Source organism: Mirounga angustirostris, unplaced genomic scaffold, assembly GCF_029215605.1.
Source record: "Mirounga angustirostris isolate CCGP_5_RB_7025 unplaced genomic scaffold, mMirAng1.0.hap1 SCAF_3, whole genome shotgun sequence".
Taxonomy (NCBI): domain Eukaryota; kingdom Metazoa; phylum Chordata; class Mammalia; order Carnivora; family Phocidae; genus Mirounga; species Mirounga angustirostris.
The window spans coordinates 186553758-186697936 of record NW_026991711.1 but is presented as its reverse complement, the minus strand read 5'-3'; the positions used below and the strand labels follow the sequence as shown (position 1 = coordinate 186697936).

The window sequence follows — 144179 nt, the reverse complement described above, 5'->3', positions numbered from 1 at the left end:
CCTTCTGCAATTATTTATCTGGCTCTGATTTCTGGTTCTACTTCCTGGATTCCCAGGTGCCCATGATGCTCTGGGAGCCTGATAAGTGACTCAGAAGTGGAGGGATGCAGTTGAGAGCTTTGGGGGACAGCCTACAGATCCCTGAAAACACAGACACTCCATTCTTTTTTAGTCTGTCGGGCAGCCCCTTCCTAATCTGCATGTCACCAAGCTTTGATAGGCAGGAGTCATGCCATGGATGGCCCACATTCCTCTCTGGGAGTTAAGAGCCAGGGCTACAAAAGTTGCTGGATACAAAGTCTGTATATAAGAATCAACTGAATTCTTACATATTAGAAACAAAATAGTAAAAATAAAAATTTTAAAGAAATATGTAGAACAGCCAAGGCTGGGATGAGGAGGAGGCTAGGATGGCATCTGGTGTGAAAGATTTAAGGAAGTATTCCCTCTCATTCTCTTCTCTTGCCTTACTCTAGTCCTGGCTTTAAGAAAGTATGGGGGAGTGCCTGGGTGGCTCAGGCAGTTGAGAATCTGACTTTTGGTTTCAGCTTAGGTCATGATCTCAAGGTCGTGAGTTTGAGCCCCACGTCGGGCTCTGTGCCCAGTGGGGAGTCTGCTTGAAAGATTCTCTCCCTCTGTCCCTGCTCTCTTCAAATAAAGAAAGAAATCTTAAAAAAAAAAAAGAAAGTAAGAAAGAATATCAAATAGCCAGGAATAAATCTAATGAAAGATGTTCAATATTTCTGCAACAAATACTTTGAACGTTACTGAGAGAACTTAAAGAAGGATGAAATAAGGGTGCCTGGGTGGCTCAGTCAGTTGGGCAGATGCCTTCAGCTAGGGTCATGATCTCAGGGTCCTGGGATCAAGCCCTGCATTGGGCTCCCTGCTCAGCTTCTCCCTCTGTCCCTCCCCTCACTCACGCTCTCTCTTAAATAAATAAATAAATAAATAAATAAATAAATAAATAAATAAATAAAATATTTTAAAAAGAAGAAGGCTAAGTAAAGAATAAGTAAAGATCTCCACCTTGTTTGTGGATTGGAAGATTAAGTATTGTTAAGAACTGAATTTGTCAGTTCTTCCTAAATTCACCTATAAACTCAGGGCAATTCCAGTAAAAATTCTAGCTGGTTACTTTGTGGTAATTGAGAAAATGATTCTGAAATTTATATGGAAATTCAAATGATTTAGAATAGCTAAAGCAATTCTGAATACAAACAAAGCTGGAGGACTTACACTACCTGATTTTGAGCCTTACTATAAAGCTACAGTAATTAAGACAGTATGGTAGTGGTGCAAAAATGGACAAATAGGTTGATGGAGTAGTAAAGAGAGTCAAGAAACTGCCCTCACATATATGGTACCTGGACTCACTTGCTCCATGGCAAGTCAGTATGGGAACAATGCTTTTTTTTTTTTTTTCAATAAATGATGTGGGTCCATTAAACATCCATACGTAACAAACTAATCTTGACCCCCTACCTCACACCCTCTATAATAATAAATTGTAGTCCTAAACATGAAAGTCAGAACAGTGTGATGGAATATCTTGATTTTGGTGGTAGTTATATGAACTTGTTAAAAATTTGTTCACTTTGCGGCAGCTCATCTAGCTCTATATTTATGTTTTATACTCTTTTAATCTATGAATTATACTTCATAATAACATTTATTTAAAAAGCAAAAAAGAATGTCAGAACTACAGATGAAAATGTTTGAATTTTACTGCATGTAAATTACACTTTGATAAGAAGATGGAAAAACAAAGTAAGTAAGGCTATTGGGCTGTTGGGAGCTAGCTTCCCTGACTTAGATCAGCCACCAGCCCCAACTTTACGAACTGTGCATCATGTGAGCCCTGCCCCCATGTACAATTCATCTCACTCCGAGGGCACCATGGGAGGAAGTGGAAAGTTCACTAGGCAAGAAGAAGTCAGAAGAGTTGTGTGATTAGCATCTGACTCTATGTAGATTCAGTTTCGAGATGTGATGAGCATGCAGAAGAGAATGGAAAACCCCACTGCCTCCTGTCCCCAGGTTTTAGGCAGGAAACTTCATGATGAATCAAACCCCAATTACCAGTGTGATTGATGTGTTGAATGGACAAGCAGCAAGAAACCAATCTTTTTTTCTCCAACCTGCTTCTTGAAATCATCTTATCTTTTCCTGGTGTCTTGGCAAGTACTGTCAATACACAACTTCTCTGCCTAGGGTTAATGCCACAGGGGTATGCGTATGACTTTGTCAAAACTGCTTAAAATCTGGGGACGGCGCCTATTTTTTCCATGCCCTTTAGTCACAAGAAAAGACTCTTTTTAATAATCAAACAAGTCTCATCTGCTCTAATATTTGATATTTTGTCGCACTTAAATCCTCTCCCTGACATTAGCTGGGGCCTGACTTAGTCTGAGGACCAACAGGAAAATGATCTGATTGCTTTTCTTTCCTAATCACTCCTTTTCCTCTTTTACCATCTGCTCTTTTCAGTTTCTGCAGGGTTGCAGGGGCGGGCAGGGGAAGAGAGGAAGCGCAGTAAAGGCTTTGCTTGACCCGTTCAGTTGTAATTTCATGCTGGTGCTCTCTGCGTGCGGCAGATGCCCAGGGGCTAGATTATTTTCTCAGGGAGCATTTTTGGGGGGCTTGGCAGGGAGTCTACCATTTTGGGTATCTTGCACCTGCAGTTCCCTTGAAGTGGGTGATGTCTCCTCTTGCTGGCCAACTGATTTTGCATTCCTTGCAACCCAAAGCTTCCTAGCTGTCAGGCCGGCACCAGCGAAAGACTCCTTTCTCTGCTTTCTAAGTCATTCCCCTACTGTACTTCCATGTGGGTCTCTTGGGCAGGGCCTCCCTCGACAAGACCTCTTTGGGCTCCCTTCAGCAAGCCCACCTCTGGCCGTTGGGAGATGAACATCTCATCCTTGTCCATCAGGCTCTCCAAGGGCAGGCATTCCCACCACAGATAGCCACGTCTCTTCCTTCAGCTGCCAGCTTCCTGCAACTCACAGGGTGAGTTCTAGCCACAGCCTCCAGCTTTTAGATTCTGCAGGTATGGTTCCAGCCCTGTGTCCTTCCTGTTGAGCTCTCCAAGAGGTCCTTTGAAAGCCCCTGGCACAGGCTGGAAGTGGTGTCTATGCTTTGTGATGCCGGCCTGACAGCTAGGAAGCTTTGGGTTGCAAGGAATGCAAAATCCAAGTCTTAAACCATAAAGCCTTTAGCTGTAAGATTGGTCTATTTCAGGGCAGGCTGATCCAGGGCTTTGAAGATCTTTCCAAGGACCCAGGGTGTTTGCGTTTCTCTGCTGGGCTGCTCACCCTGCTTCTGAAGGTGGCTGTTACCAGGTGCAGCTCAGATTGCACGGTGTTTGGTTCCCACCTGGTGGTTCACATCCTTCTCTGGAGATCCCACCATTTTGAGGGAGAATCCTGAAAGTCACACTAGGCCAATTTAAGATATACTTACCCTCCTTAACAGTGACTCACGGGTGAAGGAGTAGAAGATGCTGATTGGCTAAGCCAACCAGGGTCCGACCTGGCATTGGAGTAGGTCCCGTCCCCTGTAGTAGGCGGTTAGTGGCAGAAATGACAATCTGGGTGTTGTTAGGAAGGTTGACAACCATTATAGTTTCTGGGACAGCCATAATAAATTACCCCAGACCAGGAGGCTTGAAATAACAGAAATCTACTGTCTGATAATTCTGGAAACTAGACGTCCAAAATCAAGATGCTGGCAGGGTGCTGTTCTCTCTGACAGCCTTAAGGGAGAATCCTTCCCTGCGTCTTCTAGCTTCTGGTGTTTGGGGCTATCCTTGGCCTTCCTTAGCTTGGAGATGCCCCGCTCCGGCCACATGGCTGTCTGCACCCGTGTATGTCTTCACATCATTTTCTCTCTGCGTGTGTCTGTGTTCACAAGATGTTCCCTTCCTTTACAGAGACGCCAGTCATATTGGATTAAGGGCCCACCCTACTAGAGTCTGATCTCATTTTAACTAATCAGCAATGACCTTATTTCCAAATAAGGTCACAGTCTGAGATACTAGGGATTAGGACTTCAACATATCTTTTGGAGGAGACACCTACAAACATCTACTTAAAACTATTCTCACAGCTTATTTTTGCACAAATTTGTTTAATTTGATTATATAACTTATTCATCACACTTGCATCCAAAATTGAATGTCTAGTTCTTACAAGCAGCTTTGCTTTAAAAAAAAAAAGAAATATTGACCCTCTCTGAAATTATTAAAAGGTAGATGTTATCTATTTTGAAGATAACACATATGCCAAAGAGGCGTTATCAAAAATATTTCGATACAGGCAGCCTCATGGTGACTATAGGCAAAGACTCCAAAGGGTAGTATTGTGGGCACTTGCTCATTCAGTGAATCCCTTCTGGTGAGTTTGGGGAACAGTTACTCGTGTTATCCCCATCTTAGAGGAGCCCAGAAAAAGTTCAGAAGAAAATCTCAGTGGAGTGGTCTCTTCAGCTGCTCAAATCCCAGGGGTTTTGCAACTGATCTGCCTCCCAATGGTTGTACTGTGTGTTTTGTATATATCCCATGCTTTCTCTCATATCTAACATCTATCTATCTATCTATCTATCTATCTATCTATCTATCTATCTATCTATCTATCTATCATCTATCTATCTATCATCTATCTATCATCTATCTCTATCATTATTTATCTGTTATCTACCTATGATATATATACTTTGATCCAATCTAAACATATTTAACATTTTGATTACATAAATAAATCATGTTTACTGTAAATCCAGTGGTTGGGAGTAGGGGTCATGATTTTGCTCCCCAGAAGACATTTGGCAATGTCAGGAGATATCTTGTTTGTCACAATCGGAGGATGCTATTGATATCTAGTGGGTAGAGGCCGATGATGTTGCAAAACATCCGAAAAGACACTGGATGGCCCCCACAATAAAGAATAATCTGGCCCCAAATGTAACTAATGTCACTAGGGCTAAGATTGAGAAATCCTGCTGTAGAACAATAGAAAATTCAAAGAAGCAAATGGAAAATTATTGCCTCTGGTCATTTTCCCAATTAGCATTTTGGCCAAATTCTTCCAGTTGGCTTTTTGTACACACAAGTGTATGTGGGAATAATTACAGATATATAGGGGGGAAATGTGATTATAATTATGCATGCTGTTTTATAACCTGATTTTTTTTCACTTAATGGTAATATTGCTCCATGTCAGTAATTTTTCTTATTGAAAAATGAGTTCTTTTTTTAAAACAAAAGCATTACATTTATGTGGCTAAAAATAAGAATTGCAAAAGGGTATGCAAGAAAAACATGTTCTTTTACAAGTGGTTATGGATACTTTAGTAAACATGATTCTTAAAAAGCCACAAATTGGATTATGCAATAAAATGCTGTATACTTTGCTGTCGTTACTTAATAATATATCTTAGGGCAATTTCCATATTGACGCAGAGATCCACCCCATTCTTTAGACTGGTGCATAGCATTACCTACTACCCTATTGTTGAATACTTAGCTCTTTCCATATTTTTGCTGTTCTACTCAGTGATGCAGAACGTTTTGCACACCACCTCTTAGTAGATTCTTGGGAGTACACCCCAAGAATTGGAACTGGTGAATCAAAAGGTACACACTGACATTTTTGGCAGCTATTGCAAAATTACTCTACAAAGAGCTTGTCTCATTTACCTCTCCCACTGTCTTCCTCCCCATAGCCTCATCCATAAAATATTTAAATTTTGCAAATCTGATTTAATAAAAATGATATCTAGTTGTTTTTTCATTTGTATTTCTTTAGTTATTAATAAAGTTGTGCATTTTAAATGCTTTTTTCCCATCAACTGTTCATTTCCTCTACCCATTTTTTTTTTCCTCTATTGGGTTATTTTTTGAGTTGTTGACTATTGTGACCTCAGTGGATTTAAGGAAAGTAGCCATACATCTATAAATACCTTCTCCTGGTTTGTCTATTCCCTTGCAGAAATTTACAGTTTTTATTTATACAAAAAATTTTTTTAAATCTTCCCATTTATGGTGTCTGGATATGCTATACTACAAAGGTCTTTCTCTCTCTCTCTCTCTCTTTTTTTTAAGATTTTATTTTTAAGTAATCTCTATACCCAACCTAGGGCTTGAACCTACAACCACAAGATCAAGAGTTGCATGTTTTTCCACCTGAGCCAGCCAGGCGCCCCATACAAAGGCCTTTTTCGTGCCAAGGATATAACTAAATTCATCCATGTTTCCTTCTTTTATGGTTTCATTTTTTTATTAAAAAAACTGTCTTAAATTTATTTTAGGAGTAAGGACAAAAGGTAGCTACTCAGACCTGAGACCATTCATCGAATCCTTTATTTCACCCCTCTAATCTGAAATGCACCCTAACCATAGTCTCTATTTCTTAGGCATTTCGAGGCTACTTCTGGACTTTCTGTTCTGTTTCAGGGATCAGTCCATTTTTGTACTGACACCAAACTGTTTTAATTACTGATGCTTTATAATGTGTTTTTAGATACAATAAGTCTGATCTCCCCATTATTCTTCTTTTAAAAAAAGTCCTGAATAATTTATCTTTTTTTAAAACATAATTATGTAATAACTCAACTATATGAAAATGTATAAAGAAAAATACGATGAACACTCAGTTTAAAAATTAAATGCTGCTAGTAAGTTGAAGCTCCTGGACTACATTCCTCTTTTCCACTAGTAATAACTATTCTGACTCTGGTGTTTATTTAGCATTCCATGAGCTTATAATACTTTTAACTTCTCTCTCTATTTATCCCTATAATTATATGCAGTCTTGTAATTCATGTTTAAAATGTGCTTATTTGTTATAAGAAATATGCACATTCCTAAAGAAACCAACAGGTCAACTAGTCTACCCAGGTGTGATGATTAATTTTATGTGTCAACTTGGCTGGGCCATGTGCCTGGGTGTTTGGTTAAACATTATTCTGGATGTTTCAGTGAAGATATTTTTGGATGAGATTAACATTTAAATTTGCAAACTTTGAGGAAAACAGTTTGCCTTCTGCAATGTGGGTGGGCCTCATCTAATCAGTTGAAGTTCCGCATAGAACTTGAGATTGACTTAACCCCAAGCAAGAAGGAATTCTTCCAGCAGATGGCCTTTGAACTTGAATGGCAATATCACTCTTCTCTGGGTCTTCAGACTGCCAACGCACCCTGAAGAGTTTGGATTTGCCCGCCTCCATAATTGCATAGGAATTCCTTAAACTCTCTCTCTCTGTCTCTGTCTCTTGATCCTATTGGTTCTGTTTCTCTGGAGAACCCTGATAATATATCAGGCCTCTGGCCTTGGCAGCACCAAGAACTGATGGAAAGTTTAAATTATATTCTCCCCCCTCCATGGCCCCAATATCATAGTCTAAGGAAGAGCTCCCCCTTCACTAAGGGAAGGGGTGAAGCAGAAAGATATCTCGGTTAAGCTTTCAAGAGTAACTGGGAGGAAAAGGATTTTCTTGTTGACCAAATAGTGCTTTGGCACAGGGTTGATCCAGTCTGTAGTCAGCAAAGAAAGGCCTCTCTAGAAGGATCATGTCACAGAGGCAAGGCTCCTGCCACACTTTCAGTGACATTTTTCATGCTCACAGATCCACAGAGCCACAGTTTCACAAATACCTCCTCCTTATACCTGTCTAGTTGGAGGCACCGTGTTAGTTTTCCATTGCTGCTATAACAAATTACCACAAATTTTTTATTTTTTATTTTTATTTATTTAAATGTTTAAAACAAATTAGCATAAATTTAGCAGCTTTAAACAATACACAGTTATTATTGCATAATTCTTTTGGTCAGAAGTCCCAGTGAGGCTCAACTGGGTCTTCAGTTTAGGGTCTCACAAGGCCAAAATTAAGGTGTTGGCTGGCTGCATGCTCACTGGGAGGCTCTGCTTTCAAGCTCATTCGGTTTGTGGGCAGAATGCAATTTCTTGTGGTTGCAGGACTGAGGGCCCCACGTTCCTGCTGGCTGTCAACTGGAGGTGCTTCTCAGCTTCCAGAGGCCATCTGCATTCCTGGATTTGTGGCCCAGACCTCCATCTTCAAAGCCAACAATTGCGTAGCATGTCCTTCTCATGCTCCGCTCCTCTCTGCCTTCCTCTTCTGATTTCAAGGGCTTATGTGACTATGTTGGGTTCTCCTGGATAATGCAGGATAATCTCCCTATTTTAAGAGCAGCTGATTAGTAAACTTAATTACACCTACAAAGTCCCTTTTGCTCTGCAAGGTAACACAACCATGAGTGTGACATCAGAAGGAGAAGGTCACGGGAGCCAAAATTCTGCCTGCCACAAAAGACCATAGAGGTCGGTTTTCCTAGATAAAAGGACTGGCCTGGTTCAAAAGTATGTTCAGACTTCACCTCTTGGGAGACATCAAATTGCTTTCAATGGACAGTTTTTCCCACTTGGAGGAATCAAGGATTGTGGTATCACCATGACACAGACACAATGTATATTCCAGGCAGTGGGGATGGAACAGAGAATAGAGCAGGGAGCGCCCATCCTGGTGGTAGAGCTGAGCAAACTCACACCAATTGCATGAGGACTCCGAGATGCCCCTGGGAAGGTGTTGGGGGCCATCTCAACCTACCATCAAGACATTACAACAGGAACTCAAGCAGAAACAATGAGTGAGACAGAGAGCAGGAAATGGTGTGGACTTTGGGAAGGCTGTAGGAGAGACCTTCCATTTAGGGGAGGGAAGGATCAGGTGGGATAAAGAAATAGTGAGACAGCTGAGAAAGAGAACGAAGGGAAGAAAGTGATGGACCCAGAGTAAAGGATGTAGGAGACAGAAACTTAAGAGCAGAAAACCTTGTGGCAAGAGGAATATTCTAATTCCAAAGGAAATTGCTGTGAATATTATTTAAATCAAGTTTTTGGATGTTCTGGCAATATCCATAGCCTCCAGCGGTCCGAGGTAGGGGTAGGGGGCGAGGCTCATAGCAGACCTGCAGTGCACCCTTGTCTTCCCCCACAGAGGCTGTGGAAGTTTCCAGCATCTCATGGCTTCTTCTCCACTCTCTTCTCTGCCTGACAGATTCCTCCGCACTCTGGGAGCTGGCTGGGCTGCAGGCAGAGGACTTGGGAATTCCCAGCAGTCATTGCCCCCAGGAACACCCCAACCAGTGGGGATGGGAGCAAGCATAGGGAAGCTGTCACCTTGCCCCTTGGGGGCCAGTGCTTAATGGTAGGGGACAGTTTCTCAGAGTTTCCCGTGGGATGGAGCCCCAGATGTCCTTTCCCTTGGGACTGGGTCATTTGCTGGCATTTCTCCCTCCCGTCTCACCCTCTTTGTCACATTTGTGTCTTGGTCCATCTCACAAGTAAATCACCTGTCCCCAGGTCCTTGCCCCAGTCCTTTAGGCTCCCAAGGGGGCTTGCCGTAGGAAGGTAAATATATGGGAGGCCACTGACGGGGTAAGTTTGTTTGCAGATTCCTCTAGTGCTGGTAAGTCCATCTCCAGTACACGGAGAATTCATATCTGGGACAGAAAGCTTTTCCCATTTGCAGCTTCCTAGTTGCTTTCAGCTTAAAATAAATTTTATGTTAAAGAGGCATATGTGGGGTGACATAGGTGGTTTCTTTCACCTGCCTCTGGGGGACCCTGAACTAGCACGGGGCCATGGGTCTCCCCTACTCCCCACAAAACCTCTCGTATTATAAGCAGATCTTAGAATGAATCCAGGGCGGGTCACAGAAATCCAGGGAGGGGGCTCTGTATACCAGTTCGGTAACTTTGGCTTTTACTTGGAGCAAGGTGGGAAAACTTGGAGGGTTTTAAGCAAAGGCGTGACAAAAGACACATCTTAAAGGATCATTCTAGCTCCAGGCAGAGATGTTAAGTAGGCAACACATGTTCAAATAAGCTCAGGTGGGAGAGCCGGCTAGGTGATAGGCTTTGAGAATCCTCAGCTCCTAGATGGTATCGAACAGAAGCTGTGAGGCTGGGTGAGATCTTGGAGAAATGAGCATAGTCAGGAAAGGGAAGAAGTCCAAGAATTAAACCCTGGGGCATGTCCTCATTTATGGGGAGGAACCAGCAAGGGACTGGGGAAAAGCAGCACTCGAGGTAGGAGGAATCCAGGAGAGGGTCAAGTCTTGGAAGTCCAGCACAAAACTTGTGTAAACAGCCGGGGGGGGAGGGGGCGTTGGGGTGGTTCGGGGGGGTGACCGGTTTTGTCCAACACTGCCAGGAGTTTAGGTTAGATTAAGAATTCAGCAACATAAAGTTTGCTCCTGACCTTGACAAGAGCCGTGCTGGTGGCTGGTGGGGTGAGAGCCTTACTGAGCTGGCTCAAGAGAGAAGGGAGGACAGGATGTGCAGAGATTGAATAGAGACCTCTCTTCGGAGCATTTTGCTGTAGAGGCAAGATGAGAAATAGGGCAGTAGCTGGAGGGGGTAATGGGACAGAAAAGGGCATTTTTAGAACAAGAGAAACAGTCATGTTTTTATGCTGCTGGGAGGGACCCATTATAGTGGCAGACCTGAGGACGCAGTAGGTGGAGGGTAGAATTGCTGGGTTGAGTATTTAAGAAGGAATGGGGTTCACTGTGCAAGTAGGTGGTGTGCCTTAGCTGAGGACACAAGGCAACCTAATAGAATATTACATATGACAGTCCCGTTGTAAACACTATAACAACACCTCACAAAGAAACAAAAGGTATGTATCAGAGTCCCTTCCCCTATGGATGACTCCACTCTATTAGGATGATTTTGCAAATGCAAATTTATGTCACAGCTCAAGTGTTGCCTCCTTAAAGAAGCCTTCCCAACCCCCACAGCCTGTCAAATCACCCTGTTTGATTGTCCTTGTAGCCTTATTCACCATCTGAAAATAGCTTGTTAATCAATCGACTAATCGATCAACCAGTCAATTAATTCTTTGATCTCCTCCTCTTTGAAACATATGCTCTGCAAGGGCTATGACCTTGACTGTTTAGTTTGCTGCTGTATTCCAAAAAATAGTGGTTGGCCAGTGTATACAGGTAGACCAACTCTCTGGAGAAAAAAAAATCCAAACCCTCCAAAACAACAAGACCCTGCATTTGCTAATTCCTATGTGTAAACATTCCTACCATGGCCAATTTCAAGCTACCACCATGACATCAGTGAACGAGGAGCCAGGAAGAAAGGAGAACAGTTGACTCTCATGAACTGGTACAAGCCAGCTGCATCATACTTGGCACAAGGGCAGTGCTCAATCAGTATCCGTCGAATGAAAGAAAAAGTGAATTATCATTCACTTGAGCCATTATTCCATGAAAAGTAAGCCTCTGGATATTCCTGGAAGGTTTCTATTTTTCTTGTTGCCTTTTAATCCTTTGTCTCTGCTCTTTTTCTTCCCTAGGCATTCTGTAGGTTTCCCACATTGCCTTGCTGAAAACCTTCCATGATGCTACTCATACCAAACTTTTACTGAGGGTTTGAGGCAGTGGAGGGGAGTTCTGTCAGGTCCTGACCCTGGGAGCATCTTCCTATTTGTCTCTCTGCCCAGGGCTCCAGCTTGCATGGTTAGTACCATATTGCTTTCTTTTCCTACCAGCTGCTTCTTTAGAAACTAAGTGTTTTCCTCCAATCCATCTCTTTTTGGGTCCACCCAACTTAAGCTTGGACACCATCTTTCCATAGCCCCAAACTCATTAATGTGTTCCTTTGCCCCAAAGGACGTCTCTCTACTTGGCATCTTGGAGCATCGTGTTGCAGCAAGGAAAACCCTACAAATCTTTTTATAATGGGTGGGGTGAAATTTGATTCCCACCTCCTCACCCCTCCCCAACAACCTTACATGTCTCAGAAGGCAAAAATGACTTCAGTGAAGTTATTTTCTTCTTCACTGTAAAAAAAATAGTCTTTTCTAACAAGAAACAGTCTAAATGGGAAGAGAGACAATTGTAAAAGCTGTCCCTGGGGAATCATATTGAAACGGTTCTACAGCTTTGACTGCAGTGCCTGCTGGTGTTTATGGTCAACAAGACTGTCTTCAGTATTACCCAGAAGGTTCTCCAGCTGAAGACTTCAGAAAGACAACACAAGAATTATGGATATAGAAAAGCCCAAAGATGAACTTTTAATTCCTCTTTTTGAATGAAAACTCACTTGAGCAGGGCTCTGAAATGTCACTTCTCTGGTCTCACCAGGATTTCTCTTTGGTCCTGTCTTGGTTTAGCTAATTCTGATTGTGTGTTAAATGCAGATACCATCCTGCCCTGTTCTGCTCTTTGCAGCTACTTCCTGGTACTGGAGACTCCATTACTCATTGGAAGGAGCTCTTTAGCTTCTGTACCTGCAGCAGCTCCAAATGAAATCAAACTGTTTTCCAACTGTGATGAAGAGTATTTCACTCCAGTGCTCTCTGCACAATGACCTGTTGCCCATTATTTATAAATTTGGGAATGATTGTTTTTTTCCTCTGTGCATGGTTCTCTGCCTCTCTTTAGCATTCTTTGCTAGCTGCCTTTGCATTTTCCTGTTTTGTTAATTGTTTGCCTGGGCTGTGGTGGGAAGGAATTTATAAGTGTGTTCCTTTCTTGTGATGAGTTTTCATTATACAAAAATATGAAGGCCATTCAATTTCCTGTGTGACTCTCTTAAACTCTTGCCTAAGGTTAGCAGAATTTGTTTTATCACTTTATAGCAAGCTATTAAAACCCTTTGACAACTTTATGAGCTGATTAAACATTCTTCAACTTTTCATTGCTTCTCCAAACAACAATGGAAATAAAAATAGTGACAAAAAATACTATTTATTGAGTACTTACACAGGCCAAGAATTCTCTCTTTTCACATATTTTTAAACTTAATTCTCAGAAAACCCTAGAATAATTCCTATTTTAATATAAGGAAACAAACACAGAAAGTAATGTGCCATAGGTCTCTGAAAGTAAATGACAGATCTAGAAATCAAATCCAGGGACGGCTGACATCAAAGTCCTTGCTGGTAACCTTTCCATGAAATTTTGAGATCTTCTCTTCCAGGGCCCTTTGGAGCCAAATTGTTCTCAGGGCTGGAGCACCAATGACAAGAGCCACACTCACCTTAGTCGTGATAAAATTAACCCAAGGGCTAAGTCCTGCTCAAGGGATGGAAGATATCTACCTTTAGACCTCTTGTGCTATAACAACTTCTATCTCATTGATCAGAGTCTATTGAGATTGCTTCTTTAAAAATTATTTACATGGAGGGGCCCCTGAGTGGCACAGTCAATTAGGTGTCTGACTCTTGGTTTCGGCTCAGGTCATGATCTCAGGGTTGTGAGACTGAGCCCTGCGTTGGGCTTTATGCTCAGTGTGGAGTCTGCATAAGACTCTCTCCTCCTCTCCCTCTGCCCCTCACCCACTTGCTCTCTCTCTCTCTCTAAAATAAATAAATATATCTTTAAGAAAATTATTTACATGGAGGCCAAAGAGATACCCAGCAATATGGAAAATATTTTTTATACTGCAATAGGTGGTCCAAGATGACTAATATTAGAGAAATGGACTTGGGATTCACCACAATGATGATGATGGTGGTGGTAATAATGGTGGTGGTGGTGGTGATGGTGTTGCTATTGTTTGTGTTGTTGATGGTGGTGGTGGTGGTGGCGGCTGTAGCAATGCTGTTATTGTGGTTGTTTGTGTTGGTGTGGTTGTTGTAGTGGTTGGTGGTGGTGTCAATGCTGTTGGTGGTGATGATGATGATGGTGGTGGTGGTGTTGCCAGTGTTGGTGTTAGTGTTGTTGTTGTTGTTGGTGGTGGTGATTGTGGTGGTGACTATTTTTAGCCTAGGTTTCTTTCTTTCTTTTTTTTTTTTTTTAAAGATTTTTTATTGATTTATTTGACAGAGAGAGACACAGCGAGAGAGGGAACACAAGCAGGGGGAGTAGAAGAGGGAGAAGCAGGCTTCCCGCAGAGCAGGGAGCCCAATGCGAGGCTCGATCCCACGACCCTGGGATCATGACCTGAGCCGAAGGCAGACGCTTAATGACTGAGCCACCCAGGCGCCCCTCTAGGTTTATTTCTTGACTCAATAGCCAAAGTGTCAGATCTTGGACTTTTCTTAGATGTTTTAATTTCTCTGAAAGGTGCAAGGAGCTATCTTTCCTGGTTATGTTCAGTTTATAATTGAAAGCTCTTTTTCTAAAATCAAACTATATTCCGGACATACCTTCTTTTTTGAGAACTTGGTAGAGATGCAAATTTTTGGCCCCACCCCTGGCCTACTGAGCCAGAACCTCTGTGGGTGGGACCTAGCAATCTGTGTTTTAAGAATCCCTCTAGGTGGGGCGCCTGGGTGTCTCAGTCGTTAAGCGTCTGCCTTCGGCTCAGGTCATGATCCCAGGGTCCTGGGATCGAGCCCCGCATCGGGCTCCCTGCTCGGTGGGAAGCCTGCTTCTCCTCTCCCACTCCCCCTGCTTGTGTTCCCTCTCTCGCTGTCTCTCTCTGTCAAATAAATAAACAAAATCTTAAAAAAAAAAAAAAGAAGAATCCCTCTAGGTAACTCTGCCGCTTGCTCAGTTTGAGAACCACTGGTGTAGACACTTACACTGCTTGTCTTGTGCCACTTGCTCTTCTAGGCAACCTCAACCGCTCCCATGGTTTCAATGGCTTCCAAATGTCTGCAGCCTAGACCTGCTTTCTAATTTCTCAACTCAATATATCTACCCACCCTGCTGGGTAGATCTGATGTCTCTGCTTGGATATATCACCAGCACTTCAAACTCAGCATCTTAATGGACATTTGTGTTCCACCTTAAATGTCATTTTCTCATTGGACTATGTTTGGCCTGCTAACTCTGTCTTTGCATTTTATTAAAATTCCTTGTTTAAACTGTGCTTCCTCTGCCACACCAGAATTTGGCAAAGGCAGGGATTGGATCTGTCTGGGGATGGCTTACTTGTGAACAAAACTAATATTTATTGAATGAATGAATGAAGGCTCCTATATTCTCTATACCAGGGTTATGGACTGAATTGATATTTTGAAACCCTAATGATATTTTGAAATCCCCAATGTGACTGTACTTGGAGACAGGGCCCAAAGGAGGCAATAAAGGTTAAATGAAGTCATAAAGGTGGGGCCTAAACCTGATAGGGCTGGTGGCCTTTTAAGAATAGGAAGAGACACTAGAGATCTCTCTCTCTCTCTCTCCATGCCTGTACACAGGAAAGGCCATGTAAGGACACAGTAAGAAGGTGGCCATCTATAAGCCAGGAAGAGAGCTCTCACCAGAAACCAAATTTACTGCCAACTTGATCATGGACATCCAGCCTCCAAGACTGTGAGAAAATAAATACCTGTTGACTAAGCCACCTAGCTGATGGTATTTTGTTATGGCAGCCTGAGCAGGGATTGACCAACAATGGCCCATGTGCCAAATCCAGCCCACTGCCTCTTTTGAAAGTTTTACTGAAACATAGCCACAAGATGTTCTTAAAAAGATTTATTTATTTTTATTTTAAAGAGAGAGAGAGAGAGTGTTAGTGGAGGGAGGAGCAGAGGGAGAGGGAGAGAGAGAATCCTCAAGCAGACTCCCCGCTGAACGCAGAGTCCAATGCAGGACTCGATCCCAGGACTCTGAGAACATGACCTGAGCTGAAATCAAGAGTTGGACGCTCCAAAGACTGAGTCACCCAGGCGCCCAAACACAGCCACATGATTTGTTATGTGCTGTCTATGATGCTTTTTTGCTACAGTGACTGAGTAGTTGGTGCAGATAGCTTCTGAGTCTGTCAAGCCTAAAATATTTACTATCTGGTCCTTTATAGAACAAGTTTGCTCCAGGCCCATGCTCATGTGTCTCTAGAAAGGCCAGCTGCATGTGCTGTTCTATGCTATCCCATACTGAGCCCTCTGGGATGCCAGCCTGGCTCAGTGGGACCCCAGTGGCCCCAGAACTGGCATAAACATACCTGATACAAAGACAATGTCGTAGGGGAAAACCACCCGTGGGCTCAGAATTTATAAACGAGTTTGGCATTTATCCGAACAAAGGAGGAGGGAAATGCTCACAGCCAGAGGCTGGGGACCATCATGCCCCAGTTCCTTACCACATCAAATGTACACATCCTATTTCATACATTGTCAAGAAAAATGACGGGATCGCTGGTTATTCTTTTTGTGCAGTGCTGGTTTTGCAACTTTGGTTGAACTTGTATTGCCCCAGGTATTTTACAACTGTAAGAGGTAGAGGTTAACTGGCAGAAAACTGATAATAATATACACGATTCTTATCGGAAAGTTTTGTAAATGAATCTTGACCATAGTAATGCAAAATGAATTTTGTCTGGGAGAGGTACAGTTGCTTCCCATCTGGTAGAAAAGATGACCTCAGATAATTTCTTGCCCAGTAGGATAGTAACCAGTTTTGTACATATTAACAAATTCATTTCAGCATTCCTTTGACTTGACTGACATAAATCTCACTTCTTCCAAATCTCCTTTGGACCAGTTTTAATATCTTTCTGGGTCCCTCATTAATTAATGAATTAAATAAAACCACTGGTACATGTTCAGTTTATATTTGTATAAAGTTGTTTTTTACTTTTTTATTTTTTGAAAATACTAACATGAATGCAACCTATTCACCCCTCCACGGATTGCTCTGAAGTTAACTGTTCGGGAAAAGCTTCATACCATGCAGGTGCGGAAGGTAAGACCTAGTGGCCCTTAGCACGGGGCAGGTCAGTGGAACACTCTGGTTCAAGTTAACACTCTTCCAAAAGGCCATATGGAAAGAGTACCAATAACAAACATTTGAAAGAAGTGACAGTATTTGTCTAGTAAAACATTTAGGATTTATAAAGCGTTTTTAATATTTGTGCTGGGGAGAAACAGACGGAAGATTTCTTAGTTACTCAGGATTTTAACTTTCAGGATTTGGGACATGGAGTTCTTTTATTTACGGAGACTGATTTCCTCTTCATATGGCAGGGGAAATAGGTTAGCGCCAGACACTGTTATACCTGCTCCAGATACTTGCTTGTCCCTGGCAGATGCTCTACGTAAACATCATTTCCTGGGTCCAGAGCTATCATGCCATCTTAGTTATGGTTATCAGTCTGAGAAGAGCCACCCTGTTCTCTGTAGGGGACCCCTCACGAATATTCGAAGTGTTTGGTTCTTCCATCTACTACATATTTCACAGAGAGAGCTCCCACCTGGTGAAGAGGGCCCTTGTTATGACAGCTCTGGTGTGGAGCCACTTCTCTACCACGCAGGATCTCCAGAGCAATGGCCAGGTGCTCTGCATTAACCTTTGCTAGAAAATACCTGGGACGCTACAGGGATGAAGCCCCCCTGATGGTGTCTACTTAATACAATCTACTTCACGTCTCCCCTTAGAAAACAACTGTCTTCTGCGGTTATACTCACCTTAATACTCAGCCCTTTCTTCTCTGTTCAAGTAACCAGGGAGAGTCTACTTTTGGGAAGCACTCAGAGTGGAGAATCCGTAGGGCAAGCCAGTGGAAGCCAACAGGCTCTGTGCCATGGTGGAGGCTGTCCAGAGGAGTTTCCAGAAGCCATCTCACTGCTCTGACACTTCAGATACCCCCTCACTCACTGCACGAGTCTTCTGAAGGGGGCTCACTTCAGAGCATTTCAGCCTAAGGGGGATATCCAGAGGTCAGGGATACCTTGTCCTTGGGGAACCCTAAACTCAATGAAGATTCCAAGATCCTAGGAAAATGGACAGCTCAGAAAGGGGGTGGGAAAGAGTCAAAGACTCAGGGCTCCCTCACAATTTGAACAAAAACTTTTCTGTCTAGGTCAGGAAAACCATCTCATGCACCAATTCCTTATGTTATTTCATTCTTACCTAGAAGGACATAATGGCACTTCTAACCTTGATATTGAACTATTTGGTTAGAGGGTTGAGAAGAGAGTTCTATTTTTCCAGATGGACAACAGGATGAATGCAGAGCAAAGAGTACAAGATAGTGCTTAAGGGGACTTGCAATAGCAAGATTCTGCCACGAGAGGGCAGTGTAGATTTTTCTAGAGAATTTGGAGAGCGGAAAAGGGTACAGAAAGAAAGGGGTGGGGAGCTGGAATGCAAATTGAAAAGTAAGTTTCACACGCTAAAATTAGAATAAAACCTCCCCAGGGGTTTCTTTGCTTTCATTCTGCTCTGTACCTCCTGCTGAGAACAATCGCCCCGGAAGGCGGAACAGGTTCCTGAAGGACCCATTGGCAACAGGTCTTTGATCTAGGAGGTTTTGGTGGGCAGGGAGTTAGGGAGAGGTGGGCTGGCTGGGGCAGCAGGTGGTGGGGGAGGGCCCTTGAAGGGGCTCGGAGCAGTGGTTATTTACTAACTGGATCAAAAGAATGAACTAGTATCTGCAACTTCTGATACCCCTGCCCATTTCTTGGCTCCGAGGAGCCTCACTTTAGGAGTGGAATCGCTAGGTCACGTGGTTTTCTACCTTCAATTCTTTGAGCCTCTAAGCTGTTTTCCACAGTGTCTGGACCACTTTACATTTCCATCCGCAATGCTCCAGGGTTCCAATCTCTCCGCATCCTCACCAATACTTGTTACTGTCTCTGTGTGTGGGTTTTCTTTCTTTTAAAAATGTTTATTACAGCCATCCTAGTAGGGATGAAGTGGTATCTCAATGTGGTTTTGATTTACGTTTTCATAAGGATTAATGATGTTGAGCATCTTTTCATGGGCTTATTGATCATTTATATATTTTCCTTGGAGACATATTTACTTGCTTGCTCATGTTGCATTGAGGTATTTGTGGTGTTTTGTTGTTGTTAAGCTTCAGAAGTTCTTTATATACTCTGAATATGAACCCCTTCCCAGATACATGATTTGAAAATATTTTTTCCCATTCTATGGTTGTCTTTTCATTTTCTTTTTTTTTAATTTTTCATTATTTAAAAAGCATTTTTTTTTTAATTATAGTTGACATACAATACTATATTAGTTTCAGGTGTACAACATAGTGATTTGACATTTTTATAGATTATGAATGCTCACCATGGTTAAGTGTAGCTCCCATCTGTCACTTTACAAAGTTATTATAATATTATTGTCTATATTCTCTATGCTGTACTTTTTTTTTAAATTTTTTATTCTTATGTTAATCCCCATATATTACATCATGAGTTTTAGATGAAGTGTTCCATGATTCATTGCTTGTGCATAACACCCAGTGCTCCATGCAGAATGTGCCCTCCTCAGTACCCACCACCAGGCTAACCCATCCTCCCACCCCCCTCCCCTCCAGAACCCTGTTTGTTTTTCAGAGTCCATCGTCTCTCATGGTTCGTCTCCTCCTCCGATTTCCCCCGCTTCATTCTTCCCCTCCCGCTACCTTCTTCTTCTTCTTTTTTTTTCTTAACATATATTGCATTATTTGTTTCAGAGGTACAGATCGGAGATTCAACAGTCTTGCACAATTCACAGCGCTTACCAGAGCACATACCCTCCCCAGTGTCTATCACCCAGTCACCCCATCCCTCCCACCCCACCCCCCACTCCAACAACCCTCAGTTTGATTCCTGCGATTAAGAATTCCTCATATCAGTGAGATCATATGATACATGTCTTTCTCTTTTTGACTTATTTCACTCAACATAATACCCTCCAGTTCCATCCACGTCGTTGCAAATGGCAAGATCTCATTCCTTTGGATGGCTGCATAATATTTCATTGTATATATATACCACATCTTCTTTATCCATTCATCTGTCGATGGACATCTTGGCTCTTTCCACAGTTTGGCTATTGTGGACTATGCTGTACTTTTAATCCTCACGACTTAGTTATTTTATAACAGGAAGTTTTTACTTCTTAATCCCCTTCCCCTATTTTGCTCCTCCCCCCCTCCACTTCCCCTCTGGCGACCACCAGTTTGTTTCCTGTATTTATGAGTCTGTTTCTGTTTTGTTTTGCTTGTTCATTTGTTTTTGTAAGGTGGTCCAGCCGCTGTGGAAAACAGCTTTATTTTTTTGTTTTTTAGGTTCCACATATAAGTGAAATCATATGGTACTTGTCTCTCTCTGTCTGACTTATTTTACTCAATGTAATACCCTCTAGCCCATCCATGTTGCTGAGAATGGCAAAGATTTCCTTCTTTTTTATGGCTGAGTAATATTCCATTGTGTGTGTGTGTATACACACACACACACACACACACACACACACACACATATATATATATATATATATATACCACATCTTTATCCATTCATTTATTGATGGACACTTAGGTTGCTTCCATATCTTGGCGGCTGTAAATAATGCTGCAATGAACACAAGGGCGCATATATCTTCTTGAACTAGTGCTTTTGTTTTCTTCAGGTAGATATCCAGAAGTGGAATTGCTGGATCATATGGTATTTCTATTTTTAATTGTTTGAGAAACCTCTATATTGTTTTTCCATAGTGGCTGCACCAGTTTATATTCCCACCAACAGTGCATGAGCTTTTCTTTTTCTCCACATCCTCTCCAACTCTTATTTCTTGTCTTTTTGATATTGACCATTCTAACAGGTGTGAGGTGATATCTCTTTGTAGTTTTTATTTGCATTTCCCTGATGGGCATCTTTTCATGTGTCTATTGACCGTCTGTATGTCTTCTTTGGAAAAATGTCTATTCAGGTGCTCTGCCTGTTTTTAAATTGGATTTTTTTTTTTTTTTGGTGTTGAGTTGTATGAGCTCTTTATGTATTTTGGATATTAACCTCTTATTGGATATATCATTTGCAAATACCTTCTCCCATGCAGTAAGTTGCCTTTTCATTTTGTTGATGGTTTCCCTCTTTGTGTTTGTTATAGTGAATAGAAACACAACAGATTTCTGTATAGTAATTTTGTATCCTGCAACTGTACTGAATTTATTAGTTATAATAGTTTTTGATAGAGTCCCTAGGGTTTTCTATATAAAGTGTCACGTCATCTGCAAATAATGGCAGTTTTACTGCTTCTGTACCAGTTTGAATGCCTTTTATTTCTTTTTCTCGTCTGATTGTTGTGGCTAGGACTTCCTGTACTATGTGGAATGAAAGTGGTGAGAGTGGTCATCCTTGTCTTGTTCCTGATCTTAGAGGAAAAGCTCTTAGCTTTTTACTATTGAGTATGATGTTAGCTGTGGGTTTGTCTTTTCATTTTCTTGATAATATATTTTGGTGCACAAAAGGTCTTAATTTTGATGAAGTCTAATTTATCTATTTCCTCTTCTTGTCTGTGCTTTTGGTGTCATATCCATGAAACAATTGCCAAATCCACCCAATGTTTTCTTCTAAGAGTTTTGTAGTTTTGCCTTAGTGTTGGGTCTTTCATCTATTTTGAGTTAATTTTAACATATATGGGGATTTTTGCATGTGGATGTCCTGTTTTCCCAGCATCTGTTGTTGAAAAGACTATCCTTTCCTTATGGAATGGTCATGGTGCCCTTGTTGAAAATCAACTGACCATATGTATGAGGGTTTATTTCTGGTCTATTTTATTTTACTGATCCATATGTCTGTCCTTAGGCCAGTGCCATAATGTTTCAATTACCATAGCTTTGTACTGCATTTCAAAGTTGGAATGTGTGAGTCTTCCAAATTAATTCTTTTTCAAGATTGTTTTGGCTATTCAGGGTCAATAGCAATTCCATATAAATTTGAGAATCAGCTTTTCCATTTTTGTGAAAAGTCTTTTAGAATTTTTTTTTTTAAGAGATTGTGTTGAACTGAAAGATTGCTTTGGGTAGTTTTGACATCATAAAAGGTTAAATCTTCCAATCCATGGGTGCCTGGCTCAGTTGGTTAAGTGTCTGTCTTTGGTTCAGGTCATGATCCCAGGGTCCTGGGATGGAGTCCCACATCGGGCCCTGTTCAGCAGGGAGTCTTATTCTCCCTCTGCCTGCCACTCCCCCTGCTTGTGCTCTCTCTCTCTCTTTTGGTCAAATAAATAAATAAAATCTTAAAAAAAAAAGTCTTCCAATCCATGAACATGGGATTTCTTTCCATTTATTTAGGACTTCTTTAATTTCTTTCAGCAATGTTTGGTAGTTTTTAGCATACCATGGGAGTCTTTCACTTCCTTAGTTAGATTTATTTTGAAGTATTTACTTCTTTTGGATGATATGTAGATGGAATTGCTTCCTTAATATATACATATATATATATATATATATAATTTATTTATTTATTTTTAAAGATTTTATTTATTTATTTGACAGAGAGAGACACAGCGAGAGAGGAAACACAAGCAGGGGGAGTGGGAGAGGGAGAAGCAGGCCCCCCGTGGAGCAGGGAGCCCGATGCGGGAGAAAGCTTAGGGTCTTTTCAGGTCTTTTCTGAGCCTGCATCTGTCCCTGGATGGATGTGCAGTGGCTTTCTGTTCTTTTCTTTCTTTCTTTCTTTCTTTCTTTCTTTCTTTCTTTCTTTCTTTCTTTCTTTCCTTCTTCCTTTCTTTTTTTTAAAAGATTTTATTTATTTACTTGAGAGAGAGAGTATGAACACAGAGGGAGAAGGAGAGGCAGACCCCCGCTGAGCAGGGAGCCCGATGCAGGACTCCACCCCAGGACCCTGCAATCATGACCTGAGCAACGGTGGACACTTAACTGACCAACCGGCTCCCCGCAGGGCTTTCTAAATTCCCTGTGTACGATTGCTTTTGAAGGTCTGAATCATAAAAGTCTGGCTTCCAAAAGGGAAGAAAGGGGGAAAAAAACCCAATCAAACCAAAAACCAGGTGCAACTCCTGTAAGTCTCCAGGGAACCACCTCAGCCGCTGGGAGTGCACCAATGACAGCCTGCTTCTGTGCCTACACCTCAGCAATGAAAAGCTCTCATCAGCAATCAGGATACAGAACCCTAATATTTGGAGGACCAATTCCTTATTGGCCACCATGGCTGCAACAAACCACTCTAGAGATGTGGGCACAGCTGCCTTCTACTGGGCTTAGGGCTGGGGGATGCATAACTACTGTAGTGCTAACGGCAGAGATTGGCCAAATTTAGCCAGACTTTCCTGGTCAGGCTTTCTCCTGGGAGCCGCAAGCATTCAGATACACTCTCGAGTGCCGACGTGGTGACTTCAGACGGTTTCTGCTAGGACAGTTGCTGTCTGAGTGGAGACACAGGTTTCTGGCATTTCCTATTTTGCTATCTTTCCTGACATCCCCTCCCATTATTAAGTCTCATAGTAAAATTAAAGAACCACAGTGAAATCTCCCCTGGTTTTCAGGCTAGTCTCCCACAGAAATTATAGCCCCAAAGTTCCCTCTGGCTGATGTCCTTGTTGTGCTCAGACTTAGCTGCAGAGGACTGGGTGCAGTCCAGATTCTCACTGCTCTGGCCGTAGCAGCCTGCACTCCTCTTAGCACTGCCAACCTAGGTGCATCCAACCCTCTGACCTCTTATGTGTCCCACATCTCTTAATTCCAAGAGACAAGAGGGTTACCAGAATAATAAGAATATAAATTATATAAATGTAAGACTATAATTAATAATAATAATAATAATATCACAAATCTGGTTCCAACCCACAAAAGAAAAAAAAGAAAAACCAACCCAACACAAGCTGATTTGTAGCCAAGCTAGTAATGTATAATCTGTGACGATTCCCTGATCCCAGGACTCCTATGGCCACAGACTCTAGCAAAGACTTCTAATCTGGGTTGTAGGGAAGAGACAGGTCAAACTATAGAGGGACGAAAAGCCACCAGTCAGTGTTGAGAGCCCATTGCAGAACTTAATTTTAACTGGGGATAGTTCCTACTTGAAGGTCGATGGTGGCGCTATGTTGCCCATAACCTGGGGGAGATCTACATGTCTGAACGGCTTTTTTTTTTTTTCAGAAAGTGGCATTTGTTTTCTTGCCAGTGACAGTATCCCCTGTTCCCAAGCTTTCTTGGGACTCCCCTTTTCCACGCAGAATCCATGCTGGATATTTAAAACCTCTGGATTTCTACTTGCCCTTTGAACCTTGTGTTCTGGCACACAATGGTGAGTCAGTGTTGGACCTGTCCAGGGAAGCAGTTTCATTTATAACAGGCACATCTCCAAGCAAAGGCTATTGCTATGTATTTCCCTTGGTTTCTATGGGGGATTTGAGGGGATCCGATAATAATGTCTTTTACATGCTACATTTCAAAAGCCCCTTAAGAGAGAGAGAAGTCAGGTAGTTGGAGATCATAACATCAGCTTTGTTATGAATCAAACCTAGATTGGGAGATGTGTCACAGCAATGAGTTTCCTCAAACTGGGCACCATGATCGGGGACTTCACCGCTGCCAGGCAGGGCCTGCTCTCACAACGCCTACACCTGGAGCACCAGCTTAGAGGCCTCCTCTCTGCCCCCCGGGCTGTCTCCACAGAGACAGGCAGGAAGAGACCACACCTTATAGGCTGTGCTTCTTCTCCAGAAACATCTAAGAGCTTACCTCTCATGGGAGGGAGGAGGGTGCAACAAGGAACCAGAAGTGTCAGGTTGACTGATGTCCTTCTCCTGGAAGGAGACACTGGGAACTGGGAATGAATGTCCCCACCCAAATTTCCCTTCCTGCCCTTTGTTTCCAATTCTCACCCCTCAGAGGAAGACCAGACTCTGTTCTGTAGCTAAGTGGCCGCTGCTCTTGCTGCTGGCCCCTACCTTGAATTCTGCAGGCCCCCTACCTTGAATTCTACCTCCTGTTCTGGGTAATAAAACCTTTGTCTCAGCTCAGACTCATCCCCCAATAGGGAACCCTGCACTAATGCTGCTCTTGGTGAAGCTGACAAAGATGGTTACCTCAGTGGTCCAGTAAGGACCAACATCTCTGCTGGCCCCAATCTTCCTCTGCTGCTGACTGGTCCAGGCTTGGGATAATCTGAGCTGTCCCTGTGGGAGCAGATATGTCCCGTGTCATGAAAAGGCCTCCAGTATTACACACTTCCTTCAAGTTCCAGCTGGATCTTCCGAAGCTCAGCCTGCTTCTAAGGTTCTTCCTTGTCTTCTACATGTGGTCTGATGCTGTTCCTGAGAGCAGAGCATCTTTTATCTTTTCTACCCTTCACGTCTTGACTACTAGGCCAAAACCTTGCTCTTAATCATGGAGGAGGGAAGATGGGGCTTGAGAAAAGCTTCACCTTCGCTCTTTGAATCTGGCTGGAGTTCCAGAGAAGATAAAGGCAAATAGAAGTGGAGACAGTTAATACTGACTGTCCACCCATTCCCAGCTTAAATAGCCTGAAGACCAAAGAGATGTGTGTTTCTCAATGTGGGATCTACAGACCACTGTCTCAGAGCCATGGTCCCACCAAATCTCTCAGATCCTAGTTTTATGCCGTCCCCCCTCTCTTTTTATTTTCATTCCAATTTACATTTTAACTTCTACTTATACATTTTAGGTATTTTAAAGACACTTTACGGCACCTGGGTGGCTTAGTTGGTTAAGCATCAGCCTTCGGCTCAGGTTTTGATCCCAGGGTCCTGGGTTTGAGCCCTGAATCGGGCTCCCTGCTCAGCAGGGAGTCTGCTTCTCCCTCTGCCCCTCACCCCACTTGAGCTCACTCTCTCTCTCAAATAAATAAATAAATAAATAAATAAATAAATAAATAAATAAATAAATAAAATCTTAAAAAAAAAGATTGTTTACAAAAATAAAGAAACTTTAAATACTTTGTTGAATGATGGCAGAGTGTAAATGGAAAAAATCTTTGTGCCCATATTGCATTGTCTTAATGACTGTAGCTTTAGAGCAAGTTAAACGTTTTTTATTCTTTTTCAAGATTATCTTGGCTAAGCTTGGCCTTTGGCATTTCCATTTATATTGTAAAATCAGTCTGTCAATTTCCACAACAAGCTTACTTAAACAACATTTTATTGAGCTCTCTCTACTCCTCAGAAATCTATTTCAGCAGATTTTCTCTTTGACGTGAACATCACAGACAGGGAGGTTATGACCAGCATTCCTCTTGATTCCTTCCCTATAACCAGTGGATGAGAGGAAGGCTCCTTCTCTGGAACAGGCCACCACAGAGTGAGCTGGGGTCAGGAGCAGAGCGGGCCCAACCAGGTTTTGTTGGGGCAGCTAACCAGTAACAGCCCCAGAGGTACAATGAATTCATTCTCTTACCAAAAACAAGAAAAAACTAGTATGACACCTCAGTAGTGTCCCTCAGTAGTGACACTTAGAGTTCAAATACGAGAAGGGGATCAGAAAACAGTTAAAAAGGCCACCTCCAGGGTGGTGGTTGGGGGAGGAGCTAGCCCTGTCCCCCCACCACCCCGAGCGTGCGCCGACCTGCTGCTCAGTTACTACAGGAGGTGGAGTCCCCAGCCAAGCAGCAGCACCAGCCCTCGCTCTGTGGGTAGCACCAACTCTCGCCATGGTTCGGGACACCCTGTCCCTGAGGGTCAGGAAGCTCCAGAACCTTATGTTCTCCCTGGGGTTGGAGACCACCCATGAAACTTCTAAAGACACCCCTCAGGCCTGTCTGGTTGTAGGTGAAGGCCAAGCTATGCATGGCCATGATGGGGAGCTCAGCAATGGGGGATAACATCAATCTCAATTCCATCTCATCCCTTTGAAGACCAGCCATGGAGCCATGTTGCCGGGTTGTCACCATGAGAGGGCTTTCAATGGATGTAAACCTTGGGGTTGATCATTCTGAGACCTCCCCTGGTTCTAGGACATGCTCATACAGAGAAGCATCCAAAGACATTTCTTCTCTTGCATTGGTGGTGCTGGTGTTGATGGTGGCAGTGTCCAGAGCATTGGAGCGAGGAAGCCTATTGTCTGCCTCTACTTGCATTTTATTGAAATTATATTGGATCTGTAGGTTAACTGGGGAGAATTTACATTTTAACACTATTTAGTCTTCAAATCCATAAACATGGTATACTTTTGCATTTATTTTGGCTTTCTTTCTTTCTTTTTTTTTTTTTAAAGATTTTATTTATTTATTTGACAGAGAGAGACACAGCGAGAGAGGGAGCACAAGCAGGGGGAATGGGAGACGGAGAAGCAGGCTTCCCACGGAGCAGGGAGCCTGATGCAGGGCTCGATCCCAGGACCCCGGGATCATGACCTGAGCCAAAGGCAGCTGCTTAACTGACTGAGCCACCCAGGTGCCCCTATTTTGGCTTTCTTTAAATTCTCTCAGGGAATGTTTTGTGATTTTCAGTATAGTGTTCTTGCACATCTTTTGTTGGTTTTGTCTTTATTATTGATGGTTTTCAATGCTTTTAGAAATGATACTGTTTTCTACTTGTGTTTCAACTTGTTTGCTGCAAGTATATAGAAATATGATTTATTTTTGCATATCGATCGAGTCTAATTACCTTGTTCAATTACTAATTAATTCCAAAATTTGTCTATAAATTCTTTTAGATTTTCTAAGTACACAATCAGCTGCAAATAATAGTGGTTCTATTTCTTCCCTATTAGGTTTATTTTAAAAATTGATTTTCTCACCTTATTGCATTGGCTAAAATTTCCAGTAAATGTTAAATAGAAATGGTGACAGTGCACATTTTATCTTATTCTCAAATTGAGTGAGAAAGTATTTAATATTTCACCTTTCAGTATGATGTTAGATGTAGTTGTTGCTTTTTAGCTTTTTGGATTTTTTTATGGTGTATACCCTTTATTAGATTAAGAAAGTTACTTTCTTCTTTTAGCTTTCTGAGAGTTAAAAAAATGAAAAGATGTTGAATTTTATCAAGTGCTTTTTCTGGGTCTAGTGAAAGTATTATATGGTTTTCTTCTTTAGTTGTCAATGTGGTGATAACACATTCCTTGAGTTTTAAATGTTAAAGAATTCTTCCATGCCCACATTAAGTCCTGCTTAGTCATGATGTATTACCCTTTTTATCTATTGCTGGATTTGATTTGCTAATGTTCTGCAGGAACATATTTTTCCATCTGTGTCCATGAGAGATAGTGACCTGTGCTTTCATTTTTGTAGTGTCTTTCTCAGGTTTTTTGTATCAAGATTATACTGTCCTACTCTAGCAAGTTGGCCTGTGTTCCTGTTTTCTCTTTCACTGACAGAATCTGTGTAAGATCGGCAATAGCCTTCCTTAAACGTATGTTTTAAAGAACTCACAAAGGAAGCATCTGGGCCTAGACTTTTCTGTTTGCTTGGTTTTTGTTTTTGTTTTTGTTTGTTTGGTTTTGTTGGGTGGGAAGGGCATCTTTCAATCTTTAAATTTTTTTTTTTAAGATTTTATTTATTTATTTATTTGAGACAGAGAGAATGAGAGAGAGAGAGCACATGAGAGGGGGTAGGGTCAGAGGCAGAAGCAGGCAGATGCGGGACTCGATCCAGGGACTCCAGGATCATGACCTGAGCCGAAGGCAGTTGCTTAACCAACTGAGCCACCCAGGCGCCCAGGGCATCTTTCAATCTTGATGTTCATTCTCTCGTCGTATTTTTTTCCTTAGGATGTTTTCAACAGTCCAGAACAAGAAGATTTCCCATGAGACTCTTTTGAATCACTTCAAGCAAAATAAGGTGGAGATAGCAAACGCAATAACAAAGCCATTTCCTTTTCTTGAAAGCCTCAGAGACCACTCCTTTATCACGGAAAAAATCTATAAAGTACGTAAAGTTTATCATATCTTCCCATGATAACCCAGGCTCACACTAATTAAGTGTGGCAACCTGGATTCAAAATTTAGTATATCGCTAACTGGCTGGTGGCCTTTTCATACTCTTCATGGAAAGACCTTTTTAAGTGAGCTAATCCTCCTATCAGGTTGAGGGTGACAGGACAGGCAGTCATTGCTAACGATGCTTCTGTCCTAATTGAAGCCTGTCTTCTGTGGGACATGTTGCAGTGAGGTGGATGGGAACAGTGATATGGCGGAATTGAAACTGATAGCTATTTATACAAAACCTATAGCAATTTATACAATATAACAAAATTAAATAAAATTAAAATAATTAAGAGAATTGGGGCAGTATTACATTATAAAATCCACTATGTCAAATGAAATCCCCAGGGATTTTGTGCTATTATAAATCAATTTGTTCTGTAAGTCTATCTACACTGGGAAAGTGGAATGAATGTTCTAGGCAGTCACTTCCTAGTGATTAACTTTGAAACTATTTTAACTTTGAAACTATTATTTTATATTCTTTTCCCATTGCACTTTTTTTTTTTTAAAGGATTCTGAAGAAGCCCATAGAAACTTGGTGCCAGTAGAGAAAGTGGTATATAATATTCTCTGCTACCTTGAGAAGACATTTGATAGGTCACTCCTACAAGTCCTGTTCAGCAGGGTTCATCTGAAGGAGTATCCTGATTTAATTCATGTTCATAGAATCTTCGAAAATGGTAATCAATACCCTCCCCTCCCTTTTGGGGTCCAGGTCTACTTTTATTCATTCACTCATTTACTGGTTTAACAACTATTCATGAAATGTTTACCCTGTCCCAGGACCTGTGCTTATCAGTGTGAATGAGTCACTGTTAATAAAAACCAACACGTTCTCTGGCCTCATCATCAAAATCATCAGTCAGATGATTACCCTGCTAGGGCCTCATGTAGGTTTAATTACAGCCCTTTTTCTTCTCCTGGAAATGTGTGATTTATTCTGTGTCACAGGGGCCTGATAAAGAGGAAGTGTTCCTGGACAGGTAGTGACATTTTTCTAAGATGACCAGATTGTCACCGATTCCCACAGAAAACCTTATCTGAGACAGTCTGACAAAAAGTTAGTTCTCCAAACAAAAAATCGAGAAGTCACAAGAGCCCCCACCATCACCCCCCGCCCCCCAGCCTAGAAGGAGGGCCAGCGTGTGGAAAGGCATGGGAGTAAGGAAGGCTGATTCTGATGTGATGGTCACAGACAAATTGTGCATTTCTGACACCCTAAACTGAGGAACTGGAATTTTATTTTCATAAAAACAGGGAAGTCACACCAATTCTTAAGCAAGGGAAAAAGTCAAAAGAAGCGAAAATAAAGTAGGGAGTGTATTAATTTGTGAAAATAGTACATTGATTAAAATAAGAACAATATAATTTCTTTTTTTTTTTAAAGATTTATTTATTTTAGAGAGAGAAAGAGAGAGTGTGCAGGCGGGAGGAGCAGAGGGAGAGGGAGAGAGAAACTCAAGCAGACTCTGTGCTGAGCGAGGAGCCCGCTGCCGGGCTTGATCCCACCACCCCGAGATCACGACCTGAGCGGAAACCCGGAGTGAGACACTCCACCCACTGCGCCACACAGGCTTCCCTGAGCAATATAATTTCTATACTAATACCTGGGTTAGAGAAAGGAATAGAAAGAATCAAATATCTGGGCACAAATTTCAAGTCAATGATTTTTAAAAGCTTCATTGAGATAAATTTACACACCTTAGGTCAATATATTTGTAACCAGGATGTCCCAGGCCATGGGAACAGAGGGAATGGCGGTTACCTGTCCTGCCCACACCTCAGGGGCTCTGATTCTCTCCATGGACTGCAGCGAACCCCCCCTTCCAGGTTCAGTGTCCACATCCCCTGTGTTAGGTTCTGGGGTTCCCCGAGCTAGGGTGACCTGCACCTACACTCACTGCAGCTGTCGCCTCCCAGACACTGTTGTTCATGGGAGCTGTGAGTCAGTAACCCAAAGCCAAGAATCTGGGGGCTGTGGCCTGGGGTGTGCACCCTCTCCTGCTGCTCAGTCCCTACCTTCATCGCATGCTCAGAGCCTCCTGAGCCCCCATGGGACCATATACATGCACACAGTCCCCCTTCACCTTTCCCTTTGTTCTCCTTGTATCTTCCACCTGGTTTTGCCACAGTCTGAGGCCAGGTCCTGGGATGACAAAGCACACCTGGCTCCCAGTGTCCCATGCAACTCACCCCTGCGGGCCCAACCCCAGGAGGAACTCCCTCCATGGGCCCTGGAGCAACAGGTTCCCTACCTCCATGGTGTCCCCTCCTCCCTGGACTCCCCGCAGATACCACCCTCCTCCCCCCTCCAGGCTTCATGGTTTATTTCCTTCCTCCCATGTGTGCTGGGTCACCTACAGGCAGGGGTGCTGGGCTGGTGTCCCTCCCTCCCCTGACTGGGGACCTCCCCACCCCTGGGGCAGGCCTGTGGGGTGGTCCTCCAGCACAGCTATCTGTGCTCCCTGCTCAGAGCTGCAGAGTGTCCCTCCTTTGTTCCTGGGATCTGGCCCCTGGGAGGTCTGTCTTGTTCCTCCAGGTGTCCTCTGCTTTGTCTCTTTGGGAAGCGCTCACCCTCCCTGCCCCAACCCTCCTCTGGTCTAGCAGCATCTTTAGAGCAGATGGGCTTTCTCTTTCATACCCATGGATCTCTCTGTGAGCCTAGCTCTTGTCCCGAAGAATTCCCTCTGTCCCTTTGTACGGTTCACAGAGACATTCCATTTAACAGAATTTATATTGAGATAAGCTTTCACTCCTCTCTGGCCATCTTGTTGGGTGATTAATTACTGTTTATAACTTTCCCACTGCTCCATAATCCTTAAACCCGACAGGCTCATCGCCTATAAGATTTGCTTGCCTGTGTTTTTCTCTTTGATGTCCCAGGGAAAGGAACAAACGACAGCAAGTTAGGAGCCACTGAGATGAACTGACCCAGGGTCCCGAAGTCCCCACTAAGTACCTGGATTCTTGGGCGGTCCAGAGGTTTAACTATGAGGTGGTGTCCCTGATTGTTTGCTTGCAACCACTAATTAATTTTTTTCTCTGTTCAGTAATTGAAGACAAGTATTTTCCCCAGAAAAGTGATAGTGAAGAGACACAAAAGACACCCAACATCGGGCCAAGCTGTGAACAAGGTAATTATGATAGAAAACAAACGTTGCTTCTTGGTTACAAAGAGGTCAGAACTCAGGAAGTTCAACTGTGATGCTCGAGAGGGAATCCAGGAGGACATGGGGCAGGTGGATGTGTGTGACTTTGTATTGATTCCAAAATGACATGACTCTGTTTGAATCCAAGACAAAAGGCGGCAAAGAGAGACTTTCTGCCCAATAACCTGGAGGCTGGAGTAAGAACCTAAGTGTGAATTATGAGTTTCCAGAGGTGACCTTCAGTGTGAAGCAGCTAAGGGCTAAGAACTCTGGGCCCATGGTCAATATCAAAGAGGAGACCCTTGATGATGGCAGAAGGGACTGATTTCAATGTGGGGGATGTTGTTCAAGAGCCCAGACATTCAAGAAGAAAACCAGTCACACACACAGAGAAAAGAGGAAGTAGTAGAGAGATGGAGGGGAGGAGGGAAATGAAAGGGAAGTAAGGGTTGAAAGACACAATAGAAATAGCTGCGTTATTAACATCTCACTGGTTGAACATTTGTGGGGGCAGTTGTAGGTTTAGTGCTCAAGCTGCCGTTGCTTTTATGCTTATTTTGCAGGTAAGGAAACTGAAATCTGGAGACAGTGTGTATGTAGTTGGCCTGGGGTCAGATGAGCAAGGGTGAACCCAGGCATTCTGAACCCAGAACCTGTTTGTGTGTGTCTTAATGGAGGTAAAATTCACATAACATAAAATTAACCACTTTAAACAATTTAGTGGCATTTGGTGCATTCACAATGTTGTGCAACTATCACCTCTATCTGCTTTCAAAACGTATCAATCACCTCAAAAGGCAACCCCATTTCACTCCCCGCCCCCTCCTCCCATGGCCAGGAGCCACTGGTATAACTAAAAGGTGTATCTTTTCATTTCTGTGTGTTGAGTGGAGGAAATCAGAAAGTCGGAGAGAACAGGAATGGAGCCTGATGTGGAAGGTGGGAAGATGTGAGGAAGAGAGCTGGGCAGGAAGGTGGAGGCAGCAGACCCTGAGCAGAGAGGGTGGCTGGAGGGAAGAAAGATGGAAACACAAGGACGTGGAAGACAATGGAATCCGGGATGCAGAAGTATTTTCCTAGGATAGAAGCAGCAATGCCTGGAGGTTGGATCCTGGTGGAAAATGGCAGGAGAGAGAAAGGGAATGAGGTCTAAGGTGATGGAAAGAGGCAGAACAGGGCTTGGTTGCGTTTTGGGTGGAGTCTTGGAGCAGGAGGAGTATTTCTGCACAAGGAGCAGCTAACCTTTGTCTCCAATGTCAGAGCTCAGTGTCTACGAACTACTCCTTAGTAGTCACTGGCTCTGGTCTCTCCTTTCCTTTTCTCTCTCTTTAGTGCCCGATGAATCCGAAGTTTTAAGAATGAAGTCAGAGGAGGTGTGTGGCCTGCTGGACGAAGGACAAGGTAACTATGACTGAATCCCAGGTTTTAAATGACCAGTTCCCCGGATAACTCATTATGTGAAGGGAGGAGAGGCCATACACCCGAGCCCAGCCTCTGGCTCCTTTCCAAGGTGTGAGGGAGGCCCGCATGTGGGGTGAGTCCCGAAGGGCCTAGGGGATGAAATTTAAAGAGAACCCAAGAGTAGGTGCCTCCTTAAATTAGGCTCCTTAGGCCTCTTACCTGCTTCACCCTAGCCCTGACCTGGAAGCAAGAGAGAAAGGGGAGCTGAAGTCTTTACTAGAGGACAAGGATAGACAGGTGGATGGATTGGGCAGTCCAATGGGAGTTATAGGAGCAAGCACAGTTTTACCTAAATGGACATGAGATCAAAAATTCTCCCATAGAGAGGTTTCGCAGGGAGATAGCTTTATCCTACTTGCCAGAAGTTGTCACAGGAACATGGAAATAATGTGCGTGATGGTCAGATTTGCCAGTAAGTGGGATCACTGGAGAAGACACTAGAGGTAGAGGTGGGGAAGAGGCCCTGAGGATGGGTCAAAGCCCAGTGAGAGACTCGGAGTGATGGAGGGATGCAACCTTTGAGATGAGGACAACGTGCAAGACAAGGACTGGGAGCCTAGAGGCAGGCAGAGGGTCCAGGCAAGCCTGAGAGAAACAGAGACAGAGGAGGACAATTTACACCAGGGATAGTGACAAAGATAATATGGAGAGAGAAACAGGGGACAAAGCAAATGCTGATAAAAGAGGAAGTAGGGGAAGGACAAAACAAAACCCTGAAGACAGAGTGTTCAGTGGGAGTGAATGGAATGTTGCTGGAGGTCAGTGTGGGAGAGAGGAGACATGGTGGGATATTTAGCATCAAGGGGAGGTCACTGCACAGAAGCTTCTGCCGCAGGGGGTCGTCCCTGCTAACAGTAAATTTTCAGAACCCTGAATGCTGGACCCATATGTTGGCAAACATTACATTACTGATGTATTTGTATGGACGGTTCTATGAAAACAGTTCTAAGAAGTGTATTTATGTAGACATGTACTAAGCCACCTTTGAAAAGGACACAAGAATAAACACAAAATTCAGCCAAGATAATTTCCAGTGAGTGAATGAGAGTAGCAGGTTAAGAGAAAAGAGGAAAAACAAAAAGGTAGATTTCAGGGTAAAGAGGAAAACCCTGGAGAGATGGAAAGAGGACATCGAGGTCCTGACACAGAGAGAGGCAGGAGGCGAGCAGGCGAGAGGCAGCACGGAGGTGGGGGGGACCCTCTCAGGTGGAGTGGGGAGAGAGGAGACAGCTGAGGGTTCTTTCTGGATCATTACATATTCCAGGGGCAGAGCTCTTCCAGGTACAAACTTCTAGTACAATCTTGTGCCGGGGGGCTGGTGGATATACAGAAGACAATTGCATCTTGTCACCTCAAAATTAACCAAGAAGGCCAGCCAGCAGGGACAGCATACGTCCAAGCACCTGAAATAATCAGGAAGGCTGGTGGAAGGAGTCTGATGTGGTGACACCGTGTGTGTCTCAGCAAAGGTGTCAGGAGGTGGCCCAGGGAGGACGGGATGCATGCAGGAGAGGGAGACCCTGGTGCTCAGTGAAGGAGCTCTTGCCTAGCAGAAGAGAGTTGGGGGTGAAGTGGAAATGTACTGCAAGGGGGCACTAAAGAGATGTGTAGAGCAAGATGGCAAGAGGAGATGAAGGGACAAAGATGCGTCAGGCTAGAGGAGGCAGAAATGGAGAGTGCTAAAGAGAATGTGCTGAGCTGAGAGCAGGAGGAGGTATGAGCCACAAGAAAGAGAAACAGAGGCAGGGAAATGGGAAGAGGCATCTGCAAGGGGAAGAAGAGAAGGAGTGGTCAGAAAATGGAGAGCAAGACGATCAGAGCTGGCCACTGGGGTCACCTATCCTTACAAAGCATCCAGGGAGAGTGACGGGAGCACCATTAACCTGCAGGACCCCGGATTCCGTGAGAAGACCATCTGGAGCAGGGACATTCCTGCCTACAGCTGACCCAGCAGCCAGGGCTTTGCTGGTGTCTCCTTATGATGGGGTTCCCTGCTGGTTCCTTGGCCCCACATTGAGATCCCTAAGGGGTTTTGTTTCTCTGTGCAGTAGTCAGCAGTGAATCCAGTGAGGAGGAAGAGCCCCCAGCAGCTCTGAGCTCAGCACAAGGACGAGGGCTGGAGGAGAAGGGTGAGGATGGCCAGCTTTGGGCTGCAGACCATCATGTGTCCGAATTCAGAGCCCCTGCTTCCTGACGTGTTGTACTTTGAGTGCGCTCTACAGCCAATGATTCTGTCAATGCTGTGAACACATTCTCTGTATTTACCTCATGTGCCATTTTGGGAAATGTGGGAGACAAGGTCCTAGTCACTAAATATGTGTGTTGATATATAAAGGTTAGAGTAGAAACAAACTAGCATTATTTCTGTTGTTTGTTTGTTTTTCCTTCCACATGATCATGCCTATTGTGGTATAATAAAAAAAAAATAGGTATTTGTCTTTGTCCCTAGTTCCTGGCACAGAGCTCCCCAAACCCTTGGAATTTCCCCAGTGGTAAGAGTGTCCCTATGACAATTAGAGGGTTAGAACTCGACCTCTGTGGCGAAAAAAAGAGGTGGGAGATTAAGTTCAATCACCAATGGCCCATGATTTAACCAATCAAGCTTACACAATGAAACCTTGGTAAAAACCTCTGAACAATGGGGTTGGCAGCCCCTGATTTTGTAAATACATTGATGTGCTGGGAGGGTTGCATGCTGGAGAAGGTGTGGAAACCCTGGCACACCCCACCTCCATACCTCGCCCTATCCATCTCTTCCATTTTGCTGCTCTTGAGTTGTATTCTTTATAATAAAACTGTAATCATAAGTAGAGCACTTTCCTGAGTTCTGTGAGTCATTCTAGCAAATTATTGGACCTAAGGGGCCATCATGGGCACCCCCAAGTTTATAATTGGCTGGGCAGAAACATGGGTAGCTTGGAGACCCCATTTGTAGCTGGTGTCTGAAGTGGGGTCAGTCATGTGGGACTGAGCCTTTGCCCCGTGTGGTCTGGGCTAACTCTGGGCAGTTAGTTCAGAACTGAATTGAATTGTTCAACACTGAGTTGATATTGGAGAGCTGGAGAATTGATTGGTGTTGGAATGACCTATTTATCATTGGAAAAGGCACCACACAGTTGGTGTCAGAAAAAAGCCCACACACCTATTCATACTGATGTCTTCAATGTAGGTATTGATTTCTGCCTTAACTAACCTCTATCATCTGTAGATCACCAAAAAAGGTAAGTAATTTTTGATTGCTTTGATACATATATTGTTATTGGAAACTTGGAAAGACCCAAAAAGCCCAAATAAGTCTTTTTGACAGGTGTTCTCCATCATGCCATTAGCTTATATACAAACTTTTCCAAAAATAATTTGGCAAATATTATCTCATAATTCGAAAACATCAGTAAGGAGTAGGCAGAATAACTATTACTTTTATCCTTGTTATAGATGAGAAAACTCTAGCCCATAACTGTTTAAGAGTCTTTTCCCAAATCATATGGAGAATTAAAGGCAGAGCCACGACCATTGTCTTGGATGCTCACATCTCAATTCAGCAGATGTGTTTCCTTCAGAAGGAAGAAGGGGAAGAAAACCAATCAGACGCATCTGCCAGTGTTAGTTGTTACAGGATTTATAACTTTTATCAAGCAGTTCTGTTTCTCTTCCATGGATTTTATGAACAAAACTAATTTGAAAATATGCACTAGGTGTAATAACAAATAAGATAACTTAATGTCAAAATGCACATTTTTTTCCCAACAAAAGATTCATTTTAATTGTTTGCTATATTTTTTGTAAGTAATAAAACTGAATTTATTTTTTTAGGGAGTTCCCACCATTTAACCAACGTGTAATGTCTTGAGCACTAGAAGTCTATTTATTATTCATGGAAAAAATGCCAACAGGTCCTGGGCTGGCAAGGGGGTTGAGTGAGACTGGGGCAAGCAGGGAGGAGGGGAGAGGGCTCTGATCCACATACTCTCTGGGATCCATCTTCCAGTGTTGCCCTGGGCAAGCAATAGAGGCAGAGGAAGTGGGGAGGGATTAGTTGGAAGGATAGGAAGTAGAAAAGAGAGGTGTTAGGAAAGCTAAAGCAAGATATAGCAAAACAGCCCAACTACCCAATTTTCTCAGCTCCTGGTCATGGTAGCTAAAAACTGTTAACCAAGGGGCTGTGTTGAATTCAAAGAACAGACTGGAGTGCCGGGAGTTTCATGACCTTCCCTGGTCTTTCATAGTTTTCCTAAGGAATTTCCTTCTCTATTGGCTTCTTGGCTGCACACTAGTGGTCTGATTGCTCTGTAGAGAGAGGAGCTGTGCGTGGAAGGGAGGGCTGCAGAGGAGACCAGGAGCCTCAAGATTACCACCTGAAATTATCAGTAGGATTCAAAGGGACTCTGGAGCTTTAAGGAACAGAGAATCATATAGTTGGGAAAAAGGAATGTCCAACTAAGACTGCTAAATTAGATATACAACTGGTTAACTTTCTATAGAAGAATAAAGGAATACCACCTTTGCAGTTAACTTCTCTACCAGTCTAGAAAGTTATAACAGTGTATTAGTTCCGCAGTTTACCTCTAACCTTACCAGCCTATTAATTGTCTAAGCCTCTCTAAGTTGTAAGTTGTTAATCAAATGTATTGTAATATTCTCCCCGAGTGGAAGATTAAGGTCAATAAGGCGATGAAGAAAAATTATCCACACTTGGCAATAAATAAGGCAATAAAGCAAAGGGTTATGTGTCCCGATTACATGTTAACTTACAGATTTTTGTCCAGTAGAGATGCATATGATTTGTTTGGTAGAAAAGATAATGCCAAAGATTATGGTTTTATTGCCTTATTAACAAGTTTGGGCTCTAATTTAGGAAACTTATTTCAGCCAGCATGCCTTTCCTGGCCAACTTTATAAACCTCTCTTCCTTGAATTCTATGTTGGTGGATCACACACACTGCAATTAACAAGGAAATTCATTCATTTATTCAGAGAACATCAGTGACAACTATTTGAAAACAAACGGAAAAGAGAACCAGGAAGCTTCTAGCTCACCACCAAAAATTGTGTCAGATATGGTGTACAAGTCTTGGGTTTGAGGATTTTAGGAATCTGAACTCAGAGCTACTTTTTCCTGATGCTCTTTATTCTGAGCACCAAACACATGAAAATGAATCAGTGATATTAAAATCCCATTCTCTGCATTTTCTTTTCTTACTATGTGTGCAAAGACATAAAGAATCATTATAAATTCATATTTAATAGTATAAGCACTGTTGATTGAATAGATGTGCTCATATTTTGATGTTGTAGAAATATGTTCATAGAATGAGAGCTTTTTGATTAGCTATTCATGGCTATTTAATACTGAAGTCTTGAATTTATATGGTGTTTCCCACCTATTCTCTTCCATCTCTTTATCTTTTATGGAGCACAGAATGCTAATTACTCCTCTCCTGGGTAATAATATTGTTATCATTTCATCAAAAATCCTGAAAAGCTCCAAAGTCCTGCTTTCTAATTACCCTCAAAGAGGAAAAAAAAAAAAAAGGAGTCAGACAACCACTGGCAAAGTCAGATTTAGATTCTGATGGACGTCCTCCAGCAAGTTATCCTGATTCAGTCAGTTTAAGATTCCCAGGGACAAACAAGCCTGTATTCCAACAGATTTATAGACTCATTACAACAAGGGAGAGGAACATACACCAGAGAACCATGAACATTGCACCAAATGAAGACATAGATAGAGTTATTATACAGTTTGGGAAAGGGTGGAGTTGAAGTATAGTTTATAGGATGCAGTTATTTGATAGGTTCAAACCAAGCTGGAGTTGTGTGAAGATCAGGTCTGGATTGTGAAGTGGACCCAGGGTCCTATTGCTGGAAAACCACAAAGTTATGAAAACGTGGAATGTTGTCTTTGGAAATCCCATATTGGAAGCTGTGCCCCCTGGATTGGAAATCAAGATTCCATCTCTTTACCAAAAGAACTTAGACCGTCCAAGCAAGGGTGAGATGTTTTATCCTTGCTAATATCATTTCACGCAGCAAGTTTCCGATAGTGTGCGGATTTTGACAACAAAGTTCCTCACTGAGTGAGGAAGCACTAGTCATTCAAAGAAGGGTTGTTAGGACATTTTACAGCTGCGGCAAGTTCTTAGGAGAATGTTTCCCATTAAACTTGCAGCTGGCTTTCTCTGTTTCTGTTATTCCAGCCTCATGAATGGCAGGGCAGATTTTTGCTATCTCAGACTGAGCTAATTTCTCCTTTCTCAATGCCATTGAGTATATAGTGGTTTATCAAAGGACTTTGCAAAAAGAATCTTATTTTAACTTCATCACAATCATGAGGTGTAAGGCAAAACAAATGTTTTATATATGAGGAAACCAAAGAACACACGTTTAAGGTTCTCCGCTCCTTCTCTTTCCATAATGCCAAATAGCGAATTAAAAGAACAACTAGAATTATCATCCTTGATTTCTAGAACTCAATCCTATAGCTCTTTCTTTTCTTTAGAAAGGTAGAGAGAAATGATAATCAACATGTCTCAATCCTGACTGTGAGTTGTGTGAAATGTCAAGATTTAGCACTTTTCAATGTACAAATTACTGTTTTCCTCTCATGTCTCATAGACCCCATGGATATTGGAACCACTTTTACTCTGGGCATACATGTTAGAAGAGAGATATGTGCAAATCAGAATTCTTGGTATGCAAATGAATCTTTAACAACATTTCTACAAAACATTAAATCCAGTTGTTTGCTGGATGATTCAAAAATAGGATAATAAATTTTAAAGAGTCCAGATTCATCTTTTTTATTAAAGAGGGCTGTCTATTATATGAGATACAACCAGAACATTCATAATTGCTAAAAGAGAAGTTTCTTTTTCTTTCTTTCTTTTTTTTAAAAGATTTTATTTATTTATTTGAGAGAGAGAGAATGAGAGAGAGCACATGAGAGGGGGGAGGGTCAGAGGGAGAAGCAGACTCCCTGCCGAGCAGGGAGCCCGATGCGGGACTCGATCCAGGGACTCCAGGATCATGAGCCGAAGGCAGTCGCTTAACCAACTGAGCCACCCAGGCGCCCTCTTCAACAACAAAATTTTATTATTGAGTGGCATAGAGGTGTGTTGAAGACTTACCTTTGGAACCAGCTGGAGGCAATGATTTGTGAGGTTGAGGTATTTCCCTGAAGGGTGTAGCGCATGCTCTGAACCAGCTACCAATATGTGGTACTCTGTCAGGTACGATAGCCAGAATGTATTGGTTCTGAGAAACCGTCAGGCAAGGCTGACTGATTTGGCTGGTAAAGAAATAATGTGCCCTTTTTAGATCAGACAGTTCATTACTCACATAAACAGCAAAAGCAGGAAGAGCAAAGGTGCCAGCTCCCCATGTCCTTTGTCCCAGGGGGTGCCACCGAACAAGAGGGGATGTGGATGGCATTTGAGGCAGCATGCGATACAGCACACATTCATGCTGAAGTGGAGCAGTTCCATGGCCTGCAGCTACGGCCCAGAGAAAGAGGCAGAAGGCCTCACTCCTCATCGGAACTTGCAATGTGAGGAGAGATTGTGTCATGATAACCCCTGGAAGATAAGGTGGTGACTGGGACAAGGTCTTGTCAGAGTGCTTCACAAGTGTCCCATGCTCTGTGTTCTGGAAAGATCACAGGGCAGTCTGCCAAGACTTAGATCAAATCAGCTGCAGTTAAGTCTTGCCTGTGTGGTCTATGTGGAGACGTGCAAGGTCACCAGGGCGCCACGGCAGAACCATTTGCTAACAGAACCAAGAATTGTCGGAGATTTTCGTGCCCAAGTGAAGAATACTTCCATCTGCTGAACCAGTTCTGATTCTGTGAGTTGAAAACTGGCTATGCTCTGCATCCATTACAAGCTTCCTGATGCCACTGGGTATGAGGTCAAAAAGGATACTATCCAGTATTCAGGAAAGTAATCAGTGACCATGATATATAAATAACAATAGCTTTCTATAAGAGTCAATAATTGGTAATAAAATATATTGGGGAGAAAGTTCACATTCACAATAGCAAGAAAAAATATTAACTGCCCGAGCATTAAAAAGAAAAGAAAAGAAAAGAAAAGAAAAGAAAAGAAAAGAAAAGAAAAGAAAAGAAACAGGTAAGTCCTGTGTGGAGAGGGGAAAAGAGAAGAAAACTTTAAGGACCTAATAAAAGATTAAAATAAATGGAAGCACGTAATACAATCCCTTATAGAAAGACCTGATATTTTCTACTGTAAATTTCACTTCAAATTATTCAAGAAGAGAACTTGACAAGATAATTTTATATTTTATTTAGAAAAATAAATGAACTAAAATGGCAACAACGAAAACATTGAAAAAGTTGTTTGCACAGCAACAGGCAGAATTGTCAGTGGGAGGAACCACAGACTCTTATCTTGTAGCTGCTGAAGACTGTTGGGGTGAGGGGAAGGGCTACTTCATGAAAGAATGCTCCAGCTGACAACTATTCTCGCTTGTTTCCCGAATTGCAAAAGTGCTTCTGAAACTATTCTCAAACATGGCCTCTACCTGAAGTCCAAACTTGATGAATTTCTGGTTGTCCTGAAAAAGCAAAGAGAAAAATGAGAATGGCCATAGCAACTGAGCTTAGGCTCTCCATGTTTCATGTAATCCAGAGCTTCATTTTAGACTATCCCAAATGTTAAGTGAGAATTAATACAGTCAAGAGTCTTATGGTCCCTGATAGCTTGATCATTTCTCTTTACCTGGAAGACAGAGATGTAAAAATAGTACTGTATTATAGTCTAACTCTTCATCAGAAATTTATTGTTAATTTTTAAAAAATACTAGTTGCTTGATTTTCAAACACGGCTCTTATAACTTGCAACACTACAATGGTAGGGAACCACTGGAGATAGGGAGATGTTCAGGCGTGAAAGGGAGGCCCCTGTCCCAACATCCCTGAGGTCCTAGACGCCAGATGGCGGGTGCGCAGCAGCACCAGCAAACTGCGCATGCGCATACTCTACGCCTGCGCATCCAGTCTCTCAGCTGGCGCTTCCGGCTGAGTGAGGATAGGAACCCAGGGCAAAGGCGGAGACTTCTGGGACGCACACAGAGCTACCCAGCTCCAGAAAAAAAATGCGTTTCCGTTTCTCGTAGAAGGAAATAGGTCTGCAGTCCACTGCGCTCTGTGGATGAACACTGAGCATCTAGAAGTGCGTAAACTCTGAGGTCCTAAGGTAATGTCTGCAAAGAGACCTGGTTTGTTACTATTTCCCCACCTTAGACCACAGGGCTTTTAGAATACCTCCAGAATTTGCACTTGTGGTAGGCTTGCCACAAGACGAGGGCAACTGTAACATTTACCTGATATGAGGATGAATGGCAAAGTGGCTTAACGGAAAGAAAGAGGGATGCAGAGGGAACCACTCACCTTGTAGAAAGTCCTGTGGTTCTGAAAGATGAGGCACATGTCCCTCACGAACCCCTCCACTCGGAGGTACAGTTTCATATTCAGCTTTTTCTTGATTTTGTTTAACCACATATGTTTCTTTGGGCCATGAGACGCGTCGCTACCCTGTTGACAAAGTGAGTAAGGGCAGACTGTGAGCACTGTTCCAAGTCTACCCACTGTTACAGACCAAGCGCTTGTGTCCCCCTCCCCCAAGTTCCTATGTTGCAATCCTAACCCCCAATGTGATGGTATTAGGAGGTCGGGCCTTTGGGAGAGGATTAGATTGTGAGGATGAGCCTCATGAATGGGACTAGTGCCCTTATAAAAACAACCCCAGAGAGCTCTCTCCCTCTCTTTCCACCATGTGAGGACACAAAAAGAAGTTGGCAGTCTGCAGGATCCCACTGGCACCCTGATCTCAGGCTTTCAGCCTCCACAGCTGCTGTTTGAGCTGCCCTGTCCATAGTACTTTGTGGTAGCAGCTTAAGTGGCCAAGGACTGAGTAAGCTGACTCAGATATCCATCAACAAGATGAAGATAATGACAAGTGACCCCATTGGACCCATATCACAAATTTGACAATGCCCGTTTTGGGCTTTGTTGCCATCACTTACATAATGTGGTCTTGAAGCAAAAAAGAGGCTTTTTGAATAGGAGTAGACCTTCAAGAGGACAAATTCACATTTCTGCAAAAGACAGAGGAGATTTTAAGTGAAAAGCAGCTTGGGGAGAATGAATTGTACATACGCTCAGACAGAATGCACAGCTCCCAAACCTGTGGCCTATGAAACAAACACGGAATGGGAATTTTCTTTGGAATACAGATTTTTGGAATTCTTTGGAATACAGACCTAGGGTTAGGTCATGTGATCAAAGCACAGCAGGGGACAGCAGTTCGCCCGTGGGCACCATCCCTCCAGCCCCTGCAAGACTGTGCTTCTTCTCTCAAGTCAACAGAAAGGAGGACACTTCAGGTTTATATTTCAACTCACCAACTGTTCCTCAGGCACCATCCGCCTCTTTAGGACCTCAGATGCCTGGTGACATGGTTGGCTTTGTGGGTAACTTTGTTGAAGAGCCTTTATCCTGCAGAAGATGCAACTCCATGGGTCCCTGAGAGGTTGGGCATAAGGTCAGCAAAGGTAGGTTCTCTGTGATTCAGTCACCGTTTCTACAGCTATTAAAGTCCTCTGTTCAGGAATGACTGGTGGTTTCCACATTGTATCCAACTTCTCTCTTGGACACTCCTCTGCGCTAGAGCCCCATTTGGGCACAGTTGCCAGACACCCCTCCCATTAATAGTGGTAGCAGGACTGACAGTTTGTTGAGTGAGCTGCCATGGTGGGTGATGGTCTTTCATTCATCTCAAAACTTAGAGTTCTTATCTGAGCTACTGTGGACTCAGTAATGAGCCTGCCTGTTAACATTTCCAGTTGGTACCTTTAGCACTGGAGTCTTGGGCCTCAATGAGCCATCAGACCATAGTAAAAGGAAACCACTTCTTGTTTCTCAACTTTGTTGAGTAAGCACAGAGTTATAGACATCCTCTCCTCTGGCACTGCCATTACCTGGGCCTAGAATCTATGCTGCAGAAATTTCTTGGAAAGGAAATCTATAAACAGAGTAGTGTCAGACATCTGCCATTTGCCTTGAGATTCATTCTCCATTCTTCTCTGCCAGGTTCCCTGTGCTGAAAGGCTCTCGATAATCAAGTGGATACAGTGATCCTTCCTAGATATGTCATTTGCCTTTTTCCTTGGCTACTCCAGTGCTTGCCCAAGGGGCCCATTCCTGAGTACCCGTGGTGCGAGGATGGGGACTATACATGGGCTCAGCAATAGAGCAGGAAATGTAGCATCAGTGGCCATCAAAGGCTCATCACAGTCCCCAATTTGTCAACTTTTTGATGTTCCCATAGCAGGTGGTATATGCTTTAAACCAGCACCTAATGCATGGTGTCATCACCCCAACAAAGTGCCTGGGTCTGGGAACCAAGTGGGGGATATGGGGGTGACATCTCTTTCTAGTACAGCTAACAACAACTTGAAGAGTTCTAGATTCTAGAGCCTAGAATCTATGCTGCTAGAGCCATTAAACAACTCTGGATCATATTTCTGGACCCTGATACTTTAAGACTCTGCTCCCTCTGCATCAAGACACATACAACCAGAGACAAATTCTGCAGGCTGAGTGCGCACGGTTGGAGGAGTTGTGCCACAGGAGGGAATGGCAAAAGGGGACCAGGCTCACTAACCTGTTAGCATCTATATGGTGGATGTGGCATGTCTCATGAAAGGACTTTGGACAAGTATCACAGCAGAACAGCTTTCCAGGTCCACGGCACACCTCACATATATTTGAGTTTCCCGGCTAGAAGGGGAGATAATGCAGACATCACTGGAATCAGTGAGACCCGAGAAGGTCGACACACTGGGACTCTAGAACACATGACTTTTGCTTTGTAGCCAGGTGACACTTATAAATTTCTCTTCTCAAAATATTGAGTGAAGATTTTGGAAGAAGACATTCTGGTCTGTGGCAAAGTTTGGGAGGAAGTGGCTATTAGACCACTGAAGTTTTTTTTATGAAGATAGAGATTCTGACACAAGACTAGCAACAACCACAAAAAGGGATGAATTAAAGATAATCTGAGAAATTCATTATTTTGCTGGCAAAACTTGGCTCAGGAATATAATACAGTGTCTTATCTAGTTATCTACATTGCATCATCTACATTGACTCACTGAAGAGTGATTTACCGAGAATTTAATATAAGAGATTACACTCTGACATATCACTGCATCCTCTTTTCTTGGCCATAAGTTCCCCATGATTTGAAGGGCCTGGGGAGGAGTTCCCGCACTATGGACTCCGTGCCTGGAGGGCCCCTGGGCCTATGACAGTACCTCTGGGTTGGAAAGACGTAGACACAGATGACCAGGTGGATGCCAGGGAGGACAGAGCTCTTTGGCTCTGGGAGCCTGTGGGGAGATGTCCCATGGTTTAGCTCAGCATGTAAGGTGTGGAGGTGCTGTCCCCAAATGGCCAGGGATTGTGGTAACAGTGACCACCACAACTGAAGGCCTAGGCCATACCCTCATTTTCTGAGGACATTCAAGACCTAGTGTTTTTGTATATAAGGAAGGTGGAGGGACCCACAAAATTGGTTGATGCTTGATTTTTCACCAATCGCAATATGTAGGACCTTTAGCCATATTTAATTTCCTTTAGTGAAGTTAAACATTTGATAGTGTTTGTATCTAAGTATTATGGAGTAACAAACACATGTTAAAAACAATAGAATTAATAGACCAAAATAAATCTTGGTCAAGGAATGAGCCCATTGATGGGTAAAAGAAATCACATTTTTTTCCTGTTGTGTGTAATAATCTATGTGGCAATAACATGTGAATCCCTACATACTACAATTTCTATGTAAGAAGGTTGTGTGCCTGGGCTGGAGAAATGCCCAGAAGGATGAGCACCTGGCCCCTCTCCTAGGGCCACCTGAGCAGCAAGAGAGCCAACTGAGGAAGACTATGTGGTGGGGAAACATTTCATCCAATGGGTGGCAGCTCTATACCTAAATGAAAATATCCTCTTAATACCATGGGTTGGAAGAAGGATTTACATCCTCTTGTGACAATCTAGGTATGAAATAATGCACAGACTTGGGGGCTGGCCAACCCAGTGATGGATGGTCGGGACTCTTGGTGGCAATGAGGAAGTGGGGAGGTGACAGGGAGCACCATTCCACCTCTTCCTTCTAGAAACACTCTTTATGCTTTGTTCCATGATATTCTACTTTCTTGGATTTTTTCTAACCCTCTGCTTTTTTTTTTTTTTCAGATATCCATCACCAGTCCTGCTGATCCCATTTTTCAAAACTCCTATCTCCTTCTCAGTGCTTCTGTGAGGTCTACAGCCACAAGGCTGCAGATGCCTTACTTATTAGCCAAAGTACAGCAGCCTGCTTTTTAGGTTCTAAATCATAACAGTCAGAATATCATCCCTACACCCAGCGAGCTGATGTGAATTGGGACATATCTCAATTTGTAAATTCTTTTCATCTATAAATTCAATGTAAGAAGAAGAGACACAAAAGTCACACATAAGAGGAAATTCTAGGCTCTTGTATCTTGCCCATGCACTCCCCTTATTGAAAGGGAAAACTTAAGGAATGGCCTGGAAGGGACATCCCTGGACACATCCCCACCTGGGCCTGGCATGGGCTGTGTAAATATTTTTCTTTTTTTGTCATAACAGATGACACTCATAGATGCTGACCATTGCTGGGTGGAGGTTTCTAGACTATCATCCTATAAAAAGTGCACTGTAAGCAGGCCCCGAGAAAGAATGAATAAACATGACAATCCCGTGTTGGTAGGTCCATAGTCTAGGAGCCCACAAACTCAACATATATCTCTTTAATTTTTTAGCAAGAAATTTGTCCTTTTGCCTGGCAGTGGTTCTCAACCTGCTATACAGTAGAATCACCTAGGGACCTTTAAAAAATTCTGAAGCCCAAGGCCCCATCCTCAGAGATTCAATTAATTGCACATGATTTTGGTTGTTTGCTTCACCAGGGTGGGGGGGGACATAGGCAGTATGTTTTAAACATTCCCCAGATGGTTTTAAGGTGCAGTCCTTAGTGGATATCTCTGGATTCTAAAGCAGTGGTTTTGGGATGAGCAGGAGCAGCATCCACTGAATCTTGTTGGAAGTGTAAATTCTCAGGCCCCATCCCTCACTCCCTGAATCAGAAGGCAGGGAGATTCGGATGAACACTATACCATGGCCCACAACTTTGGCTGTGCATTAAGACCACCAGAGGAGCTTTGGAAAATCTTGACCCTCAGGCTGCACCTTAGAACACTAACATCTGAACCTCTGTGGGTGGGACCTCCAGCTGATTGCCATGTGCAGCCAAGGTTGGAGGCCCAAGGCCTAGCGGGATTTCTCCCAGCAAAGCCTGGGAGCTGTGAGTAGAGTCATTATCAGCCTACAAAATCTGTCACAGAAAGGTTATGAAAAGGTGTGAGGACATTTTTATTAGAAGAGTTGCTTTTTATCTTCGCAGAGGGCGTGGTTGTGAACTGTGAGGAATAACCCTCCATGTCCATTCCAGGTATCAGAAAAGTTGTGCAGACCCCAGAGATGAGAGCTACTCCACTATACAAGGGTCTCCCACGTCCAGCAGAGGAATCGAAGTCATGTGGATGCATCTAGATCATGCTGGGCAATGCATTTGCTAGAAGAACAGAGGGCATGGCAACCCTTTTCTATCCCTTCTCCATAAGCATCCCTTATCAGTACAGCTGCCCATCATTCAATAGTGAGAGCCCCCCCTGGAGTTGTGCAAAAAGGTGATTCAGCCCAAAACATCCATCTTGTTGCAATGAAAGCAATCAAAGTGTGATTTGGCTTAGAGGGAGGGGCCATCTGTGATGCTGGCAGACTTTAATGCAGGTAGCTGTAACAAGCAGGGCCTGTGGAATCAGAAGGGTCTGCACATAATCAAGCACTAGCCAAGCAGTTTGAGTAAAAATGTCTGTGATTTGCTGTATGTTGATAGTTTCTGTCTTACCCAGCTCAGCCCCTTGATGGCTCCCTTGAGATGAGCCCCAGGGCCTCCATAAAGGACCCTGCAGATACTTCCCTGCATCACCCACTTGCTCTGTGTACATTTCTCTGCAGGACTGGTGACAGGGTCCACCCCTGGACTTGCCAGCTTGGCTCAGCCTGTTCCTTCTCACGGATGCCTCAAACCGTCTTAGCTCTGCCTCTATCTTGGAGTGGATGTGTGTGATCTTCCTTTCCTTCCTATCACCTTCTTCAGAATGCTGCTATTCTCTCAAGTGTGTTCCTTACCTGTCATGTGCACGCCAGCCTCGGCTATTACCACTTTAAGTCCTGGCTCTAAAGACCTCAGTGGTCTAGCGCTCTGCCTCCCATACTCACTCTCAAGGGGAAATAAGGAAACAGGAAAGTTTCCCTGAACAAATGGAAAGGGAGCTTTCATGCAGAAACACCAATTCCCAAATCTTCTCCCTCGTATGGGTGATATGTCCGTCTGCGGTTCTCTCCTCGTCACACACAGTGACATACTCCAACTGAGTGTGAGCACACTTCAGAGAAACGCAGCAATGATACATGTCATGTATGGAGGGACAAGGCCTGGATTATTCTGGGGTCACAGTTGGGGAGTTAGTACTTACGTAAGGGTCAAAAAAGTCATTGCTGCTAGGCTCTGGTATTGTCTGCTGAAAAGAGAGAAAGATTGAGTGACTATATTGAATATGATTTTTCATTAACCACGCATTTGAGCAGACTTCTTTGTGTAAAGGATTCATGCCACAGCCTTCCTTTTGCTTTATATCTGCATTTATGGGTCTGTATATCTAATTGGAGAATAAAAAAGCATGAAATTTTATGTCACTGACAGTTTGGCTCAATGCAAGTTCCATTCTCTGGCTGTCCGACTCAAGGCAGCCCTTTGTGAAGCCACACAGGGAGCCTGGTCCTGGATTCCACAAATAGAGTTGGAGCTGCAGTGAGGGAATCAGGCTGAGGGCTGAATATCCACGGCCCCCAGCGACCGCAGCGCCCAGAGTCCTGGACACCTTGCACGTGTCCCCGAGAACCCCACTGCCTTCTGCAGCTCACCCAGGGCCTAACCTGAAAACAAAATGGATCTAAGGTCCCCAGTCCCATCCCTCTTCTTCCTGAAGCTAAGCACCTCTCCACTGTCTCCTGAATCCCAAAAGCATGCACTGACCTTGGATATCTGTGGAATGACTCGGCCTCCTTCAGTCTGGAACAAAGGCTGACTCAGCTTCTACCTCCCACCCAGGCAGTGAGGCCACAGATAAGCCACTCAGTGTGATCCAAAGCACAATGACCTGGGAGACAGCCACGCCACTGCCTGCCTCTCAGAGTGGCCTAGAACCCCCCCATCCCACCCCAGTAGTTATTGTCCCACGTTAGACAACGAAGCTGAAACAGTTCCTTGGGTCTGGCGCTTTGGCCTCCTGTGCACAGCCACTGGCCAAGCATATGCTTAGTGCTTAGTGTTTGCTCCACAGGTGTTTGTTGAATGGATACAGAAGTGAGCAAACAAATGAACACAGCTGTCACTCAGGAGAAGAGGTTTCTTAGCAGCCAGTAAATGATTGGCGTGGAGTTTTCTATCTTCCTCTCTTGGAACACCTTAGCTATCACCATCGGGTTTAACAGGAATCTTATGAGCAGGGAAACTGCCAATAGCACCACCTGTCATTTGATGGCACAAGGGACAGAAGCCTAGGGGCTGGGGAAGGAAAAGACCTTCTGGAGAGACGCTCTGAGAACGGAAGTAGTCACACCTTAAGAGTTGTAAGCCCTGAGGGAACTGAGAGATGGCATTTGTGATGAAGGGATGGGAGATGGCCAACTCAATTGACTAACCCGGACTGAGTTACCCTTGACTCCCTAGCACTGGGCAGAGATGTTTGCTCTTCATGAACAGAGCAAATAACGTGTCTTTCTCCAGAAAACCCAGTGGAGGCAGGCCCTCGTGACTGAGTCACTAGCATAAAGCAGTGGAGTGGGTAGCCCCAGAAACGAGCTTTGTGAAGGCTGTGACTTTTGGGTGCAGCAGAGATGGACCAAGGCCACCACTATTGGAGGTTAGGAAAATGGAAGCTCTTCCATCTCCTTTGTGTACCACACGGGTTCTCTCTCACACCTGCTCTTGGAGAGGCCATGGAAGACACCGACTATCCCATCTCCTTCCTTGGACTCCATGCACCATGGAAACCACTGGTCCATGAAGTCCACATGCGACTTTGAAGGAAAGAGAATTCACCTCCATAGATGGAACTGAGGTTTGCAAAGCCCCTGCGGTGAGGCCTGATGCTTTCACGCAGACACGCAGCTCCAAAACCATCTCCCTGGTGTGGCCTCTCCATAAAGCAGAAGATCTTCCCGGTCAGCATGGTCTCACCCCTGGCACATCAGCCTTCCAGTCTCTCTATTCTCAAAGGTGATATCTCCATAAAGGAAATGAACGGCCCTTTAAAGAAGGATCCCTTGAAGAAGGACTCAGTGTGAATGTGCGTGTGTGCATGTGAAGGAGAGGAAGGATACAAAAGAAAGGGAGAGAATGTGATTTGGGTTGTTTGCTTTGCCAGGTGACACACGGCTATTATCCATCCCAAGGGGGCGAGACATTGGCAGAAAGTCATGTGATAATTACCTTTCTTCTTCTTCTTCTTGGCGGGTCTGGTAGGTATTTATTCTGAAAGAGAAATGAGATGAATGCTATGATGGGTCCTTGTTTCTACTCTGTGAGCTTGGTATTTCCAACTGCCCTCCAGATATGTCCCATTGTCAACACAAATTCAGGGTGTCTTCGTGGAAAATAATGTCCCTCTCCAGATCTGTAACACACTGCTCTCTCTTACCCAGACGCAGCTTTAAGGTAAGCTTTAAAAACTGCATCCTCTCTTGCTTTCCTCATAGCCTTGCCAGCTTTTCCTTCACAATGCCTTCTATACGCACTGCTTCCTTTCCATTCCCCGGGGCCCCTCTAACTTGTGTGTTTAGCTATAGCTACCCACTGCCACATAACCTGGGGAGCGACGACAGGGCGCAGGCCCCATCAGTGGCCCTGGGCACACAAAGGTGTCTAGGCCTCTGGGGAGACAAGTAGGATGAGCCTTATAGGATGGATAAGGATGATAAAGTGTAAACCCTGCTCTCATAGAGTATTTTGGGATCCAGAGACAGGTGACTATGGTAGACTGAATACTCGCCCCCAAAGATGGTCAGATCCCAACCCCCAGACTTCTGAATATGTTAACTTAAGTGGTAAAAATGACTCTGCAGATTTAATTAAATTAAGGAGCTTGCAATGGGGAGATCATTCTGATTATCTCTGTGGGGCCAATGTAATGACAAGCATCCTTTTGCCAGGGAGGCAAGAGGGTCAGAGTGAGGAGTAGGAGATGTAATGACAGAACACATTGGAGTGATGCCAGGAGTGATGCCAGGAAGGGCCTCAAGCCAAGGAACGCAGGCAGCTTCCAGAAGCTGAAAAAGGTAAGGAACAAATTCTCCCTGGAAAGCTCCAGGAAGAACCAGCCCTGCTGACACCTTGACTTGAGCCCAGTGAAACTGATTTCAGACTTCTAGCCTCCAGACCTGTTAAGATCATGGATTTGTATGGTTTTAAGCCACCCAGGTTGTAAAGAGCTGTTAGAGCAGCGACGGGCAACAGGTGTGGTGAGAAGGTGCTGTTTGAGCTGGGCCTCGCGGGCCTCGCATGGGTGGATCAGGCACAGAGGCGGTGAAGGTCATGTGAGGTCTTCATGGCTGCCAGCACTCCACCCTCCAACCCATCCTGCATTCTCTGATCAGATTAATACTTCTAAAGCAGTGTGTCACCTGTGTCAGTCAGTCCGTAACCCCAAACCCTCCCACGATCCCTCCATGATTAAAGGAAGGGTCCAGATTCCTTCCTCCAGCCTCCAAAGTCCAAGACCCCCACCTCTCATTTAAATTACTTTCCTGTGACCACATTACACAGTGGCAATTATTCATGACCCCGTCAGAGCCACAATTTCCTGTCTGACCTTCAAAAGGATAAGAGTTCATGCATTTGGAGGACTAAGCTGTACTATAAAGCAGCCAGAATGCTTCCGAGTGCAATGTTAGTAACACATGCATTGTGACCTGGGCGAGGGCATCGTGACAGTTTTCTGGACACTGAGAAATTCTGCTAATGCTTGGAGCTGGTGAACAGTGACACTAAACCCTGCATGTAAGCCGCTTATCATTGGGATACCTTAATCAGGTCTTTCAGGGGGAATCCACCACATCTCACACTCATCTTCCAGTTCTTGGACCGTGAGTAGTTTCCTTCAACTTCGAATTCCCTGAAGGTAAACCATCTTCCATCCTTACCCTTTATACACTTCTCTGAGGTTCCTGTGAGACCAAAACAAGGAGTTGCCAGGGAGTGCCCCCCACCAACCAGAGAACCCCCAGAATGTGGCCTTCGCCATGCACCCGAGCCACCTGTCTTGGGCTCAGAATCTACAGCAGGAAAACCGAGATGGCTCTCAGCGGCCCCCCAGGCAGCCCAGAAGGCCGGGGCGGGACAGGACTTCCAGTCCTGTGTGCACCCGTCTTTGACTTTTGTTTAACGAGGACAATAATTAGCACCAACGTTTATTTTAAAAAAGTATTTCACCATATTTAAAAGAGAAAAAACTGAAAGGCTCTGAAGATGAATGAGCAGGATTCTTTTCCTCCCCTTCTCTGAGAGCCAGGCTGAGTTTCAGGGGGGACAGACGAAGCCACACGGGTGGCCATGTAGGAGCTGTCACCACAGCTGCACCTGCTTCCTCTTGTATGATGTCGGTCATCCAGCTGATGGTAATCAATTATTTCTCATATTTTGGGGGCACCTGGGTGGCTCAGTCAGTTGAGCATCTGACTCTTGATTTCAGCTCAGGTCAGGATCTCAGGGCGGTGAGATCAAGCCCCGCACTGGGCTCCGCACTGGGCATGGAGCCTGCTTGGGATTCTCTCTCTCCCTCTGCCTCTTCCTCCTCTCTCTCTCTCTCTCAAAAAAAATTATTTCTCATATTTTGGACTCATAACTACTCTATGGGAAAAGTGATTATGGAAATGTCATCAAGTGGGAAAAGTTAAATTATACATCTACAATATGGTCACAGGGCAAACATTGATACATGTTGGTGCCTAGAGAACTATATTTGGGTGGGGGGAATCAATTATGACAGATGAACATTTGTACTGTACTTTAACAGTTACGATTTGCAAAGTATTTTATATCTGCCATCTCATTTCCCCCCCTCATAATAGCATGGTGAGGCAAGTTTTTTTATTATGCCCATTTTGTCCGGGAGGAAGTTCAGGATAAGAGACTAGCGATTTGGTCTAGATGGAAAAGACACTCGTGGTATCACTGGAACTTGAATCCGGGTCCTCTAATTCTAAATCCTGGGCTCCCTCCCATTAGCGTAAGGCCATACAGATGTTAAGGGGAATGGGGCTGTGAAGGTTATTGCCAGATTTCCCAAATGTGTACATATTCCACCCTGATATTGAAGCACTTGGTCTTGCATTGGGTGCTGGATGGGCATCCTGTGGACATTTTCCATGGGGAAAGGAGAGATGTCCTGTTATGTTTATTAATTATAAGTGTGGAAATGCCATCTTTCCTCCAGCTTATCTGGGATGCTGTACAGAAAAGAGCTAATGGGTCAGAGCAGGGGCTGCTATCTTTAGAAAGGTCTGCTTGCAAGGTTGGCTCTTGGTTGGCATTGGGGAACTTGCATTTGGGCAGGGGTCTCACGATTCCCAGACCTTTAAAGAGTGTCTCACTGTCCTAAGCTGTTTACATAAACAATATAAATGGTTTCTGCCGAACACCTGCTCTCCTTCGGGGAGTCTGAAATTTTGGCGTTGTGCCAGGCAGAGGACACCTACGTGACTAACCCCTGATAAAAACCTGGACTCCAAGGCTGGGGGCAGTCTCTCTGGTAGACGGCATTTCACATGTATTGCTACAATTCATTGCTAGAGAATTAAGTGCGTCCTGTGTGACTCTATCGGGAGAGACTCTTGGACACTGGCACCTGGTTTCCTTTGGACTTTGTCCTGTGTGTCTTTTCCTTCCTTGATTTTGCTTTGTACCCTTTTTAATCTAATAAATCATCACCATGAGTTCACTATATGCTGAGTCCTATGAGTTCTCCTAGTGAATCACCAAACCTAGGGATGGTCTTGGGAGACCCCTGACACAGGCGTCTACCCCCTGAATAATATATTATTCACATGGGTATTTTCCAGTTGAAAAGCATAGAAGATCATGAAATCCACCTTGTTTCATTTTCTCCTTATATAAAATCCCCTTTGCCTCTCCACAGGTCACGGGAAGTTCCGGAAGGCAAAAATTCATACGTGTATCTCTGGGAATTCTTGGACCTGCAAAGAAGCATTATTTTTTTCATTCCATCTTTCTCTACAACTATGCACTGTTTTGATCTCATCCATCTTGAGATCTTTCTTTTATCATTTAAAATGTATGGGAGGGCTTTTCCCCATGAACTCATTACCCTTCTAGGTCTTTCTTCTATGGCAGATTAGAAGCACAAAGATAATGTCATTCTCCAAAACCCTACATTAAAAGCTTTGTGTGGAGGTGTCTGAATCTCCAAATTTGTTGACCACAACTCCCCATTGTGCAATGATTTCCTCCTGCCATATTATTGCTTTGAAGTTATGTAGCTGGAGATAAAACCTCAACTTTTAGTTTTGTCTCCCTGCTTGAGGAATCAGCTCAGGGACAGAAAGCAAGATTGCAATGGGGCACCTAGCAGGGACAGTGTCTCTCTTCTCTCCTTGCTCTCTGCTTGTTGCACTTCTTCATGTGAGCTTTCTCTGCAGCTAAAAGGGAAACTCAAGGTAGAGCATGCTAGAACTGCAAATTACTCAGGGAGGGGACCTCTGCACATCCTTTGGGTGGGGGTAGTGGGATCTGATTCTGCTGAAGCAGGCTTTGCAAGTCTTAAAATGAACTTCAGAAGCAGGAGCATCTGCTCCTGCCCTTCTGACCAACACTGAGGGGGATTCATTAAAGACAAATGCTGGGCCTTCTCTATGGAATGGGAAGGGTGGGTGGCCATGGTCCTTCCAGAGTTATTCTGTTAGAGCTGGGGTGGGCCTAGAAGGTCACTCAGTCTAATTCACCTGCCACCCACCCATTTACAGAGAAGGAAAATGAGGCCAAAAAAACAAACCCACAAATGATAATCCAAAGTCACACATCCGAAGGAAGTTTGGGAATTAGGACACAGGTCTTGTATTACCACCCAGGGTCCCCCTTGATGGGCAACCTGTGGCTCTCTATGTGGGCAAAAGAAGGGTCAGCTAAATATCATGAGAGTCATAACCTTTATATTCTTTCTTTATATTTCCTTCCTCAAAAGTTATCAGTGTAGTCAAATAAACCCTGTACAGACCCAAGGAGGCCTGGGGTCTCTCAGATCAACTAGGCTAATCAATGGAGTGCATGTTATACCATCTTGTCTTGTTGTTGAAATTAACCAAGGCCAATGAATAGCCTAACATTTGTTACTTGTTCTAAAAGCCAATTAAGAAAATCGATTGATCACTCAAAACACAGAGTATAAAATAAGAATTTAGAGACTTAATTATTAAAAGTATATTATTTACTTCCTTTTACCTCTTTTTCTGCCTCTTCTCAAAGACCCGGAGATGACTGTTTTTCTCCCTGAGAAAGTAAAAAAATAACACAAATGTTTGTGTTTATAACATTACATTGCAAATAGTAGTATTTTACAAAAACACCATTCAAATGTAACTTTTCAGAAGCCTGTCTAGTACTTTAAGAAAAATGGCAAATGTGTGAATGAATCAGGAGTCAGGAACTTTTTCCTATAAACTGACAGATAGTAAATACTTAAGGTACGTAATTGCTGTTGTGACTATTCAGATCTGCTGTTGTATTACGAAAGCATCCGTAGATAATATGGAAATGAAAAGATGTGGCTGTGTTCCAAGAAAACTTTATTTACAAATAGTCAGTGGGCTGGATTTGTCCTGTGGGCCATAGTTTGCTGAACCCTGGCCTAGACTTAGTTACAAAGATGATACTTAACTGAGATTCATCCTATATTTCTTCTACTATTATCTCCAAATAAATTTGAAACTGTGTTTTGTAGATTTCCGAAGCAACTGTGTAAGAAATATACTGAAGTTAGACATCTATTGAGTGCTTCTTGTGTGTCAAGAACTATTCTTAGATCTTGCCTCTATTAACTTACTTCATCCTTAGAACAAATTATCAAACAGGAACTAATACTATCCTCATTTTACAGATGAGAAAGTCAATGCTCACAGATAAAAATTCTGATTAAATGAAGGTGCTGAAGATTTCCTTTAATAAAGAGACAGACATAAAAGGTGGTAATACAGGGTTCCAAGGGAGATTTTATGGTGGATTCTACAGGTCAGATAGCTGCCCAAAACGTTAAACCTGAAAGAAGATATTTGAGCTGAAAGCGGTGGCAAAAATGAGCAAGGAGGTCCAAAACCATATGAGGCTGAGATGGGCCTTGGAGGGCAGTCAAGCTATTATTATTTATCTTACTTTATAGATGAGTAAACCAGGCAGAAGAGGTAAAGTGACACTCTCGAGTCCATACGATTACCTCAAGGTCATGGGACATGAGGAAGGACAGCTACATCACTTGTGAATTACACAGTGTTTCACGGCTACAACTACTTCCAGCCCTGAAAGTTATCAGTTCGGCAGAAGGAGCGCAGCAGTGGCACTTGGGCCCCAGGTCTGGTTGCAGATTCATCACCAAATCACCTTTTTGTGGTATTATCATCTTTCTCTCCCTGTCACATTTTGGAAATTGACTAAATCTGATATATTTCTCAACAGTACAGCTACATAAAGCAATACGGAAGTAGGTTTGTTACTAAAAGCATAGAATAAAGCATGATAACTTAGACATTTAGTTACTGAAAATGGAAAATGTATACTTTTTTTAAATTAAAAAAATTTTTTTCTTTTTACCTTTTGGTTTGCCTCTGTTCCATAGGGCTCTGTTACTCAGAGTTTGGATTCTATGTCTGCCTTTCCTTCTCACTGAGAAAACAAAAATATAAAATATAAAATATAAAAATGATGCTGCTTCCTTTGGCTCTCACAACAGGGTCTTCATCTGTTAGGACCCAACGTGAGCTGAAGGGGATCACGAAGCTCCCTTAATGCCTGATCATAACACCAAGAGGGGACCTTATAGTCATCTCAAGCTGTTGTGCTCAGCCATGGCTGCTCAGCGGAATCATATGGGGGACTTTTGAGGAATACCAATGCCTGGGCTCCACCCAAGAAAAACCTGTGAATGTGAAGTTTTTAAGGGTTTGCAAACGATTCTAACATGTAATGAGTGTTAAGAACCTATTGCTCTAATCCAATGCCCTACATCTCAGGTAGTCAAACAGAGACTCAGAGACATTATAGGATTTACCCATGAATCAGAGGTAGACCCAAAATTGCCCCACTCAACTGAAGTTCCCACTCCTACAAACATGCAGAATTGCATTAACCCAATTCTAAAGTCTTTGGAGCAGACCATGTGATTGCTTTCCTAAAAAAGTCATTCTTTATCCCGATTCAAATGTTTGTGGCTGGATGCATATCTCTACAGAAAATCTCTCTGCTTCTCAAAATTAAACTATTTCCAATTATCTCGTCAAAAAAAAAATAAAAATAAAAATGATGCTGCTGACATGCTACTAAACAACCAATGAGTCAATGAAGAAATCAAAGAAGAAATAAAAAAATAGATAGAAACAAATGAAAATGAAAACACAACAGTCCAAAATCCTTGGGACACAGCAAAAGCAGTTCTAAGAGGGAAATTTATAGTGATACAAGAATACCTTAGGAAACAAGAAAAATCTCAAATACATAATCTAACCTTATACCTAATAGAACTAGAAAAAGAACAAATAAATCCCAAGGTTAGTAGAAGGAAAGAAATAATAAAGATCAGATGAAATAGAAACAAACAAACAAACAAAAAACCATAGAAAATACCAAGGAAACAAAGAGCTAATTATTTGAAAAAATAAGCAAAATTAATAAACTCTTAGCCAGACTCATCAAGAGAAAAAGAGAGAGGAAACAAAATCAGAAATGAAAGAGGAGAAATAAGAACAAATACCACAGGGCGCCTGGGTGGCTCAGTTGGTTAAGCTACTGCCTTCAGCTCAGGTCATGATCCTGGAGTCACAGGATCGAGTCCCGCATCGGGCTCCCTGCTCGGCGGGGAGTCTGCTTCTCCCTCTGACCCTCCTCCTGCTCATGCTCTCTGTCTCTCATTCTCTCTCTCTCAAATAAATAAATAAAATCTTAAAAAAATATATTATTATTTAAAAAAAACAAGAAAAAAAAAAGAATACCACAGAAATGCAAAGGATTGTAAGAGACTGCTATGAAAAATTATATGTTAACACATTGGACAACCTACAAGAAATGGATAAATTCCTAGAAACATACACAATCTTCCAAAATTGAATTAGGAAGAAATAGAGAATCCAAACAGACCAATTACTAGTAATGGAATTGAATTGACAATCAAAAAACTCCCAACAACCAAAAGTCCAGGACCAGTTGGATTCACAGGTGAACTCTACCAAACATTTAGAGAAGAGTTAATACTTGTTCTTCTCAAACTATTTCAAAAAACTAGAAGAGGAAGGAAAGCTTCCAGATACATTCTATGAGACCAGCATTACCCTGATACCAAAACAAGACAAAGACTACAAAAAAAAAAAAAAAAAGAAAGAAAAGAAAAGAAAAGAGAACTATAGGCCAGTATCCCTGATGAACAAAGATGCAAAAATCCTTAACAAAATATTAGCAAACTGCATTCAACAATTCATTAAAAAGATCACTCACCACAACCAAGTGGAATTTATTCTAGAAATGCAAGGATGATTCAATATTTGACAATCAATCAATGTGATACACCACATCAACAGAATGAAGGATAAAAATCAATCTATGAAAATACTAACAACATTTTTCACAGAACTAGAACAAATAATACTAGAATTTATAGGGAACCACAAAGACCCCAAATAGCCAAAGCAATCTTGAGAAAGAACAACAAAGCTAGAGGCATCATACTCTGAGATTTCAAAATATATTACAAATCTGTAGTAATCAAAACAGTATGGTATTGGCAAAAAAAGAGACACACAGATCAATGGAACAGAATAGAGAGCCCAGAAATAAACTCACACTTATATGGTCAATTAACCTCTGACAAAGGAGGGAAGAATATACAATGAGGAAAAGACAGTCTCCTCAATAAATGGTGCTGGGAAAACTGGACATGCAAAGGAAGGAAACTGGACCACTTTCTTATACTATATACAAAAGTAAACTCAAAATGGATTAAAGATCTAAAGGTGAGACCTGAAAATGTAAAATTCCTAGAAGAAAAGACAGGCAGTAATCTCTTTGACATCAGCCTCAGGAACATTTTTCTGATCTGAGTCCTCGGGCAAGGGAAATAAAAGCAAAATAAACTATTAGGACTACACCAAAATAAAAACTTTTGCACAGTGAAGGAAAAACATCAACAAAATGAAAAGGCAACCTACTGAATGAGAGAAAATATTCACAAATGATATATATCCAATAAAGGGTAAATATCCAAAATATATAAAGAAGTTATACAACTCAACATTTAAAAAATTGGTTGAAAATGGGTAGAGGATGTGGACATTTTTTCCAATGAAAACATACAGTTGGCCAACAGACACATGAAAAGATGTTCAGCATCACTCATCATCAGGGAAATTCAAATCCAAACCACAATGAGATATTACCTTATACCTGTCAGAATGACTAGAATCAAAAGGACAAGAAATAAAAAGTGTTGGGGAGCCTGGGGGCGGAGCAAGATGGCGGAGGAGTAGGAGACCTGGATTTCGTCTGGTCCCAGGAATTCAGCTGGATAGGGATCAAACCATTCTGAACACCTACAAACTCAACAGGAGATCGAAGAAAAGAATAGCAACAACTCTCTGAACAGAAAAGCGACCACTTTCTGGAACGTAGGACGTGCGGAGAAGTGAATCTGAGGCGATATTCGGGAGGATAGACGGCAGGGGAGGGGGCCTCCGTCGGCCGCTTCTGGCAAGTGATAGAGCTGCGGAGCACAAAATCGGAACTTTTAGAAGTCGGCTCCACTGAGGGACGTCACTCCGGTGGCTAAGCTGGGGGTGGAAGCCTCGCGGGACAGTGTGGTCTCAGGACCCTCGGGGTCACAGAAAGACCGGGGGTGCCTGAGTGCAGCAGAGCTCCCAGGTATCACAGAGGGGAAGCCAGCTGCAGAGATGGAGCCCAGGCGCGTGCTCTCAGCTCAGGGTTGTCATAAACCATGATCTGCGGCACAGTCGGGCCACTGCTCCTCCAGCAGGGACCCAACAAGCGGCAGATCCGGAGAGACTCCCCTTCCTCCCCTGGGAGGAGCGGTGCAGGAGTGCACCGCAGGGATCTGCTGGGTTTGGAGATTCCACCTGGGGTCGGGTGCCAGAGATAGAATCGCGCGGTCACAGGCCAGGTGAGCACGGAGTGTGGCCGGAGACCGGGGAGACGGGAGTGACTGACGGCTTTTCTCTGGGGGCTCACTGAGGAGCGGGGCCCCAAGTTCTCGGCTCCTCTGGGGTGGAGATTGGGAGGCCGCCATTTTCACTCTCCGCCTCCAAAGCTGTACTGAAAGCTCGCAGGGAACAAAAGCTCCGGAGAGCAACCCGAGCAGATTATTTAGCCCGGACTGGGCAAGGGCGGGGCAATTCCACCTCCGGCAAAGACATTTGGGAACTACGGCAACAGGCCCCTCCCCCAGGAGATCAGCAAGAACAGCCAGCCAAGACCAAGTTTACCGATCAATGAGAACGGCAGAACTCCAGCGCTAGGGGAATACTGCACATAGAATCCATGGCTTTTTTACCATGATTCTTTAGTCTTTCAAAGTGAATTTTTTTTTTGAATTTTTCTTTTTCCCTTTTTCAACCAAAATCTTATCAATCCTTTTTTTAAAAAATCTTTTTTATTTTTCATTTTTAGAGTCATATTCTATCCCTTCATAGTAGTTACCCTTATTTTTGGTATATATATATAAGTTGTTCTCTCTTTAAAATTTTGGGAAACAGTTTCTTCTAACAGATCAAAATATACCCTAAATCTCTAGTGTAGGCTTTGTTCTAGTCTCCTGCCTGATCACATTCTCTCCCCCTTTTTTTAATCCTCTTCTTTCTTTTTGCAACCAACATCTTATCAATTCCTTTTATAAAATCTTTTATAATTTTCATCTTTACAGTCATATTCCATCCCTTCATCATATTAACCCTTATTTTTGTACATATATAAGTTTTTCTTTCTTTAAAATTTTGGGAGGCACTTTCTTCTAACAGACCAAAATACGCCCAAAATCTAGTGTGTGGCACTAATCTATGCACCAGCCTGATCATATTTGATCATATTTGATCATATTCTGTTTTGTTTTGTTTTGTTTTGTTTTGGTTCTGTTTGTTTGTTTTTATCTTTTTCTTTTTTCTTTCCCTTTTTTCCCCCCTGGTTTCAGGTCTTTTCTGATTTGTTTAGTGTATATTTTCCGGGGACGTTGTTACCCTGTTAGCATTTTGTTCTCTCATTCATCTATTCTCCTCTGGACAAAATGACAAGACAGAAAAAATCACCTCAACAAAAAGAACAAGAGGCAGTACCGACTGATTAGGGACCTAATCAATACAGACATTAGTAAGATGTCAGAACTAGAGTTCAGAATGATGATTTTAAAGATACTAGCTGGGCTTGAAAAAAGCATGGAAGTTATTAGAGAAACCCTGTCTGGAGAAATAAAAGAACTAAAATCTAACCAAGTCGAAATCAAAAAGGCTATTAATGAGGTGCAATAAAAAATGGAGGCTCTAACTGCTAGGATAAATGAGGCAGAAGAGAGAATTAGTGATATAGAGGACCAAATGATGGAAAATAAAGAAGGTGAGAAAAAGAGAGATAAACAACTACTGGATCACGAGGGCAGAATTTGAGAGATAAGTGATACCATAAGACAAAACAACATTAGAATAATTGGGATCCCAGAAGAAGAAGAAAGAGAGAGAGGGACAGAAGGTATATTGGAGCAAATTATAGCAGAGGACTTCCCTAATTTGGGGAAGGAAACAGGCATCAAAGTCCAGGAGGCAAAGAGAACCCCTCTCAAAATCAATAAAAATAGGTCAACACCCCAACATCTAATAGTAAAACTTACAAGTCTCAGAGACAAAGAGAAAATCCTGAAAGCAGCTCGGGACAAGAGATCTGTAACCTGCAATGGTAGAAACATTAGATTGGCAACAGACCTATCCACAGAGACCTGGCAGGCCAGAAAGGACTGGCATGATATATTCAGAGCACTAAATGAGAAAAATATGCAGTCAAGAATACTATATCCAGCTAGGCTGTCATTGAAAATAGAAGGAGAGATAAAAAGCTTCCAGGACAAACAAAAACTAAAGGAATTTGCAAACACAAAACCAGCCCTACAAGAAATATTGAGAGGGGTCCTCTAAGCAAAGAGAGAGCCTAAAAGCAACATAGACCAGAAAGGAACAGAGACAATGTACAGTAAGTCACCTTACAGGCAATACAATGGCACTAAATTCCTATCTTTCAATAGTTAGCCTGAATGTAAATGGGCTAAATGCCCCAATCAAAAGACACAGGCTATCAGATTGGATAAAAAAACAAGATCCATCGATATGCTGTCTGCAAGAGACTCATTTTAGACCCAAAGACACCCCCAGATTGAAAGTGAGGGGGTGGAAAACTATTTACCATGCTAATGGACACCAAAAGAAAGCTGGGGTGGCAATCCTTATATCAGACAAATTAGATTTTAAACCAAAGACTATAATAAGAGATGAGGAAGGACACTATATCCTACTTAAAGGGTCTATCCAACAAGAAGATCTAACAATTGTAAATATCTATGCCCCTAACATGGGAGCAGCCAATTATATAAGCCAATTAATAACAAAAGCAAGGAAACACATCGACAACAATACAATAATAGTGGGGGACTTTAACACCCCCCTCACTGAAATGGACAGATCATCTAAGCAAAAGATCAACAAGGAAATAAAGACTTTAAATGACACACTGGACCAAATGGACTTCACAGAAATATTCAGAACATTCCATCCCAAAGCAACAGAATACACATTCTTCTCTAGTGCCCATGGAACATTCTCCAGGATAGATCACATCCTAGGTCACAAATCAGTCTCAACCAGTACCAAAAGATTGGGATCATTCCCTGCATATTTTCAGACCACAATGCTTTGAAACTAGAACTCAATCACAAGAGGAAAGTCAGAATGAACTCAAATACATGGAGGCTAAAGAGCATCCTACTAAAGAATGAATGGGTCAGCCAGGAAATTAAAGAAGAATAAAAAAATTCATGGAAACCAATGAAATGAAAACACAACTGTTCAAAATCTTTGGGATGCAGCAAAGGCAGTCCTAAGAGGAAAGTATATAGCAATACAAGCCTTTCTCAAGAAACAAGAAAGGTCTCAAGTATACAACCTAACCCTACACTTAAAGGAGCTGGAGAAAGAACAGCAAATAAAGCCTAAACCCAGCAGGAGAAGAGAAATCATAAAGATCAGAGCAGAAACCAATGAAATAGAAACCAAAAGAACAGTAGAACAGATCAACGAAACTAGGAGCTGGTTCTTTGAAAGAATTAACAAGATTGATAAACCCCGGGTGCCTGGGTGGCTCAGTTGGTTAAGCGACTGCCTTCGGCTCAGGTCATGATCCTGGAGTCCCGGGATCGAGTCCCATATCGGGCTCCTTGCTCAGCAGGGGGTCTGCTTCTCCCTCTGACCCTCCCCCCTCTCATGTGCTCTCTCTTTCTCATTCTCTCTCTCTCAAATAAATAAATAAAATCTTTAACAAAAAAAAAAAAAAAAAAAAAAAAAAAAAAAGATTGATAAACCCCTGGCCAGACTTATCAAAAAGAAAAGAGAAATGACCCAAAGAAATAAAATCAGGAATGAAAGAGGAGAAATCACAACCAACACCAAAGAAATACAAACAATTATAAGAACATATTATGAGCAACTATATGCCAGCAAATTAGAGAATCTGGAAGAAATGGATGCATTCCTAGAGATGTATCAACTACCAAAACTGAACCAGGAAGAAATAGAAAACCTGAACAGACCTATAACCACTAAGGAAAGTGAAGCAGTCATCAAAAATCTCCCAACAAACAAGAGCCCAGGACCAGATGGCTTCCCAGGGGAATTCTACCAAACATTTAAAGAAGAATTAATACCTATTCTTCTGAAAGTGTTCCAAAAAATAGAAATGGAAGGAAAACTTCCAAACTCGTTTTATGAGGCCACCACTACCTTGATTCCCAAACCAGACAAAGACCCCATCAAAAAGGAGAATTACAGACCAATATCCCTGATGAACATGGATGCAAAAATTCTCACCAAAATACTAGCCAGTAGGATACAACAGTACATTAAAAGGATTATTCACCACAGCCACGTGGGATTTATTCCTGGGCTGCAAGGTTGGTTCAACATCCACAAATCAATCAATGTGATACAATACATTAATAAAAGAAAGAACAAGAACCATATGATCCTCTCAATAGATGCAGAAAAAACATTTGACAAAGTACAGCATCTTTTCTTGATCACAACTCTTCAGAGTGTAGGGATAGAGGGTACATACCTCAATATCATAAAAGCCATCTATGAAAAACCCACAGTGAATATCATTCTCAATGGGGAAAAACTGAGAGCTTTCCCCCTAAAGTCAGGAACACGGCAGGGATGTCCACTATCACCACTGCTATTCAACATAGTATTAGAAGTCCTAGCCACAGCAATCAGACAACAAAAAGAAATAAAAGGCATCCAAAACGGCAAAGAAGTCAAACTCTCACTCTTTGCAGATGATATGATATTTTATGTGGAAAACCCAAAAGACTCCACCCCAAAACTGCTAGAACTCATATAGGAGTTCAGTAAAATGGCAGGATATAAAATCAATGCCCAGAAATCAGTGACGTTCCTATACACCAACAACAAGACAGAAGAAAGAGAAATTAAGGAGTAGATCCCATTTACAATTGAACCCAAAACCATAAGATACCTAGGAATAAATCTAACCAAAGAGGCAAAGAATCTGTACTCAGAAAACTATAAAATACTCATGAAAGAAATCAAGGAAGACACAAACAAATGGAAAAACATTCCATGCTCATGGATTGGAAGAACAAATATTGTGAAAATGTCTATGCTACCTAGAGCAATCTACACATTTAATGCAATCCCTATCAAAATACCATCCACTTTTTTCAAAGAAATGGAACAAATAATCCTAAAATTTGTATGGAACCAGAAAAGACCCCAAATAGCCAGAGGAATGTTGAAAAAGAAAAGCAAAGCTGGCGGCATTACAATTCCAGACTTCCAGCTCTATTACAAAGCTGTCATCATCAAGACAGTATGGTACTGGCACAAAAACAGACACATAGATCAATGGAACAGAATAGAGAGCCCAGAAATGGACCCTCAACTCTATGGTCAACTAATCTTCGACAAAGCAGAAAAGAATGTCCAATGGAAAAAAGACAGTCTCTTCAACAAATGGTGTTGGGAAAATTGGACAGCCACATGCAGAAGAATGAAACTGGACCATTTCCTTATACCACACACAAAAATAGACTCAAAATGGATGAAAGACCTAAATGTGAGACAGGAGTCCATCAAAATCCTAAAGGAGAACACAGGCAGCAACCTCTTCAACCTCATCTGCAGCAACTTCTTCCTAGAAACATCGCCAAAGGCAAGGGAAGCAAGGGCAAAAATGAACTGTTGGGACTTCATCAAGATAAAAAGCTTTTGCACAGCAAAAGAAACAGTCAACAAAACCAAAAGACAGGGCGCCTGGGTGGCTCAGTTGGTTAAGCGACTGCCTTCGGCTCAGGTCATGATCCTGGAGTCCCAGGATCAAGTCCCGCATCGGGCTCCCTGCTCAGCGAGGAGCCTGCTTCTCCCTCTGACTCTCCCCCCCCCCATGTACTCTCTCTCATTCTCACTCTCTCAAATAAATAAATAAATCTTTAAAAAAAAAAAAAAAAAAAAAAAAACCAAAAGACAACCGACAGAATGGGAGAAGATATTGGCAAATGACATATCAGATAATGGGCTAGTATCCAAAATCTAGAAAGAACTTATTAAACTCAACACCCAAAGAACAAATGATCCAATCAAGAAATGGGCAGAAGACATGAACAGACATTTTTCCAAAGAAGACATCCAAATGGCCAACAGACACATGAAAAAGTGCTCAACATCACTCGGCATCAGGGAAATCCAAATCAAAACCTCAATGAGATACCACCTCACACCAGTCAGAATGGCTAAAATTAACAAGTCAGGAAATGACAGATGTTGGCGGGGATGCAGAGAAAGGGGAACCCTCCTACACTGTTGGTGGGAATGCAGGCTGGTGTAGCCACTCTGGAAAACAGTATGGAGGTTCCTAAAAAAGTTGAAAAGAGCTACCATACGATCCAGCAATTGCACTACTGGGTATTTACCCCAAAGATACAAATGTAGGGATCTGAAGGAGTATGTGCACCCCAGTGTTTATAGCAGCAATGTTCACAATAGCCAAACTATGGAAAGAGCCAAGATGTCCATCAGCAGATGAATGGATAAAGAAGATTTGGTATATATATACAATGGAATATTATGTAGCCATCAAAAGGAATGAAATCTTGCCATTTGCAACAACGTGGATAGAACTGGAGGGTATTATGCTGAGCGAAATAAGTCAATCAGAGAAAGATGTATCATATGACCTCACTGATATGAGGAATTCTTAATCTCAGGAAACAAACTGAGGTTTGCTGGAGTGGTGGGGGGTGGGAGGGATGGGGTGGCTGGGTGATAGACATTGGGGAGGGTATGTGCTATGGTGAGCGCTGTGAATTGTGTAGGACTATTGAATCACAGACCTGTACGTCTGAAACAAATAATACATTATATGTAAAATAAAAAAAAAGAAGAAGATAGCAGGAGGGGAAGAATGAAGGGGGGGAAATCGGAGGGAGAGATGAACCATGAGAGACTATGGACTCTGAGAAACAAACTGAGGGTTCTAGAGGGGAGGGGGGTGGGGGGATGGGTTAGCCTGGTTATTGGTATTAGAGAGTGCACATTCTGCATGGAGCACTGATGTTATATGCAAACAGTGAATCATGGAACACTACATCAAAAACTAATGATGTAATGTATGGTGATTAACATAACATAATAAAAAAAAAAGTGTTGGGGAGGATGTGGAGTAAAATGCACCCTTGTGCACTGTTGGTGGGAATGTAAACTGGGGCAGCCACTATGGAAAATAGTATGGAGGTTCCTCAAAAAATTAAAAATAGAAATACCATACGATCCGGTAATTCCACTACTGGGTATTTATCCATAGAAAACAAAAATACTAATTCAAAAAGATTTATGCATTCTTATGTTTATTGCAGCATTATTTATAATAGTCAAAATATGGGAGCAATTGAAGTATTCACTGATAGATGAATGGTTAAAGAAGATGTGGAGTGTGTGTGTGTGTGCGCGCGTGCACGCACACGCATGAGAGATGGAATATTACTCAGCCATAAAAAGGATAAGATCTTGCCATTTGTGACAACCTGGATGGACTTAGAAGGTATTCTGCTAAATGAAATAAGTCAGATAGAGAAAGACAAACACCATTTAATTCCACTTATATGTGACATGTAAGAAGTAAAACAAATGAAAAAACAGACAAACAAAAAGCAGAAACAGATCCATAAATACAGAGAACAAACTGATGCCAGAGAGGAGGAGGTGGGGGATGAGCAAAATGGGTGAAGGAGAGTGGGAGATGAGCAAAATGGGTGAAGGAGAGTGGGAGATACAGGCTTCTGGTTATGGGATGAATAAGTCACAGGTATAAAAATTATAGCATAGGGAATATAATCAAGTCTAGAGATGGTGACTGTATGGGGAACCAGCTACACACCCACTGACAGTAGGACCATGAGAAGGCATGATTCTCATGGGATCCTCTGGGGAAGGGAGGAGCTCAGTTAGCTTTTCCTGAAAGTATTCTGTCCAGAAAGATGATCAGAATGGACGAGATGACCCTGGCAGGGGTGTGGACCTCCCTTAAGGGGAAGTGGTAGGTAATCAGCTGGAGCTCCTACATTAGAGGAACTTCGGTGGAGAGATTCTTTCTAAAGAGGGGCTCTTTAAAGAACCCACAAACATGGCTCATGCATCCTCTATATGTGGGAGACATGAAGGACATAGCCCATAAGAGGGCTATTCCTGCCCCTTACGTCCTTCTCTCCCTCTTCCACAACTTGAACTAGCTAAAAGCATAGATACTGAGCAGGGTTAGACAAGATTGTGGATAAGAGAAGAGGCTGGCCTCACCCAACTTCCTTACTGCATGTTTTCCAGTTGCAATATTATATTAGCTCAGGCTCTTTAATATTGAATAAGTATATCATTGCTGCCAAAAAGGGATTGGCACAGCTCCGGGGCTTACCTAAGACTTCATCTTGGGGCAGGAAGAGAACTGTTTCAGAGAACAGTTTTGGAAAGGAAGTAGAAGGAACAAAAGTAATTTGTGCTTAAACTACCAATTCCAACATTTTAACAAAGCAGGTAAGACAGGTTTCACAAAAACTCAGAGGAACAAAAATCTTGGACCTGGGTAAGTATAACCTAAGAAATAGCTAAGATGAAATAAGTCAAACTAAGAAAGTCAATTATCATATGGTTTCACTTATTTGTGGAACATAAGGAATAGCATGAAGGACATTAGGAGAAGGAAGGGAAAAATGAAGGGGGGGAAATCGGAGGGGGAGATGAACCATGAGAGACTATGGACTCTGAAAAACAAACTGAAGGTTCTAGAGGGGAGGGGGGTGGGGGGATTGGTTAGCTCGGTGATGGGTATTAAGGAGGGCACGTACTGCATGGAGCACTGGGTGTTATACAAAAACAATGAATCATGGATCACTACATCAAAAACTAATGATGTATTTTATGGTGACTAACATAACATAATAAAATAAAATAAAATTTAAAAAAAGAAAAAGAAATAATTAAGCTGAAATAGGCAAATATGGAGATAAAACGATAGAGATGCTAGAGATATATGTATATATTTATTTATATGTTTAAATTTTATATTATTTACATAAATATATGTGTGTAATACATATATATATAAAATGGGAGGAGCACAGTTATATATATGTGTGTGTGTGTGTGTGCATATATATAAAATGATAAGATGACAGAAATAATCAGAAGAAATGGAAAGGAAACAAAATGTATCCAGATATGTTTCGACTCCCCAAGAAAAGCCCAGCCACCTCTGAGTGCCATATAAGCTTAGTAGCAGTGTTTCATATGGTATGATGTTAAAGAATGAACAAAAGAAAGAAATTCTATAAGAAGAACAAGTAGAATGGGAGAGGGAAGGGGGAAAGAAAGGAGACAAAGAGGAGGAAGAAAAGGAGAAACACAATGGAAATAGCAATTGCAGAACCGGGTGCAGAGAATGAAGCATCACTCATCTTTTTCATCGTCTGCTGCATGGACACAGTAAGACACATGCTCTACTTGAGTTTGGTTTAAATAACTGTGTCCCAGGCTTAGATCTGATGTGATACCAGGACTCTAGCTTCTGCTTAATTAATTCAAGTTCCCTCTGTCTGTTTCTCCTTGTTCTGTTGAGGGCTATGTTCATTAGTTACAACAAACCTTTCTAACATTTTCCCCTGGTCCCTTATTTCCCATTCAGGGCTAGCTTGTCTCTGGCCATGTGTTACAATCAGGTTCCAGCTCCTATTCTTGCCAAGGGTCTTAGGTGACAAGAGGCCAGGTTTGAACCAACAGAGTCTGAGTTTTCCTCCAAATATGAAAAAGTCAGTGACTTTGGATAAAAACGTGAAAGGCAAGTAGGCAGATTTCTCTTTGTCCCCCACAATCATTCTCTCTTTCTTCCATAGGAATAGAGTTACAGCTGAACCCATGGCTGCTCACTACAGATTATATTTCTTGGCCTCACTGGCAGCTAGCTCTGGCCATGTGACCAAGTTTTGGGCAATAGGATGTGAACAGAAGACTCTGGATCTTTCCATTAAAAGAAATCGATAGGTGATATCCCGGCCCATTTTCCCCATTCCCACTGGTTGGGAGACAATGGCAACCAGACTAGCTTTTTTGGACCCAGAGAGGGAAACTGTGTGTTGAGGAAGGCAGTTTCTTCCTTCCCTTTCTGGACTGTTTGATGAAGAGAAATAAATTATATGGTTTAAGCGACTGTATTTCGGGCTCTCTTTGTTACAACAACTTAGCCTGTACTCGAAACAATTCATTATTTATAAAGCCAGTTGGGAGATTTCAGGGGTGCAGCAAAGATGGGTCTGGCAGGAAGATCAGGGTTGCAGTAAGTGCCCAGGTGTGAATTCTCAGACTTTTACCTTTTTGGAGACTGCTTTTTTTATGTATATATCTTCTCTTTTTCCCTTCAAACAGAAAAGAAAATAAGCTTTACATGTCAGTAACCTTCAAGTACTTTAAAGTCTTCATTCCACTTTTGTAGTGCTAAATCTCCAGCTACCAATACATCATCTTGGTTGTCATAACACTGAAAACAAAAATAGCAACAAAAACAACCTACATTTATGCTAGTCATTTACAGTATATTTTTACCTACTTACATGAGATTTTCTCATTCACAATAAGGAAAATGCAAAAGGCAGCTGAAACCAGGCAGATGCTGACAGAGAAGAGGGGGACTGTCAGAAGGGTCAAGGGAAAGTAGATCTCAGAAATCACAAGTATATGTCCTGGAATTTAGGGGTTTGTCTTGAAAAGCTGAAGCTATCATCCATGTTTATAACAGCAAGAACTTAAGTATGAAGTAGGGAAAAAAAACCATCAGAGAAATGAAGACAAATTTAGAAGCGATAAAAGAGTTTAGATGTTTCAGAAATTAAAGTGAAGGACATAGATTTATAAAAAAAAGAACCAGGAAGTTTAGAACAATTAAGGAATATTAGAAAGAAAATAATCAATGGAAGATAGTTAACAAGTCAGCATATTTCCTAAAGAAGAAAATCAAAATAATAGAAGCACTTTGAGATAAATTCGAGAATAAAGTTTCTGAAATATAACAAAAAATTGAATATACCTAAGTACATATATTTTCACCCTAAAGCATAAAAATTGACTCCAAACCATCAACCCTGAGATACATTCAAGCAAATTTAGTGGACTTTAAAGATAAAGAAAGAATGGAATGGGCAGTCGAGATAAAAAATGTCAAGTCATTTTCAAGGGAGGGGGATCTTACTGGTTATAGAATTTTCTACAGTAACACCTAATGCCACAGGAAAGTGGAGAAAAATCTACAAGATGCTTCTACAAATAGTGGGTAAATTATTTTTCACATATAAAAAATAAAACCAAATACTTTTGAACAGGAAAATTCTGGGAATGTTGTTCCTATGAGTAATTATTGAGAAAACTACTTGAAGATCCACCTCAGCAAACCAAGACAAGAGTGGAAAAATTTTAGTAAAAAGGATTAAAATAAAAGTGGGGATGAGGTGACAGACTGGGATGTTAAACATACAAGCCCTGACAATATAGAAATGGTGTAATAACAAAAAAATGTGTGAGAAGGGGGAAATATGGATGGTAGAGCAAGATCATTGTCTGTTGGACTGACAGCATGTTATTTGGACAAATCAAGGAGTAATATCAAGCACATTTAAGAGCTGAAAGATACACATAAAGGTAACATCATGATGGATCTAGAGAATATAATGCTAAGTGAAATAAATCAAAGACAAATACCACATGATTTCACTCATTTGTGGAATTGAAGAAACAAACAAATGAACAAAGAAAAAAAGAGACAAACCAAAAACTGACTCTCAACTACAGAGAACAAACGGATGGTTACCAAAGAGGAGGTACGTAGTGGGGATGGGTGAATTAGGTGAAGGGGATTATGAGTACACTTATCCTGATGAGCACTGAGTAATATAGAATTGTTGAATCACTATATTGTACACCTGAAACTAATATAACAGTGTATGTCAACTATACTGGAATTAAGAAAAAACTATTTGACACCAAAAATTAAAAAAGTAACATTATGACTAAACTTGGGTGGGAGAGGAAAGAGTGGACCGAGGAATAGGACACATGCTAATTTATCAATTTTGGGGGTAGGAAATTAATGGGTACTATCTAAAGAGAGAGTATATAAAAGTAATTCTAAGAGTAATCACTAGAACAAAAATACAAACATTTCTAAATATCAGAAGTATATACTTACTCCTGGGATCGAGCCCCGCCTCGGGCTCCCTGCTCGGCGGGAAGCCTGCTTCTCCCTCTCCCACTCCCCCTGCTTGTGTTCCCTCTCTCGCTGTGTCTCTCTCTGTCAAATAAATAAAAATAAAATCTTAAAAAAAAAAAGAAGTATATACTTACTCCCAACCAATGAAAATATGAGAAATGAATACAATTCAACCATTCTTTTCTTTTAAGGGAAAGACCCAGAAGTGGCTCACATTTCTTCAGCTCAGAGTCCATTGGCCAGAACTTAGTCACAAGACCAGGGCAAGCCACAGGGAAGATTGAGAGGTTTAATCTAGCTAGGTATCCATGTACCCAAATGTAACACTGGAACAGAAATGCAAACCTTCCTATCGGAAGTACACACATGCACATAAATGCATAGAAGACAGAATGCAGAGTGTCGACATTTTCAATATCCAAGACCCCAGAATATATAATATATAATATGTAATATGTAATATGTAATATATAAAATTAGTATGACAGAAACAGAACTGCATTTTGGTCCTATCAATAAAAGTAAATGGATGTAATTCACTTATTTAAATAAAGCATTTGAGATTGAATTACAGAGTAAACTCCAACTTTTTTTGGATTTATTTATTTATTTGTCAGAGAGAGAGAGAGAGTGAGCACAAGCAGGGTGAGCGGCAGGCAGAGGGAGAGGGAGAAGCAGGCTCCCCACCGAGCAGAGAGCCCAATGCAGGGCGCGTTGTGGGGCTTGATCCCAGCACCCTGGGATCATGACCCGAGCCGAAGGCAGATGCCCAACCAACTGAGCCACGAGGAGCCCCTAAACTCCAAATTTTAATCGTATACAGAAGACTTGTGGAAAAAGATATTTTACAAATGTTGAAAATAAATGTATAGGCAAAAGTATATTTAGCATACATCAACAAAAAGAAACCAGGGAGTCATGGTCTGAATATGAAAGGAGATGTAATTCAGGCCAAAAAGTTTTAAGCCAGTAGTAATTATGGGAGATACAATGAAAATTAGGTAGCAACTACTCCTAGTAGCAAATTTTTACCTCTCTCAGTCCATGAGAGGTCAAGTGCACAAAAGGAGGAGGCCCAGTTAATACATTGAACAAGATTGATATGATTAATTCATATTCAACTCCATGTCCAAAAAATAGAGGATGTACCTTTCTTCCCACTTGGGGCCAAGAGGAAATATAAATCCAAATTACAGACTATCTAGCAAATAACAATAATGAAAATATTTCCTATGAGAACCTGTGCATTATCTAATTTAAGAAAACACTAACTTTAGAAAGAATGAAAAAAAATACATGCATATGGTCAGTCTTCATTATTCATGGATTCCATATCTGTGAACTCACCCACTTGCTAAAAGTTATCTTTAACCCCCAAATCAAAACTCATGGCAATTTCATGGCCATTCATAGACATGGGCAGAGCAGTGGATCATTCAAGTCACTGAGGACACATTTATTTAGTGCTTTTGTTGGTGATTTTGTTGTTTAAAATGGTAGTAGTGCTGATGTGCTATCTCATGTTCCAAAAAGGTTGTGATGTCCCTTATGGAGAAAATCTGTGTGTTAGATAAGCTTTATTCATGTGTTCTAGTGGTGTTGGCTATGAGTTCAAACCCTATGAATTAACGTATATATTAAACAAGATATCTTTAAATAGAAGCACTCACAAAAATACAGATGTATGTATTGATTAGTATGTTGTGGCCACAGGCTCACAGGAACAGAACCCTGTATTTCCTCTAGAAGCAATGGTTCAAAATTAGCAAATTCTGTGTTTGGGATGACTTTATAGAATGTATCTACTCCGAATAATGAAAATTGGCCTTATATGTACATATATGTGGATATGTATATATGAGTACAGAAGCAATGTGGTTTCTGAATACATCCACTTTTTTTCATTGTTTTTTATTTCAAATATTGTACTTTTCTCTTTTTTTCCCAAATATTGTACTTTTCATTCTCAGAATTTATATTTGGCCCTTTTTTTTTTTTTAATAATTCCTATTTCTTTGTTGATATTTGCTGCTTGGTGAGAAATCATTTTCTTACTTCTTTACACATGGCTTTATTAAACATGTTTTAAGTACCTGATTTAAAGTCTTTGTCTAGTAATTCCCGTGTCTGATCTTCCTCAGGTACAGTTTCTATGTTTCCTGAGTATGGAGCCATACTTTGTTGCTTTTTTTGCATGTCAAGTAATTTTTTCTCAAAAACCTAACATCTTAAATAATATATGATAACTCTGGAGATCAGATATCTTCCTTTTCCCAGTTTGTTGTCATTGCCATCGGTTATTATTCCTGTTGGTTTTGTTGTTTATTTAGTGCTATTTTTCTGAACTAATTCTGTTAAGTTGTTGTATTTTGCCATGTGGTCCCTGAAGTGTCAGCTCAGTTTAGTGGTCAGCTAATGACTGGAAAGAGATTTCCCTAAATAGCTGGAACTGGTAAGTCTCCCAGTATTTGTCAAGGGGCTATGAAAGCCTCTGTTGATGCATGCCTTCAATGCACAGCTAGGCAGTTTACAATTCCACCTTAGCTGTCACTTCCTGCTTGCACAGAGCCTCCTGGTTAGCCAGAGGTGAGAGGTGAGGGCTTTCTTAGGTCTTTCCTGAGCCTGTGCCCAGCCCTGGGTATACGCACTTCCCTAGACCTGTGTGTGGCCTTCCAGATGGCCAGGAATATTGGGGACTTTTATATATACATATATATGTATTTATATTTATATACTATATATAACATATTACATACTTATATGTATAAAACTATATATATTATACTACAGTGTTATATACAAAATACTATATATTTATTTATGTATAATATATAAACTGTATATGTGTATATTTATACGTATAAAATAGCTTTATAACTTTACATATTATTTATAATATTTATGTATTATATAAATATAATATTTTTACAGTTTATATATATTTACATATTATATATTATATAATTTATAGAGATATTTTGTATATTATATTTAATTATATGTAATTGCCATATTCTGCACATATTTTATTTATAATTTATAAGTTTTATGTATTTGCACATATGACACATTCATATTTATATATTATATATTCTATTTATCTGTATAAATATATTTCTATGTTACATATTTTTATATTATATATATTTGTATATAATTTAAATTATATATTTATAAATAAATAAAACATATAAAATATACACTTACATACATGTTGGTGTGTTATATGTGTATTTTCAGAATCTGCCGATTTCTGAATACCTGCACTGCTACCAGCTTAGTCCAGGCCAGCAACACCCTTGCCTAGGTCATTACAACAGTCTCCTTACTGACCTCTCATCCCACCCTCCTAAAGTCTATTCTCCATGTGACTTACAGAGCAATCTTTTAAAAACTTAACTGAGATTATATCGTTCCCTAGCTCAAAAGTCTCCAGTGTCTTTTCCTCTTACTGAGACAAGAATCCAAAGTTTTTTATCATGGCCTATGAGGTCTACATGACCTTAAAAACCACTTTCCACTCACCCCTCATTACCTCCCCAGCCAGTCGTAGTCCCCTTCCCATTCCTCGAAAGATCCCACGTGTCTTGCCTCAGCCTTTGCCCTGAGGTCTTCTCAGCCTCAGCACCATGGATTATTCCTACACCTCATTTGACATCTACTTATGTTTCAGCTTGCCAGTGAGGCTCTCACTGGCCACCCCATATAAGACGGCATGTTTCTGCTCGTGCTAGGTTGTTGCTCAGTAAGCATCTTTGCTGCAAGCATTTTCAATACAAACATTTTGCTGCCTAACTAAATGGCCATAAAGCAATTTTGCCATGAAAGATAAAATCATGAAAAATAAAAGAAGGATATTCGTTAAAAAGGACATAATGAAACATGAAAAATGAATAACAAAATTCAAAGGACATTGTCGGGCAATTAAAAAACGTTTGAATACATTCAAAATGTATAGTGCAGATTCATGGCAATACTCCACAAGTAACTGATTTTATTTTGTGGATTATACCCAAGCACTTGTCTTCAAAGTCTTTTGCTCATAGTATTATACATTTTATTTTTGCTTGTTGATTTGTCTCCTTGTTCAGCATTACATTTTTTTCTTTTTTCACTAAAATTTCTTCCATCATTAAGAGAGGTATCAGTTTCCAAATACTGGGATGTGTATCTGTAACTGAGCTTTGTATTGCATTGTGAAAGCTTTCTACACTGTTGTATATTCTCAGCATATTGTTACATGTCCATTGACGGATATTCCAAAATTCTGTGGGAAATGTAGGCTCAAGGCGTACCACGGTACAGATCATTATGAAGGCTACAATTTTATATAATAGAAAAATATGAGTTCTGAGTCAATGAAGAAATGAAACCAAACTGTCAACCAGTTATTTTTAAACTTTTTATGGCAAAATTGCCTTACAGCCAATTAGTTATGTGGAAAAAAAATGTTTGTAACAAAAATACCTACAGCAAAGATGCTTACAGTGAGAATACCAGACGGTTTCTGTCACTCTATGCCTCCATTACTCTTTATTTTCTCCTCACTTGAGCTGAGGTGAGGGGAAAAGCATTTGATATAGTGTCAATATCAAGTGCCAAGGTGCTGAGGCAGAAAATTATTTAGTTTGTTCAAGAAGGCCAGAATGGTGTGTGAAGAAAAGGATGGTAAGAAATAAGTCAAGTAGAGAAAGTCAATTATCATATGGTTTCACTTATTTGTGGAACATAAGGAATATCATGGAGGACATTAGCAGAAGGAAGGGAAAAATGAAGAGGGGGAATTGGAGGGAGAGATGAACCATGAGAAACTAGGGACTCTGAGAAACAAACAGGGTTTTAGAGGGGAGGGGGGAGAGGGGATGGGTTAGCCCGGTGACGGGTATTAAGGAGGGCACGTACTGCATGGAGCACTGGGTGTTAATATGAAAACAATGGATCGTGGATCACCACATCAAAAACCAATGATGTACTGTATGGTGACTAACATAACATAATAAAATTAAAAAAAAAAAAGAAATGAGATTTTAACAAACAGTAAGAGACTCTTAATCTCAGGAAACAAACTGAGGGTTGCTGGAGTGGAGGGGGGTGGGAGGGATGGGGTGGGTGGGTGATGGACACTGGGGAGGGTATCTACTATGATGAGTGCTGTGAATTGTGTAAGACTGATGAATCACAGACCTGTACCCCTGAAATAAATAATACATTGTATGTTAATAAAAAAAGAAATGAGATTTTTAAGAGGTAATCAGAGGCATCTATAATATTATATATTTATTTGTGTATTGTCTATATTACCCCTGCCAGAATGTAAGTTCAATGAGATTTTTTTCACTTCTTTACCCCTATTGGGCAGCTTTGGCAATAGATACTTGTTGAATAAATGAATGAAGAATATAAAAAGAAAACAGAATAAATAAGTAGTGAGATATATTATGTTCATGAATTGGAAGACTCACTATTTTAGAAATGTCAGTTTTTTCCCAAATTTATCCTAAGCAATTTCAATAAAAATTCAATAGGATTTTCAAGGGAACTCGACCAGATGCTACCAAAATTTATATGAAAGAGAAAATTTCCAAAATAGCTAAGATAATTTTGAAAAAGAAACAAATTGGAAGAAACTTGCTCAACCAGATATCAAGATATCATAAAGTTATACTACTAGAATGTGCTATGTATTGATGCAGAATTACATAGAGCAATGGATCAGACTAGAAAGCCCCCTAACAAAGCCATATAGACATACGGTAGCGTGAGGCATGCCCTATGTGACACTATATTGGGGTAATTGGAGAAGCGGGGACAATTGGTTATCCATATTGAAAAAAAAATCAATTCCAAAAGGATTAAAGATCTAAATGAGAAAAGAAATAAGAGTGTCTTAGCCTGGTATACCCAAAAGCAGATTTTGAAATAGGGTTGTGTTTAGAAAGTTTACTTGTGAAACTGTGTCAAGGATCTGGAGTGGGGAACTGGGAAGAGGCAAAGAGTAGGAGAGAAAGCCAATTGGGATGGTTGCCACTGTGGTTAACTGGGTCCTGATCCTGGTGGGGATCCTTTGAAGAGCTATTTTAAAAAAATTGTTCATCTTAGAAATGGAAGAGAGAGCATTTATTCACTGGATCCTGTCCTTCACTGGTTAAGATGTTCAGTAAAATAGGAAAGGTATGAAAAGGTAACCTGAAAGGTAGCCTCAGGTTATGTCAAGATTTCTTAAAACAAGATTGAAAAGTGCAATCATAAAGGAAAATATAGACAAATTAGATTACACAAAGATTATATCTTCTGTGCATAAAAAACAGGTCAAAGGATAATGTGAAAGAGGCTAGAGGGGATATTTCAGAAATGGGGATCAGGGAAGGCCTCTCTATGAGGAGGAGATATCTGAGCTGGGGGAAAGCATTTTATTAGTGTCAACAGAAAGTGCAAATGTCCTGAGGCAGAAACTTACTCAGTTTGTTCACAGGAGCCGGAGTAGCATGTAAGAGCAAGAATGGTAAGGGATGGGATTTAAGAGGTGATCAAGGGCAGCTTGTGTAATGCTTTTCTAGGTTCAGTTGGAAACCATTGAAAGGGTGTAAGCAACTGGGTGGCAGGCTGTTGAGTGAAGAATGAATTATAGGTGGCAAGAATGGAAGCAGAGTGACTGGTTAGGAGGACTCTGCAGTATTCCATATGCAAGATGATAGGGCTTGAACTGGGGAAGTGGCAAGGCAGATAAAGAAAGGATAAATTTGATACATAGTTTGAAATCTGATGATGAGTCAGTATGGGGAGTGGTTAGGAAAAGGGAAGAATCAAGCATACCCCTTACATTTTTGGTTCAAGCAGCTGAGTAGATACAGTGCCATTTACTGAGATAAGGATGATTGGTTGTGAGTGACAGGTTTGGGACTGGAATAAAGAAATCTGACATGTCAAATTTGACACACCTATTAGAGCGCAAGTGGAAGTTTGGAGTAAGAGTTTGGGTTTATGACTTGATAGCTCAAGAGAGGGATTAGAGGAGGGGAAATATAATTGGCAATCATTAACATATTGAAGGAGTTTACAGCTACCAGACTAGATGAAATCCCTAGGGAAAGAGTATAGTTAGAGATGAGGAAAGCATTCAGGTCCAAACCCTGGGGCATTCTAATATGTAGATATTAGGAAGTTAAGAAGGGACCACCACCAACAATACCACCGCTATCATCACTACCACCACCACCACCACCAAATCACCAGGAAGGAGTAAGTAGGAGGCTGTGGTGTCCCAAAAGATTGAGTGCATTCATCCACATGGCCTGAAAGGGACCATATTCTCTTAGCTTACTCACCTGATCACACTGATGTCAAAGTCTGCCAGGTGTTAGGAGGTAAGAGGTAGCCAACAACCCTGTCAGAAAGGCCATGATCAGGTGATCACTGCAGGCCACCCTCAGACAAGCCACACCAGCTCCACCCTCTTGACTGGAGAAACCAGCTTGTCAGGACAGATCCCTTCAGATCCCTTCAGGCCCAGGCTCCTGGGAAGAGGTCTGCCTCCCCTTCCATCACTGCTCTCCACACATGCTGCCTCCCCCTGCCTCTCCTGTGAGGCCAGGAGGTCCACCCAGCTATAGTTAATCTTTACAGTCCTCCTGGAAACATGCAGTCCAGAGGTAGCCTCACCTTCACAATGGGATCTACAGAGAACTCTCATTACCCAACAACATTGATTACAACATCACTATCCATAACAAAGAATCTACAATAAAAAATCACCAATCTTCAAAGAAAGGGACTAGGGGCACCTGGATGGCTCAGTCAGTTAAGCCTCTGACTCTTGATTTTGGCTCAGGTCATGATCTCAGGGTTGTGAGATCAAGCTCAGCATGGAGCCTGCTTAAGAGTCTCTCTCTTCCTCTCTTTCTGCCCCTCTCCCAACTCATGCACTCATGCGCGTGCACGCTCTCTCTCTCTCTCTCTCTCAAAAGAAACCCACACACCAACCTTGTAATTTGTACTTTTCTGACATTTCTTTATCCCTCCCTTTATTTTATTGTGTTTTTCTTTTTTTGCTTTAAGTACATATTTTGTACAATTATGTATGTGGATTCAATTTTTCACCAAGAGAATTAATTTATTAATTTAAATTATTCATCCAACATATTCTTGGATGCATCAATATGTAAAGGGTTAACTATTTCTAATGCAGAGTCTTTTCTCACCTGCCATGTAGCAGGAAGAAGGAATTCCTGTGATGCTAGTACATTTGACCTGGGGCAAAAACAGCTAAATAAGGAAAACACCCTAAATATTTGGGGTACTACACTGGCCTAACCTTGCAAAATTAGCCCTTCTCTGTTTCATTATCGTGGGGCTATATGGAGCCTCTCATCTTGCATTTAATACCCAAGATTTCTGTATTGTGAGGTTATGTCAATAAGCACAAATGTCACTGGGAACCAGTGTTGTGATTATACCTTGAGTCATGCTGCAAATGAGATCCTTGACTCTGCCTCTGGGTTAAACGTAGAGCTTAAAAAAGAAGGGGAGCTCTGGGTTCATCCCCTTAGTCTGTGGGAGTAGGGGTGACTGTGAATTGTCCTGTCATATCCTTCAGGCTGAGGTTTGGGGACTTCATCTGCAGCCAACAAGGTTCTACCAGTCTTAAGCATAAGCATGAGCTTGTCCAGTCTTTCAAGATCTTGACCTATCTACTGAAGTCTTCCATACCCCTGTTTGGGGGAACACTCATATTGCCCTTAAATCTGGCTCTTCCTTCCATTCTGCCAAATTTCTCATGCTACTCCAGTAAGTAATCATGGGCAGTTTTGAAGTCTGCATCTTCACCTAAAATGAGTACTTTGAAGGGAGGCTGAGTTTTGGTGGTTGTCAGTATAGATGTAGTCTGATTTACAAGGAAAGAGAAGTAGTGGAAGGGTTGGGAGGGTGCAGTGGGTAAACAAAGCAGTGACAAGGGAATATGATGAAACCCATTAGGATGAGGTCTGGTAAATGGAATGTGGATAAAGAAGGGTCGTCAGTATTTGGAGATAAAAGAAAAAAATATAGAACTGGTAATAATACTTAGCCTGTAAGTAATAATGTGTATATAATATTATTAAGATGTAGTCGTTTTAAAAAAGGTATCATTGGGGGCGCCTGGGTGGCTCAGTCGTTAAGTGTCTGCCTTCGCTTGGGTCATGATCCCAGAGTCCTGGGATCGAGCCCTGCATTGGGCTCCCTGCTCTGCGGGAAGCCTGCTTCTCCCTCTCCCACTCCCACTGCTTGTGTTCCCTCTCTTGCTGTGTCTCTCTGTCAAATAAACAAATAAAATCTTAAAAAAAAAAAAAAGGTATCATTGGAGTGCCTGGGTGGCTCAGTTGGTTAAGTGTCTGCCTTTGGCTCAGGTCATGATCCCTGGGATGGAACCCCGCATCGAGCTCCCTGCTCAGCGGGAAGTCTGCTTCTCCCTCTGCCCCTCCCCCCACTTGTGTTCTCTCTCTCTCTCAAATAAATAAATAAAATCTTCAATAAAATAAATAAAAACATAAAAGGTATCATAAACGTCATCACCTAAATACTGAACAAATCATTCACATTATGTATTTAGGTGAAGACAATAAAGGAAATCTGAAAATAAAAAACACAGGGGATCTCAAGCTGATTCAGATTTAAGAAATAAGTAGGAAGCTATAGGAGAAAAAAATCTCTATGTACCTATTTTACTGTTTTTAGGTAAAATCCTTTTCAGGTCTTTCTCTATTTTCTGCCAACCATGTATTTCTGAACTCCATGGGCTTGCATTTCTTATATGGCTGTCTAATGAAATCCAGAAATCAGATTTGAAAATGTAAGTTTTTATAACTAACAAGGATGGGTGCCTGGGTGGCTCAGTTGGTTAAGCGTCTGCCTTCAGCTCAGGTCATGATCCCAAGGTCTTGAGATGGAGGCCCGAGTCAGGCTCCCTGCTCGGCGGGGAGTCTGCTTCTCCCTCTCCCTCTGCCTCTCCCCAGCTTGTGCTCTTTCTTGTACTCTCTCAAATAAATAAAAAAAATCTTTATATATGTAAAACTAACAAGGAATTACAGAAAGAGATGGAGGGAAAGTCCCCCTCAACCTATAGCTGTGGAAGGAGAAAGAACATTCTGTACCATAAACTAACATAAAGAATATGATTTGACAAAGCATTAAATTGAGAAATTTCATAAAAAGGTAAGTCTTACTCTCTTGTAAAATATGGAGATATGTCTATTCGTAACCATTACCAATTTGTTCTTTTCTCTGTTAATAAAAATTTGTCCTTGGGAGAGTTGATTCAAATGGGCCTTGTAATACTCCCCCAAATTAGAAATTATTACCACTTTGCATGAAAACAGTTCCAAAGTAGCCTTAATTCTGATTGACTGTCTTGATAATTCCTGGGCCTGGCCATCATATTTTTTTAAATTTTATTTTAATTCCAATATTATACCAGTTTCAGGTGTACAAAATAGTGATTCAACAATTCCATACTGGCTATCATATTTTAACTGATATCTGGATCCCTAAACTGTATAAATGCTTATAAGATTTTATATTAAATTAGGAAAAAATCCTTGGCATTCTGAGCTCCTCACATGCAAGTGGGTAATAAAATGACCACAGATTTCCTATTTAAATAAAGATTTTGAGATCATTGTCTCATTTAAATTCACTCCAGGTATTATGTAATAGAGAAAAAAAGATACTCATAGTAACAAACAAATTTGTACACCACATAAGACTTTTAAAAATGTGTAAGAAGATTCTTATTGGAAGAACATTAAATAAGATGTGAATAAGTGGGTAATAGTCTCTGTTCTCCCAAAATTAATCTGCATTTTTCAATGCATTTCTTTTTTTTTTTTTCAAGTTTTTGTTTAAATTCTAGTTAGTTATCATATATGGTAAAACTGGTTTCAGGTATAGAATTTAGTGGCTCATCACTTACATATAACACCCAGTGTATTTCTAATCAGAGATTCCAGTGAATTTGGGAAGGAGGTGGGGGGGGGATCTTCTTGAATTGATTCTAAAATTCTCCCCCAGTGAGTCATCAGGATGGTGCTACCTTTGAGCTCTCTCTTCTTTTCTGTAGCCTCTTTGATTGCAAAAGAAAATCTAGTATATAGACAGATAAAGGCACTGTGTGATTAAAGTGTAGGGAATATTTTTGAAATTCCGACCTCACATAAAAGCAAAGAGGCAAAACCCACGGAATTATAGGTGTAAACATTAAAAATAATCAGGTACTTCAAACATTTGATTCTAGAATCAAATATGGGACAATATTTTTTTAAATCTTCAGCTAGAAATAGTTGTTATAAAAATGATGGGAAACCCAAGAGCCAGAGAGAGAAAAGTTGAAAATTTGATGACCTAAAAACTTATAATGTCTCTAGGACAAAAGAGTCCATTAACAAACATTAGAGGAAAGCAACAGGGGCGCCTGGGTGGCTCAGTCAGTTAAGCATCTGACTCTTGATTTCTGCTCAGGTCATGATCTCAGGGTGATAAGATCGAGCCCCCAGTAGGGCTCCATGCTCAGCACGGAGTCTGCTTGGGATTCTCTCTCTCTCTCCCTCTCCCTCTGCCCCTGTCCCCACTCATGCTTTCTGTGTCTCTAAAATAAATAAATAATCTTAAATTTAAATAAGTAAATAAATAAATAAAAGGAAAGGAAAACAAATGGGATAACATATTAGCAACACATATGGTGAGGATTTAATGTATATATCAGATAAACTTTTCTATATTCAGTCAGCAATATAAGAAAAAGGAAAAACACCACAACAGGAAACTTCACAGTACTCTATGACAAAGACTTCAATAAAGAGGAAAAATAAATGACCAATAACAAATGAAAAATGCTCAACCACCCTAAAAATTAAGACTTGTGCATGTGAAAGCACCAAATAAGACTTTTTATAGTTCAATTAAAATGTTAAATGTGTTTAGGGCTTAGGTATGATATATTAATTTTAAAAAGCAAGAAAAGGAAAAGTATGTATAAAATTACCATATGAAGATGTATAAAAATATATCTCAAACTGAGTTAATACATGCATAGAAAAATTCTGAGAAGACATACACCAATGCTTATAAGAAACATATTTTAAAATCAGAATAAAATACAACATGAAGATACAACCATTTTGGAAAAAAATAGTTACTTTAAAAGACATTCATTTTTTTGTCTTATGAAAGGAATAAAAAATGATGATAAGCTTTAGCATTAAAAAACACTCCATTTGGGGCGCCTGGGTGGCTCAGTCGGTTAAGCGACTGCCTTTGGCTCAGGTCATGATCCTGGAGTCCCGGGATCGAGTCCCGCATTGGGCTCCCTGCTCGGCAGGGAGTCTGCTTCTCTCTCTCTGACCCTTCCCCCTCTCATGTGCTCTCTTTCTCATTCTCTCTCAAATAAATAAATAAAATTAAAAAAAAAAAACAACACTCCATTTGTAACATAAAAATCAAGCAAATTCTTATTCATTCTTACTTATTTTCCCATTGTGTTTTCCTGAAGTAGAATTGTTTCCAATATCCATGGTATCTAGAAAGTAACAGGTGGTGGTCATATAACTGTAATTTATAAATAAAAGTTATAAATCTTATGACAGTTCACACTGTGGAAAGCTTGAGTTTATAATGACCTGAGTATCATTTCTCTGCCTTCCTTATAATGGAAATAGACAGGTACTGAATTGATATCTAAGGTCTTCCTTTATTTCTCTGGGACTTTGAAAATGCTCTTAACTTCTTAAGGACATCAGTTTCCTCTTTCATGAAAGAGGGATAGTAACTGTTATCCTGTTCAGGCTTTAAATTTTTTATGACAATTAAATAAGATCTTATTTACAAAAGCTAATGAGAAATCACTGTATTAGTCAACATACTGCAGTGTATCCTTCAAAACTATATGCTGAATTTAAGAATAGTTATCTGGGGCCTTTGTTTCCTGACAGATAACAGGATCATTTGTCTTTTGAGGCTTTTCCAAAATTGTGACAAAGTGACACTATTATCTACCAGCTGAAGAACATTTGGATTGCTTCATTCCATGGACAAGGGTAGATGTCATTATATAAATCCAATAGTTTAGTATTGACTCACTAATATAGTAAATGAGATACTTCCATTTTTACCAGTGTATTTCTACTAGATCATCCATGTAAATCCGCAAGGTCCACCCTATTTAACATGACTTTAAAAGAATCTCTTGCCTCCCTGCCATTCCCAAAAGGCTCAGGTCAAGCAAATGCAGAGAATGGGACTCTGGCATGGATGCACCCCTTCCTTATCAAAGTGTGCTCAGAGTCAAGTGCAGCAGGAAACAAAAACAGACTTCTGACATCCTGCAGCCTAGGGCCGTGTGACCCTCCACTTCCATAACTGGCCATTCCATTGGTGAGTTGTCTGATGTCCTTGAACTCTGATCAACTACATACCCATGGTCTGTGGTATCTGAAGAACCACCTCCACCCCAAGACCCTCCGGCAGCCTTACCCATCATGTCAGATGCTTGGCTACTCTCAGTCCTTGCTCCTTGGCCTCTTGAAATACCTTCTGAAAAACACATGACACAGGAACACTTTTCATTTCCAAGTCCTTGTGGCTCTGCTCCTAAATTGTGATTTGTAAAGAGTTTTCATTTGCATCTCCTCTCTTCCAATGATCCTCCCTTCCCCCACCCCTCCACTAAAGGATGTCTCTACCTCAGAAATCTCTTTCTTTGATCCCCATTGTCTTTGTCCCTTCCTTTCAATCTATTTTTTCTCTTTTATCCTTTTCTTTTTGCCCCAAATTTGTATTTTTGTTCTTCTACTTTTTCTTTATATGCTTTTCCCATCCATCCTTTTACATTTTAAGCATACTCTTACATTTACTTTATGTGCTGCTATTCTTTCTAGAAATATTATTTATTATATTTATATATGTATATATAGAATTCAATTATTAAGATAGATTTTGTGAATATTCTGTATAAATACTATAATAAAGTAACTTTTGCCAGAAAATTTCCATATGTTGGAATATAGGAAGTGAACAATATTTCTCATGCACTCAAGAAGTTTCCTAAGCCTCTTTCAGGTGCCAGGTGCTGAGATGGATGCTGATAATAATTCAGACACAAGACTATTGAAGCATCAGTGCTTATCAATCTTATGAGCTACCAGAGAATTGACACAGAAACAAATGACTGATTGAAATATGAAGAAGCATGTACAAAGGTCTAGATTCAGCAAAAGCAAGTAACCACAAAGAGTTAAATATATTTGAGAATGAAATGATGAGGATGGAGAAAGGGGCAAGAGCCCTGAGGTAAGTGGCTTTGGAGGCCACATGAAGGAGAATTCACTTAACCCTAAAGGAAGTTAAAGGACATGGGATGCAGTTTTGAAAGATCAATTTGGCTAAATCACTTAGAATATATTTGGTGGGAACAAGATTAGAAGGAGAACAGGACCTTGTAGATCTAGTTCAAGTGACAAGTGATATAGATGTGGATTAGAGTGTCAGTACTGGGAATGGAGATGAAGGGACAGGCTGGAGATTTAAAAGGAAGAATTGATAGAGTTAGGTGATAGATGTGGTGTATCAATTGAGGAGACAATGGTGTCATGGGTGACTCTGAATTTCAACTTGAAAGAATGGGACAATTAATAGTGTGTTTTAGAAACAGGGAACCCTGGAGGAGCAGATGTTGGTTTTAGGAAGATAATGTGCTCATTTTTGGAAGTGTCGAGTTTGAAGGTTTTGGAGGACACCTAAAGTGGTGAGGGCTAGGACATTCAGAACCTTGGACAGAGATCATTCTGCCATTTGGATGGATGAGCTTATCTGCTTAGAGGACAGGGCTGGGCTGGTTATGTCTGCTTAGGAACTATTAAGTGGATGGTGATTGAAACCATAGGAGTGGATGAGATGCCTGGGAGATGTCTCTTGTAATCTGGGTGAGTTATAGGGGACACTGATACCTGGGAACACCTTGCCCTGAAAACTCACTGCTACTGTGAACCAATCCCTTGCACCAACATTGCTTTTGTCTCCTGACCATTTCAGATCCCACAATTTCTCCATCTCGCCTCTCTTCCTTTTACACTCTGTCATTTTTCGCTCAGCTTTTAACTCTTTTTCTGTATGGTTCTCTGTGTGCCTCCTCTTTTACCCTATATATGTACCTCATTCCATCTATTTTCCAATGCTTCTATCCCTGGATCTAGTTTTATTATTGAAGTAATCCTCTCTCTAATGTCCCTTCCTTTTCCATTTTCTCTTTGCTTCTAGTCTGTTTCTCTTAATCTTATCTTGATTTTTTGGCTGTTTTTACAATTACAATCTTTGTATTTATATTTTATCTATATTCAGCTTCATCTCACAGACTGCTACTGTCATTCATGACCAAATACCTACTCTTTTGACACTGACTACACTGTTGACCACTTTTACTTTTGCCAGTTCCCTATGGGCTTTTCTACATTGCAAGACTCAGTCAGTCATGGACTTTATTACCATGTTTCTGGTACAACTCCTGATCGGTATCTTGAAAATCATCACTCTTCCCCCATAAAACTCCCCAATCTGGTGATATTTGGGTTCCACGTCCACTTGAAAAAACTTGAAGTATACTCAGTCAGATGTCTTTCCATTTGGAGACCCCAGCCTATCTTTTCCATTCTTCTTCCTTACATTATCCATTCAGTGTCACCTCCCTCCATTCAGGAACACAGCTCTTCTTTCTCTTTTGGCTCCCTTAAACCTGTTGAAAGCAGTCCAAATCTGTGCACAAGCCTATGTATAGGAGTGTGTGTGCATTTGTGTGTGCACGTACATGCTATGTTTTTGGGGAAGAGGTAAGGTAAAGAAAGAAGAGCTTTCCCTCTTTGTAGACAGGAAAACAAAGATAATTAATATCATAACTGGCTTCTCCATCAGATGCTTATAGGTTGGCATCTCTTCTGACTCTCTTCCTCTATTCATCTGAAGAGCTTTGAATTCATAGGGGGTCACTGAAGAGAAATAAGGAAATGACAGACTATAGACAGTGACCACTTTGATGTGGTTAAGCTCATTTATATTTACTGTTCAGATGAGCTGAGAAAACACCCACTCCAATTACTATACCTTATATCCATCAAAGATGTGTTCTGTCACCTTTTCTATCTGGCCATACCTCATTCTCCTCCTTATTTCTCAGTTTTCTGGCCATTTCCCTGCCTTACACATTTCTATCTCCATCACTTGATTCTGTGAGCTTCTCTCCCTGATTTCCCTGATTTCTCTTGTCCTCTGTGTTGTTTTCTCTCTTTTCATCAGTGATATTCTTAATTTCTGTGCCTTTTTATTTCTCTATTCATCCTTTTTGGCTCTGCCCTTCTAGGTATTTTGTATACCTTATAGCTGGCACCACTCCTACCATCTTATTTTTCTTTATAATTTTCATTTTTATCTATTATCTATCTATCATCTATCTATATGTCTATCTATCTACTATCTATCTCTCTATCTATCATCTATCTATCTATCTATCTATCTATCTATCTATCTATCATCTATCTATCTATCTATCTATCTATCTATCTATCTATCTATCTATCTATCATCATCATCTATATAGTTGTTAAGTAAGTTTTCTTGCATCAGGCACTGATACGTTCTGCTGATACTATATGTCAGGTGCCTTGTACCTCCTTTTTGGATTTTGATCACTGGATACAGCTCTTTTATCCATGCCTGTTACATACAATAGTCATACTTTTTGACCTTTGGTCAAATTGGACAATTTGGTCAAATATCTATTTCCTCATCCCAAAGTGGGCATAACAAAAATTAGCCTGCCTAAGTCTTGAGGATATTGTGATGACAAAGTAAGATCTTATTTGCCAAAGTACTTTAAAGTAACACAATATAATCAAATTACAGTGTGATGGACATCTGTCAAAAACTATACTAAAGTTTGAAAGTTGTTGATCTGAAGCTTTTATTTCTGTCTATAATTACATAGCAGGACCAGTCGTCTTTTGAGGCTTTTACAGTTACAAATGACATGAGTGTCAACCAATATATCACTGTAGAAATCTAAGATCTTAGTAGGCATGACAGTAGGTATTAAAAAGATACCACCATTTGCTATTCATTTCTTCCACAACAGCAGTATATAATTACATACATTTTTTTCAATAGGACTCCTCCTGTTAAACATGAATTTATAATAATTTCCTGTCTCCTTCTATTTTCTAAAATGATGAAAAGGAGTTCCCAGGATTAACTGGATACAGGTCTTCCAGGTGCTCAGAATAAAACGCATCAGGAAACAGTAGCTTTTAACTCCTGACATTCTGCAGGCCAAGGCTTGGCATCCTAATCTTCTTTACCTGACCCACTTCTTAGGACTGAGCCAGAAGATTCCTGAGGTTCTTCTGTATGACTTAATTCTGAAAAGTAACCACTCCTGATCCCTGCAGAAAGAAATAAAATTCCTTAGCAGTCTCAATCTGTGTCCTAGCAACCAATCCAGCACCAAATTCTTTAAAAGGAAAATTGGAAAATGAAGCTCATGTAGGAGGAGCAGGAATATTCCTACCACCAGGCTACCCTGTGGCTCCATCTGACCTGTTGGTCAGGGTTGCTCCAGGAACCACCCCCAGGGCTGGGCTGTGGGACAACTTTGCCATGGAAGGCACTCCCTTTTGTCACCATGTCTTACCCTCTCCACTTGTCTGAACATACTGCTTCTTCCAGTTCCTTTGCTTATCCAGGGAGTCTGTGGAAGCAACGTTTTCAAGATGTCAGGGCCTCTATCAGCTGGGGCCCTCAACAATCATACAAAGCAGAACACCCCTCCACTCCAGGAGTTACTTTATCCAATTTAAGCAAATGAAGAATATACTTATATTGCATGTGTGCCATTCAACTTTTTGAGGCCTACATGTTGTATCAATTAGCCCAGCCCACCTAATTCAAAATGTATAATGTGAATCCATCAAATTGCCAACAAATTAATTTTTTTTTATTTTAGAGGATATAACAAAAATTTTTGAATGAAGTTTTTGTAGTAAAGAAAGATATTTGTTACATCAAGAGTTTTAATTGCCCTTACATCTTTTCCTCTTGCTTATCCCCCAAATAGATTTGTCTCCAATATCCGCAGGATCTAAAAAGTAAAGGAAAACACAACCAGTAATCTACAACTAAGAGTTGTAAATCTTATGACTACTCACATTATAGACAGGATCTGGACTAGACAGTATGATGATCATTTCTGTCTCTTCCCATCTAAACGAAAAAGATCACTACTAAATGGAGCAGAGAACCACAATCCTTTGGCCCCAACTGCAAAATCAAAGAAGTTTTGAAAATCCATATTTTTGCCATAGGTTTTCAGTTAACTACTTCGGTGGCGAATCTGGACTTGAGCTGTCATGAGTCTATGTAAAATCTTTATTTCTCACACTTGGTGTGAATTCACACTATTTGTTGCAGGAACACTAATATAGTATATTTGAGAATGGGATTCTGTCCCAGACCCTGTTGGATTTTTTTTTAGTAATATGTAGGATATAAACCATATTGTTTCTCTAACAGATTATTATTTTATGTCTGTCTTCAAAGGCTTTTTGTTTGTTTTTTTAAAATTTTATTTTTATTTACTTGACAGAGGGAGAGAGATAGCAAGAGCAGGAACACAAGCAGAGGGAGTGAGAGAGGGAGAAGCAGGCCTCCTGCCCAGCAGGGAGCCCGATGCAGGACTCGATCCCAGGACCCTGATATCATGACCTGAGCCGAAGGCAGACGCTTAACGACTGAGCCACCCAGGCACCCTTCAAAGGTTTTGAATAAAAGACTATGGATGTTTGCTAGGAGTCCAGGCTGTTTTGCTTCTTCTAGTAAATTTCCATATAAGATGTGTAAAAGATCCTTAAATGTTTATGTACTAGAGTTTCCCCACCGGTGGAGTGGAGAGACCAACAGTTATCTGGCTTATCTTTAAAGTTGTTAAAAACATAAAAAGATATCTTATTAGTGAAGATATTTTAAAATATCATTGTGTAGGCCAATGTCATATTGGGGTCATCTGTCAAAAGCTATAAAGTGAATTTGATGGTAATAACTAGAAGCTTTTCTTTCTTCAATAATCAGAGTCCATGATCAGAATCTTCTGATTTTTTAACAAGTTTGCAACAAAATCAAGCAACGGCAGATACCCATTTTCTCTGCTCTCTAGAAAATGGGAGTGGGCGGGGGTGGAAATCACTATGTAATTCAATACTTTGGGGTTAATAAATCTGAGAGCATGTAGTAAAAATGGCACTGCCATTCAACTAGCGCCATCTTGCTAAACCTGAATTTATAATAATTTCTCTTTTTGCATTTTTCAAAATGGCCAGATGTGAAAAATGCAGAGAATGGGATCCCAGGCCGTGGAGTGTGCTCTGAGTTAAATGCCCAGGAAACAAGAACTCTGAACTCAGATTCCTCGTGTCCGGGAGCCCAGTGATGGCAGTCCTTACCCTCCTCATCAGGATCACTTCTCAGTGCTGAGTTCGAGGCTCTCGGGGGCTCCTCTTCCTCACTGAACTCTGAATAGTCATCAAATCTTTTCACTGCAGAAGAAGCAAGTGTCCCTTGAAAGTCTGAGTGTATGACAAAGGAACCAAGAGGTTAAAAAGCCCACAGCAAGAATATCCCCAGGACATCTTGGGAGTCTCGTATTGAAGAAGGCAGATTTCCCACTTGGCTGCTTCCTTGAACCCCACATGAAACAGGGTCCCACACCTCCCCTATCTAAAATTCCTTGGAATGTTTACTTGAGAAAAAAATTTAATTCTATTGTGTTTGAATGCTTGACTTCTTTGGATTTGTTTGTTACAACCATTAGCCTAATACAAAAATTAAAATACAAACCATCTTAAAACAAATTTATATTTTACTTTGAAGGATATAGCAAAGCATTAGAATGAATCTTTTGTAGAAAACGCTGTTCATTTGTAACCATGAGGAGTTTTTACTTGCCCTTACCTACTTTCCAAACTCTTTTTCTGGATGTAGGCGATTTTCTGAAATCCATGGAGTCTATAAAGTAAAAGGGAAGAAACAATTATTTGTATGCAATAATCTTACAGATTCTGTGACAATTCAATGGGCTTGCAGTCATAATAATACTTTGATGATCATTTTTCTCTCTTTCCTTCAACTGAATCCAGTTCTGGTGGCCTGGGGTATAATGCTGGGTTCCTGCTTGGCTCTCCTTTTCACTCTCTGTGTAAATTTGTAAATGATTCTTCAACATGACTAGCCACAGTTGCCTTATCTATAAAGCTGGGATAACCTAGTTACCCTATCTCCCTGTTAAGGTTTTTTATGAAAACAAAATGAAGCTTTATTTACAAAAGCCCTTTAAAAAATTACAGTGTAAGCCAATGGTTTAAGTAAGTTGGGTTTGAGAATAGCTGATCAGAGGTCATTTTCCCATCAATAATTAAATAGCAGCACAAATTATTCTTTGAAGGTTTTCTAAATTTGGGACTAATGACAATATTGTCAACAAACAGAGGTACACCGTGCTTACTCTGTTGGATAGAATATAAAGCATATTGGTAGAGAATAAGTACATTATTTCAACTCTTTAGCATTAATACATGATAGTGTGTAGAAAAAAGTTTGTCATTTTACCAGCATATTTTTGCTACATTTTCTATATATCAATCAAATGGGCCTGTACAGTTAAATAACAATTTATAATGCCTTCCTGCCTCCTTCCACTTCCCAATAGGGCCAGAGAAATTAAATGCAGAAAACAGTCCTTAGAAGTAATAGAATCAAGGCACACAGAGCATGCTCAAAACAAGATTCATCAGGAAAACAGCTCTGCATTTAGACTCTGAGTATTTGTCATGCAGGGTTGCAATCCTAATGTTCTTATCTAGTGTAATCTGAAGTTTTGAGCAGGTGGCTTCTTGGGACTCCCCTCTCTCACTTGATTCTAATGAGTCAAGGTTATTGGTCACTGCACAAAGGAAGAGGACCTTTTAGGGATCTCAGCGTGTGACCAAGAAACTGAAATATTAGTGGGAAATATCCTCCTAAGAAAATCTAGAAAAATCTAGAAAACCCATGCAAATTGCGGTCTGCAACAGTGCCACCCTGGTCTGTCCTTCTAAGCCACCTGCCTTGAATGATAGTCACACTCCATTCCCTGTCTCCAAGAGGCAAGTGGCAACTTTGCTCTGACTGAACCTCACCTTCCCATACTCTCTCTCTTCTACTTCTTACCCCTTCTATTGTCACTTCACACTTCCTTCATCTCTGCTGTTTCTCACCTTGGAAGGGAGGAAATCTTGGAAATCTTGTGTTGACAACCACAAGCCTCTTCTACTTCCCCTCCAACCCAGTGCGTTTGCAAGGCTGAGAAATAATCTCTTGTGTCTGCATCCTAGACATATTTTGGGACTGCATTTTAGAGCAGTTTGCTACACTAAGACAAAAGTTAAAATGTGTACCCTTTAAAACTTGAAGCGAATTTACATTTTACTTTGATGGATCTAGTGAGCAATAAGAATAATGTATCATTTAAAATAATGTTCTTTGGTAACATCAGGACCAGGTTAATATTTTTATTTGTTTTTAGGTCTTTTCCAAGTATGTTTCCCCAAATAGGCATGTTTCTAATACCCTCTGGGTCTAGAAAGCAGAAAGGGAAAACAAATCACCAATGTGTGCACAAAAGAGCTGCAAATCTTAGGACCACTCATGCTACCCATGAAATTGAGGAAACATAACATTTTGGTAATCATCTTTAGCTCTAATTTTATAAAGCAAAAATGCAGAATCCAGGATGCTAGTCTTGTCCCTTTAATTCTCCATGAGACTTTGTAGAAGACCTTGAAACATTGATGATTGTGTTTTCTCTAGAAAACAAGGATAACAATGTCTGGGGTACTTAAGATTGTTATAAATTAAAAAGTAAGGTATTATTTGCAAAAGTCCTTGGAAAAATCATTATATATGCCATGACTTGCTGAAGAACTCTCAAAAACAATACTTTGGGTTTCAGAGTACTCTATCTGAATCTTTTTTTCTGCTAAAGCTGGATAGCTGGATGAGTTGTCTTTTGACACAATTCAGTTTGTGCTCAGATGGCAATATGACCTTCTAATAAATGAATATTTAGCTTTCTGTTCCCTATAGAAATCACTATAAATCCAACACCATATAAGCATAGAAACTAGCCTTAAAAACAAATTCATCATTTTGGTAGCCCCTTTCTGCTATATAATCAATATATGGGTGCTTGTATTGATAAATAGGACCTATCAATTAATAGGCCTCATCTTTAAAAAGTATGTATATTAATGATTTTTTATCTCCCTGCATTTCCCAAAAAGGTCAAGTAAAATAAATGCAGAGAATCAAATTCCAGGATAAACTGAATCTATCATACAGAATAGGCACAGAATAAGATGCATCAAACAGTAGTTCTTAATTCAGATTCTTGTAGCCAAAGCCTGCTTTCCCACTTCCTCACCAGGCCCGCTTTCCAGTGCTGATGTGGAGGCTTCTGGGGGCTCATCTTCATCACTGGATTCCTCGGAGTCACTGCTGATCACTGCACAGAGGAGCAAAAGCCCTTTAGCTTCAGGGTGGGGCCAATGAGTCCACATAGCAGGCGACTCTGCAATAGGACCACTAGGAAAACCTAGAAGCTAAGTTAACTCAAGGCACCCTGGTCTATGCTTGAATGTGTGTGACCTGCAGGTTGCTCCAGTCCTAAACTAAAGGTGATGGAATTCACGCACAGAGGGCAGCTTTGCCCACCTGCCAACACTTTTCTCCCATCCTCATGTGACCTCCTACTTCTGCCCTCATGTGACCTCCAACCTCTGCCCTCATGTGACCTCTTACCCCCCTCCTCCCTGCTGTCCTCAGGCTCCCTCTTATCTTTTATTCTCAGTTTACTTCACTTTCCTCTTGGCTTTGCCCATTTCCCCTACTTATGCCTCTCTTTCTGGCAGTGGTTTCTCTCAATACCTCTCTTTGTCTTCATGTGTTTCCTTCTTCATCCCCTGCCGTGAATATCTTGGCTCTCTGATGTTTTTTAGTTTTTCTTCAACTTCTACCCTCATACTTTCTTCTTTTGCTCTAGAAATAGTCTCCCATACATTAATACTGAAATCTACCATTTCCATCTTTTGGTATTTTTCTGATTACTGGGACTTTCTCCTACTAAGCTCACTGCATATGATACTGGTTCCTCCCTCTTGCCTCCATCCAAGGCCAACTGGGCTGCCTCGATGGACCCTGATGACATGTCCCAGCCCCTTGCCTGGAACATTGCACACTCTTTCAGTCAGCCTTACCTATTATGTCAGATGCCTGGTTACGGTTAGTCCTCGCTTGGGCTTGCTGTTCAACTCTCGAGTTAAAAAATGGCTTTTCCTTCTTTATATCCACCAGATATACAGAACAGGAGTTGACTTGGATTCCATGGTTGGGTAGCTCTGCTCCTGGATCAAATTGTAATGAATAAAGATTTTCACTGGCCTCCCCCAAAGGGAGTAAACACCGTTCACTACTGTTGATAAGTCCTTCTCCCTGTAAATCCACTGCAGGGGTGAAGCTCCACCTCCACCCCTCTTCTTTCCTGCTGCTTAACTGTGTCCCTTCCTCTGTGCCTCTCTGGACTCTGGGTTTTGGGGGGTTTTTTTGTTTGTTTTTATTTTCTCTTCTCATCCTTTGGTGAATTATTTTTTGCTCTTTTGTTTTTAAAGATTTATTTATTTATTTTAGTGGGGGCAGAGGAAGAGAGAATCTCAGGCAAACTCTGCGCTGAGCATGGAGCCCAACATGGGGCTCTATCTCACGTCCCTGAGCTGAAACCAAGAGTTGGGCGCTTAACTGACTGAGCCATCCAGGAGCCCAACTTTTTGCTCTTTTAAAAATAAAAATTATATTTTCAGTATAATGTGCATAGATAAAGATGGGTAAATCATAAATTTTGAATCATCACAAAGTAAGCATATCTGGGAAACTGTCGCTGTGGTCAAGAAATAGATTACTTATACCCTGGAAGCCTCTTAGTGATGCCTCCTCCTAACTGTCTCCACCATGTAACTCAAGTTAACAACCTGCTCATCCTGATTTTTAATACCACTGATGATTAATTTTGCCAGTTCCAAAATATACATGTTTGTATAAATGGAATCACGTCCGCTCTTTCTTGTTTGCTCTTTCTCCATCTCTCTGTCATTTGGCAGGGGCGGGGGGTGGGGGATGCGTGAAACTTGGCTTCCTTTCTCAACATTATGTTTGTGAGAATCAGCTGTATTCATTTTCCTTTTTAACTGCTGTATAGTATTCCATTGTAGAAATAACCCATGAAAAATAAAACCATAAAAAATCCATTTGTGCTGTTTCAAAATTTGGGCTATTATGAATAATGCTGCTTTTCTATGTGTTTCTTTTCTTTTTTTGAACATAGTGCACATTTCTGTTGGTTTTGGCTGAGGAATGTAATTGCTGAGTCATAAGCTATGTGTATTTTCAACTTTGGGACTGTATTCCAAACTGTTTTACAAAAGCATGTATAAAGGCAGAGATATAACTGAGAGAGCTTGACAATTCAAGTAAACAAACAGAATTTGGTATGGTGGGAATGTGGTGGAAGAGTGTATGAGGGGGAGATTGTACAACTGTATGGGAAGTATCCTTCAATACTCCACACCAAGCTGTGTTGACCTCATTCTGAGGATCACAATAGGGTACTAGGTTTAAATAGGAAAGTCATATGAACTGGTTGGCATTTTTGCAATGGCCATTGAGCCGAAGTGTGGAGAATGGATCTGAGGGGAACAAGATAGGAGGGATGAGGCCAGCAGGAGAGTTCTTCTATTTTGAAGTGAGAAGTGAAAGGAATCTGGATTAGAGTAAGCATCCTGGAAATGGAGAGAAATGGGCAGGTTGAACATATTTTAAAGTTGGAATTGACAGAAGCGGCAAATAAAGTAATGGTTGTTTTAATCCACTGAATTTGGGGACTGTTTGTTACACAGCAATAGATAACTAATATAGCTTCCAAATAGAGATGGCTTTCAGATCTTTGATTACAAGTCTTCAGGCACTTGAAGGAATGAATCTAGAAGACAGGTCTGGACCAGAGTTGTGTGTAGGAATCCATAGATCACAGATGGTGATTGAAGCCATGGAGACATGAGATGCCTGGGTGGAGGCCTATTTTTATCTGAGGGAGTGAAAGGGCCATTTTGGTCACTGTAGACACCTTAATGATGTCTTCTCAATGGTATTAGGAAGAGCCCTCTGTGCCTTCTTTCTCATGACCATCTTTTCAAATTGGACAATGTTTTCATTTATCTTCTCTCTTTATTTGGCCCACTCTCTACCAGTTTTTCATTCATGGTCCCTTAACTCATCCTCTACTCATTCTCTTTAGGCCTCTTCCCATTTTTTCTATTTACTGGTATTCATTTTCTTCTGGATATTTCTCTATTCATACTCTTTTTCTCAACATCCTTTATCACTATCTCCCAGGACCCAGCAGGGTCTAGGGTGAATCAGAAGAGGTGCCAAGGGACAAGAAGATACCACGGGTAAGATTTTCTTCCCATGTGTCCCAGGACCTCCCTGCTTCACCCTAGAACTGGCCCTGCTGTCCCCTAACTGATTTTTCAGTTTATCAATTCTCTGTTATGTTTCTTACCTTCTCCTACTTGATCTCTGTTTCTTAATTATTAATGTGACTTTCTATATGCCTCTTCTGTATTGATTTTTGTCTTTCTATTCATTTTTCTCATCTCAAGCATTCCAATCATCACCAAAGTTCTCCTCCTGTGCCACTGTCCCCCACTCCAAGTCCCTCCAGTTGCCACTTCTTTTCTAAAAGTCCTTCATCAGAGCTTCCATACTTGCAAATCTGACCAGCAGCATCATGCATGGTTTCCATGTTTCTGTTACAATTTCTGAAAAGCAAGGTGCAACTTATTTCTTTTCACCAACTCCACAAAATGGTACTGTTTGGATTCCATGTCAATTTATCTAAAACCTATGTTGTTCATGTACTTTGTCGTTTGGTGTTCTTTGGTTCACTTTTTAAATATTTTCTCTCCTTGCATTCTTTCCTTGGGGACATGCCCTTTATCAAAGAGCTCACCTCTCTTTCCCCCTTGCATCTCACATGACTTAGAAGCAGCCAGAGGCTGTGCACAAGGCTGTGGATCTTGGGTGTTGTTAGGGTAAGGGAGGTGGTTAGTATTGGAGAACAAAGGAAAGCTTTTGCTCTCATAGAAAAACAAAGATAGAATTAGAAAATTTGTAAGATAAGTAATAATTACTTTCTCCATCAGAGGGCAATGGGCTGGGTGTGACTTCTCTTGTGTCTTCATTACTCACTTGGATGGGTGCTTGTTCACAGGACTCTGAGGATTAAAAAAGACACAGCTGAGACCCGGCACAGCCCTCCCTGTTCTGCCTATTTGCATTTTGTTACACCTCACCTGACTTCTCTTTTCTTCTCATGTTTCTATTTATAGCTTGTCTGCAAATATTGCCATCTTAACCTTCACCCCATGAAAATGTTGGTGCTTCAGTAACTCTGTGATCAGCTCTCCCTGACTTCTTTTGACTTTTCTTTCTGTCTCTCTTCCCTGATGAAGCCCTGTAACTTTTTACCCTTTGTCTCCTTGTTTGTCCTTCCTAACTTTTCTTTTTCTTTTTTTTTTAACAAAAGAAAACGAAATTTAATAGGCATACATACAGAGAATCCATACAGACATGGAATTCCAAACACAATGAGGCAACATGAAGCTTATATGAGCTTAGGAGAGGGATAGGGGCCTGAGGATACAGAGGGGAGAAAAGTCATTAGTAAGAAGGTCAAAGGAGATGTTTGGAAAAACATATAACATGGTTCTATTATACAGATAAGTTCCTTCTTAGGTAAGGGGAAGTTTCTACTAATACTTCTCTTCCTGATATAGGCTCTCCTTTCCAGTATATATTAAGGCAGTTATGGGGGAGGCAGAGTGCCTTTCCTGTATCTGTTGGGTTTTTATTTTAACTCGAAATAATCTTTATGCTTAAATGGCACATTTTAGGGTGGTCTGCCCTGAGCCCCTACACTGGAATGTATACTGTGAAGTTTTCTTTTTCTTTTTTCTTCAAATTTGGGTATCTTCAAACTTAATATCTAGTTTCTTCCCATCTGCTGAGGCCATAGCAAACGATACTACTATAAGCATGTCCTGATTTTCTCTGCCTTGCCCCTTAGCCAGAAACCATCTTTTTTTTTCTTTAAATTTCTATAGCGTGTACCCATGTCTCTCATAGCCATATTTCTTATTTTGTTTTGTATTTTATTTGTTTATGTACTCATTTAATTTTCTTAGCAGCTTTTGAAGATCTTAAAGTCAAAATCCATTTTCAGCCCCTGGCATTGCAACTTTTCTGTCAATAAGAGGTATTCCAACATTGAGAAAATGAAAAAGCACCAGAAACATATTTTATATATTTTCCATTACAGGTAGGCAAATATTGCTCTTTCAGTTAAACAGTACAAATTAGCTTATCTATCATTTTTATCAGCAGGAAAATGGCAGAAGGTGGCAATTTCTGATCTCACCCAATACCTGCTTTTAATCCAGTAAAAAATAAGTAGGCTTGTGGAAGCTAGCACTTCCTAACTTTTCTTCCTCTAGGTCTCTCCCATCAATATATCAAGCTCCATTCCTGTCTCCTCTGAATCTGCATGAGTTTCCCCTTCTTTGTTAATAGATGTTTTCTTGAGTTGGGCACGACTCCATTCTCTGCCACCATGAAGGACTCCTTAGCCCCTCTAAACTCATGCAAACCCAGGCAGTCTTACCTGCTGGCTCAGATTCTTGGGCACACTCCTCATTTGCTTGTTGGATTTCTAGTGCATCATTTTGGTCACTGGTTGTATCTGTTCTGTTTGCATTTATCTGTTCTGATTCACAGAGGTTCTCCAAGAGTCTATCTTCAGGTGGGGTTGCACCTAAACCATGTTTTAATTCACAGATATTTTATTTGCCCTTTGCATCAATCAGGGTACAACAGGAAAATAGAAATCACTCTAAGCTTTTACAGCACAGGGAATTTCATCCAGGAGGTTGGTTATACAGTTGATGGAAGAGCTGAGAAGTCCAAATAGAAGAATGCAGTAACCGGAAAAATACTTAACAGGAAACTGTGGGAGGGACTGAGGGTGGGCCCAGAGGTCAGGGTCACTGGGTGGATAGAAGCTGGCCTATAGCTGGCCCGCTTGGTGGGAAGTGGTATCATGGATGAGATGCAGCCACATTCAGAATTGTGGACAAAGGCAGTGATGGGGAAATATCCAGCTTCTCCCTTTTTCCCACTCTCCGATCTCTTGTTAGGGTCCCATGTCAGGAAGCCAGCAGGAAGCCAGCAACAAAGGGAGCTAGCAAGTAGGTCCACAGAAGCCAGTGGCCAGAGATAGAGGGCAGAGCAGAACAGGGGAAGGTAAGGAATGAATCCCAGGGCAAACACCCCAGGACTTCGTTATAGAAATTGCATTAGTAAAGACAGAGATTCTGGGCAATCAGTGATACAAAAAAGCAGCCCCCCACCTCCCAGCACATTCCAGAATGGGACAAGAACACAAAGGATCAGAATACAGTCAACAGGAACAGACCATGGTAAGATGAGGATTGTGGGCATGACCAGGTCAGGCTTCGATATGAGTTTTCACCAGTTCCTAGGGGAAGAAATTGAAAGTTCATTTCAGAAATTAAAGTATGGTCTGTGCCATTCTCCCCTAATCCCCTTTTTATAAAGCAAGAGTTGAAGATCCTCCCCAGGTAACCATACAGAGACCGTATGGACTTGGTAGATCCCACACAGCCCTTGCAGTCAGACCCCAACTGGCAGAGTGGAGGATTGGGGTCAGCTGCAACCCCGGCTAAGAGGGCCTTGGCCAGGCCATCTCACTGCATGTCCCACACAAGGTACTTGAGTTAACTGGTGATGGCTTATCCTGACTCCCATGGCCATAGTGAAGCTGCCTTTGTCCCCAGAGCTGCCCCTGACCAGTGGACTTACTCAGTTCCTACAAAGTCCTGCTGACTCGTCCCCACCTCCTCTTCCTCTACATCCTCCCTCTACACATCTGTTCAGTCTGTCTCATTGGCCTTTCCTTGAGGATTCCATGTCCGATTCTCCTCTACGTCCTCCCATTCTTGGTATTCTTTTTTCTGTATCTTTCTCTGCATATATTTCCCAATTTTTGTCTCATGCTTCTGTCTTTTCCATTAGATTACCGGAGTGGCAGTACAGGGTTAAGAATGCAGGCTCTGTCACAGCCAAAAGGTAGAAACAACCCATCACTAACTAATGAATGGATAAGCAACATGTAATAAATATATCCATACAAGGGAATGCTCTTCACTAACAAAGAGGAATGAAGAACTGATTCATGTGACAACATAGATGAACCTTGAAAATATTGTGCTGTGTGAAAGAAGCCAGACATGAAGGGCATGTTTATATGATTCCATTTACATGAAATGTCTGGAATAGGTAAATCCACAGAGACAGAAACTAGATTACTGGTTGCCAGAGGCTAGGCAAGAGGGGCACAGGGAGTGATATGGAGCTTCCTTCTGAGGTGATTGGAATGTTTTGGAACTAGACAGAGGTAGTGGTTGCACAACATTGTGAATGCACCAAATATCATTAACTGTACACTTTAAAATGGTTAATTTTATGTTATGTGAATTTTTACTTCCATTAACACACACACATGCGCGCACGCGCACACACACACACACACCAGGCTCTGGGTTCAGAATGCCTGGGTTCACCCTTGCTCATCTGACCCCAGGCCAACTACACACACACTGTCTCCAGATTTCAGTTTCCTTATCTGCAAAATGGGCATAAAAGGAGTGCTAACCTCCAACGGCAGCCTGAGCACTAAACCTACAACTGCCTGCACAAATGTTCAACCAGTGAGATGTTAATAACACAGCTATTTCTATTGTGTCTTTTAATCCTTTCTTCTCTTTCATTTCCCTCCTTCTCTCTCTCAAAGTACCCACATCCTCCCTTCCACCTTTCTACCACTTCCTCTTTTCTCTCTCTGTGTGACTGGCTTTCTCCTTGAATATCTGGGCTCTTGAAAAACATCCCCACATTGAAATCAGTCCTTCCTCCAACATTTGATGTTGACCATGGGCCCAGGTCCTTAGCCCTTAAGAGTTTCACACTAATATTCTCCTACAGGGACTTTTCTAAATCACAATTACTTCCTGGCAGTTAATCTGCTTAAATCTGGTTTATTGACACTGAGTTTCTGTCCCGTTGCCTTGGTTATTGGGCCAATAGTCTCTTGTCATAGCTACTCCTCCAGGATTTGAGCTCTGCTTAGACATTCATGCAAACACCCCTCCCTGCCTTTTCCTTGGTCCTTAATATTTCTTCCCTGATTCCCCAAATACACTCAGGACTCAGGCCTGAGTTCCCTTTCTCCTTTTCTTCTTTGTAGATGCAAATCGGTGTTTATCAGGTTGCAGTCACCTTGCCTAAGCCTCAGTTGGTTATTAGGACTCTTGTCCACCGCTTCTTCATCACTTTCTTGGTAATTAATTTTCTCTTGGATTGCTAAAGAGAGGGAGATGGAAGAAGGCAATTAGGGATCCCATCAGAGACCAGACACAACATCTCAAAATTACACAGTTAGCAACTCCCATCCCTCAGGTCACTCGAGCTCAGTGCCTCTGATCCTTCTTGTAAAGCTCCCCAATCACTCCTGGGATAGAAAAGAGAACTCTCAGCAAGAGAGTCTATGTCTCCCACACAGAAAGGAGCCACTCCAAATTTAAGGATAAAGGAAACATCACGATCCCATTACTCTTGTAAAAGAATTTGTGGATGGCCAGGAAAAGCATATATCAAAATAAATAATAGAAGTGAAATGTGTTTCTGAACCATTCAAACTGAAAGAAAGAAATAGGGATTTCCTTCGGAGAAGAGCTAGGCTCACAGAGAGATCCATGGGTATGAAAGAGAAAGCCCATCTGCTCTAAAGATGCTGCTAGACCAGAGGAGGGTTGGGGCAGGGAGGATGAGTGCTTCCCAAAGAGACAAAGCAGAGGACACCTGGAGGAACAAGACAGACCTCCCAGGGGCCAGATCCCAGGAACAAAGGAGGGACACTCTGCAGCTCTGAGCAGGGAGCACAGATAGCTGTGCTGGAGGACCACCCCACAGGCCTGCCCCAGGGGTGGGGAGGTCCCCAGTCAGGGGAGGGAGGGACACCAGCCCAGCACCCCTGCCTGTAGGTGACCCAGCACACATGGGAGGAAGGAAATAAACCATGAAGCCTGGAGGGGGGAGGAGGGTGGTATCTGCGGGGAGTCCAGGGAGGAGGGGACACCATGGAGGTAGGGAACCTGCTGCTCCAGGGCCCATGGAGGGAGTTCCTCCTGGGGTTGGGCCCGCAGGGGTGAGTTGCATGGGACACTGGGAGCCAGGTGTGCTTTGTCATCCCAGGACCTGGCCTCAGACTGTGGCAAAACCAGGTGGAAGATACAAGGAGAACAAAGGGAAAGGTGAAGGGGGCCTGTGTGCATGTATATGGTCCCATGGGGGCTCAGGAGGCTCTGAGCATGCGATGAAGGTAGGGACTGAGCAGCAGGAGAGGGTGCACACCCCAGGCCACAGCCCCCAGATTCTTGGCTTTGGGTTACTGACTCACAGCTCCCATGAACAACAGTGTCTGGGAGGCGACAGCTGCAGTGAGTGTAGGTGCAGGTCACCCTAGCTCGGGGAACCCCAGAACCTAACACAGGGGATGTGGACACTGAACCTGGAAGGGGGGTGGGTCGCTGCAGTCCATGGAGAGAATCAGAGCCCCTGAGGTGTGGGCAGGACAGGTAACCACCATTCCCTCTGTTCCCATGGCCCGGGACATCCTGGTTACAAATACAATATTGACTTAATTGCCTTTATTCGATTTCTAACTGCTGTAGAAATTATTTTGTTCTTAATTAGATAAGGTTACTATTGACACAAGTCGACAAACCACATGCTTTATACCTGCTTTTTAATTTTTTCTTGTTTATAAAAACTGTTGATATCTCTTTATTGCCTATTAATAAAATTCCAATTGCTTAGCTTTATATATGGTAGACTTCCTCAAATTTTCTTCAAATTTATCTCTCATGAATCAGCTCCACAGTCTGCTTCTCACTCTCTGAGAAAAATTGAATTTGTCTTTGAAGACACACTAGATCCTTTCACACTCCATGCCTGATCCCATAGTGCCAACCCTCTTCAGGACATGGGAACATTCTTCTTATGATGTCTCTATCCCTTATCTGGAGAACTCCACTGACACCAAACTGTGTTGGAATAAAAAGTTTCTTAGGCAAGTCAAAAAAAAAAGTGTATATATATATTAAGAGCATTCTCTTAAACTCTTGCAGGCCTTAAAATAAATTAAAATAAAGTTATTTTAAAAATAAAATAAAAATCATGCCTTCCCAGGAAAAAATTGAGAATCAAACCTTTAGTTTTGTATAACACCTGGCAGAGCATTGGTTTTGTGATTATTTGAATAATGTTTGTTTCACCCCTTGTGAAGAAAGAGTTAACAAAACCAATTCTCCTTCTTTAAGGGTAAATGTGACATTGGGTTAACTTTCTGGCTCATTACTCTGGAAACCTGATGAAGATGGCTTTTCTTCTACTAAAGCTAATATCGGCCTAATTAAAACCTAGCTTAGCCCTAGTTTAGGGTCAAAAAATGGCTGGTAAGTTACATGTGGATGGGGAGGGACTATCTACAGACTACAAAGTGCACTTTGGTCTTCCTTCAAAGTGGTGACTCTTATGACTTGGCTTGTCCCTTGTAGGGTCCCTGAACGTTATGACTACAGTACTGTTATGTGACCTATTGATACCCATGGGCATGGTGCTGCTAAGCCAGGGTGGATCCTACATCCACAGCCAAGCTGACACTCGAGGCGGGTAGTAGTCAACTTGGTGGACTGCTGTGTTGGTCTCCACAAGGAATCCCACAGAAGAGGAGCAACTGATGCTGCCTTGTTGGGATGCTGTGTTTCCTGTCATTTGTCCTTCTAAGTAAATCTGATGGCACTTCGGCTCTGGTTGCCCTGTGAGTCTAAATGCCTAGTTAAGCAGACCTCTACTCTAGGTGAGTGTTGTACCATAGCCATTATACCATAAGCTTTGAGAAGGTTCATGATTTGTGTTTTCTCCACTGTTATATCCCCACTGCCCCAGCATTGTGTGTGGAACGTTGTAGGAGCTCAACATATACTTGTCCAAAAAAAAAAAGTTGGCCCTGGATATCAAAAGGTAGATAATAAAACTAATTACCATATTCGAAGCTCCTATAAATACGATTTAAATCAGGGTATTCTTGCATGTTGACCTCGCTGAACAATGCTTCCAAAAGTGGCAAGTCAAATGTCTTCTCCAGTTCATGGAGAACATTATACACCACTCTTTGTACAGGGATCAGGTTTCTACAAGAATCTTGACAATCCTTAAAAAATATTGAATGGAGAGAATATAAATACAGACTTCCAAGTTACAGAAGAACCCTAGAAAGTGATTTTATGGGTAATGTCTTCCAATTTCCTCCATAGGTATCTTCTCATATAAAGTTTTAGAATTTCTATTTATTTGTATAGATACTAAGTGAAACAAGTAAATCCTTCCTCCTTAAAAATACTCACTTGTGAAACAGATCTCCTCACCTTCATTTATATTAGATGTAAGTAAGAGCAATTTTGAAGAACAACAGTGGGTTCAAAGTTAAATGTAGCCCTTTAAGAACCTGGTCAGATATTTTAGGAATAGACTAAGAGGTGATGAGCAGCTGTCCTGTTGTATGGACGACCTTACCCTTTCCCCAGGACTGACTGGGCCTGGAAGAACTCAAGGAAACCAGGTGACAGTTCTCCTCTTTTATGAATTTGGCCATAGAGAAAGCGTATTCATCCGGCAAAGAGAAGACTTGAATCTCTGTAACTCCAGCTATGCCTATTGCTAAAATCAAACCCAAATTCTAAAAGTCCAGAAATACCATAAAAAAGAAAGAAAAAGAAAAAAAACCCTAAAAACTGAAAACTGCTAGTGAAAGAATAATAATCATCAATTCCCAAATTTTGTCCTAACAGGACATCAATTCCCTGTAGATTTTAATGTTCTCAGATCTAAGCACTCAAACTGATGTCCACTGAAATGATACGTGTTGAGAGATGAACTATGAGAGACTGTGGACTCTGAGAAACAAACAGGGTTTTAGAGGGGAGGGGGGAGGGGGGATTGGTTAGCCCGGTGACGGGTATTAAGGAGGGCACATACTGCATGGAGCACTGGTTGTTATATGAAAACAATGGATCGTGGATCACCACATCAAAAACTAATGATGTATTGTATGGTGACTAACATAACATAATAAAATTTTTTAAAAATGATATGTGTTATTATTTTATTAAATTAACTCATTTAAGTTATACATCAATTCATTAAAATTACCTTTAATTCTCAGTTTATGTTATATTCTATGCATTCCTACAAAGCATTATATACATCTATAGAGTGGTCCTGTTTCAGATTCAGCCCACTTGATATGCTATTCAGCCCAACTCCAGGGGGCAGCACAGAGCGCCATTCCTTCAGAGAGAAGCAGGATTGTCCCTGGTGACAACTGATTCTCCTTTTCCTTTTCACCTTACAGGAACACTTGCAACAATACTTGAAAAAGTCCCCACTCATAGGCGACTCAATCGGTTAGTTGTGCTTGATGTTTGGGTCCAGGATATCAAAATATAACTTCATTTGGGGCCAGTTTACCAGATCATGACATAATAAACATCACTTACGTCATACAGTTTATTGGTGATGAGTTCACGGTCCCGGAGGCACTCAAAGAAAGGAAATGGCTTTTTTACTGCATTTGAAATCTCCACCTTGTGTCTTTTGAAGTGTTTGAATAGAGTCTCATAGATAAGTCTGTCATCAATGTTCTGGTCTTCTGTGGATGCCCTAAGAAGGAAGGATACTATGTGAAAATGGTCATCCAGATTCCAAGATGCTTGTGGAGGCTGTAAGATTTATATATGAAGAATAAGCTGGGAAAAACTAACATATATAAAGTAAATAGTGCTGAGCAGAGACAGAAAAAATGGAATTGAAATAATAAGCAAAGATATGCTGAAGAAAGCACGGAGGTTAAGAAAGACTTAAATGTGGGACTGAAAAAGTCTATTCCAGTCTGTCTGGATCAAAGCCATTGTAAAGATACCTTCACATATCTGAAGTATTTTTGTAATTAAAAAAATTTAAATTTAAACAAAATTGAGATGGAGTGAACAGAGGAATGAAAAGCAATGGAATAAACTATACTCCAATAAAGCAGTTTTGGAAAAAGGAAAGCAATGGGATAGAAGTCTAACCTTGAAAATACTTCACAACTAAGAGAAAAAAAATATCAGAAAGCTAAAAACCAGCTCTCCCCCTATAGCTGTTAAGAGAAATGCCATCCCACATTATAAAGTTAATTTATAAAGGATGAGATGTGGTTAATAGTGACATGAAACAGTATAAATTGATAATTTCACAAGAATATCAAACATTTTTCCTGGGACATCTGGTCCTACTTTGTGTTAATATAAATCTGTCTGTGTTATTGTTATATATAGTGAATCTTTTCAGGCATCTGAATTTCAGAAATCACTGATGTTTCCTGTGAAAGTAATTTTAAACCTGAGTCTATAATTCCAATTTTTAGTTGATCATTTTATTGCTCTGATAATAATGTTTTAATCAACATCTTGTATTATGAAGACTTAGAAGCTTTCTTTGTCAAACCAGAAGAGAATTATTGCCACTTCCCAAGTACTTAGTATGCCTCAGGGAATAATAACGTCAAATTATTGTGTCAAATTCCTGCAAAAGAAATGTTCCAGGTCAAAGATTGCAGATTGAAAAGAAGCATTTGTCTTCTCTTTCATTAAAAGCCCTGCTAAAACGATAATAAAGAAATTGGATTCACAGTGACAAAGAGAATGGCGGGGCAATGAGCACAAGAGAAATTTCAACCAAAATCTATATGACAAAAGTGGTCAGAAGAGTGCTAATTGCTGTTGTAGGTGGAGGATGCTTCCATAGGTCAGAAAAACACCAGTATGCCCTGAAGAACCCTGAAGAGGCAGTAGAGATCACAAGTGAGACATGGTGCTGAAAACTTATATGTTATTTTTTAAATGGAGAACAGAAAGGTGCACCTCTAACCCCTCACCCTACAAGCTGACCACCTAGAGCCAGGCAGCCTCTCAAAGGCAAACATTGCTGACCTTTCTGTCACCATGTGTGAATTTTGCCTCTTACTGGGTTTCACATACATGGAGTAATACATCATGTATGCTTTGTGCCTGGCATTTGCTCATCATCCAAGCTGTTGGATGAATGGAAGTTTGTTCCTTTTTGTAGTTGAAGGTATTCCATTGTGTGGACCTACCGCAATCTGCTTATTCATTTTCCTGGGATGGACATTTAGATTGATTCCAGTTTGGGACTTGTATGATATAAACCTGTTGTTCTTGTACATGTCTTTTTATGGCATGATGTTTTCATTTCTCTTGGGTAATTAGGAGTGGATCATTGCGTGAGTATGTTTAGCCAGTTTAGAATCTGCCAAACTGTTTTTCAAAGTCTATTAGAGATAGTTTTTCTAATTTTAGCAATTCTCATGAGTACGATGTGGGATCTCATATAGTTTTAATTTGCATTTCTTTAATGACTAATGATATTGAGCATGTTTTCATATGCTTATTGGCAATTCATGCATCTTTTGTAAAGTGTCTGTTCAAGTTTTTGACCCATTTATATTGTTTGGTTGTCTTTTACTACTTACTGATGTGTAGCAGTTTGTTTTTTTTATGGAAAGAAGTGTTTTTGTTTAATTTATGTATCACAAACATTTTCTTCCAATCTGTGGTTTGCTTAACCATGTGTTTTGATGAGGAGAAATTTTTAATTTTGAGGAAGCCAAATCCATCAATTCTTTTCTTCTGTGGTTTATAACTTTAATAACAACTTTAATGTACTAAGAAATCTTTGCCTACCACAAGGTAATGAAAATATTCAAAAAGCAATTTGTAATGTAAGCATGGGTCTATTTATAGATTTTCTATTCTGTACCACTGATCTATTTGTCTATCCTTATGCTGATAGCAAATTGGCTTGCACACTATAGTTTATAGAAAGTCTTGAAGTCAGTTAGGGAAAAATTGTCTTGGCTTTTCTAGGTCTTTTGGTATTCCATATGTCTCTTAAAATCTATTTGTCAATTTCTACAAGAAAAGCCTTTTGGATTTTTATACAGTTTGCATTGAACCTTCAGATAAATTTGGTTACAAATGATATCTTAACAATATTGAGCTCCAATCTGTTAACATTGTATAGCTCTCCATTTATTTAGTTTTCCTTCTAGAAGTGTTTTCAGTAAAGAAGTCATACACATCTAGACTGGGGAATTTAAGAAACAAAACGACGAACATAGGGGAAGGGAAGGAAAAATAAACTAAGATTAAAACAGAGAGGGAGGCAAACCATAGGAGACTCTTAACTATAGGGAACAAACTGAGGGTTGCTGGAGGGAAGGTCGGTGGGGGGATGGGGTAATTGGGTGATGGACATTCAGGAGGGCACTTGATGTAATGAGCACTGGATGTTATATGCAACTGATGAATCACTAAATTCTACCCCTGATACTAATAATACACTATGTGTTAACTAAATTAAATTAAAAAAAAAAAAGAAGTCATACACATCTTTCATTAAACTTATTCCTAACTAGAAATGGTGTTGCCTTTTAAGCTGGTATTGCTTTAAATGGTATTGTTTTTTAAATTGCTTGTTATAATTGGATGGGAATAAAACTGGTTTTTGAAAATATTAACCATGTATTTATAACCCTGCTAAATTCTTGTATTCCAGTAATGTATTTGTAGATTTTTTTTGGATTTTATAGAAAATAAATAATCATGTCACCAGCAAGTAAACTCCTTTACTTTTTTCCCCAACAATTATTTCTTTTTCTTTCTTATTGTACTGATTAAGAGTTTAGACACAATGTTGAAGAAAAGTAGTGAGAGTGGACATCCTTGTCTTGTTTCCAATCTTAGAAAAAAAGCACTTAGTATCACCATTAAGTATGATGTTTGCTGTATGCACTGTGTATGTGTGTGTGTGTATTTTTAATGAGACTGAAGAAGTTACTGTCTATTCCTAGTTTGCTGAGAGTTTTCTCATGGACAGATGTTGAATATTATCAAGTGCATCTGCTGAGATATTTATATGATTTTCCTTCTTTATTCTTTAATTTAGTGAATCACATCAGTTGATTTCCAGAGCCTTCTCTTAAGTAGGAACAGATAACCACAGGTCAGCAGAGTTTTGAAAAAATTCTCAAATATCAGAAAGAACAACATACAAAAAGAAAAAAAAGTTATCTTAGGAGAAACAGAGATATTATAGGAAATGAGAAACTTTCAAAACCTCTAATATTTTTTAGAGATATTTGAGAATACACACTGTACCCCAGGATACAAAGAAAGAAAGTGATTATGGTCTTACGTAATTTTTATATTGATTTTTTGAAATTTACTAAAATTTACTAAAATGGTTGTAAAATAAAGTTGAAGAAGTTTCCCAGAAAAGTAAGAGATTAAAAGGGAAAAAAAAGTAGATTTGAAAGAAAATATAAGAGCATTAAGATAAATTTAGGTGGTCTAATAGCCACCTAATTGGAGTCAAGAAAGCTGTGCAAGGAAATTGCAGAGGAGGAATATGTTAAGAGAATTACTTAAAAAGATACCACGGAGTAGAAGGACATGAATTTTTTTTAAAGGGTACTTAGAAAGATGAATTCAAAAAGACATAAACCAAAGCACCTCGTTATGAAATGACAACACCTAAAAAACAAAGAGAAAAACTTAAAACTCCAGTAAGAATCAAGAAACTGGTCAACTATGGAGGAATGACAGCAAGAATAACTTGAGAGTGACATCTCATCAGTAACAGTGACTGTAAAGCCAGCTCTTCAATACTCAGTGCTAATCAAGACAACTTCAGATATGTAAGGCTCAGAAATTTTACTTTACAAATATCCATCTTGAGTGTTTTTCCTACAATTTTCTTTATTTCCTTTATGTATATAAAAAGTTTTAAAACTAAGTCACCTAGTATGGTTCTAGTTTATTTATCTAATAAATAGATGTCTGATACTGAGCAACACACACCCACTCTTAAAAACATTTAATAGGGGGGTGCCTGGGTGGCTCAGTCAGTTAAGTGTCTGACTCTTCATTTTGCCTCAGTTCATGATCTCAGGGCCATGAGACAGAGCCCTGCATTGGGCTCTGCGCTGGGTATGGAGCCTGCTTGAGATTGTCTTTCTCCTTCTCCCTCTGCTCTTCTCTCTGCCTCCCCACACTCACTCTCTCTCTTTAAAATAAATAAATCTTTAAAAAAATTCAATGTGTTGGATTCAGAAAAAGAGGCATGTAATCCAATATTGAGGAAGATGTGAAAATTAGAAACCAGTGGATCTAATCCCAGAAATATTAAAAAGAAACCCAAGATGGCAGTCAAGCAGCAGCTCAAGGACATTCTCTGATTGGAACAAATGATGATTACAAGGTACAGATGAGTGCAATGAATGACAGTAATATCGTAAGGGATGGGAAGAAGGAATTGGGAATACTCTGTGCTACAGATGGAACGGTATAAAGTGTATACTGAAATCTCTAGGCAACCACTAAAAACATTTGAAAAGAACTACAACTGATATGTTAATAGAAGAGACAAGATGGGATCATATAAAATGCTAACTTAAAACCAGACAAGGCAGAAAAAGAGAAAGAAAAAGAAACAAAGCAAATGCAAGGAATAAGGAAGAATAACAAACATGGTAGATATTAATACAGTATATAAATAATTACATTCAGTGTGAATGGTCTAAATACTAATATTATAATACTAAATATTAAAAGCAGAGATTGTCTGTGGGGGAACTAAGATGGCGGCACAGTAGGAGGACCCCAGGTTCATCAACCCTCGAACACAACTAGATAATTATCAAATCATTCTGAATACCCAAGAAATCAACCTGAGGACTGACAGAACAAACTGCACAACTACAGGGAGAGTAGAGTCCACACTGAGGAAGGTAGGAAGTGTGGAGACATGGTTTAGGAGAGACACAGATACAGATCATGGGTGCTGTGGAGAGGAGGGAGCCCTGGTTGCGGAGAAAGTTGAGAGAGAGAGAGAACACAGGAATACACACAAGGAGAACACTTCCCCAAAGCCACTGGCTGGGAAAATGAGAAGGGTTGATTTCCATGAGTTCTTACAACCAGCGGGGCTTGAAGACTGGAGTTTTAAAGGCTGTTGGGCGTGGTGAGATAGAGCCCTGAGGGTGCCGCCTTGCTCCTGGAGGGAAGGCAGGGAAACAACCCTGGGACAGATGGTGCAACATGAGGGTCACCTGGGCAGGCAGTGGGGAGATTATTCACCCTTCTTGGAGCACGTCCCTGAGAGGTAGCATTCACAGAAGTGCCTCTCCAGGGACAAAGTTGCCAGTGAGCACCATTTCTGTCCCCCACCCCTCAGCCTAAGCACAGAGCCACCTGACTAGGGCAGCTCAGTCCCAACAAGGTCAGTCTAGCCTGCTTGCTCCAAGTCCCAACGCCTGCACTCTGGCATGACTGCCCTTTTCAGTTAGATCTCCCTCAGTCCCAGCACAGTGAGACCCTCCCTCAGAAGACCAGCATAGGCTCCCACCACAGCACATCCCTAAAGTTTTGAGTTTAAAAAATGTTATTTATTTATTTTTTTAGAGCAGAATAGACAGCAAGTGCAAGCAGGGGGAGGGGTAGAGGGAGAGGGAGAGGATCCCAAGCAAACTCCATGCCAAGCACAGAGCCTGACACAGGACTCAATCTCACGACCTCCAAATCATGACCTGAGCTGAAATCCAGAATCAGTCGCCTTACCAATGAGCCACCCAGGTGCCCCAAGTTTGGAGTTTTAAAAGTCAGCAGGTTTGGCTGGGATAGAGCTTGGAGGGCACTCTGCTGCTGCAGGAGAAAAGGCAGGCAAGCAACCCAGAGGCAGACAGCATGAAAACAGCTATCTGAAAAATGCCTGGGATGCACAGGGGGAGATTATTCACTCTTCTAGGAGTGCTTTCCTGAGAGCAGCAAGAATGGAGACCCCTCTCTGGGGACAAAGCAGCTGGCTGGTACCATTTCCCTCACCCACCCCTCAGCATAAACACAGAACCACCTGCAGTAAACAGCACAGCACTGACACTGGCTGCCTGACCTGCTTACACCAAGTCCCACATCCCTGTGCTCTGCCAATACTGCCCTTCTTGGTCAAGTTCGCCTCAGTCCCAGCACAATGAGCCTCTTCCCTAGGAGACCAGCAGAAACCCCTGCCCATACCATGTCTCCTTACCAGATTGTTCTGTTCTAGTGCAAGTAGCATCAGGTTTCATTTAACAAGCAGACCTGAGCACACCTAGTTAAAACTTACCACAATCTGACCAAGGACCAAACACTGCCCAGTGAAGACAAGGAGAGCCTCTGAAGATGACTAACCTGAAGGATAGAGCAGCCAAAACACAACAGCAGAGTGCACATAGCACACACCAGACACACTCCCTGAAACACCAGGTACTGGACACTGTATGACCTTTTCTTCATAAAGCCATTACTCTCAGGAGCAGGAAACATAATGGGTTTTTCTAACACAGAGAATAAGACAGAGACTTAGATAAAATGCCAAGATGGAGGAATTCATCCCAAATGAAACAATGACAGGTCACAGCCAGAGATCTAATTGAAACAGATATAAGTAATACACTTGAGGGAGAATTTAAAGAAATAACCATAAGGATACTCACTGGGCTTAAGAGAATGGAAGACTTCAGGGAGGCCCTTACTGCAGAGATGAAAGAGTTAAAAAACAATCAAGTCAGAAACTAAAAATATAACAACTGAGATTTGAAACAAACTGGATGCAATGACCATGATGGAAGAAGCAGAGGAACAAATAAGTGATATAGAAGATAAAATAATGGAAAATAATGAAGCTGAACAAAAGAGAGGAAGAATAATTACAGAAGACGAGAATAGACTTAGGGAACTCAGTGACTCCATAAAGCATGATAACATTCTTATCATAGGAGTCCCAGAAGAAGAGAGAGAGAAGGGTGCAGAAAATTTATTTGAGGAAATAATAGCTGAAAACTTCCCTAATCTGGGGAAGGAAACAAGACATCCAAATCCAAGAGGCACAGAGAACTCCCATCAAAATCAACAAAAGCAGGCCAACACCAAGACATATTGTAATTAAATTTGCAAAATATAGTAATAAAGAAAAAATCCTAAAAGCATCAAGACAAAAGAAATCCCTAACTTACAAGGGAAGACCCATAAGGTTAGCTGCAGATCTCTCAACAGAAATTTGGCAAGCCAGAAGAGAGTGGCATGATATATTCAATGTGCTGAATGGGGAAAATCTGCAGCCAAAGATAATCTATCCAGCAAGGCTATCATTCAGAATAGAAGGAGAGATAAAGAGTTTCTCAGACAAAAAAACCCAAAGGAGTTCATGACCACTAAACTGGCCCTGCAAGAAATGTTAAAGGGGACTCTGAGTAGAAAGGAAAGACCTAAAGTGAAAAGACAAAAATGGAACAGAAAATCTCCAAAAACAACAGAACAAATAATAAAATGGCACTAAATGCATATCTATCAATAATTACTCTGAATGTAAATGGACTAAACTCTCTAATCAAAAGACATAGGGTATCAGAATGGATTAGAAAAACAAGACCCATCTATATGCTGCCTACAAGGGATTAATGTTAGACCTAAAGTCACCTGCAGATTGAGAGTGAGGAGATGGAGAAACATTTCTCATGCAAATGGATGTCAAAAGAAAGCCAGAGTAGCAATACTTAATCAGACAAACTAGATTTTAAACCAAAGACTGTAACAAGAGGTGAAGGACACTATATCATAATAAAGGGAACCATCCAATAAGAAGATCTAACAATTGTAAATATTTATGCCGCCAACATGGGAGCACCCAAATATATAAAACAATTAATAACAAACATAAAGGAACTCATTTATAATAATACAATAATAGTAGGGGACTTACTTGAACACCCCACTTACATCAATGGACAAATCATCTAAGCAGAAAATCAACAAGGAAAGAATGACTTTGAATGACCACTGGACCAGATGGACTTAACACATATATTCAGAACATTCCATCCTAAAGCAGAAGAAAACACATTCTTTTCAAATGCACATGGGACATTCTCCAGAATAGATCACAAACTAGCTCACAAATTAGGCCTCAACAAGTACAAGAAGATTGAGATCATACCGTGCATATTTTCTGACCACAATGCTATGAAACGAAGTCAACTACAAGAAAAAATTTGGAAAGACTACAAATACATGGAAGTTAAACAGCATGCTACTAAACAATGAATGAGTCAACCAGGATATCAAAGAAGAAATTTAAAAATACATGGAAAAGACAAAGACAAAGGGGCTTCTGGGTGACTCAGGTTGGGTATCCAACTCTCAGGTCATGATCTGAGGGTCATGAGATTAGCCCCGAGTTGGGCTCTGTGCTAGGCATGGGGCCTGCATAAGATTCTCTCCCCTTCTCCCTCTGCCCCACCCCCCCCATGCTCATGGGCAGTCTCTCTCTCTCTCTCAAAAAAAAAAAAAAATACATGGAAACAAATGAAAATGAAAGCACTACAGTCCAAAATCTTTGGATGCAGCCAAAGCAGTCATAAGAGCGAAGTATATAGCAATACAGGCCTGCCTCAAGAAGCAAGAAAAATCTCAAATAAACAACCTAACCTTAAACCTAAAGGAGCTTGAAAAAGAACAACAAACAAAGCCTATGACCAGCAGTAGAAGGGAAATAATAAAGATTAGAGCAGAAATAAATGATACAGAAGCTAAAAAAACAATAGAACAGATCAATGAAACCAGGAGCTGATTCTTTAAAAAAATTAATAAAATTAATAAAGTCTTAACCATACTTATCAAAAAGAAAATAGAAAGGACACAAATAAATAAAATCACAAAAAAGAGAGGCAAAATAACAACCAGCACCACAGAAATGTAAACAATTGTAAGAGAATATTATGAAAAACTATATACCAACAAATAGGGCAATTTGGAAGAAATTGGTAAATTCCTAGGAACATAAACTACCAAAACTGAAACAGAAAGAAATAGAAAACTTGAACAGATTGATTACTAACAAAGAAATTGAATCAGTAATAAAAAAATCTCCCAACCAACAAAAGTCCAGGGCCAGATGGCTTCACAGGTGAATTCTACTAAACATTTAGAGAAGAGTTAATACCTATTCTTCTCAAACTATTACAAAAAATAGAAATGGAAGGAAAACTTCCAAATTCATTCTATGAGACCAGCATCACCCTGACCCCAAATTCAAAGACTCCATTAAAAGAGAGAACTACAGGCCAATATCCCTGATGAACACGGATGCAAAAATTCTCAATAAAATACTAGCAAATCAAATCCAACAGTACATTAAAAGAATCATTCACCACAACCAAGTGAGATTTATTACTGGGCTGCAAGGGTGGTTCAATATTTGCAAATCAGTCAATGTGATACACCACATTAATAAAAGAAAGGGTAAAAAACATATGATCCTTTCAATAGATGCAGAAAAGGCATTTGACAAAGTACAACATCCATTCATAATAAAAACCCTCAGCAAAGTAGGGTTGGAAGGAACATACCTCGATATAATAAAGGCCATATACAAAAAACCTACAGCTAATATCATCCTCAGTGGGGAAAAAGAGAGCTTTCCTTCTATAATCAGGAACAAGACAGGGATGTCTACTCTAACCACTGTTACTTAACATAGTACTGCAAGTCTTAGCCACAGCAATCAGACAACAAAAAGAAATAAAAGGCATCCAAATCAGCAAGGAAGAAGTTAAACTTTCACTATTTGCAGATGACATGATACTCTATATAGAAAACCCAAAAGACTCCACCAAAAATTTGCTAGAATTGATACACAAATTCTGTAAACTCACAGGATACAAAATCAACATACAGAAATCTGTTATATTTTTCTACACCAATAATGAAGCAGTGGAAAGAGAAATCAGAGAATCAGGCCCATTTACTATTGCACCAAAAACAATAAGATACCTACGGATAAACCTAACCAAAGAGGTAAAAGATCTGTACTCTGAAAACTATAAAACACTGATGAAAGAAATTGAAGAGGACACAAAGAAATGGAAAAACATTGCATGCTCACAGATTGGAAGAACAAATGTTAAAATAGTCTATATTACCCAAAGCAATCTATACATTTAGTGCAATCCCTATCAAAATACAAACAGCATTTTTCACAGAGCTAGAACAAACAATCCTAAAATTTGTATGGAACTACAAAAGACTCTGAATAGCCAAAGTAATGTTGAAAAAGAGGGTTCCCTGAAAACTGAGGCATCACAATTCCGGACTTCAAGTTGTATTACAAAGCTGTAGTGATCAAGACAGTATGGTACTGACACAAAAACAGACATATAGATCAATAGAACAGAATAGAAAACCCAGAAATGAACCCACAACTATATGGTCAATTAATCTTCGACAAGGCAGAAAAGAATATCCAATGGGAAAAAGAGTCCCTTCAACAAATGGTGGTGGGAAAACTGGATAGCAACATGCAAAAGAATGAAACTGGACCACTCTCTTACACCATACACAAAAATAAATTCAAAATGGATTAAAAACCTAAATGTGAGACAGAAAACCATTAAAATCCTAGAGGAGAACACAGGCAGTAACCTGTTTGACATTAGCCATGACAACTTCTTACTAAATATGTCTCCTGAGGCAAGGGAAACAAAAGCAAAAATAAGCTATTTGGACTTCATCAAAATATATTTGCCAACGATGTATCTGATAAAGGGTTGGTATCCAAATCTATAGTGAACTTTTAAAATTCAACACCCCCCAAAAAAATAATCGTGTTAAAAAATGGGCAGAAGATATGAATAGACATTTTCCCAAGAAGGCCAACAGACACATGAAAAGATGTTCAACATCACTCATCATCAGGGAAATAAAAATCAAAACTACAGTGAGATATCACTTCACAGCAGTCAGAATGGCTAAAATTAACAACACAGAAAACAACAGGTGTTGGCCAGGATGTGGAGCAAGGGGAACCCTCTTGCACTATTGGTTGGAATGCAGACTCGTGCATCCACTCTGGAAAATAGTATGGGGGTTCCTCAAAAAGTTAAAAATAGAACTACCCTACAATCCGCAATTGCACTACTAAGTATTTAGCTAAAGAATACAAAAATACTATTTCAAAGGGATACATTCACCCTGATGTTTATAGCAGCATTATCAACAATAGTCAAATTATGGAAAGAACCCAAATGCCCATCAACTGATGAATGGATAAAGAAGATGTAATATATGCATATACACATACATGCAATGAAATATTACTCAGCCATTAAAAAAGAATGAAATCTTGTCATTTCAAACGATATGGATGGAGTATTATGCTAAGCAAAATAAGTCAGTCAGAGAAAAACAAATACCATATGATTTCACTCATATGTGGAATTTAAGAAAGAAAACAAATGAACATAGGGAGAGAAAAAAAGAGAGGAAAACCAAGAAACAGACTCTTAACTATAGAGAACAAACTGATGATTACCAGAGGGGAGGTGGGCAGAGGGATGGGTTAAATAGGTGATGGGTATTAAGGAGAGAACTTATTGTGATTGTATGTAAGTGATGAATCACTAAATTCTACACCTGAAACACGGTATGTTAACTATCTGGAATTTAAATAAAAACTTGGAAAAAGAAAAAAAAGCAGAGATTGACAAAGTAACTACAAAAACAAGACCCACCACATACTGTCACCAAGAAAAAACCCATAAATATAAAGACTCAGGTTAAGAATGGAGAAAGAGGTACCATGCTAACACTAACAAAACAAACAAACAAAAAAGATGGAGTAGCTACATTATTTCCACACAAAAAAACTTCAGAACAAGAAAAATTATCAAGGAGAAAGAGGGCATTTTGTATGATAAAGGGGTAATTTTTCCAAGAAGACATAACAATCCATAACATATATCTTCGTGAACACACAGCATCATATTATGTAAGGTAAAAGTTGATAAACAGTAATAGAAATAGATGAATCTGTTACTGCAGTTGGATACATGAAAAGCCCTTTTTTAGTAATTAATAGATCAAGCAGGTAGAGAAGCAATAAGAATGTAGTAGACCTGAACATCCCTATCAATCAACTTGATCTATTTGACATTTTTGAAATATTCCATCCAACAACAGCAGGATACACATATTCCTCAAGATTACATGGAATACCAACCCTCACTAAAGTAGACCACGCTATAGGCCATAAAACACATCTTAACAAATTTAAAAGACTAGAAATCATAAAAAGTATGTTCTCAGACAACACAGGAATTAAACTACAAATCAATAACAGAAAGAGGTAGAAAATGCCCAGTATTTGGAGATTTAAAAATACACTTCTAAATAATGCCTGGGTCAAAGAAGAGGTCTCAAGAAAAATTTAGAAATATTTTGAACTAAATAAAAATGAGCATACAACTTATCAAAATTTGTGGGATGCAGGGGCACCTGGGTGGCTCAGTCAGTTAAGCATCTGACTTGATTTCAGCTCCGGTCATGATCTCAGGGTTGTGGGATTGAGCCCTGCATCAAGACTCTGTGCTGGGTGTGGAGCCTGCTTAAGATTCTCTCTCTCTGTGCCCCTTCCCCGACCCCGCTTGCTTATGTGTGTGTGCCCACACTCTCTGTCTCTTTCTTTCTCCGAAAAGAAAAAAAAAGTGGGATGCAGAAAAAGCAGGAATCAGAGAGAAATGCATTCCATTAAATGCATACATTAGAAAAGAAGAAAGATCTAAAATCAGTAATCTATGTTTCTCCACTTAGGAAACTGGACAAGGAAGAACAATTTAAGCCTAAAGAAGTAGAAGTAAGAAAACAAAAATTAGAGCAGAAATCAATGAAATTGAAAATAGGAAATAAAAGAGAAAACTCCACAGAACCTAAAGCTGGTTCTTAGAAAAGATCTATAAAATTGATAACCTTCTACCCAGGCTAACCAAGAAAAAAAAGAGAGAGAAAAGACACAAATTACCAATATCAAAATGAAAGTAGAATCATACAACTGATTCCATTGATATTAAAAGGACAACAAAGGAATACTATAAATAAATGTATTTCCACAAATTTGATAAGTTAAATAAAATGAACAAAATCCTAGAAAACCACAAACCTGCAAAACTCACACAAAGAGAGACAGGTAATTTGAATAGGCCTATATCTACTTTTTAAAAAACTGAGTCAGTAATTAATAACTTCGAAAAAGGTAAGTACTAGGTTCAGGTGTTTTCACTGTGTAATCCTACAAAACATTAAGGAAGAAATGATGCCAATTTGCCACAGTCTTGTCCAGAAAATAGAGGGAACACTTCTTAATTCCTTCTATGAGCCCAGCATTATCATAATATCAAAAGCAGATAAAGACAAACTATAGACCAATATCTCTCAGAATATATATACAAAAGTCTTCAAGAAAATATTAGCAAATCTCATCCAACAATGTAAAAAAATTATACATCATGATCAAGTGGAATGTATTCTATATATGCAAGTCTCCATTCAATATTCAAAATCAATCAGTGTAATCTACCATGTCAGCAGGCTAAAGAAGAAAATCTGAATGATATCAATTGATGCAGAAAAGTCACTTGACAAAATCCAACACCCATTCATGTAAAAACTCTCAGCAAACTAAAAATAGAGAGGAACTTCTTTAACTTGAGGACGAACATTTTCAAAAAACCCTATAGCTAATGTTATACTGCAGAGAACTGTACAGTTTCCCCTAAGATCAGGAACATGGCAAAGATGTCCCTTTTACTACTCCTATTCAACATCTTACTAGAAGGCAGTTAGTGAAAAAAAAAAAAATCAAAAAAAATTAACATTAGAATTTGGGAAGGAAGAAATAAAATTGTTTTTATTTGCAAATTAAATAATTGTCTATGTAGAAAATCTCAAATAATTACCAAAAAAAAAAAAAATCTCCTTGAATAGGTAACTATAGCAAGGTCATTGGACACAAGGTTAATATACAATGATCTATTGATTTTGTATATACCAGCATTGAAAAATTAGAATTTGAAATAAAATAAAACATTATCATTTACAATAGCACAAAAAATGTGAAATACTTAGGTATTAATCTAACAAAATATGTACAGGGTCTATATGCAGAAAATTATTCTAGAAATCACAGGTTTACTGAAATCAGACTCTATAAAACCCTATGAAATGCTATAAAATAGAATAAAAAGAAAACATAGCTTGCATTTTTTTGAAAGAAAAAACAAGGAAAACAATAGGAGAGGAGTTCTAAAAGTTAAAACAGAGGGGTGCGTGGGTGGCTCAGTTGTTGAGCGTCTGCCTTTGGCTCAGGTCATGATCCCAGGGTGCTGGGATCGAGCCCCACATTGGGCTCCCTGCTCTGAGGGAGGCCTTCTTCTCCCTCTCCCACTCCCCCTGCTTGTGTTCCCTCTCTCACTGTCTCTCTGTCAAATAAATAAATAAATAAATCTTTAAAAAAAAAGTTAAAAGAAAAAATACACATATGAAAATATATTATTTAAAATATTAAATGGAAATGCAAAAAAAGATAGATGATATTGAAAGGCACAGATGAAAAATGGAATCCAAGAAGAGACACAAAAAAGACAAAGTGACACAAAACCTGTTAAAATCAAAGATAGGCAAATTATGGTATTCAAATGTAAACAAAACAAAAAATAAGGGTATTCATAACCATATCAAAGCAAAAATCAAGAAACAGATAATGGAACAAATGTTTTATGGATGTTGAAAAACATTTCACCTCTAGTTTTTGACTCTTCACATATTCAAAAAATGATCAAAAAATACATGCTCTGGAGGCTCCTGGGTGGCTCAGTTGGCTAAGCATCCGACTCTTGATTTTGGCTCAGGTCATGATCTCAGGGTAGTGGGATTGAGCCTTGAGTAGGGCTCTGTGCTCACCGGGGAGTCTGCTTGAGATTCTCTCGCTCCTTCTCCCTCTGCCCCTCCCCCCAGCTCTTTCTCTCTCTCTCTCATAATAAATAAATAAAATATTTGAAAAGTATACAGGCTCTGGATAAATTAGCAAGAATAATTTATCCTTTAATCTTGTGACCTAAAAACAAGGAACACACCATTTTTTCCCAGTCTGTGAAATGTGTATCAATCTGTATTGATTGTGTATGTGTATGTGTACACAAATGTGTATGATTGTGGCCAATCATAATCTTGGCCACAAAAGAAGTCTCAATAAATTATAAGTAGATGCTGAACAGGCTGCAGGTTAAAGAAAATAAACCATCCACAGATTTTACAAAAGAAAACAACAAGTAATGTGTTGGATCAAAGATAATATAGATCTTGTGGTTAGAGACTATTTCAGAAATAGAGGAGGAGTAATATTCCATTGTAAATATTCACCACATCTTATTTATCCATTCATCTATCAATGGACACTTGGGCTGCTTCCATATCTTGACTATTATAAATAATGCTGCAATAAATGTAGGGGTGCATTTATCTTTTTGAATTAGTGTTTTTGTTTTCTTTGGGTAAATACTCAGTAGTGGAATTACTGGATCATGTGGTATTTCTATTTTTAATTTTTAAAAGAATGAGATCTTGTCATTCTTTTAAATGTTGGTTCTCTAGGTTCATTCATGTTGATGAGAGTATTATGCTAAGTGAAATAAGTCAGACAGAAAAATACAAGTACCAAATGATTTCACTTATATGTGGAATCTAAAAAACAAAGCGAAACAAAAAATCAGACTTTTAAATTCAGAGAACAAATTGGTGGTTGCCAGGGGGAGGTAGATGATGGAATGGGTGAAATAGGTAAAGGGGATTAAGAGGTACAAACTTCCAGTTATAAAATAAATAAGTCACGGAGAGGAAAAGTACAGCAAAGGGAATACAGTCAGTAATATTGTAATAATGTTATATGGTAACACATGACGACTACACTTATCGTGATGAACACTGAATAATGTATAGAATTGTTGAACCAATACACCATATGCCTGAAACTAATATAAAATTGTATGTTAATTATACTTCAATTAATAAAAAGATCAATAATAAAAAATTTTAGCCTAAAAATCATGAAACCATCATACTAAGGAAAAAAAAGAGGAAGAAAAGTTAAATAATAAATGAGTAAAGATGGTTCAACATTAGGAAATCTCTTTAGATAATTTAGTACATCAACAAACAAAAGGAGGAAAAAAGCATATAAATATATCCCTAAATTATTTTAAAAGGGAATTAGTAAGACCCCCCAAACCTGAAAACAACTTGATTGTCCATTCAGCTGAATGGTTGCAGAGATTATAGCAAATCCATACTGTTGGAATAGTATGTAGTTATTTATTTCTAGTAATTGGGTGGAAGGGCGTAGTTTTATTGATAAATAAAAACATCAAGTTCAGATTAATATATTATGATTCCATTTTTATACAAATTAAAGTAATAAAAATCTTGCATTTGTGTGTAAAGTTTGGGAAAGGAAATACCCCAGGCTGTTAACATTGGCTTAGTGAAGAGCATCAGGGTTCCACCCAGGTCCTTTCACATCCTTCTTTACTGTTTTTTTGGTAACATCAGAGGAAATATGAATAATAGAGCCAACAAAGCAAGACCTTATAAAGAGTAAGTATATTTCATACTCCCACAGCTTATGAGATAATATTGTGTCTATAAAACAACCAGGAAATTTGGAAATTTAAAAGTTGAGTTTTCAAATTAAAAAATAAAGGTAGGCAAAAGAATTAAATATTTAGGAATAAATTTAACAAAAAGCAAGTCTTATATGCTGAAAACTACAGAGCATTGCTAAAAGAAATTAAAGATCAGGGGCGCCTGGGTGGCTCCATTGGTTAAGTGTGCCTTCAACTCAGGTCATGGTCCCAGGGTCCTGGGATTGAACCCTATGTCAGGCTCCCTGCTCATCAGGGAGTCTGCTTCTTCCTCTCCTTGTGCCCCTCCCCCCCTTGTGTGAGCTCTCTCTCTCTCTCAAATAAATAAAGTGTTCTAAAAAATTAAAGATCAAAATAAATAGAAACATTCCATGTTCATGGATTGGAAAACTCAATATTTTTAAGATAGCAATTCTCCCCTAATTGATCTACAGATTCAGTGAAATTCCTATCAAAATCCCAGCAAGATTTTTTCCAGAAACTGAGAAGTTGATCCAAAAATTTATGTGAAAATACAAAGGATACAGAATAGCTAAAATAGTCTTGAGGAACAGAGTTGAAGGATTTATACTTCCTGAATTCGAAGCTTATTATAAAGCCACATTAATCAAGACAGTTACAGCACTAGCATAAAAATAGATACATCTATCAATGGACTAGAATTGAGAGTGAAAAATAAACCCTTATAATTGATTTTCAAAGTACCAAGGCAATTCAATGAGAAAAGTCTTTTCGACAAATGGTGCTAGGATACTTAAATATCCACATACAGAAAGATTAATTTATACCCTCACCTCACACCTAGACAAAAATCAACTCAAAAGGGATCATAGATCTAAATATAAGAGCCAAATTCAGAGGCATGCATCTTATGCAGTCACACAAGGCCCTGTACTTGGTTTAATGCCTTGCTTTCACTGTTATGAAATTCATAATGATTTTTGAACAAGGGTCCCTCCACTTTCATTTTTCACTGGGTCCCACAGATTATGTAGTATCCTGTGTACAAGAGATAATGATAAAGCTTTTCAAAGAATAGATAGAAAATATTTGTGATTTTGGGTTAGACTAAAAGGTAGCTACAATATCAAAAAACATGATCCAGGGGAGCCTGGGTGGCTCAGTGGGTTAAGCATCTGCTTTCAGCTCAGGTCATGATCCCAGGGTCCTGGGATCGAGCCCTTAGTTGGGCTCTCTGATCAGTGGGGAGTCTGCTTCTCCCTCTCCTTCTGTGATCTCTCTCACTCTTACTCTCGCTCAAATAAATAAACAAATAAAATCTTTTAAAAAAAACCCAAAAGCACTATCCATAAAAAGAATAAATTGATAAATTGGAATTCAAATAACTTAAGTCATTTGTGCTTCAAAAGACACCATTAAGAAAATAAAAGACTAGTCTCAGAGTGGGAGAAAATATTAGCCAATCATATTTCTAATGAATGACTCGTACACAGATATATTAAGAATTCCTACAACTCAATAGACAACCCAATTAAATGATTGGCTAACGATTTGAATAGCTATTTCTTCAAAAAGATATGTGGAAGGTAACAAACACATAACAAGATGTCCAACATCATTTGTAACTAGGAAAAAGCAAATTAAAACCAAAATGAGATACCAATGTATACTTACTGGATTGGCTATAATCAAAGACATAGTTAGCAAGATTGTGGAAAAACTGGAACGCTTATACACTGCTCGTGGGAATCTTTGGAAACACTGTAAGATAGGTTTTTAAAAAGTTAAGCATAACATTACCATATGACCCAAAAATTCCACTCCTAAGTATCAACCTAGAAATGAAAACCTGTTCATACAAATATGCAAATATTCATGGAAGCATTTTCCATAATAGCCAAGAAGTAGAAAAAATCCAATGTCCATTAACAGGTAAATGGATAAATAAAATGTGGTAGGTCCATCCAATGGAGTATTACTCAGCAATAACAAGGAACAAAACATGAACACACGCTACAACATGAATGAACCTCAAGAATGTTATGCTCAGTGAAAGAAGTCAGATGTGCAAGACCACATATGATATGGTTCCATCTATATGAAATGTCCAGAAAAAATGAATCTACAGAGACAGAAAGTAGATTAGTAGTTACCTGGGGCTAGGGGATAGGAATAGGGACTGACTATAAACAACCATGAGCAAACTCTGTGAGGTAATGAAATGTTCTAAACTTGGATTGTGGTGATAGTTGCCGAACTCTATAAATTTGCTAAAAATCATTGAATTGTACACTTAAAACAGGTGAATTTTATAGTATGTAAATTATACCTCATTAAACCTTTTAAAAAATAAAAGTAGGCATGTTAACAGTTGAACGGACTCAGTCAAAAAGTTAATTAGTTACTTTTTTTTTCTGGAATGTAAGAAAAAAGATGTGGAAACTGAAAAAAATAAGATATATTGTGTAATCTGATGTTTTGACTTTCTGCCAAAGGGAATTTTAGAAGGAGAGGAAAAAGAATGAGAACAAAAAAAAAATCAAATAAAAAGAGGAAAAACGATTTTCAGAATGCAAGCTAGAACTTTTTAAAAAAGTTTTTGTTTAAATTCCAGTTAGTTAACATACATTAGTTTCAGGTGTAGAATTTGGTGATTCAGCACTTTCATACAATGCCCAGTGCTCATCACAACAAATGCCCTCCTTAATCCCCTTCACCTAGTTAATTCATCCTCCCCCACTGTCCCCCACTTAACCACCAGTTTATTCTTTATAGTTAAGAGTCTGTTTCTTGGTTTTCCTCTCCTTTTATCCCCCCCACCATGTTCATTTGTTTTGTTTCTTAAATTCCACATATGAGTGAAATCATATGATTTGTCTTTCTCTGTGCATTATCAACAACAGCCAGATTATGGGAAGAGCCCAAACGTCCATCTTCTGATGAATGGATAAAGAGGGTGTGACATATATAATGAAATATTACTCAGCCATAAAAAAAACAATAAAATCTTGCCATTTGCTACAACATGAATGGAGATAGAGAATATTATGCCAAATGAAATAAGTCAGTCAGAGAAAGCTAGAACTTTAATATTAAAAAGGCTCTTCAAGGGCAGAAAATGAATATTTAAAACCCATACCTAGATGTATTATGGTGAAATCTAGAACATCAAGGATAACAAATCATAATGGTTCCAGAAAGAAAAGCAACTTACCCACAAGGAGTGAAAATCTGATGGAAGTTGGAATTTTCATATGCAACACTGAATGCAGGAAAACAATGAAGAAAAATGTCCAAAATTTTAAGTGAAAAACCATTTTAAACCTTAATTCTAAATATGTCCAAATGTTCATTTATGTATAAAAGTACAATGAAGACATTTTCAGACTCAAAAAGTTCATGGAGGGCATAGGAAGAGAGATGAGAAAAAGAAAATCAAGTTCCAGTTTTTAGCTTAGGAAAAGATATCAAATAACTCCAGACATTGAGAGTATAATATAAGACTAAGTATGTTTATTAACAATTGAATTTCAACTAAAAAAAAAAGGCAGTACTTCCAATGTATTGGAGGAAAAAATATGGAACAAAGGAAATGCAATCAATCCAAAAACAGGTAAGAAAGAGGGTGAGAGAATAAGAAGAAATTCTTGTAAATATTGAGTAATAACTAAGACAGTAAGAATAAATATAAACATAGTAGTGATTGAAATAAACATTAATGGAATAAACTGACATAAAATATAAGAATATGTATATTGGATAGGAAATAAAATTCAGCTATATGTATTTTTTATTGATGTAAAATTGGTATATGATATTTCATAATTTAAGGTATACAACACAATAATTTGATATTTATATACACGACAAACTCACCACAATAAGTTTAGTTACTATTCATCACCATACAATTGTCCCAATCATCCATTTTGCCTACCCTCAACCCCCTCTAATAATCACAAATCTTCTCTCTGTATTTATGAGGGGTTTTTTTTGTTTCTTTGTTTTGTTTTGTAGATTCCACATATAAGTGAAATCATATGGTATTTGGTTTTTTCTGTCTGACTTATTTCACTTAGCATAATACTCTTGAGGTCCATCCACATTGTCACAAATGGCAAGATTTCCTTCTTTTTCATGGCTGAGTAGTATTATATTATATATTATATACTATACATGTCAAATTTATTATATTATATAATATATATCATATGTCATATGTTCTTTATCTATTAATCTATCAGTAGACACTTAGGTTGTTTCCCTATCTTGGCTTTTGTAAATAATACTGCAAGGAACATAGGAGTGAATATATCTTTTCTTTTTTCTTTCTTTTTTTAAAAAGATTTTATTTATTTATTTGACAGAGAGAGAGAGGGCACACGCAGGGGGAGCAGCAGCAGAAGGAGAGGGAGAAGCAGGCCTCCTGCTGAGTTGAGAGCCCAACATGGGGCTCGATCCCAGGACCTTGGGATTATGACCTGAGCTGAAGGCAACCGCTTAACTGATTGAGCCACCCAGGCACCCCAATATATCTTTTCAAATTAGCATGTTTGTTTTCTTCAGATAAATACTCAGAAGTAGAATTGCTGGATCATATATATGGTAGCTCTATTTTTAATTTTTTGAGGAACCTCCATACTGTTTTAAATAGTGGCTGCACCAATTTATATTCCTATTAATAGTGCACAAGTGTTCCCTTTTCTGCACATCCTCACCAACACTTGCAATTTCTTGTCTTTTTGGTATTAGTCATTCTGACAGGTGTGAGGTGATATTTCTTTGAGGTTTGGATTTGCATTTCCCTGATAATTAGTGATGTTGAGCATCTTTTCATGAGTTTGTTGGCCATCTGTATGTCATTTTTGGGAAAAATGTCTATTTAGAGCCTCTGCCAATTTTTAAATCATATTGGTTTTTTGCTATTGAGTAGAGTTCTTTATGTATTTTAGATATTAACCCCTTATCGAATATATGATTTGCAAATATTTTCTCCCATTCAGCAGGCTGCCTTCTCATTTTGTTGATTGATGGTTTCCTTTGCTGTGCAGAAGCTTTTTTTTTTTTTTAAAGATTTATTTATTTGACAGAGAGAGACACAGCGAGAGAGGGAACACAAGCAGGGGGAGTGGGAGAGGGAGAAGCAGGCTTCCCGCCGAGCAGGAAGCCCGATGCGGGGCTCGATCCCAGGACCCTGAGATCATGACCTGAGCCGAAGGCAGATGCTTAACGGCTGAGCCACCCAGGCGCCCCTGCTGTGAAGAAGCTTTTTAATTTGATGTATACCATCTGTTTATTTTTGCTTTTGTTGCCTTGGCTTTTGGATCAAATACAAAAATTCAACACCAAGACCAGTATCAAGGAGGTTACCACTTATGTTTTCTTCTAGGAATTTTATGGTTTCAGGTCTTACATTCAAGACTTTAATCCACCTGGGTTAATTTTTATATACATTATATTCTATTTATAAGGGGCATATAAAAAATTAAACAGCTCAAGAAGACTGAAAATAAAGGGATTGGAAAAGACACACTAAACAAATGCAAAGAATGCTTTGTAGCAAACCTAAAATTAGAAGCAAATAGATGTTGAAAAGCATTACAAAGAACGTAGGTCATTTCATACTGATAAAATATATACTTCACCAGACCGTATGGTAGACCTCATGATCTGTAAGAAAATATCTTTAAAATCCTGAGGGGACACATTTTACATCTATGTAGTGGCAGAGCTAGGGTTCAGAGCACCCTTCCCCAAACTTCCTACCTATCCCCTGAGCTCCAACCTTCCCTCCTGGCCAGCATTAAATAGCACACTATTTAATCACTACATTATATTACTCTTTAAACATGGAGAAGCTGCAAAATCACCCTGCCCTCTCCCCCCACTACAATATCAGTTTCAAATAGTTTTAAAGACAATTTCCAGCAAACCTTCAAAGAACAGAAAATATCCATATTAAATAAACCATTCCAATACATTTTTAAAATTTTCAAATCACCCCAAATCATTTTAAGACTACTATATTTCTGCTATAAATACCAGATAAATGAAAGTCCTCAATAATTAGCAAACCTAATTCAACATACATTAAAAGGATCATATACCATGATCAAGTGGGATTTATTACAACGACACAAAAGTGGTTCAATATGAGCAAATCAATCAACATGAAACACACATTAATAAAATGAAGGATACAAGTCTTACGATCATCTCAACAGATGCAGAAAAAGTATTAGATAAAACTCAACATCCATTTATGATGAAAACTCTCAACAAAGTAGGGTTAGAGGGAACATACCTGAACATAATAAAGGGCATAAATTACATACCCACAACTAACATCATGCTCAATAGTAAAAAGCTAAAAGCTTTTTCCTCTAAGATCATGAATAAGGTAAGGATGTCCCCTCTCTTGCCACTCGTGTTCAACTTAGTACTGGAAGTCCTAAACTATAGCAGTCAGACAAGAAAAAGAAATAAAAAGCATCTGAATTGGTAAAGAAGTAAAACTGTCACTGTTGGCAGATGACATGATAGTATATATAGAAAACCCTAGAGACTCCACCAAAAAAACTATTAGATCTAATAAATAAATTTGGTAAAGTTGCAGGATACAAAATTAATATACAGAAATCTGTTGTATTTTCTATACACTAATAATAAATTAACAGAAAGAGAAATTAAGAAAACAACCCTGTTTACAATTGCACCAAAAATAATGAAATACCTAGGAATAAATTTAACCAAGGAGGTGAAAGACTTGTACTCTGAAAACTATAAGACACTGATGAAAGAAATTAAAGATGACACAAATAAGTGGACAGATACACTGTGGTCATGGATCAAAAAAATTAATGTTAAAATTTCCATACTACCCAAAGCAATATACAGATTCAATATAATTCCTATCAAAATACCAACAACATTCTTCACAGAACTAAAACAAATAACCCGAAAATGTGTATGGAACCACAAAAGACCCCAAGTAGCCAGAGCAATCTTGAGAAAGAATAACAAAGCTGGAGGCATCACAATCCCAGATTTCATGATATACTACAAAGCTATGATAATCAAAACAGTATGGTACTGGCTACAAAAATAGAAAGATCAATGGAACAGAATAGAGAGCCTGAAAATAAACCCACACTTATACAGCCAAGTAATCTATGACAAAGGAGGCAAGAATAGACAATGGGGAAAGGACAGTATCTTCAATAAATGGTGCTAGGAAAACCGGACAGCTACATGCAAAAGAATGAAACTGGACACTATCTTACACCATACACAAAAATAAACTCAAAATGGATTGAAGTCCTAAATGTAAGACATAAAACATAAGACTCCTAAAAAAAATAGGTAGTAAACTCTTGGACATTGGCTTAACAATATTTTTTTTAAGCACACTCTATGACCAACATGGGGCTTGAACTCATGACCCTGAGATCAAGAGTCACATAATCTACCGACTGAGACAGCCAGGTGCCACAAATGGTCTTAAGGATATTTTTTTGGATCTGTCTCTTTAGGAAAGGTCAACAAAAGCAAAACTAAACAATTGGGAACTACCTCAAACTAAAAACTTTTGTACAGTGAAAGAAACCATCTACAAAAGGCAACCTAGTGAAGGGGAGAAGATATTTGCAAATGATATATTCCATAAGCGATTAGTATCTAAAACATAAAGAATCCCTACAACTCAACACCAGAAAAAAACAAGCAATCCAATTAAAAAATGGACAGAGGACCTGAATAGATATTTTCCCAAAGAAGACAGACAGATGGCCAACAGACATAGGAGAAGATGCTCAACATCACTAATCTTCAGGTAAGTGCAAATCCAAACCATGAAATGTCACCTCACACCTGTCAGAATGGCTAGAATCAAAAAGACAAGAAATAACAAGTGTTGGTGAGGATGTGGAGAAAAAGGAACACTTATTCTCTGTTGGTGGGAATATAAATTAGTACAGCCACTATGAAAAAGAGTATGGAGTTTCCTCAAAAGATTAAAAATAGAAATACCATGTGACCTAGCAATTCTACTTCTGGGTATTTATCTGAAGAAAATGAAAATACTAATTCAAAAAGATACGTGCACCTTATGTTCATTGCAGCATTGTTTACAATAGCCAAGATACGAAAACAACGTAAGTTTCCATCAAGAGAGGAATGCCCCCCCCCCAAAAAAAGAGAGGAATGGATAAGGAAGATTTGGTATATATATATATATGTTATATAATGGAATATTATTCAGCTATAAAAAAAGAAGGAAATTTTGTCATTTTTCAATGACATGGATGGACCTAGAGAGTATTATGTTAAGTAAAATAAGTCAGAGAAAGACAAATACCATGATTTCACTTACATGTGGAATCTAAAAAATAAACAAATGAATAAACACAACAAAACAGAAACAGACTCATAAATACATGGAACAAACCGATGATTGCCCAAGAGGAGGTAGGTGGGAGAATGGGTAAAAACGGTGAAAGGGATTAAGAGGTACAAACTTCCAGTTATAAAATGAGTAAGTCAAGGGAATGTAAAGTACAGCACAGAGAATATAGTCAATAATATTTTAAGAATTTTTTTTTAAGATTTTATTTATTTATTTGACAGAGACAGAGATAGTGAGAGCAGGAACACAAGCCCCAGGAGTGGGAGAGGAGGGAACCTGATGTGGGACTCGATCCCAGGACCCTGGGATCATGACCTGAGCCGAAGGCAGACACTTAACGACTGAGCCACCCAGGCGCCCTATTTTAAGAATTTTGTATGGTGACAGATGGTAACTAAACTTACTGTGGTGATCGTTTCATAACATATATACATGTCAAATCACTATGTTGTACACCTGAAACTAATATAATATTATATACCAACTATACTTCAATTAAAACAAAAACCAAAAAAACAGAACCCAATAAACAAAAAAACAAAAGACATCAACTCGCAAATTCAAGAGTCTAGAAACCCCAAAAGGATAAACACAAAACAAAAACAAAAAATTTAAAAATTTTAAGAAACAAACAAATCTAGACTTATTACAGTATAAATGCTAAGAGAAAAATCTTAAAAGCATTCAGAGAAAAAAATTCATGAACCACGACCAAACCTCAAGCAATAAACTTTGAAAACTGACAGCTAATCAACTAGTCAATCCATGACTATAAATTCCTGGTGTGGTGGGGCAGGATTCAAAAACCCCAATCTCTCCCAACTCTCATAAGCAAGACAGCTTTAAAAAGCATTTAAAAATGTTACTGAAGAGATGAAACCAGGCAAAGGTAAAGGTGAAAGGAGAAACCAGAGAGACAAGCAAACACAGAACCACTTTTGACTTGAGGCATTTGTTGATCCTAGGGAATCAGAACATCGGGTTTGACAACTTTAAAGGGTGAGGGGGACAGAAATGAAGTCTGGAGTCCACACGAGGTGGAGGGTCCAGCCGGAGTCCCAGCCACCCCCAGACATCTTCCCAGTGAGAATGGAGTGGAGGGGGCAGCTCTGGTCTTGGAACCACCTGGCTTCCCCCGAGGTACTCTCAGACCCTGACTTGTGTTAAAGCGTTCCCGGAGGTACCTGGATGCAGCAAACCAAAACTCTTTCCAGAGTCGTACCTTCATTGCAGTCCTCGATTTTACCTAAAAGTAATTTTCCCAATACAATGCTAGTACACAAAGATACCAAGCAAAACAATCTTTGTGAACAGAAGAGAATGTTTCCCTTTTCTTTTTGGAAAGGGGAAAATGGTAAATTTATAGTGGAGGAGCCTGGCAAACACCACCTTCATGAAATGATCAAGGTCAACTTCCCTGGTGATAAGTCAGGTTGGCATATATCCCCTGATGTGATGTGAGGAGGAGATTGGCTTAACAATATTTTTTATTGTTAAATTAAAAAGCTAGATACACCCTCTGTGCACTTCACCTCCTTGGTACGCTCTCGTAAAACCTGTAAGCCCAGGCTAATCATGAGAAAACCATCAAGATGAATGCAAGTTAAAAAGCAGTCTACAAAATGCCTGACCACTACTTTTCAAACTGTCAAGGTCATGAAAGACAAGGAGAGACTGAGAAACTGTCACACATCAGAAGTGAATAAGTGACAGGATGGCTAGATGCAAAGTGGAGTCCTGGATTGGATTGTGGAACAGTATATTAATGTGTATTAATGGAAAATGTGTATTAATGGAAAAACTGATGAAATTGAAAAAAAAGTCCAGGGTTTAATGCACAGTGATGTTACCAATATTGGTTTTTCAGTTTTGAAGAATGTACCACAGTCATGTCAGAGGGATAATGTCACAGGAAATGAATCTGTACTGTCTCTGCAATTTCTTTGTAAATATAAAATTATTCCAAAATTAAAAGTTTGTTTAAAAAATGTGTGAGTGAGAACAGGCAGAAATAACAGAAAACAGGGCCACAAACACCTCCCATGTTGAAAGTATCAGATGCCAATATAAAACTTCTTTAATCTGTTAAGTCTTTTATAAAGCCTTTTCATAAAAGAAATCTAGGGCAAACATCACCCATAATTGTGCAGTGATAAAAACTTTCCCTTTGGGGTTAGGATCAAGACAGAATCATTACTATCAGTACTCATGTTCACCATATGCAAAGTCCTTGCCCACGCAGTAAGGCAAGAAAAAGGAATAATAAGTAGAAGGATTAGATCAGAAGAAATAAAACTGACATTATGTATCCATGTAAATCCACATATATACATATATATCTCCATAGAAGTCCTTAGAATTCAAGAGTTTGGCAACGTTTCCCTTTATTTTTTATCTTAGTAACAAGCAGCTAGAAAATCGATTTTAAATTATGTAGATTTGATAGCATAAAGATATCAAGTATCTATGAATAAATCTAGCAGAAGAAGTGTAAGACCTCTAGGTAGAGAAATATAAATTTTACTAGAAAATATTTTTTAATTATTAATATACCATAGTAATGAGATAGAAGACACAATGTTATAAAGATATCAATTCTCTTCAAATTGATTTATAGATTCAATGCCATCCTAAACAAATTCGTGGCAGGATGTTGACAAGCCAGTTTGGAGATGCAAAGGGCCAAGCCACTTTGGGAGGAGAGAAGAAAAGATTTACTTCAACAGATATCAAAAGTTCATCTGAAGCCGTGGTCCCTGTCACAGCATGATGTGCGGGGCTTAAGGAGGGGCTCGCACAGCCAACAGTGGAGGAGAGAGCTCGAGAAACAGGTCCTGCATACATGACCACTGGGTTAGCACAGATCAGGGGGAAAGGGATGGTTTAACTAATTAAAGTTTCCTCAGGAAAAATGGGTAAGAATAAACCTAGAGCCCTCAAACTGTAGATCAGATGGGAAGAAATTCAGTCTCCAATAAGACTGGACATTTCGGGGAAAGAAATCATTCGCCCAGAGTAAGCCTGTGTAGAGTGGAGGTTGGGGGTCCATCACGAGTGAAACGGAATATAAAACCACCATGGGCACGTGAAAAAGCCAGTAAAGCAGCACAGAAACCAAACTGCAGACAGAATCAACCTGGAAGAATAACCCGGAGGATGCAGAAAACCTCCCCAAAGCACGTACAATCACACAAAAACCTCAATAAATACAGCAAGAGCCTGAAGATGGGATGGTAAACACACACACACACACACAAACAATGTGGCTTACAGTGGAGCTGTAGAAACAAATTAAGATCCCCCCAAATAAACACAATCAACTTAAAAAAATAGAAATAACAAGAAATGCAAGAATTACTAAAAATTAAATAATTGTCATGGAAGAAAAGTATGAGACAATCATTCTGAGCAGAAAGTAAAAAAGCAAAAGAGAGGAATATTCAGGGAGCAGATAAAAGCTGTGAAGGCTAACGTTGCTTCAAAGGAAGCACAACTTTGCCCCACAATTGAGAGAGAAAACATTTTTTGAGATGTAAGAGAAGGAAATTGGCTTGCTGTGAAGGTAGACTTGAATCTGCCATCTTAAGAGCTCAAGAGCTGTGGCTGAACATCGTGTATGGAATTCACCAGTAAATTTTCCACGTCACATTAATTATTTATAACAACAGAGGGTGCATCTAGCTTATAAAATCAATACTATAATAAGCCTACACTGTAAATTTTAAGCCTTAATAAGATCAAGTCACCATAAACAAATTTCAGAGACAAGGAGAGTATAACTTTCAGAATATTTAGCAAATTCTCCCCTCTCATTAAAGAAACGACAATCATGTCAACTGAGTAACACTGGCAATAAATAAACCAGCAATTCATAGAAGAGGCAAATGGCCAATAAATACTGTCCAACCTCCCATGGAATCAGGAAAATGCACATTAAAACAAGATGCAACTCTTTATCCACCACCTTTGCAAAGTTTGGGTGTGGGGAGATGGTTTATCTCATTTGATATTGTTAAGAGAATATATTGGTTCAGCTACTTTGACAAGCTGGCAGGATGTATAAACAAGTAAATATTAGTAACCGCTGCCTCCATGATTCCACTTTTTTGGTTGTTGACATGAGACAAATACTTTTAAATGTGCAAAAGTATAAGGAAATAGATGATTCTTATCATAGCTTGTTGGTAAAGCGAACAACTGAATATAACCTAAATGTCCATCAATGGGGGCTGGAGGGATGGTTTAAAAATTACGGTATATCGATTCTATGGAATAGCATGTAGCTCTTAAAAAGAATGAAGTAGATCTATATTAAGGTGATCTCTAGGATTTTCACTATCAAAATAAGAGAAAATGAAAAATGCAGAACAGCATGTACAATATAATCCCATTTATTAAAAAAACAAGGCACAAAGTGCATGTTTAGGTAACGAACCCATACATAGAAATGCATAGAATAAGATCTGAAAGGCTAAGCTGGAAATTCTTAATAGGACCCTGACTGGAAGCTGCTGTGGGATAGGTGATAAACAGGGCTCTTTCCCTTGACATACTTCCATTTTGTTTAAAAATTTATGAACAAGAATGTATAATGCATTTCTTTTGTATTAAACAATAAATTGATTAAAATATTAAGTAATATTATTTCTGACCTATTAGTAGAGAAAAAGATAGGATTTCCACCCCCCCCTTTTTTGAGGGGTCAGAGACATAACCCATTCCAGAACAGAAAATTATAGTCAAGATAAAACCCCTGAGCCTGCACTACTCTTTGGTTCTCTTCCTTTTACTTCCTCAGTCAAGATGACGAGGAAGAACCTGGCCCCCCAGCCAGAGAGGAGCAGGGCCTGATGGAGGCCTGTTCACAGGACAGATGTGAGACCACGGCACCTCGTGTTTGAGCCTAAGTCAGGTGTTGACCCTGAATTGTATATTTTTCTTTGCACTGACTCATGAAGGGAGAGGAGGCGGGAGGGAAAGGAGAAGGTTCAGAGGTCACAAGGAGACAACAAATCCCTGTCGCAAGCCTCATAAAGGGCCGGGACTTCAGACAGGCCTCCAGCTGAGCAGGGTTGCAAAACAAGAAGGTCCTGTGTGTGGTGGCAGGCTGGATGAACACCTGATTTCCTCATTAGCTCTCCCTGCCCTTTCGTATATGGCAAGCCGGCATTCTTGCAAACCGGGTCTAAAGTAGAAATTTAGTTTAGTGTCTCAACTTCAGTCTTTAGAAAGACAGAGAGACAGGGGTGAGAGGGAAGGAGATCAAGACTGACCTGGTGCTGAGGTCGCTGCTTCCATCGGCCATCTTCCCACTCCGGGCCCCCCCTGGGCCCCCCCTGGGCCCTGCCTGGGCCTCAAATGTGGCCTCCGAACCCTCCGTTGAGGTGGCCTGGTTCAGGGTGGCTGCCGAGCCCAGAGCAGGAAGTTTGTGAATTGCCTCACACACGGAGCTCCGCCCAAATGGGGAAAAGAGAAGTGAAAGTATCTCTGAATTGTTGGGCATTGTTTCTCTCCTGCAGCTCCACGAGGGTTCTCAGGCCCCAAGACATGTAACAGCAGGAATGGAGGCCGAGGAGGGACTATGAGGGCCGGAGGAGCCAGGCCAGGCCCCAGGGGTTCACTTGTTGGCGCAAAGACACAGAAACATCTTTGTGTCCTCAAGCGCTTCCTGCCCTTCGGTCTAAGAGGGTTTCTGAGTGTAATGGGGTGGGCAGGGGGGACCTCCGTGTTTGCCCCTTCCCCTAGCCGACATGGCTGGGGGAGGCGGCGAAAGAGGGAAAGACAGAAACTTCCCATCTTCTTCCTTCCTGTGGGAGAGCCTGGATCCAGCAAGGTCCCAGCGTGGGGACACAGGGCTGGAGAGAGCCCGAATGCTCAGCATCATAAACCGGGGGAAATGGGCTTAGTGTTCCTGGGAATCCGCCAGAGGTAAGAGAGAAATCTGCAAGGCCACAGCCAAGGCAGTGACGCTGGTTAACATCTCGGGTGCCTGGGTTGCAGGTGCCCTGACTGCAGGGCTGCTTCCCCACTGCAGCCCTGCGACACCCGAAAAGCAGTCACTGGAAGGCTGAGCAGCGTAGGCTTCCCTTGGATGGAAAGGGAGGCTGGAACCGACAGGACCTGGGCGCACATGGGGAGGTGAGCCCCGCGGGGAGCGTGACCCTCCGCCTCGGAGTCCTGTCTGTCCACAGATTTCTCCTTCGGATCTGAGCCTGAGAAGTGACCCAGAAAACTTCATGACATTTGAAACTACAGGGGAAGGAGGTTTCCATCCCTGTTTCCATGGATATTCTGTCTTTCCCCCAAAGAAGCGAATGGCAGTCTGGCGGGGATTCCAGGATGCTGACAAGGACTTCTCTACCCATGGGCCAGGTGTCTACACGAGGCGCTGCACTCGCCTGGGTCTCTCTGCCCCTCTCTCTCTCCCTCCCTCCCTCGCAGGGGTGGAAGGCCAAGTAAGCTGAGCCACTGCTGGGCACAGCTATCCTCCACTTCTGGCCTCCACGGGACACAGATGACACCAGCCTTTCCTAGTGTCCCTTGTCCCTCTCCTTCTCTGTCCCTGGGCAGCGGGCTGACCCAAGGCCACCGCCGTGCTGGGGGTTGGCATACACCTGCCAGCTCTTCGGTGGGTGTGCTTAGGGCACCTGGAATAGAGACCAATAGAGGAACTCCAGGGCGGGAAGATGTGCAGCAACAGGGACAGTGGCCACTGGGGCAAGGGGTAACAGCCTTGGTACCTCCGTGGATGTGGAAATGGAGGGGGAGCCGGCGCCTGGACGTGAGTGGGAGCCCTTGGGCCCTGCCCCAATGTCCCCGGAAGTCCATCGGTGGGACTCACCTGGACCTCCTGCCCTTCCCTCCTTTCTGGGGAGACTCTCTGGTGGAAGGGGTGAGCCTGCTCCTTGTTGGGTCTTCTGGGCTCATGGCACCTGGGGAGGCCAGGGCTCTGTGGCTTTTCCAAGGTCAAGCACGCAGGGACAGGAGCTTAGGGGGCTATGGGAGGCTGGGGGTGTGTATGATTGATTGGAGCAGCCTGAGGCTGTGTGGATAAGCTCAATTGGGGGGTTCGGTTTGAGGGATCTCTTTTTGCTACATACTAAGCCATGACTCCCAATGTAGCTTGTATCAGGAAGAAAGCTGGTATTTTGAATCCCATCTGTTTCGCTTTTATACTGATCTGTCCGCTGGTTTGGAACTGGGGTGAGGGAAAGGGATGCCCTTCGGAGGGGCCCAATAACACCCCGAATTGGGTCCAGCATCTGGGTGCATATCTCTTTCCACGAGTTCTCATCTACCTGTGCCCCAGATGGGTAAAGAGGCTGGGAGTCCTACCCTCTTGCAATTGCATGGTCATAATACAGTTGTCCCGTACGGATCCTGTGGGCATTTGGTGGCAATATTTCAGTGTTGAGGGGCTGAGATGGGGGCGGAGCAGAATCTCAGCGACTGTCCAGGTGGTGGCCGAGCTGCAGACTCCTGTCACGGCAAAGTTTGTACAAAGCCAGAGGGATTGCTGGGGGTGAAGTGGGAGGGAAGAGAGTGACTCCTTGGAGAGGGGGCTGGGAAGAGGCCTCTGGGGAGAGGTTAAGGGGTGCAAGTTGTGGGGAGTGACGTGATGGAGAGAACCTCCGGGCAACTTGAGAAAGCCGTCTGGGCCACTTTCTGAAGGCCTGCCCTCCCCTCTAGTGATCCTGCTCAGTATTGCAGTCTCCTTAGAACTGGTTTCCGTTGCCTCTTCAGAGAAACTGAAACCGAAAATCCTTCTTGTAACTATTTAACCCCTCGAAACTAGACGTAGGAGCGCCATTCTTTCTTTCTACATGAAGGTTAACCAATTTAAGGACTTGGTTCTGAGATGATTTTAATATTTGGCAGTTGGCACACACACAGACAAGCTTCTGGCCTGGACAGAGAAGTCCACACCTGCTGACCATCATCCGGAGGTGAAGGGAAGGGAGGCCGCCTTACCAACAGGAGCTCTGTCTAGAAGTGGGTGTGGCTGGGGAGACCTTGGGCACTCCCAGGGCACCGGTGCCTGGGGCTGAGAAAGTCCCGCGCAGAGGATGAGGTTGGCCTACGCAAACCCTCAGCTTAACGGTCCTGGCCCAGGGGAAACCCAACTAGAGTCTAATGAGCTCTCCCCCAGGGCCAAGTCCTACCTGGGGCCCGTGTTTCCCACATGCACAAGTACCGTGCTCGTGAAATGGGCTGGCACCCGGGAGGACCCAGCACACTTTTACACAAGGACCACGAGGGTCTGGCCAGGTCATCAAGTGGCCCCGGGAACACAGAGGTGTGGCCCTGAAGCTCTCCACCCGGCTCTGTGGGCCATTCCATGTCTCACCTTAGAATGAGGTTTGTCAGCAGCAGATAGGTTGCAAAACTGCACAGTTTGTCAGCAGCAGGTGGCCTCCCTGGTGTCCTGGTCCAGTAGTTCATGGGCAAGACCACAACCAGCAGAGCTGTACTGATTTCTCAAGATGATGACACTGAAGTTGAAACCTCACCTCTCTCATTTGACTCTGGCCCATTACCCTGGGGCATAAAGGGAATACAGGGAAAGTTCCCTGGAGGTCGGATGCCATTTCTGCAACTTCTCCTGTCATTTGAGAATGGCCAGTGGGCTCAGTCTTGTAGGTGACACCCTCCCCTCCATAGAGAAAGGTGACCCCACCCTGCCTTTTCTGGGCATTCCATCTATAGTCCATGGCACTCCCTCCTATGAACAACTCAAGGTGTTGGAGGGGGGACTTTAGCCTCCTGAATGTGGAGTCAGGGTGAGTGAGGGGCTCACATATATCCAAGAGCCTGGATCCCAGGCCAAGATGTGAAGAAAATAATGGCTTTTTTGGGCTGTGCCTGCAAGAACCCAGTATTGGAAATTGTGTCCTTGCTCCCTAGGGAGCTTGAGTAGGTTGGGCCTCGATTTACCACTTGCCATCAGACAAAGGTACATTGTAGGAACCCAGGGACTATTGTATTTCCTGAATAGTCGCAAAGTAAAGGACACTTCAGGCCACAGGCAGTGACACAAGATTTTGCAAGAACTTCGAAGAGTGGACATGTCCAAGGGCGTGCAGAGAGTATCTGCCATGGGCTGTCACTGTTCTCAGAGACCCTGGTAAGTGGCCACAGACACCAGACAAGCCAGAAGCTGGGGACACGTCATTTTGCAGCTAAGGCTTGTGCTCCTGAGACCTCAAGGCTGGGGTCCTGCGTCTTCCTCCCCATCTAAACACAGGCAACCATAGATGGGCCCTTGGAGGTGGTGGGGTAGAGTGTGGTCCTCCCTGCCTCCCCAGCAGCTCTGGCAGAAGACATAAGACAAGTGTCTCAGCTCAGGGCCAACCCTCCCCTGAACGCTTCCCACTCTTGTTTCCAGTGGGGGTACAGTTGACCTTACCACTATAGGAACTTAGAGTGCATTGTTTGGTATGAACCAGTGTAGACTCTCTCTGTCCCACACACCATGGGGTTCAGGGGAAACCTTGAAGGAAGATTAGGGGAGAGAAAAGTCCTAGATTTGATGGAATGGAGGAATAAGTGGTTTCAGGGCAGATGAAAAATCTCAGACCCGTGGTTCTGAGCAGCAATGCCAGTTGAAGGTATGATAAGTATCTGATTATTGTTCCGAACACCCTGTGTCCAGGCTGGATCTAGATTTACTAAATAGGCAGCTAATTGGCACCTGTTGCTGGAATTAGAATGTGCTCCACTTGTCGTAGCAGGTCACTCACAAGGCCAGGCTCAGACTTCACGCCCTGCCTCCTCATCGGGTACAGCTCAGACTAGTTCAGCCTGCTTTCACTTGGTCCCGGGCATCAGCCAGCGAGGTGGAGAGGGTTTAGACACAGAATTTGGGGTTCCTCTCTGTGACTTTCTCCTTTCTAGCATTTCCCCCTCGCTACCCAGAAAGCTTAGTGGCCCTGGGCTTCTTCCCTGGCTTTGCTGACCAGAGGGAGGGTGGGCTTTCTACCAGGGTTTTGGCCACCCCATGCAAGACTGTAATAAACAGTAAACGTCTTGCATCGGCTGTTTCCTCTTGAGTTTTGACTTGCCTCTAAAGTTGGCCTGCTTTGGTTTACTTATCAGAGGCCTCGGGCGATTGTTCTTTAACTCCTGTCCAGAGTTTCTAGCTGTTTTCCACAAGAGGTTGGTTGGTGAGGAACTCAGGCCTGCAGGTCTAAAGCAGACCGCTTCATCCTCAGTCCTAAGCAGCAGACTGGCCGTGCTTCTGGAGACGCCAATGGTTCCAGTGCCCCCTAACCCCCTGCCCACCCCAGGGAGAGAGAGGTGAGTGTGCAGGATATCAAACAGAAAGCACCCCTTGTTGAGACACACAGCCAGCCCTGTGCACATTGTGTTCTCCTACGCCCACGGGAACACAAATGCTCCCCTACTTAGGGTAGGCTTGTTCAGTAAACAAAATGACAGAGCAAATGCTACTATGCCTGGGGAAAAAACATGGATTATTCTAGAATTTCAGCTGGAGTTAAGACTTACAGACCTATACAGATAAGACAGAGAAATTGTTGACGAGAAGCCTAAGACTATTTTTTCTTTGTTAAAGGAGGAATCTGGTTTTTGTTTCAAAGGACTTACTTATGCAGCCTTGTCTTTCCGAGGAATCCGGGCCTCAGCCCTCCCTCTGCTTGTCTCCAGCGCTAACTCCCTATCCGCAAACTAGGAAAGAAAGAGCCCCTGACTCGGTGTGTATGAGTGAGTGTTTGGCCTGATAGGAAACCCAGCCAGGCGGTTCAGTCCCTGGGCCCTGATCTCTGGCCTCCCGAAGCCTCCCCACCCGGTTTACATAGAGCTGGAGAACCCCCTGTCTCCTCTCAGCCCCGCAGAGCAGGGGGTGAGCCCAGCGGAGCTGCCCTGGGAGGCTCAGGCTGAGGGGTCCTTACCTAGAGACTCAGGACCTCAGGAGCACCAGGTCCTCCTACAGATCCCAGGGACACAGGCACACCGCCCCCTGTAAGGTCACGGCCGAGCTCCCCAGCATCTCAGCAAACAGCCCACAACTGAGTCCAGGTAAACCAGACTG

The 144179-nt window shown here is 40.8% G+C and overlaps 1 protein-coding gene across 12 annotated transcripts; it reads right to left on the bottom strand.

Moving 5' to 3' along the window:
* Positions 1-41492: 41492 nt before the first annotated feature.
* On the bottom strand, positions 41493-138564 carry SP100 (SP100 nuclear antigen). Of its 12 annotated transcripts, XM_054505971.2 has the most exons (30): positions 138403-138564; positions 126400-126486; positions 107642-107804; positions 106128-106296; positions 103302-103385; positions 101419-101481; positions 100609-100758; positions 99080-99163; positions 96092-96238; positions 95260-95340; positions 92754-92807; positions 92246-92368; positions 90835-90888; positions 90442-90498; positions 90110-90193; positions 86241-86357; positions 85234-85287; positions 72720-72821; positions 70852-70896; positions 57264-57335; positions 55902-55949; positions 54536-54640; positions 52470-52612; positions 50880-50921; positions 48862-48906; positions 44898-45013; positions 43636-43756; positions 43258-43329; positions 42623-42766; positions 41493-41787 (listed from the first exon to the last, which is right to left on the bottom strand). In XM_054505971.2, exons 4-30 carry the CDS (start codon positions 106174-106176, stop codon positions 41659-41661), a joined length of 2385 nt encoding a protein of 794 aa, XP_054361946.2. In that variant the 5' UTR covers positions 106177-106296; positions 107642-107804; positions 126400-126486; positions 138403-138564; the 3' UTR covers positions 41493-41658. The 12 variants fall into 12 exon arrangements, with proteins under 12 accessions (XP_054361946.2, XP_054361938.2, XP_054361939.2 ...); XM_054505963.2 differs by lacking the exon at positions 126400-126486 and having other exon boundaries at positions 138403-138563; XM_054505964.2 differs by lacking the exon at positions 126400-126486 and having other exon boundaries at positions 48862-48903; positions 138403-138563.
* Between the last annotated feature and the right edge of the window lie 5615 nt (positions 138565-144179).

What these genes read in the sequence shown, in the direction of transcription:
- SP100 (XM_054505963.2), bottom strand. Translation starts at nt 138,434, where the DNA reads ATGGCCGATGGAAGCAGCGACCTCAGCACCAG. An exon ending in AAAAAGAGTTTGGAAAGTAG is followed by an intron (nt 92,369 to 92,753) that starts GTAAGGGCAAGT and finishes TCATACACTCAG; the next exon opens with ACTTTCAAGGGACACTTGCT. An exon ending in TGGTGCCTGAGGAACAGTTG is followed by an intron (nt 43,330 to 43,635) that starts GTGAGTTGAAAT and finishes TGTCTTTTGCAG; the next exon opens with AAATGTGAATTTGTCCTCTT.